The 144,179-nt window shown below is 45.0% G+C and overlaps 2 protein-coding genes across 4 annotated transcripts; both read right to left on the reverse strand.

Annotated features, from left to right (window-relative positions):
• Window positions 1–327: 327 nt before the first annotated feature.
• LOC137425293 (eukaryotic translation initiation factor 3 subunit C) lies at window positions 328–68,135 on the reverse strand. 3 transcript variants are annotated; one of them, XM_068113561.2, is made up of 22 exons: window positions 67,994–68,135; window positions 67,369–67,471; window positions 67,178–67,243; window positions 63,466–63,655; window positions 63,172–63,297; window positions 62,974–63,004; window positions 61,564–61,652; window positions 61,172–61,287; window positions 60,739–60,874; window positions 58,358–58,461; window positions 57,947–58,088; window positions 51,266–51,391; window positions 51,082–51,175; window positions 26,632–26,885; window positions 26,313–26,543; window positions 20,712–20,837; window positions 13,646–13,883; window positions 12,514–12,673; window positions 7,764–7,829; window positions 1,904–1,991; window positions 1,622–1,784; window positions 328–758 (listed from the first exon to the last, which is right to left on the reverse strand). In XM_068113561.2, the coding sequence occupies exons 2-22, from the start codon at window positions 67,461–67,463 to the stop codon at window positions 682–684; spliced, it is 2,718 nt and encodes a 905-aa protein (XP_067969662.2). In that variant the 5' UTR covers window positions 67,464–67,471; window positions 67,994–68,135; the 3' UTR covers window positions 328–681. The 3 variants fall into 3 exon arrangements, with proteins under 3 accessions (XP_067969662.2, XP_078632588.1, XP_067969663.2); XM_078776462.1 differs by having other exon boundaries at window positions 68,014–68,050; XM_068113562.2 differs by having other exon boundaries at window positions 67,998–68,038.
• Window positions 68,136–103,203: 35,068 nt separating this feature from the next.
• On the reverse strand, window positions 103,204–141,676 carry LOC144891649 (general transcription factor II-I repeat domain-containing protein 2-like). Its single transcript, XM_078775309.1, has 3 exons — window positions 140,921–141,676; window positions 140,153–140,799; window positions 103,204–103,213 (listed from the first exon to the last, which is right to left on the reverse strand). Exons 1-3 carry the CDS (start codon window positions 141,674–141,676, stop codon window positions 103,204–103,206), a joined length of 1,413 nt encoding a protein of 470 aa, XP_078631435.1.
• Between the last annotated feature and the right edge of the window lie 2,503 nt (window positions 141,677–144,179).

A 144,179-nucleotide genomic window follows, 5' to 3' on the forward strand; every position in this document is an offset into this window, starting at 1 on the left:
GGAAATATAAAGAGTTAACACAATTACAGAGGAAGTCAACCCCTGAGAGGAAAACATATTTGTTGTGGACGAAAAAAGCAGAACAATGTTAGGTATAGAAAAATCCTTGGATCAAACATGGAATGCATTATTTAACGCAGAAAATGTCCGTTTCTATAATGGATATTTTAATATCCGGTCCAGGTATGTTTGTGTTTGGCTCATTCCAAATTCTAAAATGTGCAGATACAGAGCTCTGAAAGAAAATCTGGAATAACCCCAGATAAGGAACTGCAATGGCACCTGAAAGTATAACATTGTGCTTCGGCAGATAAACATTGAGGCCCGTTTCACAATCAAGGTTTATTAACCACTCCACGTTGAGTGAGGATTAGGCTACAAAACCGACTCACAATGGCATATTGTGAAAAAGGAATCAGGCCAATAGCAAACTAATTGAGAAGCAAACAGAGCAAGCAAGGGAGTATGTGTTCAAGCACGAATGTGCCCTTTTTGGAATGGGAGAGGGAGGTGGGAGCTGTTACTGTATGGGAGGTGGGAGGACATGGGGTCAGGGGGAGGGGTGGGGGTCATCGTGTGGCATGGGGGCGGCGATAGGGAACCTTGCACCTGGGAAGGAGGGGGGGGGGGGGGGGACATTCTTGCAGTATTCTTCAATGATATTTCATTTTCTATTGGTGTTTAATCTCCACCCCGAAAGCCCTGCCGGTAACCCCTTCCAGCAAAGGCTTGCTTCTGCTGGAAAGGCCCTTTCTGGTCTGTAAGCAAACAAGGTGGATGAAGGAGAGGAAATACAAAACACCAAAGGGTAAATTGAACTACAACCAAATGCAAGACAAGGCCACACAAATATATATATATATATTATTTTATCAAATAAAAATGGTGGATATTTTCTGCTCCAATCTCAGACTACCACAGGTTTCCTGGTTTGAAGTAGTCAATGTGGATCTGGATACATCACTTTGTGATAGCATTACCAATCTAATCATTTTCACTATTGGTTGCAAAAAGGTGTGTTTGAGTGGAAATATCAGATTGACTAGCGTTCCATTACCGCTTCAAATGGCAGGAATGTGCGGCGTATGCGACGACACTACCTTACAGCACTACCACACATGTAAACTACGTCGTTCAATAAACGTGCTTATGAAGTATCTGTCGTTTTTCCACCATGAAAAGTCAACGCTACAATATTATAAAACATGACAAGTTCATAAAACTGCCAGAAAGGGTGCAAAATAAATAAATAAACAAACAGAACAATCCAATTAAGATATACGCCAGTGATTTACATTAGAAAACAAAGCGTATTAACGAGACAATACACTGTGTGCTGTAAATAATAGCATTTTAACCACAGGCCCTTTAACTTGAACAAAAGTTGGTATACAAAAGGTGAAATGTTTCATTGACGTGAAATTTAATGAACACTATAACAGTGCAATGTCAGAGGCTCTTTACAGACCCATTTGGACTTCCAGCAAATAAACTCTCCCGAAACTGTGTAAGCATCAGCTCGTCTCCCTCTAATCTTTCAGGGACCTGTGTTTTATCATATTAATTTCTATGGCAACAGAGTGCCTTTTCATACTGTTGAATTGAAAAACAACCAGCTCACCTCGTCCAAAGTAACCAAAAGAGCCTTGCTTGGAGTCAAAGACCCTCTCGTTGTTTTCCACCAAAGAGCCAAGTTTCTCAGCAAGCTGCAAAGCCAACTTCTGCAAACCGGTAGGTTCGGTACGATGCATCACCACCGTGTGAGTTGGCTCGTCAAGGCTAGCCTACGAGACAGGCATATGGAATGGGAAGATTTGGGAGATCAAAGCCAAGTTAAGGGGTCTGAAAAATAAATAAATAAAAAGGACAGTGTAATGGGGACAGATTGCTATTTCAAGCTTACCATCAGCTCCTCATTAATAATCATCTTGCTTACAACACTGTGCACCACAGTCTGATCCACTTCGAACATGTCTGCCAATGTCAGCAAGCTGGAGAACAATGATAAACGCAAGTCACAAAGGTAAAAATAAACTTTTAAAAAAATGTTGAAGGCTCGTGTCATGGACTATACTATAAGGCAAATGAACACTTCTAGGAATTTCAGTAAAGAATTTGGGGATTTAAAGAGGCGGATTTGGGGCGTTTTAACGGGGGTAGAAAAGATCATGGTTTTGGATAGGGGTGTTCGGAGAGATCATAAGATATGGTGGTGAACAGCTGTGTTAAAGACCTGCAGGGAGGAGAGGGATTGAAGAGTGTGGGAGTTTCTTCCAGAGGCGGGAGAAAAGAGGAATGAAGGAGTGAAGGTGAGCAGAGTCTTGATTTCAGCAGTTTCACCAGAAGAGGGTTTCTGGCAGTTCTTGTGCGACCAGAAGGAATATTTGGGGGACAGAGCACAGACAGAGCAGGGGGAGCAAGGCCGGAGAGGAGTCGGTAGAAGACAGAAAGACCACCAACCTGCCTGCGGTGAGAGAGAAAGGTCCTCAGAATCAGCTTCATCGTGGGCGATTCCAACGATTCTGAATGCTTTGGTTTCAACCGCGTGAAGCCGAGCTAGGTGTGAGGCAGGAGCACCAGCCCAGAGGGGAGAGCAGTATTCCATTGAGCTGCGGATGAAAGTTTTGTATGTGGTGAGGAGCTCAGAAGTGCCCAGAAAGGACTTGGCACGACGGAGGATGCCCAGTCGGCGACTGGCTTTGGAGGCCAGCTTGGAAATGTGGTTTTCTCAGGAAAGATCATGGCAGATAGTGAGACCCAAAAGCTTGAGTGACAGAACTTCTTCAAGAGGATTGTTCAGAAAGTGGATGGGAGGGTTGTCCCGACGGTCTTTTCGGAGAGACAAAGTGAGAGTGTGAGATTTGTCAGGATTGAAAGACATGTTCCACTTGTTTGACCAATTTGTGATATTGTCCAGGTCTGCAGAGAGTGAAGAGGCTGCTGCCTGCCGATCTGAGGGTTGAGATATGGAGCGGTAGAGAGTGGAGTCATCAGCAAAAAGATAGAGAGGATTTTCCGGAGAGTCGGAGAGATCATTAATAAATAAATAAAAAGCATAGGGCCGAGAACACTGCCTTGAGAAACTCCAGCCTGAACAGGAAGGGGAGATGAGAGAATTCCATTCAAGACCCCACGTTGACTGCGACCAGAAAGGAAGTCTGCAAGCCATGCGTGGAGGTTTCCATTGATACCATACGAGGAGAGTTTGGTGAGTAGGGCAGGGTGCCAGACCCATTGAAGGCACGTTTGTCCCAATGTCAGCTCTACCGTGCTCTTCCATGAACGTCGGTCCTGTATCGAAGAAAAAATAGGTACAAAAGCCATTTCAAAATGTCCAAACAGGAGCATTTGCAACAACATTCAGAGCTTGTCATGATTTAATAAGTCAAATTGCCTTATATTACCCATAAAGATGTGGGAGAGGAGCAGAGGGTGGAGTCATATTGATCATCAATCTTTGCCAGACATCATGCAGCATCGTCAGACATTCAATTTCATCAAGGTGGCATATGGAGTCGTGTTTTCAAAACATTTCAAAATGACCTAATGATGCATTCAGAGTTCACATTTAAACCAGAGATGGCTGCGCATGTTGGACAAGGTTTTCCTCAACAACAACGCCATTACGAGATGAAAATTAACTGCACGAAAGCATAGATACACATTCACAGTTTCCATTCGGATTTGTTATAATTCATCCAATCAGAAAGCACCACACCAGTACAAAGCCTGGGAAAGTGGTAGTCGTAGTCGTGATAGTAGCAAATGTAGTAGCGATAGTCACAGTAGCAGTAGTAGAGTTAACGTGGAAATGGCTCCCAAGACTGAAATACCATGACAGGTATATATATATATATAAAAAATCAAGCTTATTTTGGCTTGCAAAGGATACTGTGTCATGGCAAGACTCCATGTCTCAGCAGTTGTGAGCAAGTCAAAACAGGAATTGTGCAATAAGCTCAAAAATAGAAGTGGATGAGATAAAAAGCTAAGTCTCCAAAAGTGATAAGCTTTTCTTGGTATTCTTCTTTAAGTGATAGATAAAGTCAAGTACGTGTCTTGCCAATGACTTTGCTGTTAACAAAGTACCAATTATACCTTGAACAGCAAGGTACACATAAACATGAAGTGGTCTCAGTGGATGTGCAGCCGCTCAAAAACACTGCCACAAGACGTACCTAAAGAACCGAAAGGCTGAAGGGGGGCAATGAACAACAGTGATTTTTTATTAACAAAGCTGGAAATGTGTATGCTATTTATAGATGAACAAAAGGTCAAATTTTCGAGATCAATAAACGACATTCTGGTTGATGCCAAAGATTGTGTTATAGCAATCAAAGAGGTGAAGCATGGTGACCAATCAGTACAAGCTTGTGACTGCATCTCAGGCAATGATGCCGGCAACCAAAACAAAATCCATGGCCCTTCCGAGTGCTGGCAAGCATGGCAGATCATTGTGGAAAGGCTCGGGAATGCAATGCAGAGTGGGGATTTAGCTTCTGGAAAGATGATGGCTGCAAAATACAGCAAATGTGGTGAGGTGACCTCGATGTTAAAAGCCTGAAAGAACACACCGTAGGCCGGCTGCACAAGGCCAGAAATAAACATGATGTATGGATTTGGACAGAAACCGAGAAGGTCAAAGGGTAACCAAGCAAGTCGGCTGAATTATGGGGAGGAATACAGGACATTGGGAAGACTATTCCACAATGGTACAAACATTGAAACACGTTTTAATGCTCTGTGCAAAGCAGTTTTTTCTTTGTTTTTTTTTGTATACAAGATCGAGGCTCATGTAAGAGCTAACATTAATCACAAAAAAACAAACTGACAGGACGAAATAAAGGGAGAAGGAGACAAGATGGGGAGAGAGGGGGAAGCACACAAGTACAACATTTGAGAGTAGGGACATGGGGAGATCTGTGGGAGGTAGAGGGCTTGGGGGGAGGAGGCATGGGACGAGGGGATGGGGGGGGGGGGGGTGGGAGAGGTAGAAAAACACATGGACACTGCTAGGACTTCCAGGAAAGAGATCATGGAAGTGGATGAGAAGGTGAGCACCAACCTGCCTGCGGTGAGAGAGAAAGACCACCTTCCGCCTCTTTAAATCCCCAAAATCAAATAAGTTTCGGTGTTTCAGAAAAGTGGATCTGGGGTGAACTAATGGGGGTAGAAAAGATCAAGGTTTTGGAAGGGGGAAGATAAGAGATGGTGGTGAACAGCTGTTTTAAAGACCTGGAGGGAGGATTGGGATTGAAGAGAGCGAGGAAGTTTGTTCCAGAGGTGGGAGAAAAGAGCAATGAAAGGGTGAAGGTGAGCAGAGAGTTTTGATTTTGGCAGTTTCACCAGAAGAGGGTTGCTGGCAGATCTTGTGCGACCTGTAGAAATATTTGGGGGACAGCACAGACAGAGCTGGGGGAGCTAGGCTGGAGAGGAGTAGGTGGAAGACAGAAAGACCACCAACCTGCCTGTGGTGAGTGAGTGAAAGGCCCTCGGAGTTAGCTTCATCGCGGGAGATTCCAATGATTCTGAAAGCTTTGATTTCAACAGCGTGAAGCCGAGCTAGGTGTGAGGCAGGAGAAGCAGTGTTCACAATCATATAAAATAATCAAGGAATGTAAAACTTATTTGATTTCCTTTTGCATGTCCTGTGAATATTGTTGCGGTTTTGAGAACCCACACTTGTAAATAATAACATCATTAAAGGTTAAAGGTAGCACCCCATAGATAGGCCACAAGCAACACGTAGGTCACCATAGGACGTCAGTTATTTCATAGTCTGTGTTTAGATAAGGCCATTTTCCAATAGTTGCATCTGCGTTGCGTCAATCAAATAAGAGTAGGCCCTTCCGTTCATTTTGGCAGCCTCCCTTCCAAGCGACGCCATTAAGCGCGCTCCAGTCTGTGCCCCATGGCCCTTCCCAATTTGTTACGCGCCTTTGTCAGCAGCGTTCGCCACCTCGCTGAGCTTCCGCCCAAACCAGCCCAGAAACCCACGAGGTAAGACCCGAGAAGAGGGCGGAGCACCAGGATGGAGGTGTGGCCACGTCAACCAGCCATCAGAGTGGGGCCGGTAAGCAGGGCCGGCGCTACCATTAGGCCAACTAGGCAGCCGCCTAGGGCGCAGACATCAGAGGGGCGCATGACAGAACCTTAAAGGATCACAGTTTTATACAAATTATTGTTTTAAGAAAAAACATAATAAAAGGAAAATATAATAGTTCATTGTTCATAATAGTGTAAGTGATTAATTTTGAGCATGTACGCTTCGTGGCATATGACACATCCTGTTTGAAACGGACGTAGCCTGCTCCCATGTGCCTTCTCCCATACGTCACATCCGGCATGTTCAAAACGCTGCCGCCATTTCGTCGTTGGGCGCATGGATTGATCATCGTCAGGAAAACGGAAGAATTAATAATCGAAGTTGGCAAAAAAAAAATTTGGGCGGGGGGGGGGGGGGGGAGGGAGGGGATGCAAGTAGCTGGCCTAGCCTAGGGCGCAAAATAGTCTGGCGCCGGCCCTGCTGGTAAGCCATAACCAGCCAACCAGATGTGGAGTGACATCGCCTGACAGGCGTGGCTTTTGGGCTTCGAGAGCTTTCGCTGGCTTGTTTATAAAAGCGCGCGCACAAAGCCCTCGTAAGGACTGCTGCGATTTGAAGGGCTTGAAAGGACTGATGGGAAGAATTATGAAGCAGTGCTCATTAAAGAGGTCTGAGCGGGGAGAGGCGCTTGACCTGGGACGTGTGCTTTACGAGGGAACTGAAGCCAAGCATTGGTATTTCAAAGAGACGCGTTGTGGCAACCCGCTGTACTAAGGGCGAGCGCACGGCACGCATTGCCACGAACTGCAGCGTGCAGGACATTGGGAAGGGAGCGCTTGGAGCGAGTAGTGCGCATATTACGTACGCCAGTATACCAGCCTTCCCCCGTCATTATAATTGTCCGCTCGCGTTACACTACGTGAAGAGCTGCCTCTACCGGGTTTCGTCTGCTGGACCGGAGCCGGACTGGAGCCTGGACCCCATCGCCGGACCTTCCACCCTACCATCTGCAATCCCCGTGTGAGTGTCTGTATGTGAGACGGGCCCGTTTGTCTGGGGAGTAGAATAAGACTGTCTAAGGCTGCCCTGTGTACTTTTCCTTCCTCTTTCTTTCTTGTACATTCTTTTGTTTCCTCTTCTTCTTTGTACATTTGTTAATAAATTGCCCTGTTCTTTCTGGTTTCTCCTTAATCCGATCGTCCTAGTCTTTTCTCCATTGGGTAAACGTGGCACGATCGCAACCGCTTAGAATCGGGTCTATTCACTTGTTAACAGCTCTGATCGCAGATCGCTATCCGCTCGGCGTTTCCACCAATATCCGTGATTCGGGTGGGAGTTATTCCCTCGTTTCCGGCTGGCGTTAGTACTTAGGTAGTAGCGAATCCTTAGGCCTAAAAACCCTACCTAACGCCGCGCCGGGCGTTATAACCGTTAACGGTTATAACCCCCAGGGTCGCGTCGGCCAGATAAAAGGACAAGGGGATTAACCCCCTCTTGTTAAGGGGAGAGCCGACGTTTCTGAGATCCGTAACAATATATTGCACCATTAACACAATCTTGTTTCAATTACCTATCTGTTTGTGACATCTGCAGTTGTATCATTGGTGTTTCCATAGCTATTTCAAATGCTACCTGCCTCTCTAATGAACCAACACCTGTTCAATTCCATGCAGATAAATTCAGATTAAGGTTTAAAAGAGGTAAATGATTTTTTTACCTGATGGAGTCATAGACACTGCTGTATGTAAACAAGTATGTCCGCAAAGATTCCTCTTTTATTTTTCTGCAAAGCACAGGCAGGTGTTAGAAAGGCTGAGTGAAGGCTCATTGACAGAATGAAGAAAGTTCAACACGTGCATTCTAATCTAGCCTCACTATACACATGATAAAGGCGATTCTAACTATCTTGGCATGAACATAGGTGCGTTTACTGCATCAACAGTTAAGCTTTTACATAAAACCGAAGTGTTGCAAATCAAATGTAGCTATCAATCATGTTGGGTAGAAAAGGCCGTATTGCGATTCGTTTTACATCAGTAGGCAACTAATAATGGCCGTGCACAAGTGAAACACTTGAATCGTGTTGGAAAACTCCTTGCCATCCACCGTTTGCCCTTCACGTGACTCGTGGTGGTCCCTCTCGGCTCTCCCCCCGTTGGTATTTTTGTGCACATAAGATAGTTCACGGTTCTGTTTAAATATTATTTAAATATGTATAACCTTTCCCCTTCAGTGTTTTACTCAGTGGTATTTTACAACACGCTGTTTTTCTTCCTATTTAAAAGGCTTTTCTCAATTTCCTCTCCAACTCATTCCACCTCAAAAAAAAGAAATTCAATATCTTATACGTCTCCCTCACTACATGGTCTAAATTCACATTCATTCCATCCCTCCTCCGTCATTCTGAACCGGATTGCTAACTTGAAAATCACAACAAACCCAATTTGTTTTCAATGTTCGTCTTTCATTAATCATCCACTTTCTAAACTCCCCTCTTGCCCCTCCCATCCAAATCCCTCCCCTTGCACCTACACTCCTAAACTCCCCCCTTGCCCCGCCACTCTTAAACTCCCCCCCTACCTCTCCACTCCTGAACTCCCCCCTTGCCCTTCCACTCCTGAACTCCCCCCTTGCCCTTCCCCTCCTAAACTCCCCCCTCACTCCTCCCCTTCAAAACTCCCCCCCAACCCCTCCCATTCAAATCTCCCCCCATACCATTCCTCTCCAATTCTCCCTCCTCCCCCCTCCTCCTCAAAGCTGCCTCCTCCCCACTTCGTCTCCCTTCTATCTCATACCTCCACCCCCCCCAACCTTCTTCTTTCCTCTGCCCCCCCTCAAACAACCCCTCTCTGTGCCTCATCCCTTCACCTTCAAACCTTTCATCCTCCTCATCCTTCCCTTTCTTGGAACTCTTCTGCAATCGCTGACACACTAACAACTGCTCTCCCTACCTCCCCCTCTCATCCTTCATCTTACCCTACTCCTCCCCTCCCCTGTCCTGTACCCGATGCTCCCCCTCTCTCTTCATTAACGGTATGGACCTCAAACATCCGGGGCCTTCGCTCAAACCTGACTGATCTCTCCATACAGGTTGCTTCTGACAATCCAGACTTGATCTGCTTAACAGAGACTTTCCTCCTTCAAGATGTCTCTGATTCCTTAATATCTCTTCCTGGTTACTCCCTCCTCCGGTATGATAGACCTGAGCCTCGGCCTGGTGGTGGGGTGGCTATCTTTATCAAAAACTCTCTTCCTCACTCTCCTTGCACTGCCCTCTCTCCTCCTCACCCCCAGGAGTACCTCTGGCTACGGCTTCCTCTCCGCTCCCACCTTTTGTTCATATGTGTTCTGTACCGTCCCCCAAACAGTGATGACTCCATCTACATTTCACTGTCTGACAACATGGACCAACTTCTATCCACTCATCCCAACTCTCTCTTCCTCATATGTGGTGACTTCAATTGTCATCATGCCACCTGGTTGGGTGTGGGTTCCTCTCTCACCAGTCATGGCACCTCAGCAAAGGACTTCTGTGACTCACTGGGATTGACACAATCTGTCAATTTCCCGACCCGGATCTCAGCCAATGGAGTATCTTCTCTTCTAGACTTGGTTATGACTAACTTCCCTGCGAATGTCTGCTGCTCTTCTTCTGCTCCAATCGGTTCTTCTGATCATGTGCTTGTCAAAGTGGACATCTCTCTGGCCATTCTCAGAGAGCCTCCTCAGCGTCGACGAGTCTGGCATTTCACTCAGGCCGACTGGGACGGTCTTCAAGCAGCCATCAATCGTCTGGATTGGTCTCCCATCTCCACTGCCTCTGACATCAATTCTTCCTGGGAATTCTTCCAAAGCAAACTGATCTCTCTCATGCACAGATTTATCCCATCTCGCCTTCAGTTGTCTTACCCTTCCTCCCGTCCATGGTACACTGAATCTTGTGGTGAGGCAGTTGCCCTGAAACAACTTGCCTTTGCCTCTTGGAAGGCTAATCCAACTGAAGGAAATCTCAGTTCCTTCCACCAAGCTCGGAACAAGTGTGTGTCTACCCTCAGGAGTGCCAGGAAGCACTATCTCTCCTCACTCAAGAATGAACTCTCAAACCTGTCTCCTTCCTCCAAATCCTGGTGGCGTCTGGTCAAATCCGTTTCTGGTGTTAGTTCCCCCTCCATCCCCTCCCTTACCTCAAATGGCCACACAGTTGACATCGCACGTGACAAAGCCGAATGCCTCAACTCTGTGTTTGCCTCAAAATCCTTAGTCCCAAACCCATCTCTCTCTGTTCCCACCTTTCCCAGTCGAACCAAACTGCTCCTGGACTCTGTGACCTTCTCTCCTGACAAGGTGGAGTTTTTGTCAAACCTCGACTCTGATTCTGCAACTGGACCAGATGGCATCAGCCCACGGGTCCTAAAATCCTGCTCTGCCGCTCTATCTCACCCTCTCTCTGTTCTTTTCACCCTATCTTTTGCTCAAGGTCATCTGCCAGCATCCTGGAAATCAGCAAACATTACCGCTTTACACAAAAAAGGTGCAAAAACAGATCCTTGCAACTACAGACCAATCAGCCTGCTCCCAATTATCAGCAAAGTCATGGAATCCATCATTGCTTCGGATATGAAATCTATCCTCTTCTCCAATGGCTTGATCTCTGATCATCAATTTGGTTTCAGACCAGGTCACTCTACTCTGGACATGCTGCTTCTGCTGTCTCAACAATGGATGGAGGTCCTCAATGCCAAACAGGAAATCAGAGCTGTCTCCCTTGACATATCACGTGCCTTCGATACGGTCTGGCACCCAGCTCTGCTCACCAAACTCTCCTCCTATGGTATCCATGGAAATCTCCACGCATGGCTTGCGGACTTCCTCTCTGGTCGTAGTCAACGTGTGGCCCTGAATGGATTTCTCTCATCTCCCCTTCCCGTTCAGGCTGGAGTTCCCCAAGGCAGTGTGCTGGGCCCTGTGCTTTTTCTGGTCTTTATCAATGATCTCTCCGACTCTCTGGAAAATCCTCTGTATCTCTTTGCTGATGACTCCACTCTCTGCCGCTCCATTCCTCTTCCCTCAGATCGGCAGTCTGCAGCCTCCTCACTCTCTGAAGACCTGGACAAAATCACAGACTGGTCAAACATGTGGAACATGTCTTTCAATCCTGACAAATCTCACACTCTTACTATGTCTCTCCATAAAGATCGACTGGACAACCCTCCCATCTACTTTCTCAACAATCCTCTCCAAGAAGTTCTGTCGCTCAAGCTTTTGGGTCTCACCATCTGCCATGATCTTTCTTGGGAAAACCACATTTCCAAGCTGGCCTCCAAAGCCAGTCGCCGACTGGGCATCCTCCGTCGTGCGAAGTCCTTCCTAGGCACACCTGAGCTCCTCACCACATACAAGGCTTTCATCCGCAGCTCAATGGAATACTGTTCTCCCCTATGGGCTGGTGCTCCTGCCTCACACCTGGCTTGGCTTCACGCTGTTGAATCCAAAGCTTTCAGAATCATTGGAATCTCCCGCGATGAAGCTATCTCTGAGGGCCTTTCACTCACTCACCGCAGGCAGGTAGGTGGTCTTTCTGTCTTCTACCGACTCCTCTCCGGCCTTGCTCCCCCAGCTCTCTCTGTGCTCTGTCCCCCAAATATTCCTACAGGTCGCACAAGATCTGCCAGCCACCCTCTGATGGTTAAACTGCCGAAATCTCGGCTCTCTGCTCACCTTCACTCTTTCATTCCTCTTTTCTCCCGCCTCTGGAACAAACTCCCACACTCACTTCAATCACACTCCTCCCTCCAGGTCTTCAAAACAGCTGTTCACCACCATCTCTTATCTTCCCCCATCCAAAACCTTGATCTTTTCTACCCCCACTAATTCACCCCAGATCCACCTTGTTTGAAATTCCAACTTCTTTCCTGGAAGTCTTGGCAGTGTCCATATGTTTTATACCTCTCCCACCCCCGCCCCCCTTCCCATGCCTCCCCCCCAAAGCCCTCTCCCTCCCACAGTTCTCTCGATGTCTCCATGTCTCTCGGTCCCTGCTCTCAAATGTTGTGTTTGTGTCCTTCCCCCTCTCTCCCCATCTTGTCTGCCGCTCCCGATGTTATTTGTTTTGTGTGTCTGTTTGTCTTTCTGTGTGATTAATGTTCGCTCTTTCACGAGCCTCGATCTTGTATACAAAAACAAACAAACAAACAAACAAAACAAAAAAAAAAACAAAAAAAAAAACACCTGTCGATTTTATGCTTCTTCGAAATGACTTACATGTGGAGAAACTCAAAAACCATGGAAACTGCTCACGCTTGTATTGCACCAGCAATATAAACTTGGCCTTACAGCAGACAACTATCCACTTCCATGATCTCAAGAAAAGGAAAACGAAATTTCTGGAACTACATCTAGATTTCCCACATGCCAAGGAGGCACATTGATTGGTACTAAGGTCCTCGGCGCACAGCTGAAGCACCCACCCGACAAGCATCTCCTGTACATGGTTGCCTTCGGGGAAGAGATCCCACACCTTCCCATTCATCTTTTCATTGATGATGAAATTCCGACACGTCCGCCAGTCGCCCATTTTCATTGCCTTTGAAGCAGCCACCACATGTTCCCGCATGCTCTCGGGAGGGCCTGGTTTTGGTGAAAAATAAAAAAACACATTACACGTCACCAGAGCATCATTGTGAATGCAAGCCTGGTTTTGGCTTAACGGTTAAGATGGCTGGCTTGAGATCTTGGGGTCATGAGTTTGAGCCCCTGGCATCCATTGAATTAGCACAAGGTGGGTTGACTCAGCCTGTCATCCTTCTGAGGTCGGCAAAATAAGTACCAGCTGACTGGTAATGGGAGGCATTGCATCAACGGCACAGCCGCACCCCCAGACAACGATGCATCCAAGCAGCCACAGGCTGCATACGAACCACCACCACCACCACCAACATTGTGAATGACATAGCATACAATACTGTCAATATGAGACCCAATTCATGCTGGAGTGTAATGAACAAACTGTGCTACAAGTTTGTGATTAATTGTTGGGTTTTCAACAGAGGTTCCATTTGACAGAATTATTCATTGTGCTCCAGGGGACTACAGCAATATCAGCAAAAACATTTGTGCAAGGAAATTATCCAGTAGACAAGTTAAACCCGTTTTGTACAGAGTTTGGGGTTGTGTAATATACCTCCAGGTGTGTTTACAAAAGTAAGGGCAATTTTCAACATTTATGGATGTCTAGCTATTTCTGACGACTACCAGCAAATTAACAGCAAGACGACTCTGGCACTGCCAAGACAGCCAATTCTATGACATTCATTAACTCATGATCAAAACGAGGTCCCAAGATAAAGTCTCCAATGGCATCTATTTTATGCATCTTTGACGTGGCGTTACTTTGAACATAATAGTTCCATCAAGTAATGGTCTACCCTAGATTGCAGAATATAAAAGTAATATTTAAACTCAGTTGCAAACTGCTGCTGCAAATAATTGAGATATTTACAGATATTTTCATTCATACAAACACACTTTTGTTCGTCCCTCCATCCTCTTCTGCACACGCATCATGCACCTGCACACTTGCAAGAATCCAACATTCCTCACCCAAGAGAGGCTGCCTCTCGCTGACACGAAGCTGGTGATGGAACTGCTTGCTGATCATCCTCCGACGAGCATCAAACTCGTGGGCAGCCATGTACGGAATCTCCAGCAGCATGGCTGACACCAAGTAGATGCACTCGAGGAGTTCCAAATTTACATGCTGGTGGAAAGGCATCTGTCGGCGTTTCTCAAGCTTCTCCTGCTCTGCATTGCGCTCTGCCATTGTACGCAACAGCAGGCCCTAGGGGACAAAGTTTGACACTATTCCTGTGTAAAAAGACAATATCCCCAGCAAGCCTGCACATCATATCGTCCAAGCCACTCAAAGTCACATCTAGAAATCCTCATCTTCTCACCCTCCCAATATCCAGGCCGATTGCCCACCTGCATTAATTCGTCCCCTTACTCTCCCCATGCCTGTTGTCCTCCTCACTTCAATATTTCAAATGCACTGTCCCTCACTACCTTGTGTGCTCACCCATTATCTCCAATACTGAGGCCGATTCTTTCCCATTCTGTTCCTCTCCAGGGCCCTTGTGTATGGTCATGCTCTCGTACCACTGGGCAGTTTATAAACATGTGGCCCTTCCCTTCCTTTACAGGCCTCAAGGTGTGTGTGTGTGTGTGTGTGTGTGTGTGTGTGTGTGTGTGTGTGTGTGTGTGTGTGTGTGTGTGTGTGTGATAAAACAGTAGTGTCTGTCCGTCCACAAGCTACTCCCTCGGTTTTGGGGTTAGTCCCACCAAAACCTTCTGTGGAACGTTTTGGGATGCCAGCGGATGTTGTAAGGTAGGTAGGAGGTTTCACAAGTTCCTCAATAAAATTATGATTTTGAAATTGACTCAATACGAATCTGCCGCGAATCCAGAAGTGAACACATGACGATAATGAGCTGGTTTGATAATATCTCAATACAATCGTCATTTAACACAGTATTTTGCTAGAGTATCAATTTATGATTGGAACGATGCCGTTTGGAATTGAGTGAATATAATTACTATTTTGAATTTCCAACTGCACGGAACTGCTCCATGTCCGGATGTAACGTCAGCACGGATTTAAATATTTGTTTGTCAGGAGTGTTGGTAAAAGTTTATTTTTTATATTAATGCTATTTAATTTGCGTTTGGAGTTATGCACTTTGGAATGAAAAATAGAGATATTGAGTTCAAATGAATGACGAAACGCCGTGATGGTTTCTACTTTCTAACCATGAAATTCGTGGATTGCTATATGCAGATTTGCAATTGACTGGGTATAGAACCATTCAAACGGGTCCCTTTTTCGTGCATATCCTTCACGAACCTGCTGCGACTACAGGTGGCACAGGAATGTGGAATTTTTTGGGTTTATGGTTTCCCATTCGCCGTTTTTTTTTTAACCTAAGTCTTTCACGAACCTGCTGTCCATGTCTGACATGCGACTGAAGGTGGCACAGTAATGTGCAATTTATTGGTTCCATGGTTTAGCATTCACCGTTTCCACATTGTATGTTTGCTTTTGGCTCCCCACCCGTGCATAGCACGGGTACCTCGCTTGCGTGTGTGTGTGTGTGTGTGTGTGTGTGTGTGTGTGTGTGTGTGTGTGTGTGTGTGTGTGTGTGTGTGTGTGTGTGTGTGTGTGTGTATACATATATATATATATATATATACGTATATATATATATACACAAAGAATTAAGTTAAGCACCCCCCCCGTTTTTTTACAACCTCGCACATTACAAGTTTGTTGTCGTCAAAACAGTGTAATATACCCATGATATTGCTATATTTTCTGGAGAAGTGATATTATGGTCACATAAAAACATAACAATCATGCCGTTTTCAATATTTTATTCTGAATAATTTAAGGTGAAATTTTTTGGGAATTTTAGGCATATTTTCACCTCAATTTAAGTATGGAGCTATAGGTCCATCACGGACAGTGTGGATGACGTTTATGTTTTCTAACGTACAGTCATTGTTCTGAGAAGACCTCTAGCGATCTTTGCGTCAATAACGTGTGTAGGACCCACGTGATCGGATCACTGACTCAACCCTACGTCTCATAGACCCTGTAAGCCGTCGTATGCGTTGCTGTGGCAGGTTGTTCCATTCCCGATGTAATGCACGTTCCAATTCATCCAGATTGGCTATTGGAGGGACCATCTTCGCAATTTGTCGTCCCAACATGTCCCAAACGTGCTCGAGGGGGTTCAACCTGCCACAGCAACGCATACGACGGCTTACAGGGTCTATGAGACGTAGGGTTGAGTCAGTGATCCGATCACGTGGGTCCTACACACGTTATTGACGCAAAGATCGCTAGAGGTCTTCTCAGAACAATGACTGTACGTTAGAAAACATAAACGTCATCCACACTGTCCGTGATGGACCTATAGCTCCATACTTAAATTGAGGTGAAAATATGCCTAAAATTCCCAAAAAATTTCACCTTAAATTATTCAGAATAAAATATTGAAAACGGCATGATTGTTATGTTTTTATGTGACCATAATATCACTTCTCCAGAAAATATAGCAATATCATGGGTATATTACACTGTTTTGACGACAACAAACTTGTAATGTGCAAGGTTGTAAAAAAACGGGGGGGGTGCTTAACTTAATTCTTTGTGTATATATATATATATATATATATATATATATATATATATATATATATATATATATATATATATATATATAGTATATATATATATATATATATATATATATATATATATATATTGTTGCAGTTTTTAGAACCTTCACTTTATCAAATTTAGTATTAAAATCCCTAATAACTCCCCGTGTACATTTCCCCTTAATTGGCTGTTAATTGTTTGCACCTTAGTTAGTCCATCGCATCACGTAGCAAATAATAGGCTTCCCTCAATAGTTATCTCATTATTATATGTCAGTATAAGGCTCCGTTTTTCCACTAGTTCATTGCGTTGCACCAAATCAAATAAGGTAGAATCCCCTTTCAATTGCCCCAAAACGCCATTGCCAACCGCATTACCAACTGCATTCGCCGCCATGTCATGTGCTCTAACTCGGGGAAGAAGGGTGTGGCCCCACCTTGTCATCAGGAGGAGGAGTGAGCCAGCCCCAATCAACCAACCAAGCATGAGGGGTTTGGCCTGAGAGGGCGGAGGAAATAAACTTCGAGGAGGTTCAGGAAGATTCGAGGGTGTGGCCTATAAAACCCGTTGCATGAGCCCCCACCGGAGATGATTGAGGGAGGCAGATGATTGAGGGAGTCAGATGAGCGAGGGAGCACGAAGGCAGTTTCTGTAAGGAAGGTGCTTGAGTTGAAGAGAGACGTACAACCTGCGGGAGTACGAGTGAGGAAGACGCTGTTTCCAACCAGCCTTGCCACGTCAAGCTCCGACGCGCTGCTGCGAACATCCCGGCGGTGTGGACCCGAGGGTGGAGAGTCGGCGGCTGCTCGCTCCCGGCCCGGCCGTTCTCCTGCATCCAGCTGAACCTTCCTCTCCTTCCAACCATTCGTCCCTGCCTTCATTCCCCATTCGTGTGAGTCTGCTCGTCATCTGTCCTCTGTGTTGTCTGAGCTATAAGTAAGCCTGTGTAGATAAGCTAGAAATTGCTCTGTGTCCTTCTGCTCCTTCCATTTTCCTGTATATTACTTTTATTTCTTCTCTTCTTGATTTTGGTTTGGTAAATAATTAATAAATATCTGTTCTTACTACCTTCGTCTTTTTCTTCATGCTCGTCCGATCGTCTTTGTGATTTCCCCCATTGAGTAGTGGCACGATTTGGCCAACGCTTTATGAATCGGGGTTAGTCTTTGTTAATGGCTCGAACTTCGGACTGCTAACCCGCTCAGCAGATAACATCTAGAACCATGGTTCGAGCAGAAGTTATTCCCTCGTTCCCGGCTGGCGGTAGTAATTAGGTACGTCGCGAACCCCTAGGCCTAACAAACCCTACCTACCATTGGTCCGGGAAGGACGTTGTAGCTTCAGGATCGGAGACGGCCAGTGCAAATAGAAGGGGGATTAACCCCCCCCCCCTTGCTAAGGGGGAGCGCCGTCCCCGTAACAATATATATATATATATATATATATATATATATATATGATTATTCCATTTGAAGATGCAAATAATCCATTATTGGGCCAAGTATGGTGATTTAAATGGAAAAGAGGAAGCTATTATTTAATCGGGCCTTTATAGATTTCATTCTGATTTCTCCCCTTTCAACAGCCACCTGAAGGTGGGCCGGGCATTCAAACCTATATTTGCATGGAGTGGTTAATAGCCAGTTCAAACAGGTCGAGGGCTCCAGCGTGGTCATTGGAAAAGTTATTTTGAACATCTGTGGGTGAATCCTAGAGCAGAGTATAAAAAGGCTTGCACCATCTGGAAATAGCATTTGCATTTAAGGCAAAGGTCTTTGAATAGCTGGTAGCCAAGGAAGCAGCTTGGACCACTGACTAACAGTAGAGACCCAGGCAGCTGGGACAGCCAGTGGAGAGGAAATTATTCCAAGCAGCCCAGACAGCCGGCAGCTGCACCGAGCCAAGAGAGGCCCATCGATTGAGTACCTCAGCCTTGGGTTGGCACAGCAACACAGGCAATCCACGCCGCTCCGACACAATACCTGTGCTGTTGTTTATACCACCGCTTCCTTGAGGATAGTTTAAATATTTAAATAAAAAAAATTAACGTCTTGGAGCAGCCACAGTCGGTGCATCCTTATTCTTGACTAAATGACACGGCTTTCATTTCTGCCAATATCTATTTAGCTACTTCAAATCAGACCTGACCTTCCTCATTCCGATTCCTTCTTTCCCCTTCACCCTTCCTTCTTTCCACTTTCCCTGCACCACATATGCAGCTTCTCCTGCTGGTCCTTAATTGTTGTGTGAGTGGCTTTGTTTTGGTATAAATTATTTGTGCATTTGTTTCATGCCGTCTCGTTAAAATCATACACATTGTACGATTGTTCGTTAAAATCACAGTTCTGGGATTTCCCTTCCCCCCCACCTCCACACACCCTCCCAAGGTGAAATTGGGCACAATTTTTTAATTATTTGTGGGGGTTTAAGAATAAGTCTCCACTCGGTCCCATTTGGAAGTTTGAATTTGTGCATTAAAGTTTTACTCTGGGGTACTAAGAGCAGATCCTGGGTCACATATTCCTGGGTAACATATTATATCATGTTAGACTAGTTGAAGTACCCGGCCTTGCCCGGGAAAATCCCAGACAGGGTAATAGAACATACTCATGTGAGGCTTGAACACGGAAGTGTTATAATAAACTTGTGTAAAGCAATCTTTTAATAACAGGTGCAAGTGAAAACACTATAATAATTAAATGTGTTGTTGACAACAAATCACATCATACAACCTCAACATATGATACTCACAAAACATACTACTCAATCTCTCCTGGGGAAAAAATAATAATAAAAAACAAACAAAAACAAAAAAAAACACAGGAAATGTATAAGCACAAGATCCGATAAAGGCCTGAAGGCCTTTTTTCATCCAAACCTAACCCACGACCATCTGGATGAAAAAGCAGGCTATGCAAAGTTTGGTTGCATCGGTTCCTGCAGGGTCCAAATGCATAAACTAGAGCAATTCAACTGCCCCACAAATATTCCTATGCATAGTCCCTGCCCGTGACAACGGGTATATGCTCTCGTTGACTGTCCGTAAAATAAACAAGTTTGATTTGAATCCCTTCAGCTGTTCTCAAGTATCACATTTTTACCAGACAAGACAGGTTTCACATCGATCAGTGAAGCGGTTTCGGAGAAGGGTTTTTTAAAATATCGGCTGTCAAGCTAATTGAGAACCAGTTTACTGGTAATTCCCTGTTTGTCGTTAAAGGCGGCAAAAAGGGTTTGCGTCAGGAAGGGCATCCGGCCGTAAAACATTGCTTCAAAAAGGGGACCAAAAAACAACAACCACGGTTCCCGAAAAAGGCCAACCCCTGCTTTGCGGGGAAAAATGGCCACTAAAGGTGGTTTTTTTTTTTTTTTTAAGCTAATATGGCTGCCAAACCACATGACATATGACATAAAAATGTACACTCTGCATATGTATGGATAGGAGGGGATCATGTTTGTGAAGTTTCATGTTGATTGGATAAGGTTCATTTTTCTATCCAAGATGGCTGCCAAACCACGTGACTTACGACGTCATAATTTTCAAAAGATATGCAACAATGGTTAGATATTTGTAAAATTTCGCATCAATAGGGTAAGCAGTTTCTGATATATAATTATTTAATATTTCCCTTCAATCAAATATGGCTGCCACACCATGTGACTGATGATGTTTTCGTGATCAACTTTTAATCGCCATGCCTAGTTGATGACGTGATGTTTCGAGTCGATCTCTTTGGTGGTTTGGGGGAACATGTTTTAAAAAAAATGTTTGTGGTTAAATCTTTGGCTGCCAAACCATGTGATCTATGATGTCATAAATTCTATATTTCAATACAAATGGGTCAAAGATCATGTGCATGCAATTTCAGATTTTTAGACTAAGGCATTCAATTTAAACATTTATAGCTAGAGACCACTTCACCAATGACATCATTATCATGCTTTTGTTCCCCATTGGGAGTACTTGACAATGTGTCAAGTTTCTAATTGTTCCATTCAGCTGTTTCCAGAAATATATATTTTAACTATTTGCGTTTAATCCAAGATGGATGCAACACCACGTGACCTATGACGTCACAAATATCATAAAAATATTATACATGGGTGTCGCTCCTACCCTGATGTTTTTGGCTCAATCTGACAGGTGGTTGCTGAGAAAAACGAGGTTTAGTGGATGTACGTAGGTACAACTCAAACATAATGCTTCTGGCAATCTTCGGGGGAGGAGGCATAACAAACAAACACCCAAGCTTTCTTCTTTAAATATTAGATTAGATAATCGCGATTGTAAAAATCCAAATGTAGAAAGGCAATGTATCCTAGCATGAAGTTCAATCAGCCTAGGTTTTATAAAATACAACTTGTTAGCAGTGGAGCACCAACAGTAAAAAGAAATGTAAAAAAAAGAACACAATTTTACTCATCGCTTTAGTCACAAGCACTCACCTGACCCAGCAATTCCTTAGCTCTTCCACTCGACTGAATGTCCAGCAAAGCATTGTGGGAATCCTTGATCATACCCTGCCTGAAGGCACACAGGCCCAACTGAACCATGGTCCGGTTATATAGGATCTGGAAGTAGGGGGAGGCACAGCGGAAGAACCACCGACAAATAAATCCACTTTTATGGAGCATATGAGGAGGACTGAAATAAAGACCTTTCCTCAATGTAAAAATGTCACGACAGTCGCGGGAGATACGTTCCTGGAAAATGCCACAAATATCGGAACTGCGAATGTGGGGGCTTTGGGAAAAAGGGGGGTGGGGGGAGGGAAGCGGGGCAGGTTGGGATATTCCACGAAACAATGTTCACAGTGTGAATGGTGGGATATTCTGCAAACCTATGTTTATAGTGAGAATGGTAGGACATTCCACGCAGCTCGCTTAGAGCGATGCTAAAATATTTTTGCATGGCTGCGAAAAGCCGTGAAAACGAGAAGCGTAGAGCTGCGAAAGTAGAATCAGGTCATATCATGCTCTCGGCTTATGGAAGATATGTTTCTTGCATATGTCCAGTTGCTTTGTGCGTGGATGGTGGAAGATATGTTTTAGAACTGTCATGCTCGTGGCTCATGGAATTTTTGTGCCCATGAAAAACCGCAACTACAAGTCGACCAATCAGTTTAACATCCTCTGAAGTCTATTGCGATTCAGGATGCAATACTTCCTGCTGCCTTTTATAACACCCGTGATTGTTATAAATAACTGCAGATTTTCAATTGGATCATCATCATCATGAACAATGCCCTATCGTCTACACAGAGAATTGCTGCTGCAAAAGCAGTTTCTTGGGTAGGGCTACCCTGGATGGGGCATCACTCCGACACAGGACACTCAACTGTGTGTGTGCAGGAATTTGGAATTTGTCCACGGTGCCGGCGATAGCTCACGTACTCTTCACAAAGGACACCATGGGATATTTAACTTACACTAACCAACGCGGGCACACGGGACACCCAGTTTAACAACCATCTGTGTGTCGGCACACACAATGATGAATCACACAATGACGAAACACCAGGATGGCAATATATAAATTGTGTCAGGATTCAAACCCAGGCTCGACAGCTCTCAAGCAAGTGTACATACCTTAAGGCCATCCTGCCAGCCCCATTAATTATATCCAAAATCAAAATGGAGTGAGTAACGTATGAAAAGGGGGAAAAAAGAAACAAAAAAACAACAAGTACAGATACATTCAAAGTACACCGCCCCCATGCCAAATAATTAAATATCCTCAAACGTGGCATTGCCGGGGCGCCTGCGCAATAATTGATTGATTAATTGCATAATTAAAATCAAGAAAAGATTATTATAAAATATTTTCTTAATCAATTGGCTAATAGCATAACTAAACCACTAGTGCTTCATCCGAAGATGTATGTTTTAGAAATTTAAATAAATAAGGCATTAATAAAAAAACATTAAATAATTAATTGATTAATCAATAAATAATGAATCGATTAAGTGATTAATCAATAATTCAAAAATATCCTTTGTAGCCACATCACTGTCACTGTCATGTCCAAATATTAGCTTCCTAGCTCAAAAAGTGCCTGTGATATTGCCCAGATGAGAAAGAAAATAAATAAATAATTAATAATTACAATAAATAAATAACAAGTACAGATACATTCAAAGTACACCGCCCCCATGCCAAATAATTAAATATCCTACAGCGCAGCATTGCCGGGGCGCCCCGGGCGCCCGGCAATACCGCAGTGCAGCTCATAGAGACTGCATTGGGAGGGAGAGGTGCACAATAATTGATTGATTAATTGTATAATTAAAATCAATAAAAGATTATCACAAAATATTTTTTAAATCAATTGGCTAATAGCATAACTAAACCACTAGTGCTTCATCCGAAGAAGTATCTTTTAGAAATTTAATTAAATAAATAATTAATAAAAAATTAAATAAATAATTGATTAATCAAGAAATAATTAATCGATTAAATGATTAATCAATAAATCGAAAATATCCTTGACAGCCACATCACTTTGTCACTGTCATGTCCAAATATTAGCTTCCTTGCTCAAAAGGTGCCTGAGATATTGGCTAAATGAGAAAGAAAATAAATAAATGATTAATAATGAAAATAAAGAAATAGTAATCATTAAAAAATTAAATTATTAATCAATTCGGTCACAGAACACATAAACCACCACCATTTAATCAGAATGTGTAACTTTAAAAAAAAAAAAAATTTTTTTTGTCATTAATCGAACAATTAAATAATTAATCGATTCATTGATGCATTAATAAATCAAAAATAGCCTTTGCAGCCAAATCACCTGGTCATTGGCATGTCCAAATATTAGCTTCCTAACTTAAAAGGTACCTGAGTTAATGGCCAGAAGAGAAAGTAAATTTAATTAATTAAATAAGTACTTCATTAATCGCTAATAATCAAATAACTCCTCAATTAATTGATTAATCAAAAAACAAAAATACCGTTTTTGACAAAGGACTTGGTCACTATTGTGCCGAAATTTCAGCTTCCTAGCTCAAAGGATGGCTGAGATATCGCCCGGACAACCAAACAAACAAACAAGAAAGAAAACAAGTACACATACATTCAAAGTACACCGCCCCATGCCAAATAATTAAATATGCTGCAGCGCGGCATTGCCGGGGCGCCTCCGGCGCCCGGCAATACCGCAGTGCAGCTCATTGAGGCTGCATTGGGAGGGAGAGGTGTACACTAATTGATTGATTAATTGTATAATTAAAATCAATAAAAGATTATCACAAAATATTTTCATAATCAATTGGCTAATCGCATAACTAAACCAGTAGTGCTTCATCCGAAGATGTATCTTTTAGAAATTTAATTAAATAAGTCATTTATAAAAAATTAAATAATTAATTGATTACTCAATAAATAATTAATCGATTAATCAATAAATACTTAATAGATGAAATGATTAATCAATAAATCAAAAATATCCTTGATAGCCACATCACTTGGTCACTCATGTCCAAATATTAGCTTCCCAGCTCAAAAGGTGCCTGAGATATTGGCCAAATGAGAAAGAAAATAAATAAATGATTAATAATGAAAATAAATAAATAATAATCATAAAAAAATTAAATTATTAATCAATTTGGTCAGAGAACACATAAACTACCACTATTTCATCAGAATCTGTAACTTAAAAAAAAAAATTTTTTTTGTCATTAATCGAATAATTAAATAATTAATCGATTAATTGATTAATTAATAAATCAAAAATATCCTTTGCAGCCAAATCACCTGGTCATTGGCATGTCCAAATATCAGCTTCCTAACTCAAAAGGTGCCTGAGTTAATAATGGTCAGAAGATAAATGAAATTTAATTAATTAAATAAGTACTTAATTAAACGCTAATAATTAAATAACTCCTCAATTAATTGATTATTCAAAAAACAAAAAATACCGTATTTGACAAAGGACTTGCTCACTACTGTGCCGAAATTTCAGCTTCCTAGCTCAAAGGATGGCTGAGATATCGTCCGGACAACCAAGAAAGAAAACAAACAAACAAGAAAACAAGAAAACAAACAAGAAACCAGAGTGAAAACTGAGTACTCTCTTTCAGCGTGCGTCACTGCCGAGCCCCCTTTGGTGCCCGGCAATGACGATTTGCAATGCCTGGAGATGGCATAGGAAAGGAGCGGTGTACAACAAGTACACATACATTCAAAGTACACCGCCCCATGCCAAATAATTAAATATGCTGCAGCGCGGCATTGCCGGGGCGCCTCCGGCGCCCGGCAATACCGCAGTGCAGCTCATTGAGGCTGCATTGGGAGGGAGAGGTGTACACTAATTGATTGATTAATTGTATAATTAAAATCAATAAAAGATTATCACAAAATATTTTCATAATCAATTGGCTAATCGCATAACTAAACCAGTAGTGCTTCATCCGAAGATGTATCTTTTAGAAATTTAATTAAATAAGTCATTTATAAAAAATTAAATAATTAATTGATTACTCAATAAATAATTAATCGATTAATCAATAAATACTTAATAGATGAAATGATTAATCAATAAATCAAAAATATCCTTGATAGCCACATCACTTGGTCACTCATGTCCAAATATTAGCTTCCCAGCTCAAAAGGTGCCTGAGATATTGGCCAAATGAGAAAGAAAATAAATAAATGATTAATAATGAAAATAAATAAATAATAATCATAAAAAAATTAAATTATTAATCAATTTGGTCAGAGAACACATAAACTACCACTATTTCATCAGAATCTGTAACTTAAAAAAAAAAATTTTTTTTGTCATTAATCGAATAATTAAATAATTAATCGATTAATTGATTAATTAATAAATCAAAAATATCCTTTGCAGCCAAATCACCTGGTCATTGGCATGTCCAAATATCAGCTTCCTAACTCAAAAGGTGCCTGAGTTAATAATGGTCAGAAGATAAATGAAATTTAATTAATTAAATAAGTACTTAATTAAACGCTAATAATTAAATAACTCCTCAATTAATTGATTATTCAAAAAACAAAAAATACCGTATTTGACAAAGGACTTGCTCACTACTGTGCCGAAATTTCAGCTTCCTAGCTCAAAGGATGGCTGAGATATCGTCCGGACAACCAAGAAAACAAACAAGAAACCAGAGTGAAAACTGAGTACTCTCTTTCAGCGTGCGTCACTGCCGAGCCCCCTTCGGTGCCCGGCAATGACGATTTGCAATGCCTGGAGGTGGCATAGGAAAGGAGCGGTGTACAACAAACAAGAAAGCAAACAAACAAACAACCAGAGTGAAAACTGAGTACTCTCTTTCAGCGTGCGTCACTGCCGAGCCCCCTTCGATGCCCGGCAATGACGATTTGCAATGCCTGGAGATGGCATAGGAAAGGAGCGGTGTACAACAACCAGAGTGAAAACTGAGTACTCTCTTTCAGCGTGCGTCACTGCCGAGCCCCCTTCGGTGCCCAGCAATGACGATTTGCAATGCCTGGAGATGGCATAGGAAAGGAGTGGTGTACAACAACCAGAGTGAAAACTGAGTACTCCCTTTCAGCGTGCGCCATTGCCAAGCCCACTTCGGTGCCCGGCAATGACGATATGCAGCGCCTGGAGATGGCATAGGAAAGGAGCGGTGTACAACAAACAAAGAACCAGAGTGAAAACTGAGTACTCCCTTTCAGCGTGCGTCACTGCTGAGCCCCCTTCTGTGCCCGGCAATGACGTTATGCAGTGCCTGGAGATGGCATAGGAAAGGTGTGGTGTACAAAAAAAAAGAAGAAGAAGAGGTTGAAGCAGCTTATTGAGATTTTTGGTACCATCAGACAAGCGCTTACCAGTGTACATTAATGTACAGCATGCTTCGAAAAATAAATAATGGCCAAAATTCAAACAGCACCAGATAGCACCAGCTTCCAGGCTACTAATAAAATAATGGGAATAATGATATTTGCAGAATAGATCCACAAATTATTGATTGGAAAAAGAAATGCTTCAGATGTAACTTATCATGCTGCAACCAAAAATCCAGGGAACCTTTTTTTCCCCCTCACCCACACACCTGTACGGGAGGGTCGGCATGCTGGATGTTGTCCTGAAGATGCGACATAAGCATCAAATCTCGGGCCTGGTAGCAGCGGTCATGCAGGGCATGATGGTAAATGTGGCACAAGATGGCGCAGGTTCGAATACGGTCAGTACGGTCTCGAGCATAAATGAATTTACAAAGCCTATCAACGAGTGCTTCGCTGCTCTCGCCTTCGCTCTCGCTCTCCCCTTGGTCTCGTTCGGACTAAAGAAAAAACAAATTACATCGAAAGTTCAAGACATGGACATGGATTGCGGTTAAATGTAGCAGGGTGCAGTTCAAAACCACATACCTTGCTCATTTCCTCCTTGTCCTGTACTTCATCAGTTTCTTCTATGACCTCATTTTGTTCCCGCTTCTCCAGTCGCTGCCTCTCCAGCTGCTGCTTGCGGTGCGCCTTGAAGTCAAACTTGTAATATGTGTGCAGAATGCGCCGAAGGTAGCAGCGACATATTTCATCCGGAGTGCCGCGCTGCTCCAGTAAGGTCTGCAGGCGGTTGATGATTGTGCACACCTGTGCCTCATTCCTCAGCTGGGTCACGTATTCTGTACACACGGCACGTGGATTTTAAAGTTTCCAAAGTGGTGCGCGCGCACACACACACACACACACACACACACACACACACACACACACACACACACACACACACACACACACACACACACACACACACACACACACACACACACCTCCTGTGTCTTGCTCATCCAAGCATGCCGCCCAGTCACCTTATGCTTTCTCCCATACCCATCTCTAATCTCTTCTACTCATTCAATCCCCTTCCCTTCATGCCAATAACATGTGCACGTTTTTGTCTGCCTGTTCCTCCTTGTTAATATGTAAACCAGTTGCCCTGTTCTTTCACTCCTCCAATATTTAAGACTTTTGTATCAAAATTTAACAAATACCACCTTTCAACACAAGCTGAGAGGCCTTTGGCCGAGTTACATAAAATCCCCTCATACTTAAAGAAAGATTCTCACTTTAGGTACACCGATTACTTAGCAAATGATTTCTGAAGGCTATTGCATAAACAACCCTTCGGAAATCCTCAAGGATTTCCTCGAGGTTGAGGAAATCCTTAGGAGCCATTGCTATGAATGGTTGCCTATCAGATTCGAGATAGAAAAATAAAATGGAGACGGAGACTCGCCTTTCAGAAAGACCAACGATTAAGAGGCAATGGTTAAAATGCAAATTGTTTTTCTTTCAGGAATGAGTTCCCCAGTCGAATATGTAGTAACGTGCTAAATGTGTTCAGAAACTGCTGGTAAGCGACTTGTATTGCTATTCATTCAAATGAAAACATAATTTTAAATGGCGCTTGTTGCAATATGTTGCAAGGTTGGTGGTCTTTCTGTCTTCTACCGACTCCTCTCCGGCCTTGCTCCCCCAGCTCTCTCTGTGCTCTGTCCCCCAAATATTCCTGCAGGTCGCACAAGATCTGCCTGCAACCCTCTTATGGTTAAACTGCCAACATCTAGGCTCTCTGCTCACCTTCACTCTTTCATTCCTCTTTTCTCCCACCTTTGGAACAAACTCCCACACTCTCTTCAATCCCACTCCTCCCTCCAGGTCTTTAAAACAGCTGTTCACCACCCATCTCTCATCTTCCCCCATCCAAAACCTTGATCTTTTCTACCCCCGTTAATACACCCCAAATCCACATCTTTCAATCCCCGACTTCATTCCTGAAATTCCTTGTAGTGTCAGTTTGTTTTGTACCGTGTACCCCTCCCCCCTCCACCACCAGCCGTCTCCCTTCGAACAGATCTCCCAATGTCCCTGTTCTCTACTGTTGTGCTTGTGTGTTTCCCTCTCTCTCCCCATCTTGTCTCCCCCCACCTTTATTGTTTTACGCGTCCGTTTACGTTTGTGTTTTATGTGCTATGTATTTGATGTGCTAGCTCTTAAACGAGCCTCGATCTTGTATACAAAAAAAAAAACCCCGTTGCTGTGTGCAGTAAATGTTTGGAAATATTCAGAGAATGGTGAAAATGTGCAATTATGAAAGTGAAATATGGGTGCGAAACAACAAGCAAAATATTCTGGATGTTTTGAAAGAGTGAAAATGTTATCCAAGTCACTGTTCACTGCCCACATTGAATGTACCGTTTCGCAATGAACAATCATTTTTCAATTACGAAAGTATTATATTATTTGGGTTCTGGCATCGGCATCGTGTGGCGCCATTTTGGCCCATCGCGTCTCGATACTCCTCTACTGGTACTTGGAGCTCATCTTCTTCCGGGAAGTCTGGTAGTGCATGTCTCCGAGTGATGTTATGCAGGCCAACAGCTGCTATAATGACATGATAAGCCCTCTGCAGCAATATTCGTCTTCTTTGTGATCAATTTCCAACTACTCCAGATAACATAATAAATAACTAGAACAGCCACTTTAAAACTGCTGGCAGTGATGACCGGTTTACTCGCACCCACTTTTGATACAACCCCACTTTTGATACAACCCCACTTTCATATGCTTTGACACAACCCCGACACACACATACACATACACACACACACATCCCCCCCTACCCCCCCACACACACCCCTCCAAACACACACACACACCAACCCCCCCCCCCCACACCAACCCCCCCCCCACACACACCAACCCCCCCCCCCACACACACCAACCCCCCCCCCCCCCACACACACACCAACCCCCCCCCCCCCCACACACACCAACCCCCCCCCCCCCCACACACCAACCCCCCCCCCCCCACACACCAACCCCCCCCCCCCCCCCCACACACACCAACCCCCCCCCCACACACACAAGTCCCCCCCCCACGCACACATCCCCCCTACACCCACACACACATCCCCCCCACCCCCCCCACCCCCACATCCCTACACACACATACATCCCCCCCCTTCACACACACACACACAAACACACATCCCCCCTCCCCCACACATACAACCCCCCCCCTTCTCCACATGCACACCCGAACCCCCCCCCCCCCACATACACACATATCCACCCCCCCCCACACCCACACACAGACATCCACACATTCCCCCTCCCCCCACACGCACACCCCTCCACACATACACACACAACCCCCCCCCCCACCTCCACACATACATCTGCCCCCCCCTCCATACGCTACACCCCAACCCCCCCCGCACACATACACACATATACACCCCCCCCCCCCCCCCCCCCCCCCACATCCCCCCCCCCCCCCCTACACACATCCCCACACACATCCCCACATGCATACACACACACAAACACACACCCCCAGACCCCCCCCCCCCCACACACACACACACACACACACACACACACACACACACACACACACACACACACACACACACACACACACACACACACACACACACACACACACACACACACACACACACACACCTCCCCCCCACCACACCCACATCCACACATGTCAATCCATGCACTAATTGCAGAAAAAGCCATTTTAAAAAGAAAATTAACCTGAAATTTTATCTGAGAGGACAAACAAGGTTTCTTCTTCTTTAGTTTCTCACAACTTTGTGTCGAATGCGATCAAGTTAAAAAAAAGTCAGAATTTGACCAAATCCGTTTCATTCGTTTGTTAATATACCTCATCTATTGACAAATCTGCAATTGGAATTTTATTTGAGGTTCAAATGACCATGGGAGATCGCGTTATCGGAATCACGTCCTGGAAGGACAAAATGGTGCGTTTCTTCTTCTTTAGTTGCTCACAACTTTGTGTCGAATGCGATCAAGTTAAAAAAAGTCAGAATTTGACAAAATCTGTTTCATTCGTTTGTTAATATACCTCATCTATTGACAAATCTGCAATTGGAATTTTATTTGAGGTTCAAATGACCGCGGGAGATGGCGTTATCGTGATCATGTCCTGGAAGGACAAAATAGTGCGTTTCTTCTTCTTTCAACAATAAAGACTGATAGCTTCGAGACCGTACATCCAATCACCTTGAAATTTTGCACACTTCTTCCGCTTGATGAGAGCTACATTGCATTAAAAATTCAAGTCGATCAATGTAGTGGTTCAAGAGTTACAAGCTTTTAAAAATTTACCTTCCATTATTTATTGCGGCCAAACCATGTGACTTATCAAAACTTCTCAAGTAACATTGAAACATCCCCCCATGAGGAACATTTGTGTAAAGTTTCCACTCGATATCTTCACAAATTATGGAGGTGATACCATTTCTAGTTTGAGCTTAAAAACGTCATAACTCTGAAACCATGTGTCGGATGACATCGAGCTCGAAGGCTTTTTTGTTCGTCATGGATGTGCGAATATGCATGCCAAGTTTGGGCTCGATCCGATCAGCCGTTCCGGAGAAAAATGGGTTTTTGTGGTTTTTCACGAAAAATAAGATGGCGGCCGAACCCTGTGACGTATGACTTCGGAATTTTTTGCATTCTGAGTTTTTTTTTGAACTACGCATCTGGGGAAAAAATCCCATTTTTGGGGGAGAAAATTTTTTGTTTGACAAATTCTAACCTCTTAACGTTAGCATTTTTAATATACTCGGTACACATGTCTTTTGTTCCCATTGAAGAGTTCTTTAGAATGAGCCATTCCTCAAATTTTTCCATTGAGCAGTTTCGGAGATACAGAGGGGCAAAGTTGAATGTGGTTTACAAGATGGCGCCCATACCACGTGACCTATGACGTCATAATTAGCATTAAAAAATTATACGAGCCGAGGCGATCATTTGATGAAAATTTCCTGTCAATCTGACCAGCGGTTGCTGAGAACATTAATTATGAAATTTTCGGAGGTGCAAAATAGGGCGGAAGAATAATAAGAAGAAGAAAAACTCTAGCAGTAATAATAGGTTTCCTCTCCATTTCATGGAGAGTAAACCTAATAAACTGTGGAGATGGTGACGAGATATTACCAATACACTGGTAATTGTAGATAGGTCTGTCAGCCTAACATCAGGCATCATCCTCTTCGGAGGATAGCTCCACAATGCAACACCTCTGCTGACTCATTAGCAAATACTTTTGGGAATGAAACAGACTCCCAGAGGTTCTGATTATCATCGTTGCAACCGCTTCTCGAACCTACTTGTTTTCAACAGCTCCGTTTACCTTCCTCTGTAGCCATGGTAACTTCGCCGAGGGAACATAACTATAAAAGCAAGGAAGGGCATTTGACCTTTGGTTAATTTTTTTGCTTAGGTTAACCTTTTGAATCCAAAATTTAATCAGTTCATCTTGGTATTTGAGTCCATAGTTATGGCAAGTTTGGTCAAAATCTCTTCAGCGGTTCACAAGATTTCGTTGTATGAAAATCTGTTGCTTTCAGGTGAAGGTCACATGACTTTTGATATGTGACACCAAAATCTTATCATTTCATCTTTGCGTCATAGTACAGTGCATAACTGCATCAAGTTTGGTCAAAACCCCGTTAGCGGTTCACAAGTTAGCGAGGTAACTCAAATCTGCTCCTTTCAGCTAAAGGTCACATGACATTTGACTCGTTGAACCCAAAATGTAATCAGTTGATCTTTGCATCACAATACACGTTTGCACCAAGTTTGTTAAAAATCTCTTAAGTGGTTGACAAGTTATCGTGGTAAGAAAAATTGATTACACGCACAATCCAAAAACTATGCCAACGAGAACAGCATTTGGTAGAGCGCATAGCTCCGCTAGGCTGAACAGTTTATGTTTTGTAGTCCACTGTGTGGAAGTGTAACTCAGTGTAACTTATTGATTGGCACTGGTAACTCATTGATTAAGAATGGTAACGAAGCAGATAGACGATTTCGTAAATGAATGCCAAGAATGTGCACGAACATGGTAATCTCTTGTCCACCTGGTCACAGCCCCAGGCTGGAGCACCCCCCTATCGTTTGGTAAATGGAACTCGCAGCAGGAGGGGAGCGAGCTGGTGCCAGGACTCGGTGCATGCATGACCTCGGGGCATTAGCGGAGAAGGGATTAGCGCGACAAGGCCCATAAAAACCAGAGCAAACTATGAGTCAGGAGACTTGTCACCAGAAGCTCTGACCTACGGAACGGAACGGAACCCTGTGAACAGCGCCGAGAGAGAGCACTCATCCTCAGAAGCCCTGCACGACGGAATGAACGCGTACCAGGAGTTCGGCGCTGCAGCCGAACAAGAAGGACCATGCGGATAGAGTTAACCTGGTCCATTGAGTTAAACGATATTATTTGGTAATGGAATGAAGTGAATAACCAGTTAATAATAAAGTCATGACCTTTTGTAAAACCTGTTTCCGACCATTGGCGTCTTGAGTCTCACCCCACCACTTCCACTACAATATGGAGGCACCGCTGAGATCAATTGGACACATACAAGACCTTTAAAGGTGAGTGTGTCTTGTTGTTGTCCAGTATGATTTACGAACTTGGGAATAGTTATGTGTATATACATGGAGGATTTGGTGTGTGGGACTTGTGATTGTCCATAGGTAATCCAAGGATGGAACGTTTTAAATGATTCTATTATTCGTGAGCTTGCGAGGATATGTACATTATACGCTGGGTATTAAAAGCCTTACTCTGGTCTGCAGGCAAATCGGCTCATGAAGTGCACCATGAGGCGATTTGTTTGCCGGTTCGGTAAGGTCCGTACACGTGTACAATCGTGTACACCCATTTTAAATAAATAATTTTTTTCAGTTTTCCCACCATATCTAAAACTCGTTCGATCAACAAATAAATTCATGACAGACAACCCCATCTCATACCGGTCCAGAATTATTATGAAAGATGGCGATTGGATGAAAATTGCATCAAATTTTGTCCAGGTCCATCACTAAGCCTTTGAGACATGCTTCACGGTTGAATGAAAGACAATAATTAAGTGCTTTTGTGGAAAAGCAATGGCAGACCACCCAATGTCACCACTTTCATGAGCTCAGAGAAATAAAAATTCCAAATTCCACTCTGATGGCTCAATGGAAATAGGCAGCAGAATGAAAATCAACAGACAATGGAACAGCTAGCGACAAGTGTTTGTGAGTAACAACCACCCTCTGGTCGAGGCTCATAGGAAAAGTGATACTTATTGATTCGGCACGCTTACAATAGATATTAATGGCGAAGGTTGTGGTTGGTTCGATTTTGCGAAATGAACGTTCTTTGAACAAGTTAAATGGAAAAATAAGTGGGTGTAAGGATGTAAGGGTGTAATGTAATGTAAGGATGTAAGGTAAAATTGAGTTATGGAATTAATTGCTTTCAACAATGCAAAGGGTGACAAGATATGGGATTGTAATGGGATTTTAATGGGATAAATATAAAAGATATTTGTTTTGTCAAGGAAAAAAGTGACAATTAGCTGAGGAGTCACCGAGGCCAAACTTTAACCTTTGACGGCAGAGAAATTGTGTTCTGACAGCAGAAGACTTCCAAATAATATTTATGGCTGGATTGTTTCAAGAGAAATGACATACTATTTATTTTAATATAAAATTGCTATGAGATGAAATTATATTTTCGGTGTTGGTGTGATACTAATTACCTAGAAAAAATATATCTGAAGACTTACGGACATAATTTAGGCAAAATATGGCAGAATAGTTGTTGATAGTTTAGGCACATATCAGAATGCTTGTTGATTTAAAATTTCAAAGTCAAATTTTTACACCTTCAAGTACTGATGAAATCTCCATTTTTCACATGTAGTTTTGTTGAAAAACGGATGAAGGTGAATAATTTAGGATTATTAGAAAAATTTTGATGGGTCTAACTGTGGAAAGTGTTATTAAATCATAGGTAGAGGTAACAAGGAAACTAGGTGTTACTAGGAAACAAAAGTATTCAGGTGTTACCAGGAAACAAAAGTAGACAGACAAGCAAAATGAGTATAAAGACGTTGACCAACCAAGATGTTGCATATCTTTGTTGATGTTCTGACGTTGTTTATTTCAATTATGGTCGGAATTATTAGAATTGCTATTAAATGATAATTTTCATATTGGATGTTAAAGCAACGAAGAGTTTTATGGGATTATAAGGTCATATCGCGACATCATGGGAAAGCTAATGTTAATTGTGGGATGTCAGAGGTAATGGTGTAGTTTAATGTTCACACTGTTTTGGAAAATAATGCTCGATGCAACATGATCCTAAAAAGAACCCATCCCTACATCTAAGGATCAGGAAGGGAAGGAATGGAAAATTTGAAGTATTAAAGTTACGGAACTCAAAATATCTAGGTTTGGATGTAGTCATTAAAAAATTGAGTCATTCATTGGTTTGATGATAATCCTAATATTTTGATAAATATTTGATAATAATCCTAATAATTTTAATCCTAGGAATAATATTGCTAATAGTTTGTCTGAAGGCTTTGATAAGTATTTGTCTAAACTCTAAAGCAAACAGCGACTTCTAAGATGACAGACGTGTGAGGTATTTGGCATCGCCAGACTAGCTTATTGGTTTAGGAATGTTTAGAGGTCATTGCAATGTGATAATTACTTGTGATCATTTGTTGTTGGAACGTTTTGGGAACATTCAAATGTTGTGGTTTGCTGACGTTTCCACAACGTCGCTACAACGTTTCACTTTCGTTGTTGCAACGTTTTGCTCCAACGTTTTGGGAACATTTAAATGTTGGGTTTTGCTGACGTTTCCACAACGTCGCCACAACGTTTCACTTTCGTTGTTGCAACGTTTTGCTCCAACGTTTTGGGAACATTCAAATGTTGGGTTTTGCTAACGTTTCCACAACGTCGCCACAACGTTTCACTTTCGTTGTTGCAACGTTTTGCTCCAACGTTTTGGGAACATTTAAATGTTGGGTTTTGCTGACGTTTCCACAACGTCGCCACAACGTTTCACTTTCGTTGTTGCAACGTTTTGCTCCAACGTTTTGGGAACATTTAAATGTTGGGTTTTGCTGACGTTTCCACAACGTCGCCACAACGTTTCACTTTCGTTGTTGCAACGTTTTGCTCCAACGTTTTGGGAACATTTAAATGTTGGGTTTTGCTGACGTTTCCACAACGTCACCACAACGTTTCACTTTCGTTGTTGCAACGTTTTGCTCCAACATTTTGGGAACATTCAAATGTTGGGTTTTGCTAACGTTTCCACAACGTCGCCACAACGTTTCACTTTCGTTGTTGCAACGTTTTGCTCCAACGTTTTGGGAACATTCAAATGTTGGGTTTTGCTGACGTGTCCACAACGTCGCTACAACGTTTCACTTTCGTTGTTGCAACGTTTTGCTCCAACGTTTTGGGAACATTTAAATGTTGGGTTTTGCTGACGTTTCCACAACGTCGCCACAACGTTTCACTTTCGTTGTTGCAACGTTTTGCTCCAACGTTTTGGGAACATTCAAATGTTGGGTTTTGCTGACGTGTCCACAACGTCGCTACAACGTTTCACTTTCGTTGTTGCAACGTTTTGCTCCAACGTTTTGGGGACACTCAAATGTTAAGTAAATCGGATAAGAATTCACGAGTTATTTAATTATTAGCGATTAATGAAGTACTTATTTAATTAATAACATTTCTTATTACATTACAGTAATTACATTACAGTAATTACCTGAGGTAATTACAGTAATTACAGTTCCGGTAATTACAGTAATTACAGTAATCATTACAGTAATTGCAGTAATCTTATTACAGTAATTACATTACATTAACTCAGGCACCTTTTGAGTAAGGAAGCTGATATTTGGACATGACACTGACCAAGTGATGTGGCTGTCAAGGAAAATTTTGATTTATTGATTAATCATTTAATAAATTAACTCGTTGATTTATAAATGACTTATTTAATTAAAATTCCTTAGAGATACATCTTCGGATGAAATACTTGCAGATTGGTTATGCTATGAGCCAATTGATTAAGGAAAATATTTTGTGATGGCCATATTGGCAATTTCGTGGCCATATTCGTGGCAACTCAGTTAGTGCCACTGCACCTTTAAAATGCATCCCTGCGTTCATTTTTCGATCGATTGAGTTGAAATTTTGAACAATCGGATCTGGACTGTCGTTGTTAACGACTCTAGCACGCACCCGTCCAATCAGGATGGAGCGGCATGATCCCCGGATTATCACTGCCCGCAGTTTTAATTAGTTTTACTTTTTCTCTTGGTCATATAATTTTGAAGACATGCATGTCATGATATAGGAAATGTTTGTTCTGTTGAACGGAATAAATGTTGTTTATTTGTGTGGGTGTGTATTTTTTGTGTATTTTGGATATATTTTCACGACTAATTCCAGTTAACATCCTGCAAAATTTGCTCGTTTGTTGGCCGAGTCGAAATTGCGTTGAGTTCCTATGGCATGCGCCATTAAAAGCGCTGTGTAATGGTTGAGCTCCCTTTATTTCGTTTTGGTCATGCGGATGAGCAGACAAAGTGACGAATGCTGCGGCTGGAGCAGTAGAAGCGATGTTTTTTTAAATTGAAATGATGTAATTTAATTCAACGTGGTAGGTGGGCAACACCGCAAAGCATACCTCTTTTAAGGTGTGTTCAAACCCATGAACATTTCAGCAATCAATACGATGCTGAAATGATGTAATTTAATTAAACGTGGTAGGTGGGCAACACCGCAAAGCATACCTCTTTTAAGGTGTGTTCAAACCCATGAACATTTCAGCAATCAATACGATGCTGAAATTATGTAATTTAATTAAACGTGGTAGGTGGGCAACACCACAAAGCATACCTCTTTTAAGGTGTGTTCAAACCCATAAACATTTCAGCAACCAATACGATGCTGAAATGATGTAATTTAATTCAACGTGGTAGGTGGGCAACACCACAAAGCATACCTCTTTTAAGGTGTGTTCAAACCCATGAACATTTCAGCAATCAATACGATGCTGAAATGATGTAATTTAATTCAACGTGGTAGGTGGGCAACACCGCAAAGCATACCTCTTTTAAGGTGTGTTCAAACCCATGAACATTTCAGCAATCAATACGATGCTGAAATGATGTAATTTAATGAGTAATTTAATGAGTAATTTAATGAATAATTTAAGGTGTAATTTAATTGTGTAATATGGTCGACCTTGGGTTTGTTTGGGTTTTGTTGTTTATTTTTGTGGGTGTGTATTTTGTGTATTTTGGATATATTTTCACGACTAATTCCAGTTAACATCCTGCAAAATTTGCTCGTTTTCTGGCCGAGTCGAAATTGCATTGAGTTCCTATGGCATGCGCCATTAAAAGCGCTGTGTAATGGTTGAGCTCCCTTTATTTCGTTTTGGTCACGCGGATGAGCAGACAAAATGACGAATGCTGCGGCTGGAGCAGTGGAAGCGATTTTTTAATTGTTCAATGATTATTCGATATTGTTATGACTTATTGTCAATAGGTATACTAAGTGGCCATGAGGTAGCCTGTTGCTATGTACAGTTTTATTCTATTGTTGATTATACCACATAGCTGTGGTGATAAAGGAAATGTTCGTTTTAAATAGATGATTATGATAGGACCATGACTATAAAATCATGATGATTATTATGAATGATATCAAAGGGTTCAAATGCAGAATGATTGCATGAACTTGGGAAAGAACTTTCAAGCCCTATGGGATAAATTGGGTGTTACAAGCGATGGAGTTTCAAAATTTAGCATGATTGAAGGAATTTTACAGTCTTATTTCAGGAGTTTTACGAAATTTATATTGCCAAGAGATTAGGGTACTATTAAAAGAAAAATGATGAGATTTTTTCCCAAAGAACTTTAATATCTGCCATCCATTTTGGCGGTCTCACGAATGAAGGATGAGTTGCCTTTAGTGGTTGCAAAGAAAATTTGTGGAGACCAGGCAAAATGGGGAAATATGTCAGATATGACCCTAGGACAGGACGGTGATTCATCAATTGACATGAGGTATGAACCAGAGGTGACGACCGATGAGATTCGATCTCAGTCAATGGATGGACCTGTCCTGACATCATTGGGGAAAGGGCTTATGCAAGGAGTCATCCAAAATGATTAATTTGATTTATTGATGAATATTGATGAATTAATTGAAATTGAATAATTGATTGAATTGTTGATTGATTGAATCTAATTGATTGAATTTAATTGAATAAATTTAACTGGATAAATTGAATTGAATAAATTAAATTGAATATATTGATCGTTTGATTGATGAAAATGCGGTCTCAAGAAAGAAGCTTTAATATCTTTGTGAGATATTATCAATGTGAAGACAACCTTGGAAAATTGAGCAAGGTGGTGAGTTTATATATAGATATATATGTGCGGTTACCATTGTGTGATTTCCCCTTCAACAGAGCGGACACCTGAGGATTCACCCATTTCATACTGACCCTCTGGCTCATCTGCAAATACTGATCTGTGAGATTGGATTGTGCAAAAGCCACAGGTGAGAGAGATTCTCTGGAAATCACCGTTTGAACAGGTGGAGAGATCCTTCCTGGAGGTACGAGTGAAGCTTTAGAGGAACAAACTACAACACATCCAACGCTACTTTGATAAAAGGCAGAATGGGAAATGGAGCCTGCAAGAATACACAAGGACAACCAGAGATTCCACAAAAAGGTACTTGTACACATCATATGTATGACCGTTATGGTGCCGAAGCTATAAGGCAGGTCGAGAATTGGTATTTGTGGACAAAGGGACATGATGAGGAGTTTCCAAGAGATGGTACATTTGAGCGAAGTCGATTGGAAAGATTGGAACAAAGATTGAAAGCCAGGAAGAGACAGAATCTAACGGTAGACTGGCTTGCATTCCATCTTTGGGATGGTGAATCCAGACAACGGGAACAGCAAGAACGGATAACGGATCTAGAACTTAAAATAAAAAGGATACAGGATACAGTGGAGGAGACAAATGCACAACTGCCCTCGAAATTAGGAATGAAAGTGACAGTTGTCCCATCTGATTTCCAGTTGTCTCCCCAAAAAGGACGGTACAGAGAATTTTTTCGTGTTTCAGGAGATAACGAGAGATTGCAGTGGCAACTCAGGGATGTAGAGATGCAGCCCAGCAATACAAGTGCACAGGTGCACAGACCAGGCAACGACAGAAACCGGTGTTTCAAGTGTGGACGGATGGGACATTGGAAAAGAGGATGTCCGTATACCAAAAGGAAGACAAGTTCATAGGGTAAACCAAGATCAAGGGTACCAGTGCTGAGCGATACCTCAGACAATGATTAGGCCTTCATTGCGACAAATCCCAAATGACGATTGGCCTCAACAAATTAGATTACTGGACAAACATGAATAACTGTCGATGATTCTTGGGTCTGAAAAGTTTTCGGAGCAAGAATTATTCATTTTTTCTTTTGCTTGTAAGCAAATTGATAATTAATTGATCAAATGCCAAAATTGGATCTTTTATGTTGGGCACAAAATTTTAAATTTACAAAGTTTGGAACAATTGCTTGCAATTTTTTTTGGCAAACCAAGTGACAAGAGTCACATCATGATCAGGTGGGAATTTCGGACTATTGTTCCACACGATTGATAGGTCAGTGGTCGACTGACATACAAATGGGTGGGTAGTCAAATTTGGATAAATTATTGTGGGAACTGAAAGGGTAATGTCAATGTGACGTCATAGGGGTTTTCTAAGAATAAACTTTTGGTCCATTTGTGTATTAGCGCTTATAAAATTGGACAAATTTTGAGAAATTGAAATAAAGTTGACACCCATCCGGATCTGTAAATAAGGGTTCCAACGCAAACAAATACGCATAATGCACGTGTGTGTGGGTATTTTGTGTGTCAATGTTAGTGTTTTTGTGTATCAATCTTACAAGATTGTTGACACCGACAGTGTGCCTTGTCTGAAAAATAGATAGTTCCATGGGGATGGGATCGCATATCGAGAGAATTCGTAAAAAAAAAAAAAAAAAAAAAAAAATAGAAATATAATTTGATTATGAAAATTATCACTTTTGTCAAGGGAGATGGAGAATAAAGATTTGATTTGCTGAGTTATGAGCAGCTATTCATTAATAGGAAAAAAATTGGAAGTAATCTTGGGATTCCATTGTGATCGAATTTATATGAGAATCAAAGCTATTTATGGATATGAGCTTCATAAAAATGTGGGAGTACAAAATTAGCCAAATTTTGGAGAGGTCTTACACTGACTTCCCAGAGTACTCTGCTCATGGATTTTTATATATATAAACTTGAATTTTATCAGCATATAAATTGTGCTGTATGTATGGATGTGGTTTAGGCATAGATGATATGGGAAAATAGTAAAGAAAATTTTGCTGGTTTGAACTATTGTGGGTTTTCAGTTCTGGAGTTCAAACAAAGTCACTGGTTAACAGATGAGAAATGATAGTAAATAAATTATTCGATGCTGGGCAAATTAAGTATGATATTACTAAGACTTATGAGAGCTATTGTTCTTCCTTACAGGAGGGGAAAATTATTGGAAAAAATTAGATCCAACATCATGAATCTATAAAAGAATGTGATAGGGATAATATCCTCAATTTGTACTAATTATTTGATTGTGGGTAAAGGAATTAATTTATCGTAGTGGATTGTTAACAGCAGCCTGAAAATGTCCTGAGAGTGTGCATCCATGTAATCAGAAATCCCAGATTTGTTTTTACAAACAACATTTTGGTAGATAGAGGTCTTGTGTGGACGAGCACTTCCTTGGTAGATAAAGAACGGTACTGCATGCTGGCAGCCACTTTTGCGGCCAGCTAGGCCAAACAAATTGAGAGGAAATTGTAGTTAAATACGTAAGTTACACATGGCTATTTGTAAAAAGGAAATTTGTTGAGATGGGAAACATTTTTCGAAGGTTTATTAAAGTGTTATAATATGACATGTGGCAAGGCAAACTATTGGATGGGAAAATTAGATCTGGCTATAGAATAAATTTATTGACCCCTTGAAGTTAATTCTTCGAATCATTGTTTCACTGGCATTTTTTGTTCAAATTGGAAATAGTTTGGTAGAGCTTTGGTTAAAACCTTTGGTTGCGGTATCTTGGAACGAAATGATAAACCATAGGAGATTGATAAGAATAGAAACAAATATGGACCCAAAATAGAAAGTTGGATTCATGCCTCTCATTGCAAGCAAGCACATGGGGCTAAGGTGGACGATCCCACAGAAAATGAGGCTGCACCTAGCAGCCCAGCAGAACATTCAGTGGCAGATAAATGATAGTCGTGATTTACAGTCATTTGAATTACATTTTAACACCCCTTGCATTGATAAACATTACATTTTCAACATGTGATATTCCTACTTGGGATAGTGACATTTATTTGCCTACATGACATACAATTACCTGCTGATATTAATACAACATGAGTGAAAAATGTATCACAACTACACTCATGATCAGGGGATTGAGTTCAACCCCGGGAGATAGGGGGATCAGGGTAAGACAAATAATCTGATTTATGTTACATATTAAGGGATTTTCTTTATTTACCTTTTAGGAAGCTTGTTAGTTTGGTATATAATGTTGAATGTCATCAACATATAATTATGTCATAGGTATGAATATATACAAGGAGTAGCAGACTTGTTTGTTGGTTTAGTAGTTATATTGGCAATTGTTTTAGTGGTGGCTTGCTTGAAAGCCTTAGTGACGGTGTGTTTGAATAAGGTAACCAACAACACGATGATAACGCATGAAGTGACAAATGAGGAAAGAAATGTGGAACCAGAAAAGGAAGACTTTTATGGCGACATAAATACTGAGATTAAAAGATTAAATCAAGTGATGTTGCAAATGAATACAGTAGAATTAAGATAATGGCATAACGACAATGTTATGAGTTGTGTCAATTACAATATCAGTGAACTCATATCACCACGAGTGACACACTGTTAGGAAAAAAAAAAGAGGGAAAAGAAAAAAGTGGAGAGGAATTATGGTAATAATACATTATGCTTAATTTGTTGGTTTGGGAAAATTGTTGTTGGGAATTAGGTATTCCCGTTTGTGATTGTAATCATATACAATTTATTTTCTTAGAGTAGTGCTAAAATACCTGCATGAGTTAATTTTTGAACTATATTAACCTGAAAGCAATTGTGGATGCTATTCTTAGTTTAGTAGTAAAATACATACCTGATTGAATATTATTTGTGTGACGCATATAAATGAATATAACCTTTTGAATGTTGTAAGGGAAAACAACAAATTGTTGAATGTGAAACTGTCGGAAGATATACATGATTATGCTGATTTCATGATAAGATGTACCCTATCTGATTCAGTGTGTGTGGAAAGCAGATTCAGATGTGACTGAGCATAAGGATAAGACGAGATCACATTTTGAAGGGAGTGCTAACGGAATTGGGAAGAAGTTCGAGAAAGAAAATTTGTGGCTAAAAAAAAAAATGAAGTTAATCGTGGCATACACCCTCTTTCTCAAAGAATGATGAAGACATTCTCCCGTGTAACTTGGAGATGAATGCTTACCTTCACCAAGGAAATTTATGTGACCATTTGCCTGGATCACACTGCAACATATGAAAGAAAGGCGATCACTTACTCTTGTTCGAAGGCTTCGAACATTCATCACATCAGAAGTTGCAGGACAACGACATTTTACCTGCAACCTCTGTGAAATGCGGGGACATATGTTATTACTTCACCAACGTCGGGGGAACCAGCATGGAGCTGCAAAAAACGGCTGTGCCCTTGTCACAACAGCTGTACACGATTCTGCTGGTTGCTCCTGGTAAGGACCATGAATGACCTGAACACCATGGTCCCAACATCATTGTGGATGCATCCGGCATCCCTGTTCCACATCTTGCTGGCCAATCAACATTACACCAACACTTGCTGCCCACTCATAATGAGGGAGGAGGCAAGTCGACTACAACTGGGCGAAGGCCTTGTTCAAGGAATCATTATGGTTCACAGCAAGAGTGGCAAGAATGCTACATGGAGAGCAGGGTCAGTCTATGACTCCGCACCGTTACCACAACAGCGAAATCCTACACGAAGTAGTGCAGGTGTTCATAAAGACAGAAGAAAATGTTTCATACCTGAATTCAAACACAAGTGATCAGCCCTTCCTTTCAAACAAAGTCAACATTTGTGTGGAGGCAAACGTTTTTGCCAGATGGTGCAGATGCTTTACAAAACTTGAAAATGAAGTGAAATTGTTGTATCTTGGTGATGGTGAAGTGTTGTTTTGAAAATATATTTGTGATGCAAATGCAATAGATTGAACAATATGGAAGGAGTCAATGACCAACGAAATGTTTTGTGATTCTTACAGGATGACGGTGTATGCCTAAGGGAATTTGATTACCAAAGTTATGATTATTTACTTATACTTGTAATGATGTTTACTTGTAGTGATTGATTTATTTACTTATACTTGTAATGATGTTTACTTGTAGTGATTGATTGTTTACTTATATTGATGTTTAGATTAATGGTTAATATAAACAAAAACAAAAAGATGAGGGAATTGTGGAAGTGTAACTCAGTGTAACTTATTGATTGGCACTGGTAACTCTGATTAAGAATGGTAACGAAGCAGATAGACGATTTCGTAAATGAATGCCAAGAATGTGCACGAACATGGTAATCTCTTGTCCACCTGGTCACAGCCCCAGGCTGGAGCACCCCCCTATCGTTTGGTAAATGGAACTCGCAGCAGGAGGGGAGCGAGCTGGTGCCAGGACTCGTGCATGCATGACCTCGGGGCATTAGCGGAGAAGGGATTAGCGCGACAAGGCCCATAAAAACCAGAGCAAACTATGAGTCAGGAGACTTGTCACCAGAAGCTCTGACCTACGGAACGGAACGGAACCCTGTGAACAGCGCTGAGAGAGAGCACTCATCCTCAGAAGCCCTGCACGACGGAATGAACGCGTACCAGGAGTTCGGCGCTGCAGCCGAACAAGAAGGACCATGCGGATAGAGTTAACCTGGTCCATTGAGTTAAACGATATTATTTGGTAATGGAATGAAGTGAATAACCAGTTAATAATAAAGTCATGACCTTTTGTAAAACCTGTTTCCGACCATTGGCGTCTTGAGTCTCACCCCACCACTTCCACTACAACTGATAGGCTGAAACTGCATCCATACCTTAACCAAATTCTAATCAGTTTGTTCTTATCACCTACCAAACTCATCCACAACTTTTTGAAATATCATGCTATATATCTCCTCACGACTTCCGGTCCCTCGAGCGACGGGGCTTGCTTCGATCTCTCCACGGCATCAAAGTTTGAGTGTTTTCCCGTTCGTTTCTTTGTCAAATTTCCGCTGCGTATTTTGTTGTGTATGTGTTATTGTGTGTTTCTATTTGGTTTTGGTTTTGTAGTTTTGCAAATTTGTGTGTAATTAGTCGTTTCTTTGTTCGCGCCTCGTGCGGTCTGGTGTCTCGTGCGGCCTCCTCGTCTCGACTTGTGCCCCGCCCCCTATATCTCGTTTTTCTTTCACCTCTGCTCCTGCTTTCTCAAATCCATGTTCTCACTTAGAGACTTTTCCCAGATTGTTTTTCATGGTTTTGTTTAAATATTTATTTAAATATGTTTAAACCGCAGCCGTGATGCTGACGCCCCCCCCCTCCCCCCCAGAATTTCCATGTTTTAAACGTTTCCCAGTGTGTACCCTGGATAAGAATAGGTACGCCGTATCCCTGCGTGTCCTAGGAGGCGACTAAGAGGGTTGGCGTCAGGAAGGGCATCCGGCCATAGAAACATTGCCTCAAAAAGAGAACCATGACAATTACAACTACATGTGGGCAGGGTACAGCCCGAAGTGGAGATCGGTTTCTGAGGTTTGGGACATGGAATGTAGGGACAATGACAGGGAGATCAGGAGAAGTGGTGGAAGTATTGGTCAGAAGAAGAGTGGACATATGTTGTGTGCAAGAGACGAGATGGAAGGGAAGTGGTGTGAGAATGGTGAAGGGTAGGCAGGGACAGAAATACAAGTTTGTGTGGCAAGGGTGCCCGGAGGGCGTGAATGGTGTTGGTGTCCTGTTTTCTGAGGAGTTTGTAGACAGTGTGGTGAGTGTGACTAGAGTGAGTGATCGGTTGATGATGGTGAAAATGATGATTGGAAAGCTCTTGGTGAACGTCATCTCGGGATATGCTCAGCAGGTTGGTCGAAGCGATGAAGAGGACGACAAGTTCTGGTGTGCAATAGAGAAGCTGATGGAAAACGTGAAAGATGAGGAAGTTGTTGTGGTAGGAGGAGACCTAAATGGACATGTGGGAAGGAGTATGGATGGTTTTGACGGAGTTCATGGGGGTTACGGATATGGTGTGAGAAATGGAGAAGGTGAAAGGATTTTGGAGTTTGCTGATGGAGCTGATTTGTTGATTTGTAATACTCAGTTCCAGAAAGAGGATAATAAGCTTGTTACATACACGTCAGGTGGGTCGACGACAACCGTTGACTACCTGATGGTGCGTAGGCGAGATAGGGGGCACCTCCGGGACACAAAGGTGATCCCGGGGGAGGAGGCTGTTTCACAGCACCACTTGGTTGTCTGCGACGTAAGGGTGAAAGGTGCGAGGAGAGCTCGGCGGGTGAAGTACCAACCGAGAATGAAGGTGTGGAGGTTGAAAGAGGTGACAGTAAGGGAGGCATTAAAAGAGAGGCTGAGTAGGGTCGAGGATGATGTGGTTGAGCTTGAAAGTGGTTGGATGTCAATGAAAGCTCGTCTGTTGGGAGCCGTTGGTGAGGTATGTGGATGGACAAAAGGACCACCGAGGCACTCGGAAACATGGTGGTGGGATGATGAAGTTGGAAAGAGGATTGACAAGAAGAGGAAGAAGTTCAAGGAGTGGCAGAAGGCGAAGGGTACGGGAGCAGAAACAGCAGAGCATGAAAGTTATAAGGCAGCCAGGAAGGCTGCAAAGAAAGAGGTAGCAAAGGCGCAGGAGGCATCTATCTATAATTCCAGTAATCTCTGTGTGTATGTTTGTATGTTTGTATGTTTGTATGTTTGTCTGTGACCGCTGTTTCTCGACAACCACGGGTCCGATATACTTTAAACTTGCCAGGTATATTGCTGGGGACCCGAGGATGTGCCTTTTCAATGTTTCATATTAATCGGAGAAGTAGTTACCGAGCTATGTCCAAAAAACGATTCAACCAATCAGAGAGCAGCGAGCTATCACGTGTGCCGAACGTGGCGAACAGTTGGACCAAACCATTTCATGTAAATAGAGGGGGGGGGATTGTCACCGTACTCGCAAGCCGTTCGCTTTGGACCAAACCATTTCATGTAAATAGAGGGGGGGGATTGTCACCGTACTCGCAAGCCGTTCGCTTTGGACCAAACCATTGCATGTAAATAGAGGGGGGGGGATATACAGTGAACTGGTACTCAATTAGCCGACCTCGGAAGGATGACAGGCTGAGTCAACCCCCCTGGCGTTAATTCAGCGATCGACCGGGATTCGAACCCAGGATCCTAGGATCCTAAGCCGGCACCCTAGCCGCTAGCGAAACACCAGGGTTGAAGAGATAAAAGCAATGAAGGGTAGAAAAGCGGGAGGGCCGACAGGAGTTGTGGGAGATATGTTGAAGGCAGCAGGAAGTTGGGGGTGTGAAGAGAATGACAGAGATCTGTAATCTGGTGGTGAAAGAAGGCCGCATTCCAGTGGATTGGGAACTGAGTACCCTCGTCCCTCTATACAAGGGGAAAGGTGACCCTCTGGAGTGTGGCTCGTATCGAGCGATAAAGTTATTGGAGCATGGAATGAAGGTATTGGAAAGGGTGTTGGAGAGGAGGATAAGGAAGAAAGTGAAGATCGACGAAATGCAGTTTGGATTCATGCCAGGAAGAGGAACGACAGACGCGCTTTTCATTGTGAGGCAGTTGCAGGAGAAGTACATGGAGAAGAGGAAGAAGTTGTTTCTTGGGTTTGTTGATCTGGAGAAAGCATTCGATCGGGTTCCACGCAAAGTATTGACATGCGCATTGAGGAAGTTAGGAGTGGAGGAATGGTTGATCAGAGTAGTGATGGCAATCTACAAAAGAGCGTGCACAGCTGTAAGGACGAAGGACGGGAACAGTGGTGAGTTTGAGGTGAAGGTGGGAGTGCATCAAGGGTCGGTACTAAGTCCACTACTATTTGTAGCTGTGATGGAGGTGCTGGCTCAGAACGTAAAGGAGGGTTTACCGTGGGAGTTGTTGTATGTAGATGATCTGGTGTTGATTGCGGAAAGTATGGATGGACTGAAGGAAAAGATGAACACGTGGAAGGAATGTATGGAGACAAAAGGTCTGAAGGTGAATATCAGAAAGACGAAGGTGATGGCAAGTGGTAAAGCATGTGGTGAGGTGGAAAGAACTGGGAAGTGGCCCTGTGCTGTGTGTAGGAAGGGTGTCGGAGTGAACTCCATTCAGTGCACAATGTGCGCTGAGTGGGTTCATCAAAAATGTAGTGGTCTGAGAGGGTCATTAACCAGTGTGGCAGCTACATTCAAATGTAAGGTGTGCACAGAGGGAGCTGCAGATGGAGGAAATGTTGAGTTGGATCTTGGAGACGGCGTGAAGCTGGAAGGTGTGAAAACATTTTGCTACCTCGGAGACATGCTGAATGGAGAAGGTGGATCAGACTCGGCAACAGTTTCTCGAGTGAGATGTGCATGGAAGAAGTTTCGGGAATTGAGTGGCGTGCTGATGATGAGGGGAGTGTCGTTGAAGCTGAAGGGAAAGGTGTATGCTGCATGTTTGAGAAGTGTTATGATTTATGGGAGCGAGACATGGGTAATGAACGTAGAGCAGCAACGAAGGTTGGAAAGGGTGGAAATGCGAATGGTTCGACGGATGTGCGGAGTATTGTTGAGAGAGAGGAAGACAAATGATGAATTGCGAAAGATGATGGGAATAGAGCCTGTGATTGATGCTGTGAAGAGGAACAGGTTGAGATGGTTTGGTCATGTGTTGAGGAAGGATGAAAGTGACTGGTTGAGAAGAGTGATGGAAATGAATGTAGAAGGAAGTAGAAGACGGGGAAGACCGAGAAAGACTTGGCTGAAGATGGTGGAAGAAGAAATGCGGGCAAGGGGGTTAACAAGGAGAGATGCAGAAAATAGGGCAAAATGGAGAAGATTGTCATGGGGACTGCAAGGCTAACCCCCCGCTCTAGCAGGGAAAATGGCCTTTTAAAATGCATGTTGTTGTTGTTGTATGCTATATATCGTTTTGGGCCCCATCTCTCAATGATGAATATTCACTTAAACAATCTCGTATCTAGATTTGAATCTGGATCTTCACCAAAATCGAATCAATTCGTCCTCGTCAAACACCCAACCTATCCACCAAGTTTCGTCCGAATCCGTTCATAACTTTTTGAGATATCCTGCTCCCAGACAACGAGACAGGAGTGAAAACATACAGTCACGTGAAAAAGTAAGTACACCCCATGTAAAGTTTTGACTTATTTCAACATATTTCAACATACAGCTATTTGATCTTCATTTCAACAATATTGATCGATAAAGGTGATATAATATAACAAATATCATGAAACATTTACATTTTGCAGTCCATTGTATAATTTAAATAAACATAAATGCAAATTTCACATGTGGAAAAAGTAAGTACACCCTTGGCCCTAATAGGTGGTATTTCCCCCTTTGGCAGAAACAACCTCAAGTAGGCGTTTCTTATAACTGTCTACCAGTCTCTGACATCGACTGGGAGAAATTTTTGCCCACTCCTCCACGCAGAATTATTTCAGCTGTGCGATGTTTGAGGGTTTCTTGCATGCACAGCTCGTTTCAAATCCCCCCACAACATCTCGATGGGATTTAGATCCGGGCTTTGACTTGGCCATTCCAGAACCCTCAATTTCTTTCTTTTCAGCCATTCCTTGGTGGATTTACTGGTATGTTTAGGGTCATTGTCATGTTGCAAGGTCCACCTTCGGTTGAGCTTCAACTTTCTGACAGATGGCCTCACATTATCCTCAAGCACCCTCTGGTACAATGAAGATTTTCATAGTGGATTCTATGATGGTGAGCTGCCAAGGCCCTGATGCAGCAAAGCTGCCCCAAACCATAATATTTCCACCACCATGCTTTACAGTTGGTATCAGGTTCTTGTGGTCAAATGCTGTCTTTGGTTTTCGCCAAACATGTCTTCTGGTACTGTGGCCAAATAGCTCTACCGTTGACTCATCTGTCCAGAGCACATTGTTCCAGAAGTGCTGGTCTTTGCCTATGTGTTCATTGGCAAAATTTAGTCTTGCTCTGATGTTCTTTCTGGACAGCAAAGGTTTCCTCCTGGCACACCTCCCATGGTAGATCAAATTTGTGCAGCCCCTTTCTCATGGTAGACTCATGCACTTTGACATCAACAGTGGCAAGCACTATCTGTAGGTCCCGTGATGACATTCTGGGGTTCTTAAGAGACTTCTTTCAGCATCTTGCGGTCTGCTCTCAGGCTGAACTTGCTGGGGCGGCCTGGCCTGAACAAGTTCGCAGTTGTTTGGAATCTTCTCCACTTGTAGATGATCTTCCGGACAGTCGAATGATTGATTTCAAATTGTTTGGAGATCTTTATAAATCCCTTCCCAGACTCATAGGCATCTATAACCTTCTTTCTGAAGGCCTCAGATAGCTCTTTTGATTTAGGCATGGTGATGCCGCACACTTCAACAACAAAGAGCAAACCAAACGAAATATCTGAGGTTTAAATAAGACAGGTTTCTCCAAGATCCTCTCCAACGATGTTCTAATCATTTGCACCTGAGCTGGTGCACCTGATTCTAATTTTAGGTATTTGAAGTAGTGATAAATGTAGGGGTGTACCTACTTTTTCCACATGCGAAATTTGCATTTATGTTTATTTAAATTATACAATGGATTACAAAATGTAAATGTTTCATGATATTTGTTATGTTATATCACCTTTATCTATCAATATTGTTGAAATGAAGATCAAATAGCTGTATGTTGAAATATGTTGGAAAAGTCAAAACTTTACATGGCAGGTGTACTTACTTTTTCACGTGACTGTAAACCTCGTCCACATTCACTGGCAGAGGTAATTAGGCACAAAGCAATCTCAAAACAATTCCAACTAGAACGGGCACTCGGTAGAGCGCATACCTTCGCCGCAGCTACTGTTCTGTACTTGGCATGGGAGTGTAGGGAACAGAACAGTGAACAGTTTGGTGCTGATTTCATGCAAATCGGATAAGAATTGACCGAGTTATGACAAAAAACGCACATTTTGCAAGGTCGTGACCCCCCTGACCTTTGACCCCCAACCGCTAACAAGGGTAATGTCTTCACTGGGTCATGTCGTATATCACAAGATCGGGCATTGAATTCTGAACATTTTGGCATTAGTTGCATGCCAATTGGATAAAAATTGACCGCGCTATGGTAAAAATACGATTTTGACCTTTTCGTGACCTTGACCTTGACCTTTGACCCGATTGCTCCCAAAATCTAATCAAATGTGTCCCGTATAATAACCAATCATCCCACCAAATTTCATGCAATTCGGTTGAATACTTTTTGAGTTATGCGAATAACATACACACACACACACACACACACAGACATACAAATAAATACACAGCGATCAAAACATAACCTTCCGCTTTTGCGAAGGTAATGAGGCAAAAAATCAAATTCCATATAAACGGCCTTCAGCCACAGAGGCATAAAATTACAGCAGGACTGATGCCATCCTTTGGTTGTGACAAAATGATGGAGAGTTGATATTGAATTGGGATTGCATCCAAATTGTGTCAAAGGCAAGCACAAGTGAGCAAAAGAAGCACGAGTGAGCAAAATGTACCTTGAGAGTGAGCATCCGTATTCTGCATTATCTTGGTAAACTCCTCATCCATCCGCTCAACAAAACTCAGAATACATCCTCGTACTCTGTACTGCTGTGAGGTTGAAAGGACAAGAAGGTATCGATGTAGCTCGACACGTCATCACAGAACAGAGATCAAAGGCCAGGGTTCGCACTTAGATACCTTCTCGGGATCACCGACATTCTCAGATTCTTCTGCAATGTGGTCACCCACGGCGATCTCCTCATGATCAAACAGGGTCTCCATCAAATCCTCAATACTGGTGAGGCTTTTCTTCCACATCTCAGGCTGTTTGAGCAGAAACAACAGTGCATGCAAAATATGGTACAGGGAGGAGGATTTTAAGAGAAGAGTTTCCCCCTCAATCTCAGTCACACATCTCTTAATATCATATTATTGTGGTGCAAAGGCAATCTACATATTGCATACATGAAAATGTCAAAATTTCTGAACTATCAACATGCATCCTTCCACATTCTCCTACTTAATACCCCACTTATCCATATTTTCCTTTTATTCCAATTTCCTCAACTCCACCATACCCCTTCGCTGGAGATGACACCTAATGAATATTGAAGTTGAGAAGCTCGAGTATGCACCCAAGCAAATGACAAATGCAGATTTTTCGGTTTTTTTATTTATGTGGTGTGTATTTGGAATATCCATGAAAACAAATGCTACATTAAGCTGAAATTCCAAGTTAAAACACCAAATACAGTACGTACTGTGTTCATTTGCAATTCATACAAAGGAAAACAAAACTAGCAATGGAATGGTAGGTTATGGGGATTACAAACTCTGACGAGCTCAGAATAACAGACCAAAGAGCTAATGCCAGCACACACGGCTGGGAGATGTTTCAAGTTTTGTAGGGGATGAGGAAGGGCATCTAATAGGATCAAAGAGGAAGTATTTATGTGAGATATCCCATTACAGACCCAAATCCTTTGCCTAATCCTAAAGCTCTCAGGTTGCTCTCTAGATTGAAGATATTTGGCCTTGTCCACAGTCATCATTTAAATAGCTGTTTATACTATTACTGCAGTCAGAAAACCAAGAAAGCAGCATTGACAAAGCGGTCACACCTATGGTATGCAAATAAAGGATGTACAGAGAAAACTGACACTACAAACCTTTTAGGAGATAAATGTGTGGTGGTTACGGAAACAGCCGTGAAATCCAAAGGCAAACAGACAAATCCGAGTGTGTATTCGACATGAAAGGATATCAAGATAAGGATGGGGGTAAAAAAACACCACACAAAGGAGGTGCCATGCACCCTCTGTGGCCTGCAATAGCACTGCTGGCCAGTCTAAACACAAGCCCCATGTGTGGATTTGTGATGACAGAATATCATGATTAAGCACCAGAAGTAAAATAAAATAAAAAGCAAAACGGACGAGCTTCAGTAGGATGTAACGGTGCAGTCTAGAGAGAGTTCACATGCCAGGGTTATGCATCGTGATCCTTCGAACCTTCTCCAATGGGATGAACCAAGTCGTGTTTGTGTACGTTTGTCCACCATGACAACTTGAATTCAAATATCTTGGTACAAATCCGATATAGTGCACCACTTCAAAGTTCCTGTCGTTTGTGTTCATTATGACATCCTTAAAATACGGTAGGGTTTGCTGTTCGGAATATGAATGAATGATCGTTTTAAGGCCATTTTCCCCGCTAGAGCGGGGGTTAGCCTTGCGGGCCCCATGACAATCATGGTTCCCTGTTTGAGGCAATGTTTTTATGGCCGGATGCCCTTCCTGACGCCAACCCTTGGTCACGCTCTTACGATGCGCAGGGATACGGTGTACCTATTATAAATCGGGGTACACACCGTGATCATTCATCCCAGCAAGCTGGTACTCAATTTGCCGACCTCGGAAGGATGACAGGCCGAGTCAACCCCCCTGGCGTTAATTCAGCGATCGACCGGGATTCGAACCCAGGATCCTAAGCAGGCACCCTAACCGCTAAGCCAACACCAGGCTAATTTGCATGATTTGCAATTTTTTTTCACTGCCAGACAGGCAGACAGAGTAAAACAATTATCTCACTCCTCTCTGGTCATGCGCGATCAGAACAAATTCAAAGCCAAAGTACTGCAATACAGCAAACTTGTCTTTATATTAATGTTCTGATTCGTGTTCAAAATATAACATTCAATTTAAACAAGGAGAGGTTGAGGGCCAGGTATGAGCAACTTAGCGAAGAAGCGGAAGGTTTAGAGGAGGGGAAGTACAGAGAGGCATTTAGGGGAATTGCAGAAGTGTTGTGTGGAAGGACGTCAGGAAAGGGAATACAACGTCAAAGGATAGAAACCAGGTTTGGTGAACTGAGGAAGTATTTGTTGCTGTGGTATAGCCCCAGACAGTTCTCTTGAACGAGCTCGCGGCACGTAGACAGCCGATTGATCTTCCAAGAGCGACTTAGAGATCCCCCACATCCAGGATGGCATACCCCCACTTTCACAAAGTCAGGACCACAACAGAGTTGGAGAGTGAGAGAGAACGAAAGAGAAAAAGTGAGAGACAAGAGGGAAAGGGCCGGTCTATGGGGACCAACCGGCACTCGGAGGTAGTAGTGTAGGTAGTTGGTGAAAAGGATAGAGAAGATCAAGGATAGATGGAAGCAACCAGATGCAGGGTTGCCACACCTGTATGGGCAAAATAAGAAAGCAGCAAGGAGAGCTGTAGGTAAGACAAGGAATGATATGGAAGAGGAGGTACACAACAATTTGGAAGAGGGTGATGGGAAGGAGATTTATAAAATGGAAAATTGGACATGAAGGGTGGGGTGGGGAGGTCGATTTATGAAGGCTAGTGATGGTGGTGAGAGGCTAGTGACAGAGAGGGGGCAGTATTTAAAGTGTGGGGAGTATATTTTGGGGGAGCCGTTGAACTGGGATGGGGGCGGCGATAAGCTAGAGCTGTCGTGTTATGTAGAGGGAAAAGTGGAGTTCGTGGAGATCAGAGGAGGAGGAGATGTGGACAGCATTGAAGAGAATTAAGAAAAGGAGAGTGTCAGGCATTGATGAGGTGTATATAGAGATGATAATTGCAGTGGGATAAGTCAGAGTCAGTTTGAGGAAGAAGCTGTGGAATGTATTTTTAGAGAGGGTTCAATTCCATTGGAGGGCAGGGTCAATTGTGCTGATATGGAAGAAAAATGGCGATGTTCAAGATCCAGGGAAGTACAGCGGCATTATGCTCCTAAGTCATGTCATGTCATGAAGGTACTGAAGAGAATTCTGGACGGGAGGATAAGGAAGAGTGTGGAGATGGAGATCGGAGAAGAGCATCAGGAGTTTAGAAAGGGTAGGAAATGACAAATGGAATGTTCACTCTGAAACAGCTGGTGGAGAAGAGGTTGGAGGTGCAAGGGCAAAATGGCATTACGATTTGTGGACCCTGAGAAGGCCTACAACGCTGTCCTGAGAGAGATGGTAATGGCGACACTGAGATGGAAGGGAGTGCGGAAGCAAAAGTTAGGTTAGTGGAAGGGAACGAAGGGAAGACTTTTGGTTGGCCTTAGAATGTCGGAGGAGTTCAGTGTGAACATCGGTTTGAGGCAGGGAAGCTCTCAGCCCACTCATGTTTATCATGGTGATGGAGCTGGTAAGCAGGATGGTAAACACGAGGGGTATTCTTGGGAGGATGTTGCATGCAGACGATCTGACTGTGGCGGAGAGTAGGTGGGAGATGCAGGAAGTACGAGGGGAGTGGAAGGAGGCATTTGGGAAGCATGGGCTGAAGAAGAGTATGGAGAAGACCGAGGTGATGTGCGACGGGCAGCAGAGAAAATATGAAGATCAGGTTGAGGGGAAGGAGATGAGACAGGGCAATAGATTTGAATATCTGAGGGGAATAGTGACTGGGGATGGTAAGTCGGAAGCAGAAGTGCAGAGTTCAGATTTCAGGATTCGGGTGGGTGCAAATGCATGGTGTGTGGAAGAATCAAGGAAATTGAAAGGGAAGTTTGTCATGTGTGTAATGCCAGCCTACCTTTGCAGTCTGGAAACGGCGGAACTAACAGACAAGTAGAACGGCACTCGGTAGAGCGCATACCTCCGCCAGGCTGAACAGTTTATGTTTTGTATCCCACTGATAGGCCGGATCTAGATTCGGACCTGAACCAAAATCGAATCGGCTTGTTCTTGACGCCAACCCAATTCATCCACCAAGTTTTGTCACAAGTCGTCCACAGGATTTTTGAAATATCATGCTATATATCGTTTTTGGTGCTACCAAATTCGAGTCATTTCGTCCTTGTCACATACCCAACCACTCCACCAGATTTCATACGAATCCATCCACAACGTTTTTGAGATATCCTGTTTGCAAACAGAAAAACAAGACATACAGGGGTGAAAACATAACCTCCATGTACCTTTGGTGGCAGAACTAACAACAGAGGCTGAAGGTTTGGGAGAACAACTGCATCAGAGTATGATTGCGGGAGTGAAGAGGGTGGATGAACTGAGGGAGGAGATTGGTGTGCAGATGAGCTCGACGGGGAAATTGTTGAAATGCCGGCTGAGATGGGTTGGGCATTTAGTGCAGATGGGGGAAGAGAGAATGGCAAAGAGAGCGGATAGGTTGAGGGAGAAAGGTAGGAGAAAAAGAGGTAGATCGTGGTTGAGATAGGATTGTGAGAGGAGGGTCATCAGTAAGGAGGGGTGGTTGGAGAGTTGGCCAAGGACAAAAGGAAGTGGAGGAGTATCGTCGTCAAAGCAGGGTATAACTCATGTGGTATAACTCATTATAAGCTTGGTGCCCTTATAAAAGGAAGAGGAGAAGAAGAGTTCCTCGATCATAAACTGATAAGACAGAAGGACGGACGGACATGAACCGGTGGCCTAACCCCGCGTTGCCCTTCGCGTGCATGCGTGGGGTAGTTACATTCCAGACAGAAGCACAGCAAAAATGAGCCAACATTTTGAGCCAATAAAACAACCTACAGGTTGAAGTAGACAGCAATAACTGAAAATCAATGAAGAGGGAGGTAAAAGATTAGCACACTGCTGCAGGTGCATTTTCATGATAATGTAATGAAGGTTCTGGGTTTGCTTACAGAGAAAGGAAAAGGAAAGCCTCATGAGATGGTTTACAACCAAGCTTTTGGTACATACTTTGCTGTCCAAAGTACAACTCATGATTCACACAGCCATGTAAGACCAAATATCCAGGAATTTTCCAGGCCACAAAAGTTGTTTTCCTCGACTTTTAACACAAATGGTTTATGAGACATTGGAATAAACCACAAGGAGGAAACCTTGTTTATTTTCCATTATTCCAGAAAATATTTTGGTAACTTGAAACAACCGTCCGCTTCGGGAGCAGCCTGGGGACGGGAGGGATTGCTGGGGTAATTTTACTTTGTGCAGCAGCTAATAACCCCCTCTACCTGAAGCAGAGGTCAGTAAACCACTTGCACTGTGGCACGCGTACAGGCAAAATCCGCGAGTAGTCTCACCACTCCTCACAAGACCAGAGCATTCACGACCCCTTGCGTTTTATGCGCATTTCTTTACTTGGCGGATACTGCACTCGTTAATGCCATAATGTCCGCTCAGTGATGCCGCGTATTCTTGTCTTGACCAAGCTTATCCAAAACCTTCACTTTGTGTGTCAAAGACAACACTTTCCTTGACGTTTTTGCACTTGGTTCACCACCAGAATGTTTTCCTCATGGGAGCCATTGCTAAAAATCACCAAGGGCAATAATAACTGAAAACAAAGGAACCGATTACGCTTGCACAGAACGCACATTTGACGTGGAGTACTGCAGTACAGCATGTACTGTACACACTGTGGTTCACATTTACCACCTGCATAGCAAAAGCCCTGTTGATTTACAATTATACATGTGAAGTCAGTCAAAACTGCGGTAAAGTCCCAGGGGTCAAATAATATTGGTAAATGGATAAATGCCAGAGGCCATCAACACAATTATGACAGAGAATAGAAGAATATTGGAGGGGATTAACTCAGGAATAATTTAGCAACTAAATTAGCACCACGTGATCAATCCATTAATGGGGTTAGGATTAGCTCCATGTACGTCCAGACTGAGGAACTATTTTGATGAGTCTTTCATGGTAAATCCCTGGTGGAGGTTAAAATTGGTAACTGTCTTTTGTGTTCTCTTAAAGAGAACAGCAACATTCGCAATCCCAACTGGGGCTTGGCAGATATTTATATTTGCACAATTTTCCAGGAGCTTCAAGGACTGTGCAAACACTGTGTGGTAAACAACAACACCACCAACAACAAAACAGTTAAAACCTGTGCCCAAGTTTGAGACCAAGTCGAAGCTTATCTTCAGCCAAGTTAGAAAGGGGCTGCATAACATTTAATTTGAGAGAGGAAGAAGGGTACATGTTTGGAGAGAGTGGTGTATATGGGAGTGTAGCAGAAAAAGGAGATAGTAACAAGGGGGGAGGCAGAAAGGAAGGGGAGTTTGTGGAACATACAATGAATGGGTGGGTAAGAGGGGTAGGAGGGTAAGGGGAGAGGGTAGAGGGAGTCAAAGATTCACCAGATCATGTGACATGCGATAAAGAAGAGCTCCCAAATACTGGAAAGTTTTAACAATTCTGGCAAAACTCTGACCTTCCTCCCACCTTTGCGAACTCAGCAGAAACAACCATTCAAAGCACTCAACTACCCGTGACTCCCACAGAGATAGGGTCAAATATGTAAAATCAATCCCACAAGCTTGCACATTACTGTGGGTTAGAAAGGTTATTCTTCATTTTTGACGGACTGATGGAAGGAAGGACATAGCCAAATATTGAAGCGGCTCCGCCGCTTAAAAATAGGTAACTAGTTTCATTAATGTCACCTTCATGCAGGCAGCTAGGTTGCTGTTGTAGTCAAACAATGATGATGTGATGTTGAACTTGATTTTTATGGTAGTTGCAGGGCCCAGATTATGTTGCTCTGATATGTGGTTGAGCTCGTTCAGCATCTCGACTTGTCCAATCCTGAAAGCAAACCACACCCACAACTCAATAAAAATTTGTTTCCTCAATCAAAATGTAGAGAGAGGCACACGCTTGCATCGAGTGGGGGAGAGGGGGGCGCACATGCCGGGTGGGAAAGAGAGGCGCATGCACACGTCAGGTAGGGGATACAGGTGCGCACGCGTGAGGTGGGGGAGAGGGGGACACGCATGTGCCGAGCTCGGATGATGGGCGAGGCAAGAAGGAACGATGGAAAATGTGTCCAGTCTGTAAAATAGTTGCATTCTCACCGGTCTGTTCCCTTTTTCCCACGGGCCTGCATTATTTCCACAAGCTTCTTCAGCACAACCGCATGGTTTATCTCGGTGCCCTTTACAAACATCTTTGGCTTTTCCTGATGAAAACATACAAAACATAGCACAACCCATTGTATAACCTGTTACTTGAAATGGTTCAAAAACAATGCATTGCCAAGCAGTGCTGCCCCCCCCCCCCCCCCCCCCCCAAAATATGCAAGGGAAGTGGCATGCTGAGTCTCATGATTCAAACAGGCCATTTACATGTCTTTGCATCACACCTTTAGTGTGCTGACAATTGGCCATCAGTGACTCAGGCTTCCAAGAAGGGGGATGCAGACAAGGCACATTGACATATCCGTTCTCCCTCAATTTGCTTTGAGGCCAAGCCATTAAATTCTTCAAATAAGGTCTGTGGAGCAATGCCAGAAAGTTTTTTAAATGTTTTTTTTTTTTTTAACAGCGTAGCCTGTAGGGCAATGCCGTCTGGAACCACGTTTGTCTGTCCATCCGGCGTATGTATGTATGTATGTATGTATGTATGTATGTATGTATGTTCCTTCCACCAGTATTTTGCGGGTATATTCCCTTTAAAATACATTTTCTCTGCAACTGTTGGTCTGATCGACAATTTTCACCATAGGAGCGCCTCTTCCTGTAGAATTTGTAAATTATAGTTATGATGCCATTCATGAGCGTGATCTAGGGATAAATTGGTCGACAATTTTTTTTTTTGATGATGTCATCGGTCACATGGCTCGGCAGCATATCGCATAGGGAAATGTTTTTTAATCATTCAATATTTTTATGGCATTCTTTCCCGTAGAGAAAGATTGTCTGGAACAGACAGTCCCTCATTTACAAATTTGTTTGACCGGTGTATGTATGCATGTCCCTCACAAACGTCCATCAATCAGAGCTGAAGATCGGGTAACATGACAGCGGAACATAAGATCTTCCACTCAGCAGATCAAAGCCCAGTTACGCCGCTGTTAGATTATTGGTCTCGTTTTACTGCCACTCATCTTATGCAGCAATTGGAAACAGCTCCACTTCATAGTGTGTATGTTCGTGAATGAACGGACAGCGGTTCGAGTTACAATTTCCATGTATATATTTTCACACACCAAGTAAATAACACACTCTGAGCCTCCAAGCAAGCCCAAGGTTTGATCTGTCCTTCGGCGCCATGACGGTACGTGGTGTAGCAGTGTAATGAGCAGGATTCTTTTTTTTTTTTTAACCGGCAAGAGTGCACTGATGGCTTTTCAAGTCATTTTATCAGGCGCATAATGTGTACTTGAAGATGGGTGATAGAGGCAGTTAAACTAGGCAATTTCGACCAACAGTGCAAAGGCCTTACTTCCACTAATTAACCTGTACCCACTGAGCTGTATATATAACTGGAACGCACCTGCAGCATGCCTTCACGGGGCAAGCAGCCTCCTTGTTGGAATATCCTTCCCTCGCTAGAACGCGTGAGGTACAGATATAGCCGAGTGTGTGATAAGGTATTTACTTTATCGGGTTCCGTTGACAGATTGATTCACATTTATTTTCCTCTTTTGTTTGTTTTATATTGGAGCCTTGTAATAGAGCTACGAAGGTGACTGACAAAACTGAGTCTGATTTTAGCAAGTCAGAAGTGTCTAGTCAAGTTGGTCTGCGAGAATAATTGAGTTTCATTTCAGTGCCTCAAGAAAATGGAATGAAAGTGGGGAGGAAGGGGGTTAAACTACAAATTGATAATCGTCCAGAAACAATTGCCGCATTGATTATCTTTTTTCAAGCAAGAAGAAAAGACGCACGCACGCACCACGCACCACGTAAACGCACACAGATGGTATTGGTGCTGTTGTTGTGACGGTAATGTTGAGGTAATATTAATTTTTCCGGGGCAATATTCACTTCAGAAACAAACAGCATTTCTCTGCACATCCTATTGTCATAACAGGAGGATTCACAGTTCACACACACCTTAACCAGAGGTACGATTATATTTATCCCATGGATCTGCGTGTTCTCTTGACAAAGTGCTTCCCCACATCAAATCCTCCCAGTCCGTTGTGCAGAAGTTCCGTGGGCTCGACTAGTTGCAATAGATTCCTTGACTGTTCATGATAGATTCACTACTTATGAAGAGCCAAAATATTACTGTAAAAAGTTATTAGAGAGGTATGGTGTGCTGAAGTATAGACAGTAAAGACCGTTAACTACATGGCTCCCAATTGGCGGTCCGCAGTCATTTACCATGACCTTTGCCGGTCTGTGGTGAGAAAAAGGTTAAGAACCACTGCTCGACAGTACACAACTTTAAAGTAAATAAAGATCTGCAAGAAAGAAAATTAACTAGTGTGAGAGCAAGTTAACCTCACCATTGATGCTCCAGAACGAACTTGTTTCCAACCACCCTCATCTGCTTCTTCCTCTCCCTCCACTTCAGGATCTTCTCTGCCTTTCACCCTCACGCGCCTCCCCTTGGACTTCTTTGTTGGTTTCTGTTCTGTATTTCTGTGATGGTAAAGGTGAGAGAAGTCAGGGCCTATTTATCAATCAAGTACAGATATGAAGATTGGGAGAAAATGGGGGTGGGGGTGGAATCAAAGAGATTGTGCGGAGAGGGAAGAAAAGTGAATGGAAAAAAAGAGGACAGAAGAGATGGAAATTAAGTGGAAGGGAGAAGATAATTCATTTCAGATGACTTCAAGTGGGCAAGTCAGTGTAGAAAATAAGGAGGAAAGGGATGGGTGAGGATGAGCAAGAAATAGTAATTGCTCGGGCAATCGTATGCAGGATAGCCAAACAAACTTTTTCAGAAATCTGAAGGCGAGAGGTGCACAGTGATCTGAGTCGGAGTCATCGGTGTCCGAACCGCTGCTGTCTGAAGACCACATGCCATCAGAATCACTTTCTTCATCCCCTTCCTGCAGATGGAAATGGAAAGCAAGACAAAATGAGGAAGGGTTTGGCTAATAAGGTGCAAAGTTTTCAACCGCACCTTTTCCTCCTTCCACTCAGATTAATGCCCAGAAAATTGAAAAAAAAACAAATAAATAAATAAATTGAGAGTAACTCTTCCCCAACATTGTAATGAATGGCTCCATTAATAAACTTGTTTATTAACGACAGCAAAACAGTTTCAATAGCAAAGTTGTCATGGTGAGAAATCGATCACAAGAAGGCCCAAGTGACACACTAACCTTTCCTTGGGGCTCCCTCAGCTTCTTCTTCAGATCACCACGAACGACCACTTCAGCGTCATCATCACTCTCGGAATCCTCGCCAGATCCTGCTCACCCTCAAAAACCTTACTCTCTATTCCAGATAATCATCTTGTACTACATTTGAGACTAAAGCCTATATGACATTTTTGTTTATGTTTATAAATATAATCGCATTAAAACAGATATTACCAAGATCGACAAGAGCACCCCTACAAACCAAATTTTATTTTTTACCATCAATTTGGTTAGCCCTGGTGTTGGGCTAGCGGCTAGGGTGCCGGCTTAGGATCCAAGGATCCTGGGTTCGAATCCCGGTCGATCGCTGAATTAACGCCAGGGGGGTTGACTCAGCCTGTCATCCTTCCGAGGTTGGCTAATTGAGTACCAGTTCACTGGTAATTCCCTGTTTGTCATTAAAGGCGGCAAAACGGGTTGGCGTCAGGAAGGGCATCCGGCCGTAAAACATTGCTTCAAAAAGGGGACCGAAAAACGACAACAACCACGGTTCCCGAAAAAGGCCAACCCCCGCTTTGCGGGGAAAAATGGCCTCTAAAGGTGGTTATTTTTTTTTATTTTTTTTTTGGGAATCTTAATCCAAAATGCAGAAATGTTCCACATTTGGAATGATGAGCAAGTAGGTATCAATCACACATCCCTTGATGTGAAATTAATTTTGCCCAGATTGGTGTTGGCTTAGCGGTTAGGGTGACGGCTTGGGATCCTAGGATCCTGAGTTCGAATCCCGATTGATCGCTGAATTAACGCCAGGGGGGTTGACTCAGCCTGTCATCCTTCCGAGGTCGGCAAATTGAGTACCAGTTCACTGGTAATTCCCTGTGTGTGGCAAGAGGCGACTAACAGGGTTGGTGGCAGGAAGGGCATCCAGCCATAAAACATTGCTTCAAAAAGGGGACCATGGTGCCTGAAAAAGGCCAACCCCTGCTCTGCGGGGAAAAATGGCCTCTAAAGGTGGTTCTCCCAAATGAAAAGGTTAATCAATTCCATGCACTCACATTTCCTAATCTACCTCATGAAGGCACCGTAGGTCATAAACCATCTCAGCCTTCAGAATAACTCAGAAGTAATATACATGCATTTATCTAGTTTGTGGTCAATACCGGATCCAGACCTTCAACTAAATCTAATCAATTTGTCCTCGTCTCACACCCAACCTATCCACATCCATCTATAACTTTGAGTTAACCTGCTCAGAGAGAGAGGGAGAGAGCGAGAGCGAGAGAGATGGACGTAAAAACATACATAACCTACGTCCACCTTTGGTGATGAACGTTCTACTTGAATCAGTCATACATATCGATTCCATATCAAGAATGCCTATCAAATAACCAGGAAAACCCAATTTCCTGCCATTCTAAAAGGTCTTACCTTCCCTTTCATCTTCAGACACAACAGGGTTCTGTAAAAACAGAAGGTAACTGGTTACCTCCGTCTCCGAAATAAAGTACAATAATATCCTGCTTTATTGAACATAATAATTTGCCACAGTAAAGGCCTTCCAGCCAAAGGTTACTGGATTTGCAAAGACATAAGCAGGACACACGACATTGCTGATGGCAGCCGGACCTCTCGATAAGCTTTGATCTCAGCCTCAAAGTCACGGTTGTAACGGCGTAGTTTTTGTCTCAAGCCACTGAGAGATCGCGAGTTGTTTTTGCTCATCTTCTTGCGGCCCTCCCGATCCTCCCATATCTACAGATTTAAAGGGGTTCAAAGGTCACAGCATTACTAGTATTCAAACACAATGCCGATCACAAAATAACGCAAACTGCGAAACTTAGCGCTCCAGCTAAATCTTCTTCAATGTTAAAATTTCCCAGCATCCATCAAACAAGCACGAGTTGAGCAAGGTCACCACACCTCTTGCACAAAGGTCTCGGTGTCGGCGAGGATGCGTGTGTAGAAGCGTGGAATTCCTTCTTTATCGATGATGCCCTTTGCTTTGATGAAGGCTTTCCCAAGGTTTTCAAACTCTTCCAGCACCTTAGTCATGTCTTTGATCTTCATGGCGTTCCTCATCATCTTTATGATATTTGTAAGTTCATCGAAGCTGCAAGCAACACACCATGGTTCCTAAAGCCACATACTCCACCACAGTTTCAAAATTTATTGTCCAATTGTGTTGGGAGGAAAATTCGAGGCTTTTTGTACCAAAACCAAGGCATGCAGCAAAATGAACCACGGAAATTGGTCTGGGTTTCTCCGGCATCTAACAAACCAAAATATTCAAATTATTGAAGCAAGACATAGACTCGAAGGAAATAAAATGGAACGCTCCAGAATGACAATTACCAGCAATAACTTATCTCTGCTCAATGAAGGATCAGCGGTGAACATCAGGGGAAGGAGGTCCAACAGGAAATGTCAGGAATCTCCAGAATGTGCAGGGAGCACAAAAAAAAAAAAAAAAAATCAAAAAAAATCAACAGCTAACATTTGATTCCTTGAGATGCCTTTAATGCACGGGTAGCACTCAACTACAGTGAAATAGCTCAGAGTATATCCAATACGTGTTATTTGAGGAACAAAGCAAACGGATTAAACCATGCAGGAAATAGAATGGCACTTGGTAGATTGCATACCTCTGCCAGGCTGATAGTGGGGGGCCGTGCATGGGTAATTTTTTCTTTTCATTTCAAATTGATGCAATAGTTTCGTTTTCAGTACCAATTTGAAGGTAAGGGCCGAAAGAACAATTTTGGGTTGAGTGTCAAGCACTCAGATAAAAAATGGGGCTTCTGGGGACGTGGGGGGTTCCTGACCCCCCCCCCCCCCCCACCGGCCTATGGGAAATATGGAAACTGTTATAACTTTTGATTGGATGATCCGATCTGAACATATGAGGTATGCATGGATTCAGGATCAGGAGTAGCAACTTGTATTTCAAGCATATTGCCCATAGAAGAAATAATTTTGCCAGTATCGGTGCATATCCACAAAAAAGACCAAGGGTCATAAACCGGTAAGCCGAAACATGTTTAAAAATAATAATAAACTGGACAATTATACTCGGGCCCAATGATATCGTGACATTTTTATTTATCTTTTAACTGTGCTACGATATGGTGGTGAGTAACTGCTTAGACAATTGCTTGAATAACTCCTTGAACAATAATTTTAATAAGAAAGTGGCTAACATATCGACCATATATACATGTCAGTATTGGAAATTGTTCTGGTCCAGCTACTTCTCGCATTTGCACTTGCACAGAGCGCAGGTACTTGTGCAAGTGCACTTCACATCCAGGTGGAATACATCCTTGGCGAGGGGCAGCCAGGTCCAAATGGGAAGCAGCTTGCCGTCCTCTTCCTTCCACCCATGATTAGTGGGGTTGTTGACAGGCATCATGAACCTTTGGGCTGTTGTCCAGATGCTCGCTTGGAAGACGCTCCTTTTGAGATGTTGATCCAAAGCATCACTCGTTGGGGGAATTCTCTGCACGTCCCGAGTCTTCTGTGAGAACACCCTCATTCGGACGAGGTCAACGTCATCGTCCTCGTTTGACTCATTGGAGTACAGCCTACAGACACAGTTCGTTGCCACTTCTTTCAGCCTTGACGATGTTTGGAATGGAGTGTCGACGATAGTTGCAAATTCCTCCATGAGGGAGGGCACTTCGTGCATCAACCTGCAGCAGTATCGCTTACCCTTAAACTTGAAGGAAGACGTGCTGTCTGATCCAGTGAATGCGTGGAAGAGGGCCATGGCCTTGCCCGTTGTCGTGCCCAGGTTTGGGGTGATAGTGTTCAGGGAGATCATTCTGGTTGTCTTTCCCGCTTTGAAGGAGATCCAGATTTCTGCGGCCGGAATCGGAGCCTTGATGTGATGGAAATTACTCAGAAGGATTACGACAGCATCTGTATCTCCAGTATGAACCATCCCAAGTGACGATGTTTGGAGGGCGTGGGGGAGATGTACTAGGACACGAGTGTCAGCTTCCTCATGGTTGCATTGATCCATTGGTGAACTGTTACCAACATGGTGGACTTGATCACCTGCAGTGATGTCGACATCCTTGTCATCTGGGAACTGTCCTTCTGTTATCTTTCTTGACAGGAATGAGAACAGTTCCTTCTTGTTATCAACGTTACCCAGAAACTTCTGCCAATTTACTGGGATTTTGGCAGTACCAGATACGCGTTGTCGGGTGCCTGTTCCTCGTTTTTCCCTTGTGCCTCCTTTGATTGTCAGTGCACGATACTGGTCCCAGACAATGTCTACTCTTGTCGATCTTTTCAAGTCGTGGCGAACTCTTGGGCAGACTACCTTGTCGAAATATGAATCAAAGGTGTTTCCTTGGACAGTTGTACCAGGAAGTGAGTGTATCAGTACTCCACCGTCAATAACAATGAAGTCGTAAACATCTGGTGCAACTAGCTCGTCGACAGAAATGGCGCTACTCGTACTGGCTTCCACGATGTATACCAACAAATCTGACTTGGTACAAGAGTTGAGGGACCCTTTGGATGACAACGCAGGTGGGTATGGGGAAGATTCGTGACAAAAAAAAATCCTCCAAATCCCCCCACCCCCCCAATTTTTATTTTTATACGAGTGCTTGACACTCGCACCAAAATTGTTTTATAGGCCCTTACCTTCAAATTGGGACTGAAAACGAAACTTTTGCATAAATTTGAAATGACTGAGTGTCCGGACACCCCACTATGAAGAGTTTATGTTTTGTATCCCACCGATAGCCTGGTTCTGCATCTGGACAAGAGCCTGAACCAAAATCTAATTGGTTTGTTCTCGTCACCTAACCAACCAACTCGTCCAGCAAGTGTTGTCATAATCTATCCACATCATTTTGAAATATATATCGTTTAATGGCTCTCTCTCAATGGTGAAGAATTTAAAAATATATCAGATCCAGATCTTCACCAAAATCGAATGTGTCTATGTCACACAACCGACCTGTCCACCAAGTTTCGTCCGAATCCATCCATAACTTTTTGAGATATCGTGCTCACAGACAGACAAGCAGGCAGGGGCGAAACATAACCTCTGTCCATATTCGTTGGCGGATGTAATAACGTAGAGAAAGTGCAGGGAATAAAGTAAATTTAAAAAAAAATCAAGAGAAAATATATTACACATGAGCTCCTACTGCAAAACTTTAAGTCTTAAATAAAGTTGTACAAATGCCACAAAAACCCAACCAGCACGGTGCTGCGCCCCGGCCCGGGCCTGCTGGACCATATAGCAGACACCCTAATGGCACGGTGCTAGAAGCCTGCAATCCTGACAAGTGGGTCGTGCACCGAGCACCCAAGCAACATGGTGCTGTAACCCAGACCAGGTGGGTCGTGCAGAGGGCACCCAAGCAACATGGTGCTGCACCCGGACCAGGTGGGTCGTGCACCGGGCCCCCCAAACGACACCGTACTGCATCCCGGACCAGGTGGGTCGTGCAGAGGGCACCCAAACGACACGGTGCTGCAACCCGGACCAGGTGGACCATGTTCCCAAAACTTTGGTCACAACCCCCAATGTTAGAAAAATGCCAGCAACGCATTCCAAATTGAAAACGAGCGAGATAACATCCCCGTAACGATCGACTGCGGTCCTCACCGTTTGTCTCTGGCGCTGCGGACCACCCGTTTGGCATCATCTTCATCATCGCTCAACAAGAACGGCCTGTGGGGGACGAGCCGGAGGGAGCACGGGTTAAGGGTGTCACTGATAAACTAGACCCGGAAGACGATTCGCCATCACAACAAGTCCCGATAGGTCCCGACAGGACAACATGACGGTGCTCTCACTGCTTGGGAGCCCCCTTGGTCGCCGCAGGCTCCTGTTCTCCGGAAGAGGAAGATTCGGTCTCGCTGTCCGAACCAGTGGCGAAAAATCGAGACATCGTGGAAACTGGAAACAGAATATTATAATAATAATAATAATAATAATAACGTGATACCAAAAAATGTTTTAATGTTAATGTTTTTTTATGCATTTTAATTTTAATGGATTAAAGGATAGGGAAATGTTGATGAATGATGATCGTAGTACAAACGGCATGTAGCTGACAACTTGCTAAGGGGCAGACACAGACGAGACATTGTTGAACAAGAGCACAGAGCACATGCTTTATACTATATGTCATATTAACCGCCATCCGGTCGTATTTTAATTCCCATGATTTGCGGGGAAAATGGCAACAAAAGAATAACAATAATAAACCCGTTTTGTGACCATTCCCGCCTCAAGTTACAATCAGATTCACACACACCCGGAGAAGCGTTTCACTATCTGTTCGGTTAATCGGAATAAGTGAAGGATTAAATTGAGACTGGGCAGACGAATGAAGTTAAAAAGATAACGAGACGCGGTGAGGAAAGGTCATCTGTGAGTATGAAGTTCCGAACAAACCACAAACACGGGCATACTCACACACCCGTCAGAAAACGCACCAGGCCACAGGCACTAGCCGAGAGAGAGAGAGAGAGAACACGTGGTCTAAACAGGATCAATAATGAGAAAGCAAAGCGAAGCAAAACAATTAAGTAGGAAGAAAACTATTACATGTTCTCGCGAGGACTTTAACATTAAATAACAGTTATTTGCGTTTGTTGTAAAATTTGCATTTTCAAGCGGCTGCGCTGTGTTTATACACCGCTCGACGCAGGCAGCGCGATTACTCGAAATTCCAGTGATGTGAATCGATGCAGGATTCGCTTAACTTCGGAGCACGTCCTCTTATGCTTTTTAACGTTTTATTAGTCCCCTACCGGTGCACACCGGAGGGGACTATAGGTTTGCACGCCGTCCCTCAGTCCGTCAGTCCGTCAGTGTCAGTCCGTCAGTCTGTCAGTCCGTCACGCAAAGAACAGTTATCCGGACTTTTTTTCTAAACGCTTAATGCGAATGATTTCAAACTTGGTACATGGTTTCCTCATGATAAGTTACAGAGCAAGTTCGAACTTCACGACGTTTCGATCATTTTTGACAAAGTTATGGCACTTTGAACTTTGGGAATTCTGATAATTCTGATGATCCTTAACTCCGTGCCATTTAAAGTTTTAATTTCCTTTAAAAAAGATTTTCTCTGCAATAATTGGACCGATTGAGATCAAATTTTCACCGTAGGACGGACTCGGTCTGTAGAATATTTTAATGGTAATTATGACGTCACAGGTCACGTGGTTCTGGCACCATATTGTTTTTCGTGAAAACACGAAAACCCCTTTTTCTCTGCAACGGCTGAACAGATCGAGGCCAAACTTTGCAGGCAGAATCGCATACCCACGACGAACAAAAAAGTCAGCGAGCATGACCTCATGCGTCACATGGTTTCAGAGTTATGACGTTTTTAAGCATGAACCTTTAAAACCGAGCTCCTCCCTCATTTTTGATCCAATCGAGGGGAAACTTCACAGATCTGTTCAGCATGTCAGTCTACTAAAATGTCCTTTTGGAATTTGCGATAGGGCACGTGGTTTGGTAGATATCGTTAATTAAACGAAAATATTTTAAAAATGGATATCTTGGGCTGCCGCTTCCGGTCCGGTCTGGAGAGGACGCTGGCGTTACTTGTTCGCCGCTTCTCCGACTGGGCCATTGTACATAGTTTGCTTTTCTGGTGGTCGTGGCGGATTTTTGACCGTTGGGTCTGCCCTCTGCTCGGTCCCGGCTCTGCTCCTGGCTTCGCCTGCCCGGCTCCTCCACTGTTTCCTCAGGCCCGCTCCCGTTGTTTGCGGCGGTGGCTGTTTGCCGCTGTGGTCTTGATTAGCGGCTGCAGTCGTTTGCCGCTGCGTTTGCCGCTTTGCCTCCTCGACCTTGGCCTCGTACTCGTCCCTTCGCTCCTGCCTGGCATGGCTCTGAGGTACTCCGCCGCAAGGCTTCTTCTGCTCAATACCCGCTCCACCCCATCATGCATCTCTGCCATCAAATCAAATGGACTCCTCCGACGACCCAGGTACATTCACCGTGGCTCCAGTCGTAAGTTTGTTTATTTGCAATCAGGTCACTCCATCCCCGTCCTCTGGTCGGCTCAGCGCACTCTCACTCTTCGTCCCAGCGCACCTGGTCACAGCAACGCACACGATCGCACCTCCTGCCTATGAACCCTGGCTAAATCACCTGAATTCATCCCTGCTGTTCAAAACAACATCAAGCTCACCCTGTTCAACACCCGGTCCCTCAACAACAAATGCCTCATCCTGAACGAATACATCCTGGATAACAAACTGGACTTTCTCTGTCTCACCGAAACCTGGCAACAACCTCTGGACTACTACACACTTAACCTCACCACACCCAATGGATATTCCTACGCCAATAAACCACGCTCGGAGGGCCGAGGTGGTGGAATTGCCGTTATCCACCGTCAAGACATCAAGACCAACCTCATCTCCATCTCATCTGCTCCATCATTTGAACACCTGGCTTTAAAACTCTCGGGTCGCACGCAGTCAGTCATGGCTGTCGTCTACCGCCCTCCCAAACCACACCCATCATTCCTGTCTGACTTCTCCTACTTTCTGACCCAGCTATGTTCCCTCTCCCCCTCAATCCTCCTCCATGGTGATTTCAATATCCACATGGACTCCACTGACTCCACAATAACCACTGACTTCACTGATTTACTCACCTGCTTTAACCTCACTCAACATGTCGACTTTCCTACCCATATCCGTGGTCACATTTTGGACCTTGTCTGCTCCACTGGATTAAATTTGCACCATCTCTATGGCTCCGACCTCACCCTCTCTGACCACTTAGCCATCACTCTGACCATCAACATCCCCGCCCCAACACCAAGGCATTATCGCACAATCAACTTCCGTAAGCTAAACGCTCTTTCACCTACCTCATTCTCATCCACCCTCTCTGGAAAAATGTCCACTTCTCCCTTCGTTGACCTCTACACCCCTTCTGACCTCACTGACTACTACAACCACACTCTCTCCTCCTGCCTTGACCAGCTTGCGCCTGTAAAAACCAAAACAGTTTCTTTCACCCATTCTGCTCCCTGGTTTACCCCTGAACTCCACCTGATGAAAACTCGTGCTCGCCAACTTGAAAGACTCCGCAATAAAACGGGTCTCACAGTTCACTCCCAAGCCTACAAGGACCACCTACAACACTACAAAGATGCCCTCTCCCGCGCCCGCTCTGCCTACTACTCTCAAATTATCCACTCTGGCTCCGGAAACCCAAAAGCACTCTTCTCGACAATAAACAAACTCCTCCGCCCCCTGAACACCACCACCCAGTCATTCACAGTAGACAACTGCATCTCCTTCCTCTCTTTCTTCCAACGCAAAATTGACAACATCTACAACAGCTTGACCACCGCCGCACCCACTCCCCCTCCAACCACCTGCCCCCCCTTGTCCTGCCATCCCCTGTCTCGGTTCTCCCCAATCTCCCCTACTGACCTCTCTGAACTCCTCATAGGAATGAAAACTGCCACCTGCACTCTTGACCCCATCCCCTCCAGCTTTGTCAAAGCCTCCCTCCCTGCTCTCTCTCCACTTATCATTGCAACAATAAACTCCTCCCTGTCTACAGGCATCGTCCCACCTTCCCTCAAAATTGCTGCTGTTACCCCCATTCTAAAAAAACCTGGTCTAAACCCTGACACCCTAAACAACTTCAGACCCATCTCCAACCTACCCTTTCTGTCAAAAGTTTTGGAACGCGCTGTAGCCACTCAACTCAAACATCATCTCTCTGCCAATAACCTGTATGAAACATTCCAATCCGGATTCCGCTCCAACCACAGTACTGAAACTGCTCTCCTCAAAATCACCAACGACCTTCTCCTCTCCTCTGACGCTGGCAACCTCAACATTCTCGTCCTCCTCGACCTCAGCGCTGCCTTTGACACCATCGATCACACTATCCTCCTCACCCGACTTGAATCCACCTTTAACGTTACCGGCACTGCCCTCTCTTGGATTAAATCATACCTCTCTGACAGATGCCAGTTCATCTCCATCAATAACTGCAAATCCCCCACTGCTCCCCTCCCCCAAGGTGTCCCCCAAGGTTCAGTTCTTGGCCCCCTCCTCTTCATCCTTTACCTGTCCCCGCTCGGTCACTTAATCCACCGTCATGGTCTCCAATTCCACTGCTTCGCCGATGACATCCAGCTTTTCATCTCCACCAAGTCCGTCTCCACCGACACCCACTCTATCCTGACAAACTGCATCACTGAAATAAAATCCTGGCTTCAAATCAACTTCCTCAAGCTTAACTGTGATAAATCTGAAATAATCATCATTGGCCCAAAAACGCTCACAAAATCCACCCATAACTTTGCCCTCAACATCGACGGTATCCCAGTATCCACCTCCCCTCACATCCGGAATCTTGGCGTCATCTTTGACCAAACCCTTTCCTTCGACAAATACACTAAACAGATCACAAAGTCAGCCTTCTTTCACCTGAAAAACATTGCCCGTCTCCGCTCATCCCTCTCCTCCACGGCTGCAGAAACCCTCATCCACGCCTTCATCACCTCCCGTCTGGACTACTGCAATAGCCTCCTCTATGGTTCACCCTAAAAAATCACCAATAAACTCCAATACATTCAGAACTCCGCTGCCCGTCTACTCACCCATTCCCGGACCCGTGACCACATCACCCCCGTCCTTTACAAGCTTCACTGGCTCCCCATCCCCCAGAGAATCCAGTACAAAATCCTCCTCTTGACATACAAAGCCCTCCATAACCTGGCCCCATCCTACCTGGCTGACCTCCTCTCCAGACACACTCCCACCCGCAACCTCCGCTCTGCTGGTACCAACCTCCTGACCCCCTCCATCCGGACCAAATTCAGATCCTGGGGGGACAGGGCCTTCTCCATCGCTGCTCCCACCCTCTGGAACTCACTACCTCACACCATCAGAGACTCCTGCTCACTCACCACATTCAAAACATCACTAAAGACCCACCTGTTCAACACTGCATTCAACATTCAACCCACAGCATTTAACCCCTGACTATCTCTTCTCCTTCTCCCTCCTTTTGCTTTAAATATTTCCCTATTGATTCTTGTCTTTTTGCAATTGTTGTTTTCATGTGTTGTTATGCATTATGTTTGCCACTCTGTCAAAGCGCCTTTGGGCTTCTGGAAAAGCGCTATACAAAATAAATGAATTATTATTATTATTATTATTATCTCTTGAATCGCTAGTACCTCAGACCGTGAGTTGGTAATTATATAATTCACACAGTGCAATACGTGCAGGCTGCTCCACGGAGCGACCTTGCGGGCTTATCAACGAGGCGAGGCGTGACACACGTGTCTCAGCATACCTCAGATCAAGTTTGAAAACCAGCATCAACCGTGCATAAATTTGCATATTCGATCATTTTTGACAAAGTTATGGCACTTTGAACTTTGGTAGGGGACATGTATTGCAGCGCAATACTCAGAATGCTTGTTATAATTATTACCCTGCGCCCGCGAAGCGAAATTCAGGGTTAAGCATTCGGGTACATATGTACGTCGTACGTGCGTGTCTGCATTTAAAAAATTCATTTTCTCGGCAACCGTTGGTCCGATTGACATGAAATTTTCACTATAGGAGGGCCTCCTCCTGTAGAATATTTTACTGAATACTATCATGTCAAAGGTCACGTGGTACGGGTGCCATCTTGGAAAAACCAAAAAACTTTGCACCTCTATATCTCAAAAACCGCTGCACAGAAATAATTGAGACAGGTCTCATTGCAAAGAACTCGCTATGCCAAATAACATATGTGAATGATGACGTCATAGGTGCCGCTGTTATGACGTCATAATTCGACAAGTAAAAAACTTTATCCGATCAGGATGAAATTTATTGAGCATCTTTTTGGTATAAATTGATGCAGAAATAAAATTATAATGACGTCGTAGGTCACGTGGTTCGGCCGCTATATTGTTTTGAGTGTAAATCCTGAAAAACGACTGAAATCCAATTTTCTCCAAAACGACTGAACAGATCGAGGCCAAACTTTGCAGGCAGAATCGCATGCCCATGACGAACAAAAAAAGTCAACGAGCATGACGTCATGCATCACATGGTTTTGGAGTTATGACGTTTTTAGGCATAAACTTTTAAAACCTAGCTCCTTCCTCAGTTTTGATCCTATGGAGGGGAAACTTCACAGATGTGTTCAGTATATCAGTCTATTAAAATTACCTTTTGGAATTTGCGATAGGTGACGTAGTTTGGCAGCTATAAATAATTAAACGAAAATATTTATAAATTTATATCCCTTGAACCGCTTGATTTATCGACGTGAAACTTTATATTATATTAGAGGTAATGAAGTGTAACAACTGTGCAAAATTTCAAGATGATTGGATGTACGGTCTGGAAGCTAGAAGTTGTTATTGCGTGAAGAAGAAGAGTCCTCTGGAGTGGGCATGAAATTAATTATCACACTGCACATGACAAGCAGGCAAAGTACGGAGCGACCTCACGGGGTCATTTTGACCTCAAATAAAATTCTGATTTCAGATTTGTCAATCGCTGAGGTATATCAACACAAGACCAAAACAGATTTGGCGAAATTCCGACGATTTTTGACGAAAATATAACATTTGTGTCTGCATTTCAGTAAAGTAAAGTGTGTGCCGTGTCAGCATTTAAAAAATTGAAACGTGGCTCATTGTGAAGAACTCCATATGGGGAATAGGTGTTGTTAATGATGACGTCATTGGTGCCATAATTATGACGTCATAATTCGACAGGGACAATGCTTAGTCTGATCAGTTTGAAATTTATTGAGCATGATCTATGCAACAATTATTCAGAGAATATAAATTGATGATGTCATCGCTCACGTGGTCTGGCAGCCATATTGGATCAAAAAAAAGAAATGTTCAAAAATAGAAGAGTTGGCTCACACCAAGTTGACTGCGCAGGGTAAGTATTCTATGAATACCATCTAGTTATTATTATTTTGCCACAGGGTAAGTATTCTATGAATACCATCTAGTTATTATTATTTTGCGGCACACCAAACCAAATTTTACCGTGTAAATGGGTATTATATTTTCATCACCCACTGTGTCAATGGAATTAGGAGTAAATCACCTTTTTCCACCTAGGTCCTAGATGAACAAATTGTAACTAATGTAGTGCCTTTAAAATTATTTAAATATTTCAAATGGTTTCCAAAATATTTTAAACAATTACCGGTATAAATATATTAATTTGAGGGTTTTTATGAAAGAAAATCCTCATTACCATTCAGCCAATAAAGGAAATTATAAACTTAATGTTTTTCAAAACACTTCTCTCAAATACGTCATCAAAGGGGAACCCAAACACAAATTTTTTTTTTGAAAACCATTGAAAATCATTAATCACAGTCTAATTTGAAGGGAAATTTCTTGAATTTTTTTTGAATTTTTGTCACTGATAAACACATAATACCCCATAATGTGAAAGTGGATTTTTTTTTAGAATTTCTTTTACAAAATAATTAAAAATGTTAAACAAAAAGTATCCCAAATAGTTGATCATTGCCCCAAATAAAGATAACTGAAGTACAAAAATTGGTCTGCCTGAAAAATATTTAATGTACTTGTTACAACACTGAACGAAATATTTACATGTGCCTTGTGTTCATGGTTATAATTCAATGTGGCAGCTGGATCGAGTTGAAAACAGCTGCCACAGTTTTAAGTCACAATAAAACAAAAGTGTCCCAAATACACCCAGAAAGGCCAACAGTCAGACTGTGGCAATTAAGGCACAATATCTTGCTCATCAATGCCAGCTTCATCATTTGGATCTGGAACTAAAACTAAAACATGTCAGAAATCAAGTCAATTAAGCTGCCAAACTGACAAGTCACAATTGAACACAAGCTGTCCAGAACAACGGGCAGAACTGCCAACGCACTTAGGCTGTGGCAGCTTACGCACGATGTCTTCCAGTTCAAATCCTGCTTCATCCTTTGGGTTTGGAACAAACACTGGGTTGTCAGATCCAACGTTTCCAGCAACCTTCTGCAGGAAGACACCTTCAAACTGAAATTCCTCTCCATTCAGTACATCAACCCGAGCAATGTAATGCACAAATCTTGATTTGCCAGCACATTTGCCCGAGCTTTGCTCGGAGCGCTTGAAATGGCAGCACGGCAAGGAATGCTCCCCGGGGAGTGGAGATGGTACACCCAGTGTGGTGGAGGCTCGCAATGTATCCAATGACCGGGGTAATAATATGGTATTCTGTAAGCGCTTTGAGCCTTTGGGGAAAAGCGCATTATAAATGCTAATTATTATTATTATTATTAAAGCTGAAATGTCTTGAGTCAATAAGTATTCAACCCCTTTTCTATGATACTCCAAATTGAGCACAGGTGCATACAATTTCCTTTGATCATCCTTGAGATGTTACTACAACTTGATTGGAGTCCACCTGTGGCCAATTCAATTGATTGAACGTGATTTAGAAAGAAACACACCTTTCTATATAAGGTCCCACAAATGGCAGTGCATGTAAGAGCAGAAACTCTACCATGATATCCAAGGAACTGTCTGTAGAACTCCGAAATAGAATTGTGAGGAGGCATAGATCCGGGGAAGGGTATAAAACAATTTCTAGAGTGTTGAAAGTTCCCAAGAGTACAGTGAGCTCCATCATTAGGAAATGGAAAGAATATGGAACTACCCAGACTGTTCATAGAGCTGGCCATCCGACCAAACTGAGCAACCGGGCAAGAAGGACCTTGGTCAGGGAGGTGACCAAGAACCCAATGACCACCCTGGCAGAACTACAGAGTTCATTTGCTGAGATGGGAGAACTTGCCGGAAGGACAACAGTCTCTACAGCATTTCACAAATCTTGGCCTTATGGAAGACTGGCCAGATGTAAGCCACTCCTGAGAAAAAGGCCCATGACAGCACACCTGGAGTTTTCAAAAAGGCACATGAAAGACGGAGAGCATGAAGCAAAAGATTCTGTGGTCTAATGAGACGAAATTAGAACTCTTTGGCCTGAATGCAAAGCACTACATCTTTTTTTTTTTTTTTTGTATACAAGATCGAGGCTCGTGTAAGAGCTAACATGAGACAAAAAAACCCAAAAAACAAACGGACACATAAGACGAAATAAAGGGAGCAGAAGACAAGATGGGGAGAGAGGGGGAAGCACACAAGTACAACATGTGAGAGCAGGGACATCGGGAGATCTGTGGGAGGTAGAGGGCTTGGGGGGAGGAGGCACGGGAAGGGGGGAGGGGGGGGGGGTTGGGAGAGGTATAAAAAAAAAACATGGACACTGCTAAGAATTCCAGGAAAGAAGTCGGTATTTCAGAAAAGTGGATCTGGGGTGAATTAACGGGGGTAGAAAAGATCAAGGTTTTGGATGGGGGAAGATAAGAGATGGTGGTGAACAGCTGTTTTAAAGACCTGGAGGGATGAGTGGGATTGAAGAGAGTGAGGGAGTTTGTTCCAGAGGCGGGAGAAAAGAGGAATGAAAGAGTGAAGGTGAGCAGAGAGTCTTGATTTTGGCAGTTTCACCAAAAGAGGGTTGCAGGCAGATCTTGTGTGACCTGTAAGAGTACTTGGGTGGCAGAGCATAGACAGGGCTGGGGGGCGGGGGGGGGGGGCTAGGCCAGAGAGGAGTTGGTAGAAGACAGAAAGACCACCAACCCTGCCTGCGGTGAGTGAGTGAAAGGCCCTCACAATCAGCTTCATCGCGGGAGATTCCAATGATTCTGAAAGCTTTGGTTTCAACAGCGTGAAGCCGAGCGAGGTGTGAGGCAGGAGCACCAGCCCAGAGGGGAGAGCAGTATTCCATTGAGCTGCGGATGAAAGCCTTGTATGTGGTCAGGAGCTCAGGTGTGCCAAGGAAGGACTTCACACGACGTAGAATGCCCAGTTGGCGACTGGTTTTTTGGATCTGGCGGAAACCGAGTACAGCTGATTACCCATCTAACACCATCCCTAACGTGAAGCATGGTGGTGGCAGAATTATGTTATTGGGATGCTTTTCAGCGGCAGGGACTTGGAGAGTTGTAAGTATAGACGGAACAATGAATGGAGCCAAATGCAGGTAAATCCTTGAAAATAACCTGCTTCAGAGTGCAAAAGACCTTAGACTACACCGAGGATTTACATTTAAACAGGACAATGACACCAAGCATACAGCCAAAGCAACATTGGAATGGCTTCAGAAGACGAACGGTAAAGTCCTTGAGTGGCCCAGCCAAAGCCCAGACTTGAATCTCATTGAGAATCTATGGAAATGCCGGTGTGTATCCCGGTTTAGAATAGGTACACCGTATCCCTGCACGTCTTAAGAGGCGACTAAATGGATGGCGTCAGGAAGGGCATCCGGCCATAAAAAAAACATTGCTTCAAAAAGGGAGCCATGATGATTGTCATGGAGCCTGCAAGGCTAATCCCCGCTCTCGCAGGGAAAATGGCCTTAAAATGGAAAATCTGTGGAAAGATTTGAAGATTGCTGTTCACCGACGCTCTCCATCCAACTTGACAGAGCTTGAGAAAATCTGCAAAGAAGAATGGGAGAAACTCCCCAAATCGAGATGTGCAAAGTTGATATAGACATAAACAAGAAAACTCGAAGCTGTTATCGCTGACAAAAGTGCTTCTTTGAAGTATTGAATACTGTACTTCTATAAATTTGATATTTCTGTATTTCATTTTTAATTATTTTGTAAAAAAAAATTGAAAACAAAATTCCACTTTGACAATGTATTATGTGTAGATCAATGACCAAAAAAATCTGAATTTAATCCATTTAAAATTCAGGCTGTAACAAAACAAAATGTGAAAAAGTCAATGGGTGTGAATACTTTCTGAAGGCACTGTAATTAGTATTTGAAATACCAAGTTCAGCATTAAAATGAATATTTGAATACTGTACAGGTAGGAAATTAATATAGTCGGACCGAAATTAATATCATTAATATAGTTCGCGGGGGATACATTCCTGGGAAATCCGCGGATAGTGAAACCCATGAATATTGGAGCATTGTTTCAATTTAAAAGGGGGGAAAGGTTCCCGAGTCGTAAAAATCCATGAATAGAGAGGACCACACCACGAACGGCGAGGCAAAATCCGTGAATGGTGATGTTTAACAAAAAGGTTTCACAAAAAATTGTGAAAAAAGTGAAGGGGTTGAATACTTTCTGAAAGAACTGTACGTACAATAAAATGCCTCCAAACTCATTGGGTGGCACTTCACCATGCTGCAAGACAATGACCCAAAACACACTGCCAATGCAATCAAGGGGTTCATCAGGGGAAAACTGGAAGGTTTTAGACTGGCCAAGTCAATCTCCTGATTTAAATCCAATGGAGCAAGCATTTCACTTTCCGAAGAGGAGACAAAAGTTAGAAACCCTCCCAAAAATATACAACGGAAAATGGCTGCAGTAAATGTTTGGCAAAGCATCTCAAAGAAAGATACTGAGTTTGGTGATGTCAATGAGTCACTGGCTCGATGCAGTTATTTCATGCAAAGGATATGTAATCAAATGGTAATTATTATACTACTTTAATTTATTTTTAGTTAATCTGTTCCAATACTTATGCTTAGCTAAAATAGGGGGACTGAACACAAAAAGTGATATTGTTTCTACAATTGTAAACAAGATTCTACAATCTCTGGGCTCTGTCCCCCAAATATTCCTACAGGTCGCACAAGATCTGCCTGCAACCCTCTTATGGTTAAACTGCCAAAATCAAGACTCTCTGCTCACCTTCACTCCTTCATTCCTCTTTTCTCCCGCCTCTGGAACAAACTCCCTCACTCTCTTCAATCCCACTCCACCCTCCAGGTCTTTAAAACAGCTGTTCACCACCATCTCTTATCTTCCCCCATCCAAAACCTTGATCTTTTCTACCCCCGCTAATTTCGGTCCCCTTGTGTTTTATACTTCCCCCCCCCCCCCCCATTCCCACGCCTCCTGCCCCCAAGCCCTCTCCCTCCCACACTTCTCCCTGCTCTCAAATGTTGTGGTTGTGTGCTTCCCCTTCTCTCCCCATCTTGTCTTCCGCTCCCTCTTTTTGTATATTTTGTTTGTCTGGTTGATTTGTTTGTGAAATAAATGTTAGCTCTTTCACGAGCCTCGATTCAGTATACAAAAAAAAAAATATATATATATATATATATATACAAAGACATACCAATAATTAAAAGCTGACCTTCTGTACTCATGGCCTCGTATTCATCTTTTGATCTCAAATCCAAATTTCTTGAGTACATAGCAATAATAACAAATTTGACTTCACTGTTCCAATACTTATGGAGGGCGCTGCATATTGTATTAATGCGCCATACTGTTGTTGTCTTTTGTATTCAGTACATGGTTGAGGCTCGTTGCAGAGCGTCGGTACTGCTGAAGCAGTTTTACACGTTTGTCACAGGATATTTAACCGTCGATAATTTGGCGAGGAATTTTTGTAATCTGTTCAGGATATCGATAACTCACCTACTCTTCGGGAAGGACACTGTGGGATATTTTACGTCCATCAACTACTGTTACCAGGTGGGTCGCCCAGTTTAACACCCAGCCAAAGGACGGCACCCACATTGATGAATCACAGAATGACTTGATGTGCGCTTTTGCTGTTCGATCGAAACTTGTACAATGTGTTTTATTGGCATTCTTTATAATACTCAACAGACATTTTTTCCCACGTTTACCTGGTCCCTGGCTCTCTGTGCTGAGCCGCCCACATGGTACCGCGAGGGGGCAGCAGAGACGGACGTTACGATGAGAATATCCCCCGAGAGCACTGCAAAGATGCCTGGTAAGGTATAATGTACCATCATTCGGTACCCACGAGATGACACCTCGACACAAGGGCTTCTTTGCTAGCACTCAGGCTCATGGTACATGCATTATTTTATTGATTTTTTAGGTCATCTCATCACAATTCTCAAAGAGATGAACTTATAAAACGGGTCGTGATGTCCGGATGTCTGTCCATCTGTCCGTTTTTTTTACTATTTTTACTCCTCCCTTATCACCTGCCAGATTGTTCTGAAACTTGACACATGAATACAAGGCAGTAGCCTGCACAATGGCCCATGCTACAATTTTTCAATTTCAAATCATGGGGGCTCCCAGGGGAATTGGGGATAACCCCCCAAACTTTGGATCTCTACTTGTCCCTTATTTACAAACAGATTGCTCTAAAATCCGATACAGCCCTTCTACTCGATGGTCCGCAGGATCGCTCAGTCTTGCATTTTTTGATTTCACATCAGGGGGTCAGAGAGGCTCCAGAGAGTTTCCCCCAAATCAGCAGAGGTCTGAACTACAACCTCAAAAAGCTGGCCGTCAGCTCACAACCAGGTCATGCCAGGGTTGGGTGAATTAATTTATACATATCTATTTCCCCGCCTGTAAATCCTCCAGTGATCGTCATGGTCCGACCCTGCGTGGACCCTGCTATACCGCTTGTTAACCCATGAATGGGGCATCAGGGCAGTGATCCATAGTCTTGCCCTATTGGGACCTTCCTATATCGCATGTTAATCCATTAACTCGGCAAAGTGAACCGGCGAGCAGGATGTGTCGTGTCGAGTTTGCCATCTCTATAATTGAGTCATGAGAATGGACCCCGGACAGTCCCCATTCCATTACAGAGCACTGCCAAAGCAGCCCTCAATTGGATTTTGGGATTTAGTCAGGGCACCGCCACAAACACAATGGCATCCTCTTTTCTATTGAGGCTCCATTAACCTGTTTCACCAACTTAGCACGCCCTACCTGGACCCTGCTATATCACATGTTAACCTTCCCAAGATGAAATCCCTTCCCGAGAAGCACCAATATGACAATAGGATGCTAATTTCGTTCTTTTAACCATTTATCCTGGTCTCTTGGATGTCAGTTTCAGACTTAGGCTGCTATTCTCACACATTGAACATTCCATGTGTGAGGTTATATTAGAAGTCATTTGAGTGGCAAAGAAAGGAAGGCCGCATAAGATGGTATAAAGTCTCATCGCGCGTGGCCCTACGACTCCAGGTCTCGCCCTTGCGTGCATCGGCCTTCCGTGAGGAAATCGGAATGCCAGCGGGTGGTGGGCTGTCAGTGGACGGGGGTTGTGGGGTGGGGGTCGTGTGTTGGGAGGGGAAGAGGATTTGGGAAAAGCTGGACGGAACTGGGTTGCTGCGCGGACATTTGATATCCCTCAAGGTTACAAGAGATGGAGAGAGGAGGTCTATGGCTTAGGAAAAGTGGCTTTGGCTTTAATTAGTGATGTGATTAATTAGTTTGATGACTGGTGAGGAAAGTATGGTGGTTTGGTTTGGTTTACAAGGACATAGTCACAGAAGGAACAAGGAAACTTGGGTATAGTGAGGCTGTGTGGACCTCGGTATAGCCACTTAACCGAGTGTTCGGTCCAAATACAAGGCCCATCAACTAAGGCCAAGACTACAACTCGTAACGTGTTATATCAAAATTTGTACTGACAGATTACTAACCAATTCCAGTCAATCAAAGTAAAAACCTGGTCACAAAGGCATGGATTCCCAGTCTGATGAGCAACTTCTGTATTCAGACTCAAGGTCCACTACATTGTGATCCATAGTTTTACCATGATTGTACCATTAGATAGATATGTATGTGTGTATCAGGGAGCGGAAACAAACACACCAGTCGGTTAAGAGAAAATGGAAAATGTTATGAGAGGTTTATGCTAAATCCAGCTTAGCCCCGTGGGAATTGCAAGAAGGAAGTGACAAGAGAGAGGTAAGAAGTTGGGTACGGTTTGGAGGGTGGGGAGGCTTCCATCGGACAGGATTATGACAACAGTCTGATGTCCAAAGATTGGAGTCTGCATTATGACATTTGATGCCCATGCTTGTGAAATGGTGCAGATGGAGTTCAGTCTAAAGTGTCTGTATCACTGATTGTTATTCTAAGTTCACTCATCTGAAAGGTTTCTCACCCAACACCTTATCTTTGTCAATTAACCCCTTACCAATCCAAACTATAGTTAACTCCTGCTCACCAATCCAAACTACCAGTAAACCTAAGCCTCGACAGAGAGTGCGACAGGTAAACACCAATGACTGGAATCCGCTTCAGCGATGATAGAACCACGAGATCTTTTCTGTCCGCTGCTGTTTCCTTGATCTCACTGACTCACTCTGTCTCTCACTCACCTTCCCCAGGGTCCGAATATCCACATTTGCTCTTCCTCATCTGTCAACACTCAACAGATGTTGCTATTCAACCCCACATCCCCGTGTTTTTCACTCTGCGCTTTCTTCTTTTTTCTGACCTGTTTCTCCTTGTTTATGGCGATACACTTTCAGATGCGTATTTCTTTATGTTGCCTTCTCCGCCAATGTCTTTTCTTGGTGATGTAACTTCTGCAGTGATAGTTGATGTAAATTTTAGAATGTTACATGACAAAATTGTTAACTTTTTGCGTAAATGTAAAAAGGCGATTTGTCTTGGTGATCAGAATAAATAAATTTGTGTACAGAGTCAAGGCTCGTGGAAGAGTTTGCTGATGAAGTCCAAAAAAAGTTTCCAAGACTTGCTTGAAATATATAGTCTTACACATTTCCTATTCAACAGGAAGAGTTGTCTTTGGTAGAATCTGGACATATCTCATTCACCTAATTTTGATTGTGGTTTATCCTTCCGGCACCATCTCGATACACAAGTGGTCTTGCCCCTCCTTCATTCCTCTCTATTCTTGGCCATGGAACTGTCTCAAATCCCGTTGTCTCCAGTTCTTCCCTACAGTGGGACTTCGAGTCTGGTGTCAATTGCTGCCTCATGGTCTTTTCTATTTCCACGATTGCGCTTACCCGCTGAGACCCGACATTCTCAGCCTCCTGTAATCCCTCCTTGTGCTGTGGTCTATCCGTTTGTTGACTCACTATTTTCTCTTTACTCTATTTTGTCTGTTGATCCATTGCTCCCTGTCGTTCTGCTCTTCCCTGGGCCTCGACTTAACAACAACAAACATTTTATGACCATTTTCCCCCCTTTTCGGGGGGGGGGGGGGGGTTGGTTGAATGATGGAATTCTTTCATACGAATCTATCCATTGTGTCAGTTTTGTGCAAACCCAAACATTCCATATCTTGGTTGACATCTTCAATCCATGACGTCTTCTCAGCTTTCTTCCTTCTACTTGAGCTTTATTGTTTTCTTTACAGCTTCATATTCTGACCTCTGTTGCACATGACCACACCAATCAAGTCTTCTCTTCCTAAGTTCGTCTTCACAAGAATTGATTTTTAATCTCTTCATAATTTCTGAGCTCAGCATTCTTTCTTTCAGAGACAATCCATCTGTCCATCCATCGTATCATTCTCCTCTCTGTTCTTTCCATTATTTTTACATATTTGATCCGCAGTGCCCACATTTTGCTTCCATATATCAATACCAGTATGATACAGGCTTTATAAACTCTAACTTTTACAGGTAATGTTGTGTCTCAGTGCTTCATGATACCACCTTGTTGTCTGTAATTATTCCAGGCTGACTTTATTATTGATATAACGGCAAATTCTGCTCCTCCTGATGCTTCTATCTTGTCTCCAAGGTAACAGAAATTTTTGAGCATTTCCAAATTGAATTTTGAGCTCAGGAGCATTTATTTTTGGTATTCATATTTTTCTTGAAATGATTAATCCTCACATCCTTTTCATGCGAAAATCCCAGCTTTTAAAATTTCCAATGATACCACTTCATCTCTTGTGATGCCATCTATAACGCCGCACACATTGAATTCAATACCTTACAACTCCTTTCGACATGTTAAACAAGGTCATTGTCCACTTCATCTCCACTCACCATAATTTTTATTTTTATTAATGTTGACATGTAAACCTTTCACCTCCATTGCACTTTTCCATTTTAAAAACATCTATTTTGCTTCCTTTTCACTTTTTTTCAATACCGAGTAAGCGACATCCAAGAACTCGCATGGGAATTATTAATTTTCATTCTTCATCAATTCTTCCATCACTATTACAAACAGTAGGGGAATTAAAACTGACCCCCTGGCGTAATATCCTACCTTGACTTAAAATATTTTAGTGCATCCCAAGTTGGTCTTGACCATAGCTCTTCATTTTTTTATCTGCTAAATGTCGCAGGTCTACAAGAGCTTCTCGTTGTTGATGTTAGGGTTCTTGTCGTGGGCCAATTTTTGAAATTAGCACACAATGGTTTTGTCAGCTGCTGGACCACACCCACATCTGTCGCTTGAATCCAGAGAAAAAATCTCGAGAGAAAACGATATGGCCGCCATCTTGGATTTCTGGTGAGCGTATCACATTTGGCTTGTCAGATCAAGCTTTGCTGATTATACATGGCTTTGTTGCATCAGATTGCCATTGGCTTTATTTGGGTCGAGTGTTAAATTATTAGTAAGGTTTAATCAAGCCCGTACGCACCTCCCTAAAAAAATAGCGTTACGTAATTTTTGAACAGCTCCATATGCGCGTTAAATGCGCGTTTCTCAATCAGCCCGTTACCGGATTTTTAAAACCAATTGACTCGCACTTAATGGCAAAGCCCTGTACCTTGAATGACCACATACAAGTTTTTATGAACAAAATATTTATTACCAGAGAAAGCAGGAGGGTGGAAGAGAGGGAGAGAGAGAGAGCGACACACACGACAAAACAGAGGTAACATATAAAATATAAATTTCACCGTTCAGAATCACAATGAATCTCATCTATGTAAATCTTATTCATTCACATGGGAACACGGACAGACATGGCTCTAATCTTATTCATTCACATGGGACAGACATGGTTCTATCTAATCTTAATCATTCACATGGGGACACGGGACAAGCATGGCTCTATCTTATTTTATTCATTCAGATGGGAACACCGGACAGACACTGAACAAGGCTAATGAGACAGATTAGATAATGTAAGTTGAGACAGATTTTCATTGTCTGAAATAAGACTAACCTGAAAGGAAAGAAATCTGGAGTGTGTTCAGTTACCAATTGGCTAGCTAGCGCTTACCAAGCCAGGCGTTCCTTATCAACAGTTTCAAATGGAGTGCTTGATTGAAAGTTTAAACCACTTGGCGAGCGCTCTACAAGAAACCTGGTACCTGAACACACCACTGATGTTCTTGAGGCCCGAGTCTAGATGTACTGTAATCTATATACCCCAGAGAGGATAATAACATGACCCTTCCTGCTGCTCCTGTACGGAGTGGGTGCACTAGCTGCCCGAAACCAGACCCAGCTGTCCATCAGACTCGTAATTTATATTGAACCAAACTATGAAGACCTTCGGAGATTAATTATACAATACCTTCAACAGCAAGGGTGAGGAAGTTGAGTGGACAGAGGAGGCAAAACAAAAAAATTGTGTCACAGGTTGTGACCACAGTGCGATAATTCTTGTTTATACATTCCCTTGACTACTTGTACCATTCCTTCAGGCATGAGCTGCCATCTGAGAGCCCATTCAACAACTGCTCTTGGAACTCGATCATAAGCTTTCTCTAGGTCAACAAAAACATGATACAGTTTCCTTTTCTTTGCCAAATACATCTCGTAGCATTGGTTCAACATAAAATTGCTTTTGTTGTTGAGCTTCCTGGCATACAACCAAACTGGTTGTCATCTATATTTACCACCTTTCATATCGTCTTCTTTCAACCACTTTTTCTAAAACTTTCATTGTCTGCTTAATTAGTTTAACTCCTCTGTCAGGTGAGCATAATAAATGGCCTCCATCTTGAACAAGGGCACAACAGACATGATAGCAGGCATGATAATTCACCCACTTCTTATGATAATTCCTCACTTTAACATAAAAAGTAAAAACCTAAGTTGGAGGTGGTTATATACCAACTTAGTAGAACATTCCCATGCACACTCAGAGTACAAGTGGACAACCACCACTTTTCAACTTGTTTCGTCCAGCTGTTTAGGAATACATAAAATACAGAGCACGTATGTAAATTGGCCAAGGTGTTTTAGATTCTATAATGTTTTCATACAGAAATACAGTGCTATCATCTATATAATAAAGTAGCAGGATTCCTCCGTCCTTCTGTCTGTCACACTATTTTTGCTGGGACATCATTACGGTGTTACGTCTGGGACGTCATTATGACGCTATGTCTAGCGCAAGGCTAGGCTTCTACAGACGTGCAAGTGTAATCTGCAGACATGTATTAAACTGCGAGAGATACAGATATATATATATATATACAGTCACGTGAAAAAGTAAGTACAGTACACCACATGTAAAGTTTTGACTTTTTCAACATATTTCAACATACAGCTATTTGATCTTCATTTCAACAACATTGATAGATAAAGGTGATATAATATAACAAATATCATGAAACATTTACATTTTGTAGTCCATTGTATAATTTAAATAAACATAAATGCAAATTTCGCATGTGGAAAAAGTAAGTACACCCCTACATTTATCACTACTTCAAATACCTAAAATTAGAATCAGGTGCACCAGCTCAGGTGCAAATGATTAGAACATCATTAGACAGGATCTTGGAGGAACCTGCCTCATTTAAACCTCAGACATTTCGTTTGGTTTGCTCTTTGTTGTTGAAGTGTGCGGCGTCACCATGCGTAGATCAAAAGAGCTCTCTGAGGCCTTCAGAAAGAAGGTTATAGATGCCTACGAGTCTGGGAAGGGATTTAAAAAGATCTCCAAACAATTTGAAATCAATCATTCGACTGTCCGGAAGATCATCTACAAGTGGAGAAGATTCCAAACAACTGCCAACTTGTTCAGGCCAGGCCGCCCCAGCAAGTACAGCCCGAGAGCAGACCGCAAGATGCTGAAAGAAGTCTGTAAGAACCGCAGAATGTCATCACGGGACCTACAGGTAGCTCTTGCCACTGTTGATGTCAAAGTGCACGAGTCTACCATTAGAAAGAGGCTGCACAAATTTGATCTACATGGGAGGTGTGCCAGGAGGAAACCTTTGCTGTCCAGAAAGAACATCAGGGCAAGACTAAAGTTTGCCAATGAACACATAGGCAAAGACCAGCACTTCTGGAACAATGTGCTCTGGACAGATGAGTCAAAGGTAGAGCTATTTGGCCACAGTACCAGAAGACATGTTTGGCGAAAACTAAAGACAGCATTTGACCACAAGAACCTCATACCAACTGTAAAGCATGGTGGTGGAAATATTATGGTTTGGGCAGCTTTGCTGCATCAGGGCCTCGGCAGCTCACTATCATAGAATCCACTATGAATTCTTCATTGTACCAGAGGGTGCTTGAGGATAATGTGAGGCCATCTGTCAGAAAGTTGAAGCTCAACCGAAGGTGCACCTTGCAACATGACAATGACCCTAAACATACCAGTAAATCCACCAAGGAATGGCTAAAAAGAAAGAAATGGAGGGTTCTGGAATGGCCAAGTCAAAGCCCAGATCTAAATCCCATCGAGATGTTGTGGGGGGATTTGAAACGAGCTGTGCATGCAAGAAACCCCTCAAACATCGCACAGCTGAAAGAATTCTGCATGGAGGAGTGGGCAAAAATTTCTCCCAGTCGATGTCAGAGACTGGTAGACAGTTATAAGAAACGCCTACTTGAGGTTGTTTCTGCCAAAGGGGGCAATACCACCTATTAGAGCCAAGGGTGTACTTACTTTTCCCACATGTGAAATTTGCATTCATGTTTATTTAAATTATACAATGGACTACAAAATGTAAATGTTTCATGATATTTGTTATATTATATCACCTTTATCTATCAATATTGTTGAAATGAAGATCAAATAGCTGTATGTTGAAATATGTTGAAAAAGTCAAAACTTTACATGAGGTGTACTTACTTTTTCACGTGACTGTATACATATATATATATATATATATATATATATATATATATATATATATATATATATATAGCAATTTTATGTCGGATCTGGGTTCAATTCCCAACCCCACGGTATATGCAGTACAGTTTAACAGTCATTGCACATGCTTTTAATACATGATGAAGAAGGTATGCCTCACCAGGAAGACAAAATTCGGCGGCAAAGCATAATTTCCGTTTACAAAAACCCTAAATTCGGTCTCTTTGAGTCTCCTCCCCTCACCTAATGGTGAGGCCCAAACATTTGAGTGACTGAACTTCTCGAAGAGGTTTTTAAAAAATAACTACATGGGAGGGTTCACCAGACAGTCCTTTTGGAGAGACAGAGTGGGAGTGTGACATTTGTCAAGGATGAAAGACATACAAGTTGTCCATAAATTAGTAATACCCCAATTATTATACAGTAATACCCCCAATTTACGTCTCCCATTTTAACCTTGTTTCGTAAATACGTCGTCACGTTATTAATACCACGACCCGACTTGCGTTGCCTCAACTCAAACTAACGTCGCTTTAAAAGCCATAACTTTTATTCACGAGCGTTTTCAGAACTTACTGATAGATAGACTCAGGACTGATAAAGATGCCAGAATACATCGCTAAAGTACCAAATCGGGACATCACAAAAACGCAGAAATAAATAATATCCTTTGCATCGCACATAAAGAAATGTACTGTATTGTAGACTGGCTAAGAGGTATTGTAAAAGTGTTACCTTAGAAGTTAAATTAGATGTTATTAATCAAATGGATGCTGGTGAATGTGCTATTGATGTTGCCAGTTTATTAGGTTTGCGTCCGACTACGGTGAGTACCATCTAAAATAAATAACAAGAATGACTGCACTGTGGTCACAACCTGCGACAAAATCTGGTAACAGGCCAAATGAGGAACACACATTGAAAACACTCTTAAAAGATGAACAGCTCAATTGGAAACACACATTTAATGCGCTATTAAAAAATTAACTCGACACTTCTCATCCATGTCACCCTCCGCCATGGCGATATCAGAACAAGCTGATTCGTCACACAGTCACAGGTTGTTTAACCCCAATATGGGGCTGTTCAAAAATTACATCACGCTATTCTTTAAGAAGTCATGTACCGTTTATGCTGACGGGTGTAATTAAATTGAATATTACTAATAATTTTTATTCGTCATTGATTAGACTTTTCGAGGTCCCTCATTGTGAGTAACACTCAAACGAAGTAAAGCCAATGGAAATCTGAAGCAACAAACCTGGGCAGTGTATAATCAGCAGGCTTACAGGCCTGTTGTCTTACACCCACTATAAAACCAAGATGGCAGCCATATAATTTTGTTGGATGCCATGGTGGGTGGAGTTAAGAGACAAATGTGTGTGGGGTCCGGCAGTTGTCCGACCAATGTGTGCACATTTCAAAAATAGACCCAAACAAGAACCACAACAACAACAGAAACAACAACCATGCTTAGCTATTGTAAAGCTCTGATACGTCGCAGGTAAAATGCCGTTCATTGAAGAAGAAGAAGAAGGAAGAAGAAGAGATACCACCAAGTTCACCCACTTCGACCGCTTTACCGGAAAAGGTTTATTTTTATTTAAATACGTATGGTCATTGTTTTTTTATTTCTTTATACATATGTGTACTTGCATATAACTGTCGTTAATAAAAAAAGGGTAGTATCATAGGTAAAAAGCGAAATATAATAGGTGAAGCGACGACATTAGGAACACACCGCCTCCCCCTTCTCCAACCCCTCCCTTATTCCATTAATTTTTGTGAGAGAAATTTCTTTGATTTGCATCATTGTAATACTCGTTGCATTCTTCAGGAAGCATCCCTGACGTAAACCGGGGTATTATTGTAATACTTCAAAAACTAAAAAAACAATACTGAATGAAATCCAACCAAATTTTGCATGTTGCCTAAGGGTACCCCAAGTATGGTTTCTGTCTGGGTAGAATATCTGGGGGAGGGGGTTCAGAGTGGGGGGAAGACCCCAATTCTCTCTACATAAACCTGTATCGTATACGGTACAGCGCCACCCGGTGGTATCCTGTATTACAAATCATTGTCTTGTATAAAGAAAGTTTAAACAACTTGATATTCATGCATTACAGTGATGTTGAAATCTAAGTGAGAATAATTTGAAGCTTTCAAAATGTTTATTTCACTAAATTAAAGCAAAGGCTCAAACCAAAGCATCGAACACTGAGCCTTGCTGTTAAGCAGAAGTGATTTTTGCTCATCCTAAACATAAGCAGCAAGGATGGTTGAATAAGATGATGACAGCTGATTTCCAAGCAGATGCAAGATGACATCAGGTAAATTAATGATAGGGTGAATTGAGTAGAATGTTTGTGAAGTACAACACGTTGTCTTTCGATTAAAGCTGTCGGCAAAGCGACAGGTACTTTTGCAAGTAAATAAAAAAAAAAGAAATTTGATACAACAATGTGGTTTGCTCCATTTGAAAGAACATTTCGCAAAGTATTATTGACTATTTTTTCCGTTCCCTTTGTCTCCTGTGACACGTGATGTCACGCTTACTGCAACTCCCCACAAGAAAAGCAGTTAGTCCATGGGTCAGATACCGAACTCCCCCCCACCCCTCCTCTGCGGAATTTTCTGGCCCACAATTTTTGAAGAACATGGGTCCTATGGCTTTGAAATCTGCTTGTTTGCCAGTAGCCGAGGTGTGATCAGCAGTGGTAGAGTTCATTTGCATTACTACTACAAGTGCAAACAGTGAAAATAAGCAATTTTTCAAACATTTCGATGTGTCCTGTTTTTTTTTTCCATTCAGAGGCAAGAAAAAGTATTTTTCAATATTTTTATCTGGCATGAATATCATATTTCACATTTATGCAAGTTAACATTCGATATCAACACAATTATTACTTAGAAACGAGAAGCAATGAGTTCCTTCGTGCAATTACATAATCGCACTAAACATCTAGTAACACAATATACACTACCGGCCAAAAGTTTTAGAACACCTCAATTTTTCCAGTTTTTATTGAAATTTAAGCAATTCTAGTCCAGTGAATAACCTGAAATGGTACAAAGATACAGTGCATTCAGAAAAGTATTCAGACCCCTTCACTTTTTTCACATTTTGTTATGTTGCAGCCTTATGCTGAAATCGTTTAAATTCATTTTTCCCTCATCAATCTACACTCAATACCCCATAATGACAAAGAGAAAACAGGATTTTAGAAAGTTTTGCAAATTTATTAAAAAGAAAAAACTGAAATATCACATTGACATAAGTATTCAGACCCTTTGTTATGACACTGGAAATATAGCCCAGGTGCCTCCCATTTCTCTTGATCAGCTTTGAGATGTTTCTACACCTTGATTGGAGTCCACCTGTGGTAAATTAAATTGATTGGACATGATTTGGAAAGACACACACCTGTCTATATAAGGTCTCACAGCTGACAATGCATATCAGAGCAAAAACCAAGCCATGAGGTCGAAGGAACTGCCTGCAAAGCTCAGAGACAGGATTGTGTCGAGGCACAGATCTGGGGAAGCCCACAAAAAAAATCTCTGCTGCATTGAAGGTTCCCAAGAGCACAGTGGCCTCCATAATTCTTAAATGGAAGAAGTTTGGAACAACCAGGACTCTTCCTCGAGCTGGGCGCCCGGTCAAACCGAGCAATCGGGGGAGAAGGGCCTTGGTAAGAGAGGTGACCAAGAACCCGATGGTCACTCTGGCTGAGCTCCAGAGATCCTGTGTGGAGATGGGAGAAGCTTCCAGAAGGACAACCATCACTGCAACACCCCACCGATCTGGGCTTTATGGCAGAGTGGCCAGAAAGAGATTTTTACCAAATAATTAAGAATGAAATACAGAAATATCAATGACCTCTGCCACCAAAGGTGGATGGAGGTTATGTTTTCACCCCTGTCTCTCTGTCTGTCTGTTTGTCTGTTAACATATCTCAAAGAGTTGTGGACGGATAAGGCCGAAATTTAACAGAGATGTAGCGTATGTGACAAGCACGAAATGATTAGATTTTGGTGAAGATCCGGATCCGGATCCGGCTAGTATAATTTTAAAGTGATTCTTCACCATTGGGAGAGATCGGGCCAAAACTATACATAGCAGGATATCTCAAAAAGTTGTGGACGAATTTGGACGAAACTTGTTGGACCGGTTGGGTGTCTAACAAGGACGATTCCATTAGATTCTTGTGAGGATCTGAATATGGATTCGGATATGAGAATTATTTAATTTTTTAAGTGATTCTTCACCATTGGGAGATGGGGCCAAAAACGATACATAGCAGGATATGTCAAAAAGTTGTGGATGGATTTGGACGAAACTTGTTGGACAGGTTGGGTGTCTGACAAGGACGATTCGATTCAATTTTGGTGAAGATCTGGATATTGATCCAGCTTGTAGAATATTTTTTTTATCATTTAACAGGCAATTGATTAACCTTTCAAATGATATGACATAATCAACGAACAGTTTATTCAAATTGAGGTTGCTAAGCAACCATATTCCCGAAATTTCAGAGTACGAAATTCAATTCACGTGACAATAGGTACCTATCAACAAGGTACCCTAAGTACAATTCCAACCCAAGATATTTCATGTTAACATCGTTTTACTCACGCAGGACATCCCAAGGAATAAAAAGATATCAACCAAGTGGAGTACTGGGGGTGCACGAGCACCTACCTATCCAGCCTACGGACCATGTAGGCCTCAATACCCGGGGTGTTCCGTTAGCAAGCAGCTCGCTTACCGCTCGCCAAGCGGCTCGCTTGATTCAAAGCGCTCGAGCAAGCACTCCAAGGTAACGGAACGGAGTGTTCGATACCAATTTTCACCGATAACAAGCTGTTTGCTGACGGAACACAACCCCTGCTGCTCACCTCCTTTCTTAATTCTTCGCTCCTCTTCCTCATTCCTTCACTCCTCTTCCTCATTCCTTCGCTCCTCTCCCTCATTCCTTCGCTCCTCTCCCTCATTCCTTCTTACATCAATCCTTCGTGCGATCTCCCTTACCTCACAACACCTGTTGTTCGGCAACGGAAGAGGCGGAAGTGTAAGACACACGTTCAGGTGCAACTTGGTCAAAGAAGAAATGTGAATATTTCCGCAGATGGAGTATATATAACCACCTTTAGAGGCCATTTTTCCCCGCAAAGCGGGGGTTGGCCTTTTTCGGGAACCGTGGTTGTTGTTGTTTTTTGGTCCCCTTTTGAAGCAATGTTTTACGACCGGATGCCCTTCCTGACGCCAACCCTTTTTGCCGCCTTTAACGACAAACAGGGAATTACCAGTGAACTGGTACTCAATTTTATAAATGGAGTGGAGTATGTTAAGTATGTTATAAATAAAAAGATGGAGTATGTTATAAATAAAATGAATGAATGAATAATGGCTGAATTATAAATAAAACATTGTTAAAACCAGGACGACTTTACCTCTTTAAAACACAATAATTCCCCTTTTGGGCGTGGTCAGCACTCCAAGCACCTGCAGATCGTGCGAAATGCTCGTCATGACTCTCCCTCAGCTGAGGTAATTATGTATTTTTGAAATTCGTGGAAGATAAAAACAAGAGATCGTTTGAGGATTACTCACCGGCGGTTTCTGGGAAAATCACTTCCATTAATTTGACTCCTGCCTGGTCAAACGACAGTTACGACACGACCACATGGGAGAAGTTCAAGAGAAGACGCACAACGGGCGGGAAATCAACGATTTCCTACGACGTCCGCGTTATGTTTAATTTTTTTACATTTCTGTTTTCGCATCATTCATAAGAATCTAGAACGAGTGCTGTGAACGTTCGTGTTTCTTCCAACCTTTTACCCCTTTTCCCCTACTCCTCATTGAAGATCACGTGAACTGTTCACCTGGCGGAGGTATGCTCTCTACTGAGTTTGTTTGTTTGTTTGTCCGCACAGAACATGAGTACAGTATGTGTATTAATTACATTAGTCCCTTTATAACCCTAAGACAACCCTTAAGATCAATGAAGTTGGTGAAAAGTAGTTTTATACTAGACAGATTGAACTCCTAAAATAAACAGAACAAGGTAAATGGCACAAACACTTCCGGCATTTAACTGGACTTTAAAAGCAATCATTTTCTCTTCCTGAAAGTAATAAATCATTCTTTCAATCTGTGAATGAAAATCATTCACATTTTGCCAAAATTTGTTCAGATCTACCTCCTCTGAATGAATCTGTATTAACTCCTCATTTTCCAGCATCTTCACCTCCTCCAATTATTGAGTGATTTTCTGGTGTTTAGTCGTTCAAGTCAACTCAACGCGTCCAACGCCATATTCACCCAGATGACTGTCCGCCAAGACTCATAATGGAATTTGCATATGAAATGTCGGAACCACTTACTGAAATTGTTAATTTCTGCCTTAGACCTGGATGTTTTCCTCAAATTTGAAAAACTGCATTAGTATGCCCAGTTCCAAGGAATTCATCTGTTACGAGATCTGTCAGCGACGCCCGATCTCTATCACACCTGTGAAAACGATACATAGCAGGATATCTCAAAAAGGTATGGAAGGATTTGGACGAAAGAATCTATTCAATTTTGGTGAAGATCCGGATCCGGCTAGAATAATTTTTTAAGTGATTCTTCACCATTGGGAAATAAGGCCAAAAACGATACGTAGCAGGATATCTCAAATATTTGTGGACGATTGTGATTTTCTGGTCTACTCTGGGATACAAAACGTAAACTGTTCACCTGGCGGAGGTATGCTCTCTACTGAGTGCCGTTCTAGTTTATTTAGTTTTTCTTCACTCTGAGGCTTTTGTGTTGAATTATTATTGAATAAAACACACGACACACAATAAAAGACACTTTAGCAAAGCTGAAGAGTTCAAAGGGTCATCCCCTCGCCCCTCGGCCTTGGGGTGTTATGGTCGACACAGTTCCCTCACCCCTTGTGTTGCTTTGCTCTCTGTGGACTGTGGAGACTTCATCTTCACCTGGGAGTGCTGCAAGTTCTCTGAAGGTGAGCACTCATGGGAACATACAGATGGCATTAGCTGGGACTATGTGATCATTTGTGATCCTTCGGTACGATGATGCCATAGCCCCGTTAGCCGGCAGGTGATGACACACCACCGTTCACCTGGTTACCACACTGAGGAGGGGTTGGACTTATAACCAGGATATATATTGTTACGGATCTCCGAGACGGCACTCCCCTTAGCAAGGGGGGGGTTAATCCCCTTGGCCTGTTAAGCTGGCCGTCTCCAGTCCTGGTACTTATAACGCTCCTTTCCGGGGTGAAATTGGTCAGGGTTATTGGTCAAGGTGTTCTCCCGAATACCTTTACCAATCCCTCCGCAAAGCAGGGAGACAAGTACCGCTCGAACCACGGACAAGATGGTATTTGCCGAGCGGTTTAGCAATCCGCGATTCGAGCCATTAGCAATTGACTAACCCGATTCTGCGCGTTGGCCAAATCGTGCCACAGGTACTCAATCGGAAGAAAGGACTAAAGCGATTGGGGGAGAATGAAACCAAAAGGGTAAGAAATAACAGACATTTATTAATTATATACAAAACCAAAACCAAAGAAGAAACGAAAGTAATATACGGAACGAAGAAGAAGAAGATACACAGGGCAGCCTTAAACAGTCTTATATTATTCCCCAGGACAAACAAACAGACTCACACGACAGGGAATGGCAGGCAGGAATGACTGGAAGAAGGAGAAGGGTCCATGAAGGTGACAGGGTAGGAAGGTCCGGGCCGGTGCGCAGCGTCGGGGTTGGCTCCAGTCCACGCTCCGGGCTCGAGGCGAAAACCCGGCGGCAGCTGCACGTATTCGTTCACGTGGTAGGGGCTTTCCAAAGCAGCTCGTCAGAGAGCTCCGCGCAGGTTCGTCTCTCTCAGCCAGACCCCACCAAGCACCGTCTCCAACCCAAGTCGACCCTCTCAAAAGGCTCGCGCTGGCGCTTATATTACGCGCTTCCAGATCAATGCGCGCTTCATAGAGCCACGCCCGTGATGGTATTTCATCAGCCCTGGTTGGCTGGTAAGGGCTCGCTGGCTCCACCTCTGATGGTGCGTCGACGTGCCACACCTTGCTCTTGTGGTCCCGCCCCCTTCTTCCTCGGCTTTGAGACCGCGTGCGCAATGGTGGTTTGGGGCCAACAACCAAATCAAGGCAAGGAGCAGCGAACGCCGCCCGACTGCTACTTTGAAGCGCAGGTGAGACGATTGGGGAAATTGAAAGGGCCCTATCTTATTTGATTGATGCAACGCAGATTCAACTATTGGGAACAGATCCTTAACTGAAACACACAATAATGAAATAACTACGGAGAGGTCCTATGGTTCGCTACGTGTTGTACATGGACTAACTAGGGTGTGATCTTTAACAAGCCAATTGATGGGGATATTTACAGGGGAACATTTATAAGGGAAACATTTACTAAAATTTACTTGTGAAGGTTCTAAAAACCGTAACAATATATATATATACACAAAGAATTAAGTTAAGCACCCCCCCGTTTTTTTACAACCTCGCACATTACAAGGTTGTTGTCGTCAAAACAGTGTAATATACCCATGATATTGCTATATTTTCTGGAGAAGTGATATTATGGTCACATAAAAACATAACAATCATGCCGTTTTCAATATTTTATTCTGAATAATTTAAGGTGAAAATTTTTGGGAATTTTAGGCATATTTTCACCTCAATTTAAGTATGGAGCTATAGGTCCATCACGGACAGTGTGGATGACGTTTATGTTTTCTAACGTACAGTCATTGTTCTGAGAAGACCTCTAGCGATCTTTGCGTCAATAACGTGTGTAGGACCCACGTGATCGGATGGAGCAAGGTGCTGTGACAACCATCCCCTGGCCTGCGTACAGTCCTGACCTGAACCCCCTCGAGCACGTTTGGGACATGTTGGGACGACAAATTGCGAAGATGGTCCCTCCAATAGCCAATCTGGATGAATTGGAACGTGCATTACATCGGGAATGGAACAACCTGCCACAGCAACGCATACGACGGCTTACAGGGTCTATGAGACGTAGGGTTGAGTCAGTGATCCGATCACGTGGGTCCTACACACGTTATTGACGCAAAGATCGCTAGAGGTCTTCTCAGAACAATGACTGTACGTTAGAAAACATAAACGTCATCCACACTGTCCGTGATGGACCTATAGCTCCATACTTAAATTGAGGTGAAAATATGCCTAAAATTCCCAAAAAATTTCACCTTAAATTATTCAGAATAAAATATTGAAAACGGCATGATTGTTATGTTTTTATGTGACCATAATATCACTTCTCCAGAAAATATAGCAATATCATGGGTATATTACACTGTTTTGACGACAACAAACTTGTAATGTGCGAGGTTGTAAAAAAACGGGGGGGTGCTTAACTTAATTCTTTGTGTATATATACATATATATATATATATTGTTACGGTTTTTAGAACCTTCACAAGTAAATTTTGTGACATATACACACACAAGTTCCATATACACAAGTTCCATATACAAGTTCCATATACACACACACACTCAAACACACACACACACACACACACACACACACACACACACACACACACACACACACACACACACACACACACACACTATTCCTCATCGGTGTGTCTTATAAGAATCAACTGCCGAAATACGGAGGGGAGCGGTCGACAAGATGGGGAGAGAAGGGGAGGAAGCACACAAACACAACATTTGAGAGCAGGGACATCGGGGGTGTGTGGGAGGGAAAGGGCCTGGGGGGGGGGAGGGGGGGCAGGATAGGTATAAAACGCAAAGACACCAAGGACTTCCAGGAAAGAGGTCGGCACCTCAAAAAGTGGATTTGGGGTGAAATTAGCGGGGGTAGAAAAGATCAAGGTTTTGGATTGGGGAAGATAAGAGATGGTGGTGAACATCCGTTTTAAAGACCTGGAGGGAGGAGTGAGATTGAAGAGAGTGAGGGAGTTTGTTCCAGAGGCGGGAGAAAAGAGGAATGAAGGAGTGAAGGTGAGCAGAGAGTCTTGATTTTGGCAGTTTAACCATAAGAGGGTTGCAGGCAGATCTTGTTCGACCTGTAGGAATATTTGGGGGCAGAGCCCAGAGAGAGCTGGGGGAGCAAGGCCGGAGAGGAGTCGGGAGAAGACGGAAAGACCACCAACCTGCCTGCGGTGAGTAAGTGAAAGGCCCTCGGAGATAGCGTCATCGCGGGAGATTCCAATGATTCTGAATGCGTTGGTTTCAACAGCGTGAAGACGAGCTAGGTGCGAGGCAGGAGCACTAGCCCAGAGGGGAGAGCAGTACTCCATTGAGCTGCGGATTAAAGCCTTGTATGTGGTGAGGAGCTCAGGTGTGCCAAGGAAGGACTTCGCACGACGGAGGATGTCCAGTCGGCGACTGGCTTTGGAGGCCAGCTTGGAAATGTGGTTTTCCCAGGAAAGATCATGGCAGATAGTGAGACCCAAAAGCTTGAGTGACAGAACTTCTTGGAGAGGATTATTCAGAAAGTAGATGGGAGGGTTGTCCAGTCGGTCTTTTCGGAGAGACATCGTAAGAGTGTGAGATTTGTCAGGATTGAAAGACATGTTCCACTTGTTTGCCCAGTCTGTGATTTTGTCCAGATCTGCAGAGAGTGAGGAGGCTGCAGACTGCCGATCTGAGGGATGAGGAATGGAGCGGCAGAGAGTGGAGTCATCAGCAAAGAGATAGAGAGGATTTTCAAGAGAGTCAGAGAGATCATTGATGAAAACCAGAAAAAGCACAGGGCCCAGAACACTGCCTTGGGGAACTCCAGCCTGCACAGGAAGAGGAGATGAGAGAAACCCATTCAGGGCCACACGTTGACTACGACTAGAGAGGAAGTCCTCCAGCCATGCGTGGAGATTTCCATGGATACCAAAGGAGGAGAGTTTGGTGAGCAGAGCGGGGTGCCAGACCCTATCGAAGGCACGTGATATGTCGAGGAAGACGGCTCTAATTTCCTGTTTGGCATTGAGGACCTCCATCCATTGTTGAGACAGCAGAAGCAGCATGTCCAGAGTAGAGTGACCTGGTCTGAAACCAAATTGATGATCAGAGATCAAGCCATTGGAGAAGAGGAAAGATTTCATATCCAAAGCAATGATGGATTCCATGACTTTGCTGATAATTGGGAGAAGGCTGATTGGTCTGTAGTTGCTAGGATCTGTTTTTGCACCTTTTTTGTTCAAAGCGGTGATGTTGGCTGATTTCCAAGCAGATGGCAGTTGACCTTGAGCAAAAGAGAGGGTGACGAGAACAGAGAGAGGGAGTGAAAGAGCAGAAGAACAGGATTTTAGGACCCGTGGGCTGATGCCGTCAGGTCCAGTTGCAGAATCAGAGTCGAGGGTTGACAGAAACTTTTCCACCTTGTCAGGAGGAAAGGACACCGAGTCCAGGAGCAGCTGGGTATGACAGGGTACGGTTGGTACAGAGAGGGATGGGTTTGGGACACAAGATTTAGAGGCAAACACAGAGTTGAGGCATTCAGCTTTTTCACGTGCGGGGTCAGCTGTGTCGCCGTTTGAGGTAAGGGAGGGGATGGAGGGGTAACAAACACCAGAAACAGATTTGACCAGACGCCACCAGGATTTGGAAGAGGGAGACTGATAAGAGAGTTCGGTCTTGAGAACGATTGTTTCCTGGCTCTCCTGAGGGTGGACACACACTTGTTTCGGGCTTTGTGAAAGGAAATGAGATTTCCTTCCGTTGGATTTGCGTTCCAGGAGATGAAGGCAAGCTGTTTCTGGGCAACAGCCTCACCACAAGATTCCATGTACCATGGACGGGAGGAAGGGTATGACAACTGAAGACGAGATGGGATAAATCTGTGCATGAGAGAGAGCAATTTACTTTGGAAGAATTCCCAGGATGAGTTGATGTCAGAGGTGGTAGAGATGGGAGACCAGTCCAGATGATTGATGGCTGCTTGAAGACCGTGCCAGTTGGCCTGAGTGAAATGCCAGACTCGTCGACGCTGAGCAGGCTCCCTGAGAATGGTCAGAGAGATGTCCACTTTAACAAGCACATGATCAGATGAGCCGATTGGAGCAGAAGAAGAGCAGCAGACATTATCAGGGAAGTTAGTCATAACCAACTCCAGAAGAGAAGATGCTCCGTTGACTGAGATCCGGGTTGGGAAATTGACAGATTGTGTCAGTCCCAGTGAGGCGCAGAAGTCCTTTGCTGAGTAGCCATGGCTGGTGAGAGAGGTACCCACACCCAGCCAACTGGCATGGTGACAATTGAAATCACCACATATGAGGAAGAGAGAGTTGGGATGAGTAGATAGAAGTTGGTCCATATTATCAGACAGCGAGATGTAGAATGTAGATGGAGTCATCACTGTTTGGTGGACGGTACAACACACATATGAACAAGAGGTGGGGGCGAAGGGGAAGCCGTAGCCAGAGGTATTCCTGGGGGTGAGGTGGAGAGAGTGCAGTGCAGGGCGAGTGAGGAAGAGAGTTTATGATAAAGATAGCAACCCCACCTCCAGGACGAGGCTCAGGTTTATCATACCGGAGGAGGGAGTAACCCGGGAGAGATACTTAGGAATCAGAGACATCATGAAGGAGGAAAGTTTCTGTTAAGCAGATCACGTCTGGTTTGTCAGAAGCAACCTGTATGGAGAGATCAGTTAAGTTTGAACGAAGGCTCCGGATGTTTGAGGTCCATACCGTTAATGAAGAGGAACGGGGAGCATCGGATACAGAACAGGGGGGAGGAGGGGTAGGGTAAGATGTGGAAGAGGTGGAAGAGGTAGGGAGAGCTGTTGAAGGTGTGTCAGAGATTTCAGAATAGCTCGGAGAAAGGGAAGGATGGGGCGGACAAAAGGTTTGATGGTGATTGGGTGAGGCACAATGAGGTGTTATTTGAGGAGGGGGAAGAGCGAGGCAGAAGGTTGGGGGAGATGGAGGTGAGAGTTGGAAGGGGGAAGAAGCGGGAGGACGCTTTGAGGAGGGGGAGTGAGAGGGGGGAAATTGAGAAGAAATGAGGGTGGGGAGATTTGAAAGGGAGGGGCGAGGGGGGAGTTTAGGAGGGAAGGGACAAGGGGAGGGATTTGAAATTGATGGGACATGGGGGAGATTTGGAGGGGAGGGGTGAGGGGAGAGTCTAGGAGGGGAGGGGCGAGGTGGAGTCTTGGAGGGGAGGGGTGTAGGGGGAGTTTAGGAGGGAAGGGGCAAGGGGGGAGATTTGAAAGGGATGGGTGATGGGGAGGATTTGGAGGGGAGGGGCAAGGGTGAAGATTTGAAAGGGATGGGTGATGGGGAAGATTTGGAGGGGAGGGGTGATGGGGAAGATTTGGAGGGGAGGGTTTATGGGGAAGATTTGGAGGGGAGGGGTGACATTGGATTTTAGAAAGTGTACAATTAATGGGAAACGAACATTTATTGCAAAATGAGTTTCTTGTGACCTTCGAGTCAAAAATACGTTTAAGGACGCTGGAGGGAGGATGGAGTGCAGGAGAGTTTAGGGAATGTAGAAAAGAGGCACTGTAAGAGATGGAATTTTTTTTTGGGATGAATAGATTTGGTGAGCAAGTCGAAAGCAGCCTTTTAAAGAAGAAGAAGAAAAAGGTGTTGTAATATACGACGGAATACAGAACTTGAGGGGAAAGTGTAAACATTTTAAAGTTTACCAGTGAAAACTATCTGGGGAAATGGGGGAGAAACACGTGGTCGAAGAACGAACGAATGAATAAGAACGAATAAACGAATGAGAACAACAAATAAGAACAGAGAAGGAAATGTTTTTTTTGTTTTTTTTTTAGTTGAGATTTTAAACAACGAAGTAGGCTATGGGGTGAAAAGACTGGGAAAACAGAGAACGAAAGTTATTGGAGCACAAACGACGGACCGCTGAGAGAAAAACAAAGACTCAAGGTTGGACACTGTACAAGGCCTCAAAAGACACGACACGAATTAACACGATTTTATATACAGGTATGAAAGATTTACACCGAAAATCTTCCTCGGGACACACTATACGTACAACACCATCAAATAAATACAGTTGTAACGAAAATACAAATGGGAACAATTACTTAACTTCGATTTCGATGGAGAGCGTGGAGAGCTGCGAATAAACGAAACCTCGCCAGCAAGACCGGAAGCGGAAGTTTGAAGTGGAAGTTTGACCTTGAGTTGAACTTTGACCTTTTAACCTCAAAATAGTTGGTTGCCCAATTCAGTGACCCATTTTGCAAATCCTATTCAACCTTCAAGTCAATCAGATGAAAAATGATGATTTTAGAAATTTGACCTCAAAATCAGTAGGCTTCTCACTTGTGACTACCTCTACAACTTGGTAAAGTTTCATGACGATCGGTTTACAATTGTGACCTGTAGGTCATTGACAGACAGACAAACAAACAAAGAAATACGTCGTACAGAGCACGATACTTGCAAAATCCCGAAAAACCAACTTGAGTCCTATATGAGGAATGCAAAAAACCACTCCAGCAATTCTGAAGCCATGTGGCAAAAAGATTTGTGGTCTTTGGCCGAAATGCAAAACGTTAAATTTGGCGCAAACCCAACACAGCACATCACCCAAAGAACACCATCCCTACTGCGAAGCATGCTGGAAGCAGCATCATGTTATGGAGATATTTCTTATCAGCAGAGACTGGGGCACTTGTCAGGATGGAAGGAAAAATGGATGGAGCAAAGTACAGAAAAATCCTAGAGGAAAACCTGCTGCCCTCTGCAAGAAAGCTGAAATTGGGATGAAAGTTCACCTTTCAACATGACGACCCAAAGCACACAGCCTAAGCTACACTGGAGTGGCGAAGGGACAAAAAGTGAATGTCCTTGAGTGGTCCAGTCAGAGCTACCCACAGTGCATTCAGAAAGTATTCAGACCCCTTCACTTTTTTCACATTTTGTTATGTTGCAGCCTTATGCTAAAATCGTTTAAATTCATTTTCCCCTCATCAATCTACACTCAATACCCCATAATGACGAGAGAAAACAGGATTTTAGAAAGTTTTGCAAATTTATTAAAAAGAAAAAACTGAAATATCACATTGACATAAGTATTCATACCCTTTGCTATGACACTTAAAATTGAGCTCAGGTGCCTCCCATTTCTCTTGATCATCTTTGAGATGTTTCTACACCTTGATTGGAGTCCACCTGTGGTAAATTCAATTGATTGGACATGATTTGGAAAGGCACACACCTGTCTATATAAGGTCTCACAGCTGACAATGCATATCAGAGCAAAAACCAAGCCATGAGGTCGAAGGAACTGCCTGCAGAGCACAGAGACAGGATTGTGTCGAGGCACAGATCTGGGGAAGCCAACAAAAAAAATTCTGCTGCATTGAAGGTTCCCAAGAGCACAGTGGCCTCCATAATTCTTAAATGGAAGAAGTTTGGAACAACCAGGACTCTTCCTCGAGCTGGCCGCCCGGCCAAACTGAGCAATCGGGGGAGAAGGGCCTTGGTAAGAGAGGTGACCAAGAACCCGATGGTCACTCTGGCTGAGCTCCAGAGATCCTGTGTGGAGATGGGAGAAAATTCCAGAAGGACAACCATCACTACAACATTCCACCGATCTGGGCTTTATGGCAGAGTGGCCAGACGGGAGCCTCTCCTCAGTGAAAGACACATGAGAGCCCGCTTGGAGTTTTCAAAAAAGAACCTAAAGGACTCTCAAACTGTGAGAAACAAGATTCTGTGGTCTGATGAAACCAAGATTGAACTGTTTGGCTTCCGTCTGATGGAAAAAGTCTGATTTAATGCAATTTAATTCCAGGCTATAAGGCAACAAAAGATGAAAATTTTGAAAGGGGGTGTAGACTTTCAGAGGCACTGAGAGGCACTGAACATTATATATGTATATTTATATACAGCATACAGTCACGTGAAAAAGTAAGTACACCCCATGTAAAGTTTTGACTTTTTCAACATATTTCAACATACAGCTACTTGATCTTCATTTCAACAATATTGATAGATAAAGGTGATATAATACAGACTTGGCATTTAATATGGAATATTTTTTTTGTGGGGGTGAACTTACTTTTCAAGATGTCTTAAGCCGCTGTCACACCTTGACGTTTTAGCCAGCGTATGCCGACGTATGAAAAATTTGGCGAATACGCTGGCACACGTCGAATACGTTATGGGTAAGTTTTGTATACGTTAAGAGCACGCTGAAGCACGCTGGCATACGTCGTAGTACGCCGAGCTCGTCGACAAATTTTGTGCATGCACAAAATTTGTCGACGTTGCCAGCGTATGACTCACACGTTCCGCATACGCTGGCCATAAGTTGTAGGCACGTTAGGCGATCGTTGACACACATCGACACACGTTCAGGTAATTCATGTTTACATAGCATATATTATACAGTATACAATGCAATTTAACTTTTAGCCTATGCTTATAAACATTATATGATTTACCTTAAATGTTATATGTATCATTATATTACTTTTTATTGTACAGCGCATTAGAATATATGTTTTTATTATAGGTGCGCTTTATAAGTAAATAAAATCAAATTCAAATTCCAGGTACCCAGGACTACAGAACCAGCAGCTTGACCGGGCAGAGAATGAGAACCGCGACCTTGTTCCAGGAGCATGGCAAGAGGGACATCACTTGGAGGATACACAGCCAGCTACTGGCCCCAACACTGCCTCCAAGGACGGAAAGAAACAGAGGAATCTCCTCAAGCACTGGGTTAACTCCCCAGCTGGCGCAGTTCCGTGGCAAGATAGGATGATTTCGATATTTGTATTACTGCATTGTTCAGGCAATAAAGTAAGATTCCTCTTGAAATGAACATCGTATAAAAAGCTTTTTTTCAATTATGCACTTTGCAATATACATGTACAATTCAACAAATAAAAAATGTTCTTGTTACTTTGTAATACGTTTGTATTGACTGTACATTATATTATTATACCTTTTTCAAAGTGTATGAATAAACATATATATTTATATGGACCCAAAGGGAGTCAGTGATTCGAATTCGAAGATTCGAAGTTTTCTTCGGCATGACGGTGATGTTGACACTTCGATGTCTAGTGCGGTTATGATTTGAATCGTCGAGCGGCAGCCTTTTAATAGGCTACGCCACGTGATCGTCGGCGATACGCTGCCGCGTGCTATGCATAAGTTAGACTATCGTTGGGCATAAGTTGTGAACGCCGACAACACGCTAAACATTCGTTGGTATAAGTTATCTATAAGTTATCGAAACGTTCTGTGTACGTTACTAATACGTTATGCATACGTCCAACTCGTTATGAATACGCTATTATACCCCCAAAACTGAAAAAAACATCGATAGTTCAGCGAACGCCAGCGTTTTAGATAAATTTTGATACGTCGGCATACGCTGGCTAAATCGTCAAGGTGTGACAGGGGCTTTAGAACCAAAAGTTCATTGGAATTATTTTGAAATTATTCTAGATTTTGTTAATGTGACCTTCAAAAGAGACAAAAACCACATTTGACATTTTGAAAGAAACAAATTGATCCTTGAAAGTGATGTAAACTGATATCGAACTTAATTCATGGCCAGTACTGTGTTAAACTTCTGTATGTTTTCCAGAAGTATCTCTTTATTTTGCACATTAGCCAAAATTTTTTTAAAAGAAAAACAAAAGTTAAATTACGACTGGGATTACGGACAGTAAAATTACAGTTCAGTACTTCGTGTAACCCCCACGAGCATTCAGGAGAGCACGTACACGTTGAGGCATGCTGTTCACGAGATTTGCCAAGGTTTGGACAGGAATCGCTTGCCATGCAGTGACAATAGCCTGCTGCAATTCACGCACAGAGGTCGGCAGCTGGTCCAAGTGGTCGATTTGACGCGTTAATTCTGCCCACAAGTTCTCTATCGGATTCATATCCGGGGACATGGCAGGCCACTCCATATGCTCTACACCACGGTCAGCAAGAAAGTGTTGGATCATGCGAGCATGATGAGGCCGTGCATTGTCATCTTGGAAGACAAAGTTTCCTGGAAAGGCTGCACAAGCAAATGGAAGCAATGTTTCTTCCAGAATGGCCCTGTACTTGAACTGGTTCAGGTTTCCATTCAGAACAACCAGGTCAGTTTTTCCCCCTGCATGAAAAGCAGCCCAAACGGTCACCCCACCACCTCCAGCTTGGACTCTTGGCACTATACAACCTTTGTTGTAGCCTTCATGCACTTGTCTGCGCACTCGGACGCAGCCATCTTCACGATAGACCAGAAATCTAGACTCGTCACTGAAGATCACGTGATTCCAGTGTCCTGGCTGCCATTGACGGTGCTCTCTGGCCCACTGCAATCGGCGCTGGCAGTGTTGTCTGGTCAGGCGTGGCTTTCTCAGGGGATGCCTGGCACGATAGCCTGCTTGAACCAGTCGTTGGTTGACTAGCCTTCTGGATACAGGCACATTTGTCAGTTGCTGCCACTCAGCCCTAAGCCGATTAGCTGACTTGGTATGGCCATTGCGGACTAACCGGTGCAGCTGGCGATCATCCCTCCTTGTGTTTCTGTGGGGACGTCCTGGCCTCGGTATTGGAGTAGGGACACCCCTCTGAGCATTTCGTTTCAGGATCTTCGACACCTGACCTTGAGTGATGCCATACTGCCGAGCAATAGCACGCTGTTTCATGCCGTAATTTCGTAAAGCCACCACTCCATGACAAACAGCATTGTCGAGTTGACGGACCATCTCCAGAGGAAGCGGCAATAACTTTTGGAGACGTGCAGCAGTTGTTTTCCACTAATACAGAATGCAACAACCCTTGTATACCCGACTGTGAAGCCAATCATCAAATGCACCTGTCCGTACATTTTGCCACGCCACTTGTGATATAATCCTGTTGTTGACTTCTTGCTGCGACAGACAATCATTGACATGGTTCTTTTAACAAATAAATCACCAAAGTGTAAAAGAAACTCACCAGATTGATATTGTTATAGATCGCGGTTAGATGTTATAGACCGAGCGGTGGTGTAAGACCGCGACCTAACAAAACTCACCCGATTCCACCCGAACTTTGGCCGTATCGCACCGTAGCTGCCCAATGGGGAAAAGACAAAGGCGACGAATGCAAAGAGGAAAAAGAAGGCAAAGAAAGGTTTGGAAATACGACTGAATTTATTGGCTATTTACACACAAGCAAAAAGAAAGCAATCAAGGTTTATTTACAACACATAAGACGCAGGTGACACAGGGAAAATACTAGCTTATACAGACTTAATTAACCCAGGACAGAACAAACAAAAGACGGACTCACGCGGGGAATTGCAGGAGGTGGATGGCTGGAGGTGAACGCTTGGTGGAGCCAACGCGGAGCTTGGTGGAGCTGAACGCTTGGTGGAGCCAACGCGGAGCTTGGTGGAGCTGAACGCTTGGTGGAGCCAACGCGGAGCTTGGTGGAGCTGAACGCTTGGTGGAGCCAACGCGGAGCTTGGTGGAGCCAACGCGGAGCTTGGGGGATTGGTGTGACGGGTTCTCTCTCCTTCCTTAGTCCCACCCAGTCCAACAACTTCCTCTCGTGCTTCAGGACTCTTTCTCTTTCTTTCTTGGTCCCTCACTCTTTACCACCGACTCCTCACCGCAACCAACGCAACCACTTGACCACCACCTCTACTGACTGACTCTTCACCACTCTGCACTTGACGACCGACTCCCAACCAACTCAGACCAACTCAAAGTCCAACTCCAGGCCTTTCTGTCTTCTGCTCTCCTCTGTAAAAACGCATCTCTCTTGGCCACACCCCTGCCTTGGGTTATATAGGCCCCCGCCCCTCAACCTTTGCGAACCTCCCCGGCCGCTCTTCCTCCGCCCTCTGTAGCCAAACCCCTGGCTCATGGTTGGTCGAGCGGGGCTGGTTCACTCCTCCCCTCTCTGACGAGGTGGGGAAACGCCTTCCTTCCCCCAACCCTGCCTCGTGGTCAATGGCGGCAATTGGATCGGAGGTAATATGGGATGGAGATTTTGGGGATGGGAAGGAAAGGGGATCTATTCTCTTTCACTGGTGCAATGGAGTATTTCAATTAATGGAAGACACAGCCTTACGCTAATACACATAATAAGGATATAACTGTCAAAAGAAAGGATATATCGTGTCCTGCATGTATGTTTTATGGACTAACTACGGAAACGCCCTTTGACCTTTATACAACCACAAACGGAGGGAGGAGGGGTGATATTTTACAACAACCTTTTACAACAACATTTTACCACAACAACAAAATAAAAAAACATTCTCATATCCACAACACTGCACCCTCCTCCCCTTAGGCACGTCCCGGGCCTATTACTTTTACCTTAGTGTGGCATGTAGGTGTAGTTCCCTCTACTTTTAGCCTGACCCTGAGTGCGACAGTTTTAAAACATAAATAAATGTGTCCCGCTGCTCCATTGCACCCTGCCTAACAGACTTACGCCCACAGTTAACCGAATTGCGGAATGGTCTTCAAACTACACACTGACGGTGGGAAGCATTATTTACAATTGACGCTATTTTATTTACAAAACTAACCCAGGACCTGTAATTGTTCTTTCTGGGGGGAGGACAGTCTGCTCTGCATCAATGCACCATGAAAGCACCTATAACGCACCAACACACCCTCAAGCACCAATCAGTGCAGTCACCACTGTTCATCAATAAAATAAATCCAACAAACCCAAACCCTGCAGGTGATCTCTTGCTCTTCGGCTCCCTCTGCTGGTTATTATTTGTTCTTCCAGATGTTGTCATTCTTTTGCTTTGCTTACTGGCGGCCTATTTTCAATAAAGTGTGCCCAATGTGTCCTTTTTTTATTTGATTTTATTTATGGCCCACAGGGCCGACTAGTGTGGTTCACCTGTGGGGCATCGGTGCCCTGTGGCCAAGGTCCGCCAGCAAGATTTCGGGCCCTCATGGCCGGTTCCAGCAGAGGGGCCTTGCCCCAACCCATGGGGTCCATAAGTGGTGCTCGGCCACTGACATGTGGTCCATAACGTGGTGCATCGATGCAGACAGCTGGTTCTGGGAATTTCGGGCGCACAATGGCCGACCCACGCACGCTCCCCTCGGCGCCCAACGGCGCTCAGGTCCTCATGTGGGAGACAAAAAGGGGGGACAAGACAGATGAGCGAGGGGTAAGGTCTCAAGGGTACACGTCAAAAAGGCAATGCAAGGCAAAATGCGTACGGAGGGCGAAGTGAGAAAGCTCGTCCCTACCGTACGTCACCCCCCTGTCACCTAGCCTACCCTTGCCCTTACGCCATATGTACAAAATCTACACATTACCAATTCGTCACTACTGTCACGTCTTCCCCATATTTCCCCTATACCAAATTCGTCACCACAATCCCTCTACTTCAAAAATTTGCCATCATCAATTCATCATCAATCCTCATAAGGAGGAAGAGATGGAATTACGCACAATGTCACACCCACGTCATGATGCGTCTCACATTCCAAACATTTGCACAGTAAAAATAATTAAACATGGCATGGTGTGGAGTACCTGTCACCTCAGGTGAGTGGATGCAGATGGTGCGAGGAGATCCTTCATCCTAACTATCCTCTAAATGATTTTAACACACTTTACACTACCCGGGTTCTTTCTCCGGCCAAACCATTGGCCCTCTTACACTATGGGTTCTAAAAACCAATTCCCATTGGCCAAACTGTGGTGCTTCTCAATTTGGGGTCTCACTCCCCCGATTCATCTCCCGGTGCTCTAGCACAATTTCTGGGCTGCGACGTGTACCTCTCCCAGTGGGTCTACCCACCTGCACACCTCCACCACTGCAGTTGCCACCCGAGCTTACCTAGCTCCTCACCCTAACCTATCTAACTGGGGCAGGCCCCTCCTGGCTCTGTCACCCCACTCGGTGCCCTCTGGCACTGGGCTACCCGGGTCCGTCCTCCGGATCCTCGGGCCCCATCCACAACAACTACTACCGGCTCCCAGAGCCCACCTGCGGCCTCACCTGGCCGACATCCTCACAGTGGTGGAGCGCCCAACCAACTACACACACTAACAGGCTACACGCCCAGCCATTTCCACAACACCAACGCACCCATCCACATACCATTCTGTCACCCGCACCACAGATGCCAATATCCAACTACAATTTACCTGTACCCTCTACCTAACACTTACACTACCCGCCCCGGGTATCCGTGATGGGGGTCCACTCTTCCCCCATTCACACCTTTGCACCATCCACTCCACTCCACAATTTCCACCATTCTCACTCCACTACCATCCATTCCACTACTCCATACCATTTATTCCATACAACCACATACACCTGTTGTTGCACACCTGTGCAATCCTACCTGGTGCCACCTGCACCCTCCTCCTCTTCCTGGACCAGTTGGTCAACACAACACACAATCACCACTACTCCCTCATACACTGCTCCACACACCTGTTCAGTTGCACACCTGTGCAATCACACCTGTCCAATTCTCACCTGTTCAATCCTCACACACACGGCATCATCTCAGCTAACTACTCCCTTCTGAAACTTGCGCTTCCCAGTCGTCCCTTTAAACTATTGCGCTCCCACGTCATTATCATCCACACTAATCTACCTGCGTCCCCACTACAGGTATCAGTCACTAACTAACCTTAACGTTACCTAATGTCAATCTCTTCTAGATCCCTACAATATAACCTAACCCACCCGGGCTAGTTTTCACTGCCATACACCCCATAAACTATAGCTCCTTTGCCCCACGTCTGTGAGGGATGGTGGATTTGCCATCCCACCACATCGGGGGTCTCTCACTATCAATTTTGTACACCTAAATTCCAACCAATCAAAAATTTGCCAATCACTACTCATCATCTGCCAATCATTACTGCCAATCCTTTGCCAATCATCAAATTTTGTTTTTCTCTAATTTTGGGCCCAAAACACTATTACTATCACGATCACCATCATCACAGTCCGCTATATCCTAGCCTCGGTGCGTCATGACATCATTAAACTCGGCTTCGTAAAGCCGAGCAATGAATTCGGGTGGTTTGGTTGCCTGCAGGTTGAATCCGTCCGGCTTTCGGTTCAAGGGAGGTGGTTTGGTTGGACCGAGATTCCACGCACCATCTCGGCGCGGCACCTTGCGGTCCCGGGCCCGATGGCTCCATCTCCCCTGGTCGGAACCCCGTCCCCACGAGGGGGCACCGTTCCGCTTCCTCCCACTCGCCCTCGAACCGGACCGGTCGCCTCGCCCGACAAAGCCCGGACTCGACCGTGTGGGGCGGGGCCAAGCCCGAATCGGCAACGACGCTTCGAAGAGAAACGACGCAGCTTCGATCGACGCCGGGCCTCGCACCCAACCAAGCACCCCTCGCACCGAGTGCTCGCATCGGCTATCCGTCGCTCTAACCACTAAACCGGTTACCATCGATGCTTCACTTGCATGCTTACAAGCATACGCTACCCCTTTCACCCTCACAAAACCTGGCGTTCCAACGCCGTCCGTACATTCCACCAACGCTCTCTCTGTTACACACCACACCTCTTGCGCACACTTCGGTCCACACCTCTCCTCCGTTACGTCCTCCGTAACACTCACCATGGGCGTGCACTCTTGCATCCACCCACTAACGCGCTCACATGGGCTCTCCCACACCCGCGCCATGACCAATTCAGGTGTGCTTTCTCGCACACGTTCCACCACCACCTTACTCTCCGTGTCACACTTCGTACACCCCGACGTGCATTCTCGCTCGCACTCGGTTTCACACTCGCACTCCGATGTGCCCTCTCGCACCTGCGCCATCACCAACTCACTATTCGTGTCACACTCCGTACACCCCGACGTGCATTCTCGCTCGCACTCGGTTTCACACTCGCGCTCCGATGTGCCCTCTCGCACCTGCGCCACCACCAACTCACTATTCGTGTCACACTTCGTACACCCCGACGTGCATTCTCGCTCGCACTCGGTTTCACACTCGCGCTCCGATGTGCCCTCTCGCACCTGCGCCACCACCAACTCACTATTCGTGTCACTCGCCGTACACCCCGACGTGCATTCTCGCTCGCACTCGGTTTCACTCCCACACTTTATAACACACCCACTCGCCGACGCACACTTTTTCCTCCCACGCGTGCCATTTCCACTCACACGGGACCCTTCACCAACGCCCGGATGCTTCCTCGATCCCAAGCGCGCGAAAATTCTTTTGTCGCTAAACATCCTCCTGCAAAATCTACCCGCACAATATACAGCACGACTCACCTGGGGGATCCTTTTCTCCACGCGAACCTGCAAACTTCCATTCGGGTTAGCGAGTACAGCATCATGATTTGAGCAGGGACTTTGTACATAATCCATTTCTCCCTGCAATTCCCGGGTTACCTCCGTCATCTCTTCAATTTTAATTCCCGCTACTGCTTTTTCTTTATTAACCTCGGCGACTGTTGGCTTTAATAAAATTCCCTCTACTTCATCGGTCGCCGGCTTTTCCAAACCCCGTGTCGCGATTTCTACCCCCGTCATTGTACCCGTGCTTTCCTCCGCTTCGCTCAACCAGCGCTTTTCGACACGCGTTACCTCCCCGTGCACCCGTGGGACCTGCTCGCCCAACCTGCGGTCAATGTCTTCCTGTACCCTTTCCTCCCTATCGGCCCTCATTCCGTTCGTTATTGCTTCCATTTTATTACTCAATCTCTCCCCGTTTATTCTCAGCATCTCGGCGAATTGCGCCATGAAGGCTTGCATTTGGACCACCGTTGGTAGTACAAAGGGTGCGGCCGCAGCTGCCCCCTCAACCACGTGCGCGAGGCCGCCATTTTGTGCACCTGATACACCCTCAACCACACCTTCTTTACTCTCCTCCACCATTTTTTTCCCTAAGTCCTGGGTCGATTCTACCCCGTCTATCTCTCCCACCGGCATCCCGTCGCCTTGAACAGCCATGGCGCGATTTCAAAATTCGGGTTTTGCTTTAAAAAAAAACCAATTTCGGCAGCTCGTAATTTTGACCAAAATTTTTTTTCTAGATGTTTTAAAAATTTGGTTCGGGCCCCGAATCTCACTCCCAGACACCAATTGTTATAGATCGCGGTTAGATGTTATAGACCGAGCGGTGGTGTAAGACCGCGACCTAACAAAACTCACCCGATTCCACCCGAACTTTGGCCGTATCGCACCGTAGCTGCCCAATGGGGAAAAGACAAAGGCGACGAATGCAAAGAGGAAAAAGAAGGCAAAGAAAGGTTTGGAAATACGACTGAATTTATTGGCTATTTACACACAAGCAAAAAGAAAGCAATCAAGGTTTATTTACAACACATAAGACGCAGGTGACACAGGGAAAATACTAGCTTATACAGACTTAATTAACCCAGGACAGAACAAACAAAAGACGGACTCACGCGGGGAATTGCAGGAGGTGGATGGCTGGAGGTGAACGCTTGGTGGAGCCAACGCGGAGCTTGGTGGAGCTGAACGCTTGGTGGAGCCAACGCGGAGCTTGGTGGAGCTGAACGCTTGGTGGAGCCAACGCGGAGCTTGGTGGAGCTGAACGCTTGGTGGAGCCAACGCGGAGCTTGGTGGAGCCAACGCGGAGCTTGGGGGATTGGTGTGACGGGTTCTCTCTCCTTCCTTAGTCCCACCCAGTCCAACAACTTCCTCTCGTGCTTCAGGACTCTTTCTCTTTCTTTCTTGGTCCCTCACTCTTTACCACCGACTCCTCACCGCAACCAACGCAACCACTTGACCACCACCTCTACTGACTGACTCTTCACCACTCTGCACTTGACGACCGACTCCCAACCAACTCAGACCAACTCAAAGTCCAACTCCAGGCCTTTCTGTCTTCTGCTCTCCTCTGTAAAAACGCATCTCTCTTGGCCACACCCCTGCCTTGGGTTATATAGGCCCCCGCCCCTCAACCTTTGCGAACCTCCCCGGCCGCTCTTCCTCCGCCCTCTGTAGCCAAACCCCTGGCTCATGGTTGGTCGAGCGGGGCTGGTTCACTCCTCCCCTCTCTGACGAGGTGGGGAAACGCCTTCCTTCCCCCAACCCTGCCTCGTGGTCAATGGCGGCAATTGGATCGGAGGTAATATGGGATGGAGATTTTGGGGATGGGAAGGAAAGGGGATCTATTCTCTTTCACTGGTGCAATGGAGTATTTCAATTAATGGAAGACACAGCCTTACGCTAATACACATAATAAGGATATAACTGTCAAAAGAAAGGATATATCGTGTCCTGCATGTATGTTTTATGGACTAACTACGGAAACGCCCTTTGACCTTTATACAACCACAAACGGAGGGAGGAGGGGTGATATTTTACAACAACCTTTTACAACAACATTTTACCACAACAACAAAATAAAAAAACATTCTCATATCCACAACAATATACTGAGTTAAGAAAGTAAACCCAAGTCAAGAAAAAAAAAAAATTCCATTTTAAATGCCAAGTCTGTATAACAAATATCATGAAACATTTCCATTTTGTAGTCCATTGTATAATTTAAATAAACATAAATGCAAATTTCGCATGTGGAAAAAGTAAGTACACCCCTACATTTATCACTACTTCAAATACGTAAAATTAGAATCAGGTGCACCAGCTCAGGTGCAAATGATTAGAACATCGTTAGACAGGATCTTGGAGGAACCTGTCTTATTTAAACCTCAGACATTTAGTTTGGTTTGCTCTTTGTTGTTGAAGTGTGCGGCGTCACCATGCCTCGATCAAAAGAGCTCTCTGAGGCCTTCAGAAAGAAGGTTATAGATGCCTACGAGTCTGGGAATGGATTTAAAAAGATCTCCAAACAATTTGAAATCAATCATTCGAATGTCCGGAAGATCACCAAAATAGGGTCTGCTCTTGCATATTTGCTCAAATTTGAAGAGATGGTCTCGATTTTTACTTTCTGGTTGGAAGTGCATTCTTTTTTTTAAAATGTATAACTCTAACCGCCCCAATCTTTTACCACATACATACATATTGTTACGGACACGGCTTAAGATGTTGCTTGACCGAGCGGAATGGCCGCCGTGTTCGCACAGTTTACCCGATTACCCCCAACTCACCCGATTCCACTCGAACGTTGGCCAAATCGCGCTACGCTAAATCAATGATGGAAAGGACACAACGACTGGGATAAATGAAACGACGCAAGGGGTACAGTTCTCAAGACCTCCGGAGGAGGATATAATTAGTGGTGGAGAAAAGGGGTAGATTACAAGGTAATGAGGTAAAGACACAGAAGAGATGGGCACTTAGTTACAGTCTTATCTTATCCCCGACAGACCACAGACAAACGGAACAAGACTGACTTACACAGGGATTGATGGCAGGGAAGGACAGGCAGTCGATAGCACAAGGTGCACCTTGGCTCAGGGACAGGATCAAGCACGGTCCAGTCCAGAGATGCGGGGAGGTGTCACAGCGCTCGGAGGTGGCGTCCTTCTCTCTCCAAGCTCAGCGCGCATCTGACGTCACCTCCCTCTTCCTGCGCATGCTCAGCGGGGAGTCACACGCCCTCGGCTCGTTGGCTCCGCCCCAGATGGGATCGGTCCGCCGCTTCTATTGGGTGCGGGGGTTACCGGGCTCCGCCCTTGATGAGGAGCTGACAGCGAGCCCCTACTTGGTAACCCCGTCGAGCACATGTGCGATGGCGGCTCGTTGGAAAGGCCTGGCGCCCTCCCAACACCCCCCCACCAACCAAGCCGGAGTGAGGACGCGCACTCCCCGCGCCGCCGCCGTTGTTGTTGTTGTTGTTGCTGTTGCTGAACCGCGAGGAAGAGCTGCGGGGAGGTATTGGGAGGTCCTAAACTTCCTAACGGTGCCATACAATCACATTCTGGTGCAACGAAGAGTCAGAATTAATGGAAACGAGTCCTTAACTGACATAGACTAAGAATAACTAGCAAGATGTCCTATAGTTGTCTACGTGAGATGCGGTGGACCTGGATGCGACATTTAATGGGGGAAATAGGGGGAGGTCGGGTCTACAGAGTGTTGTTTACAGAAAATGGGACTAGGGAATGGGGGATTGGGGATAGTTGGGAAGTATGGAGGAAATAGGGGAATATTTACAAGCGGATATGGATGGATGCCAATCCCATATCCGCAACATTGCACCCTTCTCTACCTCGGGGCGTCCCGACCCGATAAATTTTTACCTACGTTAGTGTGGCACTCAGATGTAGTTCCCTCTACTATTAACTCAACCCTGAGTGCGACAGTTTTACAGATGTTCACAAATGAGTAAATATGTCCCCCTGCGACGTTGCACCCTTCTCCTAACAGAAACACACCCACAGGATAACCGAATCGCGGAAAGAATCCTCAAACTAAACATACAGCCGGTAGGGAGCATTATTTACACAAGACTGATATTTACACTACGATCCAGGACCTGTTCTTTGAGGAACACATGCAGATGTTATGCATAGAGAGAGAGCACGCATGCCAGCATCGATACACCAACCCACGAGTGCCCTGTGGCCCTACGGCCTTTAATAATGTGCAGAGCACCCCTTCCAAGCACCAAAAGCACCACCCCATACACACAGTCAGCACCATCCGGTGCACCAATAAAGTGTTCAACAATAAATGCACAATTAAGTGTCCATGGTCACCGGTGGTGTCGCAGCCGGCCGATGTTCTGCCGCTGGTCTTGCCTTCATGGAGTGCACTTGGCCTTCTGGCTTCTTTAGGAATAAAGAAAGGCGCCAACCGCGTCCATTTCTAAATTGTGGCCGTCAGGGGGGCCAACTAAAAGTGGTTCACCTGTATGGCATAGGTGCCACGTTGACCCAGAGGTCCATCAACGGGTGGTGCTTGCCCGCAAAAGAACTGCGGTCCATTGTGGGCGGCCACAAAAATTGCGGTCCCTATGGTGTATCGATCCAGGCAGCAAGCAGCGAAAGTACAGGCCCACAACTGCAGAGCCAGCACCTCTCTCTCCTCTCTCTCTGCCCCAAAGCCAGATCCTCGGAGGTGGGAGACAAAAGAAGACAAGTGAGTAAGGTGGTAAGGGCGCAAAAGTGCATGCAATATAAGGTAATGCACACTGGGGGCACATGGGAACCAGGTGAGACAGGTACGTTCCTACCGTATGCCCCCCCCCCCCACCAGGTAACCTACATTGCCCCTCCCTTACCCCTTACTGTATCCACAAAACACAACACTACCCATAAACATCTACTTTACACATCAACAAACGTCCCTACTGTCTTCCCCGTTCCTCTCATAAACCAAATTCGTCTTCTCTCCCTCCTAACCAATCAAATTTGCCATTTCCAACTCAACATCAAAATTTGCCATCTCCAACTCAACATCAAAATTTGCCATCACCAATTCATCATCAGTCCCTCCTAAGGAGGGAGAGATGGAATCACCCCAATGTCTCATCCACGTCGTGATGCGTCTCACAAATCCACACAGCAATTCTCATTTCCTGCAACACCGAACAAAGGAACACAGGTGTGGAGTCATCATCACCACCTCAGGTAAGTGGCTGGGTATGGTGCGACAGGTTCATCAATCCTAACTATTTCCTAAATGACTTTAACAACTTTACATTACCCGGGGTCTTTCCCTGCCAATCCATTGGCCAACTTACACTATGGGTTCTAAAAACCAATTCCCATTGACCAAACTGTGGTGCTTCTCAAGTTGGGGTCTCACTCCCCCGATTCATCACTCGGTGCCCCCGCACAATTTCGGTGGCTGGGTCGTGTGACGCTCCCAGCTGGTCCGCCCACCTGCACACCTCCACCACTGTTGTTGCCTACCGAGCTCACCTGCTCCTCACCCTAACCTAACTAACTGGGGAAGGCCCTCTCGCACTCTCACCCCCTCAGTGCCCTCTCTGGCACGGGCTGCCCGATCCACACCCGGGATCCTCAGGCACCCACTGACACTAACGGCTCCCAGAGCCCACCTGCGGCCTCACCTGGCCGACATCTAACAGTGGCGGAGTGCCCAACCATTCACACTCATACTAACAGGCCACACGACCAGCCAATTTCACCACACCAATGCACCCATCCACAATACCATTCTGCATCCGCACCACAAATGCCAATATCCAACCACAATTTACCTATACCTTCTAACTATTCTTTAAACTACCCTCCCCGGGTACTCGTGAAAAGGGGTCCACTCTTCCCCCATCCACACCTTCGCACCATGCACACCACTCCGTACCACTTACTCCAACTCTCTCCACACCACTCATTCTCTGCTCCATATATTCCACACACCTGCACTTGCACACCTGTGCTCTCATACTTGGTGCCGCCTGCACCCTTCTCTCCCCCAAGCGCATTTGCGCTGATCCACAACACTCACTACTCATACACTGCTCCACACACCTGTCCAGTTCTCACACAGCATCATCTCATCTAACTACTCCCCTCTGAAACTTGCGCTTCCCAGTCGTCCCTTTAAACTATTGCGCTCCCTCGTCATTATCATCCACTCTAATCTACCTGCGTCCCCACTACAGGTATCATTGTCACTATCTAAACCTTAACGTTACCTAATGTCATCTTCGCTAGATCCCTACACACAATATCCTAACCCACCCGGGCTAGTTTTCACTGCCATACACCCCCTAATCTAGTGCTCCTTTGCCCCCAGTTGGTGAGGGATGACAAAGTTGCCATCCCACCACATCGGGCATCTCCCACTACCAATTTTGCACATCAAATTTCAACAAATCAAAAATTTGCCACTCACTACCCATCATCTGCCAATCATTACTGCCAATCCTTTGCCAATCATCAAATTTTGTTTTTCTAATTTTGGGGCCAAAACACTATCCTCGTCATTACAGTCTACTTACTAATGCCTCTCGGTGCGCCAATTTACTTCTAAAGCTCGGCTTCGTACAGCCAAGCCATGAATGCGGGTTGTTTGGTGCCAGCGGCTGGATACGTCCCGCATTCGGTGCAGGGAAGGAGGTTTACCCGGGCCGAGGTCCCACGCACCATCTCGGCACGGAGCCATCCCATGGCCCGATCTCGACCTGCCGGAATGCCTCAACAAAAAGTGGTCGCCATGACGACCCTTCCTATCGGGCTGCCCGCTCCGCCTAGTGGAGCACGGACGCGGCCGTTCAAAGCGAGGCCCAGCGTGGATCGCGTACGGCGGTCCTTTCGAACCCGCCATGGCTCGGATCCCCGCTGGTTCTCGCGGCACGCGAAGCCCGGCATGCACCGAGGGCCCGATTCGGCTATAAGTCGCTCTAACCGCTAACCCGGTTACCGTCGATGCCTCACCTGCATGCTTACACGCATACGCTACCCCTTTCTTGCTCATACATCCAGCCGTTTCCATGCTCCTCGTACCTTTCCTTACACACCTCGGTACACTCATTCCGCTCACCGACTTGGTCACACACCTGACCACCGAACACTTTGGCACACATTCGTTGTTCGCACACCTCACCAACACACCTCTTCGCGCCCTTTCCTCGGTCACCTCCTCTGTGACAATCACAGGTGTGCTCTCACTCGCACACCCAACCACGTGCCTCACTACCAATTCCAGCGTGCATTCCCACACACGCTCTACCATTCCAGGTGTGCTTCCTTTCTCACCTGTCACAACCAACTCACGCTCCGTGTCACTCTTGCTACTCTCACCTCCACTCTTGACAGCGCACTCACCCTTACTCTCGACAGCGCACTCTTTCCTCATGCACCCGTCCGTTACACACCTTTCTCGCGCACACTCTCCCGTTACACCCTCTGTAACACTCACCACAGGTGTACACTCTTCCTTACTTTTGACAGCGCACTCTTTCCCCATGCACCCCAGAGTCGGACTTTCTCGCACACCTCCTTTTTCGCACACCAGACCTGTCACACACTTCACCAACGGCCTCTCACGAACACCCGGGTCCATCTCGACCCCCAAGCTCATTAAATCACCTGGCGCATCATACGCACGACCATATTGGTCACCACTTACACCGGGTCCTCTTTCTCTTCGCTTCTCCTCCATCACCTGCGAATCCCTCATCCGGTTAATGAGCACATCATCACGATCCGAACACAGACTTTGGACCAATTCTTTTACTTCCTCCTTTATCACTTTCTTATCCTCTCTCCGTCGCTTCTTAATTTCGCTCACCCCTTCTTCCACTTCTTCTAATTTCTGCTTCACCTCCTTCATCTCCTCGTGCGCCCCCTTAAGTTCTTCCTCTAACTCCACCTTATTTTTTTCTATGTGCTCCCGCACCTCCCGCTCTTTAACCTCCATCACCTCTACCACCTTGTTCATTTTCCTCGTCAGGTCCTCATGTACCGTCTGACACTCTTTTTTAATTACCCCTACGTCCTTTTTCATCTCCTTCTGTGTCGATTTTAAACCCTCTATTACCGCTGTGTTCTTCTTTACCTGGTCCCCCAACTCCTTTTGTCCCACTGTCAGTTGTTCTACTCCCAGCGTCAACTCCTCTATACCACCTTGCAATTTTACAGTCCCCTTTCTCACCTCCTTCTCCATGCGCTCCTTACAGTGCCTCACCTCCTCGCGCACTCCTCCGACCTCCTCACTCACACCTCTTCTGATCTCCTCTCCCATCACTTGCATCTCCTGCCGAGATGCCACCCTCATCTGCTCCATTTCCTCCCTGTGAGCATCCAATTTAGTTTCTACCCCCATTCTGACCCCCTCTATCTGCTGCCCCATTTTTTTAACTTCCCTTTCCGCTTGGTCCCTCATGTCCCTCAATTTGCCTTCCATACTGTTTTCTAACCCCTCTAACCCCTTTTGCATCCCTTCCATTTGATTCTCTTGAGCGGCCATTCTGTTTTCTACCCCCGTTAACCCATGTTTCACCCCTTCTATTTGATTCTCTTGAGCGGCCATTCTGTTTTCTACCCCCATTAACCCATTCTTTACCTCTTTTATCCCATTGTCTAACGCCTCACCGGTACCCCTCGCTTCGTCCCTCATTACCCCCAATTGCTCACTCTGAGCCCTCATCTCGTCCTTCTGCAGGTTGAGGGACGCCTGCATTTGTACCATAAATTGCTCCATGAGGGCCTGCATTTGGGCCATCCCTCCCACTTGTGCGGCGGGTGCGGCCGCCGTAGCCATGTGCGAGGCACCATTTTGCGCGCCCGCAACCTCGTGCGCGAGGACGCCATTTTGCGAACCTGCCGCCCTCACTGCTTCGCTCTCCCCTTGTCCCTCAATTTGGTCCTGGATCGACCCTGCCTCACTCTCCTCTACCGGAACCCAGCCGTCTTGATCTGCCATAGCGCGACTTTCAAAATTCGGGTTTTTATTTTAAAACAAAACAAATTTCACCGTTAATAATTTCGAGCGCGTGAAGCGCGCTTCGGGTCCAATCTCACCTCCTGACACCAATTGTTACGGACACGGCTTAAGATGTTGCTTGACCGAGCGGAATGGCCGCCGTGTTCGCACAGTTTACCCGATTACCCCCAACTCACCCGATTCCACTCGAACGTTGGCCAAATCGCGCTACGCTAAATCAATGATGGAAAGGACACAACGACTGGGATAAATGAAACGACGCAAGGGGTACAGTTCTCAAGACCTCCAGAGGAGGATATAATTAGTGGTGGAGAAAAGAGGTAGATTACAAGGTAATGAGGTAAAGACACAGAAGAGATGGGCACTTAGTTACAGTCTTATCTTATCCCCGACAGACCACAGACAAACGGAACAAGACTGACTTACACAGGGATTGATGGCAGGGAAGGACAGGCAGTCGATAGCACAAGGTGCACCTTGGCTCAGGGACAGAATCAAGCACGGTCCAGTCCAGAGATGCGGGGAGGTGTCACAGCGCTCGGAGGTGGCGTCCTTCTCTCTCCAAGCTCAGCGCGCATCTGATGTCACCTCCCTCTTCCTGCGCATGCTCAGCGGGGAGTCACACGCCCTCGGCTCGTTGGCTCCGCCCCAGATGGGATCGGTCCGCCGCTTCTATTGGGTGCGGGGGTTACCGGGCTCCGCCCTTGACGAGGAGCTGACAGCGAGCCCCTACTTGGTAACCCCGTCGAGCACATGTGCGATGGTGGCTCGTTGGAAAGGCCTGGCGCCCTCCCAACACCCCCCACCAACCAAGCCGGAGTGAGGACGCGCACTCCCCGCGCCGCCGCCGTTGTTGTTGTTGTTGTTGTTGCTGAACCGTGAGGAAGAGCTGCGGGGAGGTATTGGGAGGTCCTAAACTTCCTAACGGTGCCATACAATCACATTCTGGTGCAACGAAGAGTCAGAATTAATGGAAACGAGTCCTTAACTGACATAGACTAAGAATAACTAGCAAGATGTCCTATAGTTGTCTACGTGAGATGCGGTGGACCTGGATGCGACATTTAATGGGGGAAATAGGGGGAGGTCGGGTCTACAGAGTGTTGTTTACAGAAAATGGGACTAGGGAATGGGGGATTGGGGATAGTTGGGAAGTATGGAGGAAATAGGGGAATATTTACAAGCGGATATGGATGGATGCCAATCCCATATCCGCAACAATATATACATATATATACTGAAACGCAAAATAAACTTACCACCTTTGAAACCTTTAAATATCAACAATAACACTGCGTGTAGTAAATGTGTGAACTTATTTGTGGACAATAGTGTCCTCATTGTCAGACAAAACGGTCACGGATGGTCACTTGAACCTTCAATGGTCACTTCATAGCACAGCTGTTGAACAGCCGTTTTGACTGTCAGTGATTAGCCAAGGGGTACGGGATGATTTTAATGAGCTGCACATGATGTCTTGATATTGGCTTTAAAAAGGCCAGTGCAAAATGGGCATTTCAATCAACATGCCACGATTGTCAAGGGATCAACGGCAGCGTGCCCTGGGCATGCTGCAAGGCGGACTGAGCTATCGTGAGGTGGCACGTCGCCTTAGCTGTTCACACCAGACGATATCGGCCCTGGTGGACAGAGACACCCTCCACAACTCTGCAGATGACAGACCTCGATCAGGGAGGCCAAGAGTCACCACTGCAAGGCAGGACAGGCAGATGGTCCGAAGTCACCTGCGGGATTGATTCCGTCCAGCATCCCGCACTGCGGCAGAAACTCCGGGGCGTGCAAACCCACGGATCTCCAATGATACTGCACGAAGACGACTGCATGACTATGGTCTGAATGCCAGAAGACCATACAGAGGCCCCGTGATGACGGCTGCCCATCGCCGCAACCGACAGAGATGGTGCCAGCAGCATCAGCGGTGGACCTTGGCGCAGTGGAACGATGTCGCTTTCAGCGATGAGTCAAGGTTCTGTGTGGACAGTCCTGATGGGCGTGAGCGTGTCTGGAGAAGAACTGGCGAGCGATATGCCGATTGTTGCGTGCGTCAAGCCAACAGGTGGGGTGGCCCAAGTGTGATGGTGTGCGCCGCCATATCAGGCCGGTACAGGACGCCACTGGTGGTTGTGGATGGGAATCTTAACACCCAGCGGTATGTGGATAACATCCTGCGACCTCATCTGCTGCCATTCCTGCTAGACCACACAGAACTGAGAACCTTTCAGCATGACAACGCTCGTCCCCATGCTGCTCGCTTTACCACTGCATTTCTCCAAGGCGAGAACATCAACACCATGCAGTGGCCTGCGCTCTCCCCTGACCTGAATCCCATAGAGCACCTGTGGGATGAGCTTGGGAGACGCATAGTTGGCAGGGCCAGAACACGGGCAGAGCTGCTTCAGACATTGAGGACTGAGTGGGACAGAATCCAGCAGCAATCCATCCAAAGACTGGTAGGCAGTATACGCCGACGATGCACTGCCTGTATCCAAAACAATGGTGGCCACACACGCTATTGAAAGGGGACTGACATTGCACCCTGTGCTGTTCTGTACTGTAGAACAAACTGATGAGATGGTGTATCTTGGTCAAAAACTTGACATGTCATCAATAAAATGCCAATGTTTCAATTAGCAATTGTTGGTTTGTTTTATTTTGAACTGTTACAATTTTATTACATTTCAAACAAGTGGTAAGTTTCTTTTGCGTTTCAGTGTATATATATATATATATATATATATATATATATATATATATATATATATATATATATATATATATATATATATATATATATATATATATATATTGTTACGGTACGCGGTTAAGGATGGTATGTTTGCCGAGCGGAGGCTCCGCGACCGAACAGTTGTTCCCCGACTAAACCCGATTCACCCAAACATTGGCCGTATCACGCCACAGATATTCAATGGGGAAAAGACTAAGACAACGAATGAAAAGAGGAAGAAGAAGAAGACGTACAGAAGAGTAACGGGGTTTATTATTTACACACACATAAGCAAAAAGAGCAGTCACGATTATTTACAGGTGACATGAAAACGCAGGTGACACAGTGAAAATTACTAGCTTATACGGACTTAATTACCTACCCAGGACAGCACGAACAAAACAAACTCACGTACGCAAATGGATGGAAGGGAAGGAATCGTTTGGAGGGATGAGCAGGTGGGATCACAGGGCACAGCGAGCAGGTCCACTCCGGGCGGGAAGCGAGGAGCCGGCAGCTCCTTGTATTCGGCTTTACAGCGCACGCCGGCAGCTCCTTGTATTCGGCTTTACAGCGAACGCCGGCAGCTCCTTGTATTCGGCTTTACAGCGCACGCCGGCAGGGTCACTCGCTGCCCCGTCAGGGCTTCACCCGGCTGGTTGAAACGGGTCTGGTTGAAGCGGCTCTTTGTCAAAGGCTTTTCGTATCTCTCACGCAACTCCGGTGCAACTCTGAACTCTCTCCCGGTGGACTGCCAACCCTCTTACGCACCTGGACTCATCTGCCGTATCTCTGGTGTAGCTTGTCCCAGCGATCGTCGCACCCTTCTCTTCAAACCTTCAGCGCGGGTCTGACACGCCCCCCTCGGTTTCGGTACCGCCCTCCCCCCCGTGCTCTGTTTCGTGACCTTGTATGGTAATCCCACGGGCTTGTCTCCTTATTTGGGCATGGCGCCGACGGCACGCCCCTCGTGGCGAGCCACGGGCTTGTTTCCTTATTTGGGCATGGGGCTGAACAGCCCCGCCCTTCGTGGCGCGCCCTGGGCTTGCCTCTCCCGGGCGACCCCGCCCCTCCTGTTCAAACAGAGCACGGAGCACATATTCACTATAGCAGCGAACTGAGAGGGCGTGCACCCCACGCTTGTGAACTGCTTTACCCACAGATGGAGAGTTTGGCTGGGAAATGGAAGTATTGAAGGGGAGCTATTCTTAATTGATTCGGTGCAATGGAGTATTATTCTAATGGAAGACAAGGCCTTACTCTAAAACACATAATAAGATATAAGCTACTGAACAAGGTTTTATCGGGTCCTGCAATGTGGTGTTTCATGGAATAACTACCGGGACGCCCTTTTTACCTTTACACAACTCTGGAGGCAGGAGGGGCCATATCCAACAATGTTCATCACCATTTCCAATATAATACAACACAATCAAAAAAATGCAATCCTCATATCCGCAACACTGCACCCTCCTCCTCTTAGGCACGCCCCGGGCCTACAGCTTTTATTTAGTGTGACACGTAGGTTGTAGTTCCCTCTACTTTTATCCTGACCCTGAGTGCAACAGTTTTAAAACATAGATAAATATGTCCCGCTGCTCCATTGCACCCTGCCTAACAGACTCACGCCCACAGCTAACCGAATTGCGGAATGGTCTTCAAACTACACACTGACGGTGGGGAGCATTATTTACAATTGACGCTACTTTATTTACAAAACGCAACCCAGGACCTGTGATCGTTCTTTCTGGGGGGGGGAGACAGTCTGCTCTGCATCAATGCACCATGAAAGCACCCAAAAACGCACCAACACACCCTCAAGCACCAATCGGTGCAGTCACCACAGTTCATCAATAAAAATAAACCAACAACCCCTAACCCTGCAGGTGGTCTCTTGCTCTTCGGCTCCCTCTGCTGGCTATTATTATTTCTTCCAGTTGTTGTCTTTTTTTTCTTTTGCTGGCGGCCTATTTGCAATAAAATGCACCTAACGTGTCCATTTTTATTTATTTATGGCCCACAGGGGCCGACTAGTGTGGTTCACCTGTGGGGCATCGGTGCCCTGTGGCCCAGGTCCGCCAGCAAGATTTCGGGCCTTCATGGCCGGTTCCAGCAGAGGGGCCACGCCCCAACCCATGGGGTCCATCAGTGGTGCTCGGCCACAGACATGTGGTCCATAATGTGGTGCATCGATGCAGACAGCTGGTTCTGGGAGTTCCGGGCGCACAATGGAGGACTCACGCACGCTCCCCTCGGCGCCCAATGGCGCACAGGTCATGTGGGAGACAAAAGGGGGAAGACAGATGAGCGAGGGGTAAGGTCACAAGGGTACACATCAATAAGGCAATGCAAGGTGAAATGCGTACGGAGGGCGAAGTGAGAAAGCTCGTCCCTACCGTACGTCACCCCCCTGTCACCTACACTACCCTTGCCCTTAGCCCATATGTACAAAATCTACACCTTTACAAATTCGTCACTACTGTCACGTCTTCCCATATTTCCCTCATACCAAATTCGTCACCACAATCCCTCTAGCCAAAATTTGCCATCACCAATTCATCATCAATCCTCATAAGGAGGAAGAGATGGAACATCAAGCACAATGTCACACCCACGTCATGATGCGTCTCACAATCCAAAATATTTGCACATAAAAAATAATCAAACATGGCATGGTGTGGAGGTACGTCATCTCAGGTGAGTGGATGTAGATGGTGCGAGGAGACTTCAATCCTAACTATCCTCTAAATGACATTAACACACTTTACACTACCCGGGGTCTCTCCCTGCCAATCCATTGGCCAACTTACACTATGGGTTCTAAAAACCAATTCCCATTGACCAAACTGTGGTGCTTCTCAATTTGGGGTCTCACTCCCCCGATTCATCTCCCGGTGCCCTTGCACAATTTCTGGGCTGAGACGTGTAGCTCTCCCAGCAGGTCTACCCACCTGCACACCTCCACCACTGCAGTTGCCACCCGAGCTTACCTAGCTCCTCACCCTAACCTAACTAACTGGGGAAGGCCCCTCCTGGCTCTGTCACCCCACTCGGTGCCCTCTGGCACTGGGCTACCCGGGTCCGTCCTCCGGATCCTCGGGCCCCATCCACAACAACTCTACCGGCTCCCAGAGCCCACCTGCGGCCTCACCTGGCCGACATCCTCACAGTGGTGGAGTGCCCAAACCAACTACACACACTAACAGGCTACACGCCCAGCCATTTCCACAACACTAATGCACCCATCCAAATACCATTCTTTCACCTCGCACCACAGATGCCAATATCCAACCACAATTTACCTATACCCTCTACCTAACACTTACACTACCCGCCCCGGGTATTCGTGATGGGGGTCCATCCTTCCCCCATTCACACCTCCGCACCATCCACTCCACTCCATAGTTTCCACCATACTCACTCCATGACCATCCATTCCAATACTCCATATATTCCACACTACCATTTATTCCATACACCTGTTCCTCATACCTGTTGTTGCACACCTGTGCGCTCACACCTGGTGCCACCTGCACCCTCCTTCCTTCCTGGACCATTCGGTCAACACAACACTCATCACTATCACTATCACTCTCACTCATACACTGCTCCATCCACCTGTTCAGTTGCACACCTGTTCACAATACACTTCCGAATACACCTCCAACACTCACACGGCATCATCTAAACTACCTGTTGCCCTGCTAACTTAGTGCTCCCCGTCTTCCCTTTAAACTAAGCACATACCACGTCATTATCATCCACTCTAATCTACCTGCGTCCCCACTACAGGTGTCATTGTCCCTAACTAACCTTAACGTTACCTAAGGTCATCTCGCTAGATCCCTACACATGATATATCCTAACCCTCCCGGGCTAGTTTTCACTGCCATCAACCCCATCAACCTAGTGCTCCTTTGCCCCCCGCTGTGAGGGATGGTGGATTGGCCATCCCATCACATGGGGCATCTCTTGCTATAAATTTTGCTCGTCCAATTTCCACAAATCAAAATTTTCCAATTACTGCAACTTCTATTCACTTTTCTAAATTTCGGATCAAAACCACCATCAGTATCACCATCATCATCACAGTCCGCTATATCCTAGCCTCGGTGCGTCATGACATCATTAAACTCGGCTTCGTAAAGCCGAGCAATGAATTTGGGTGGTTTGGTCGCCTGCAGGTTGAATCCGACCGGCTTTCGGTTCAAGGGAGGTGGTTTGGTCGGGCCGAGATTCCACGCACCATCTCGGTGCGGCACCTTGCGGTCCCGGGCCCGATGGCTCAATCTCCCCCGGTCGGAACCCCGTCCCCACGAGGGGGCACCGTACCGCTTCCTCCCACTCGCCCTTGAACCGTACCGGTCGCCTCGCCCGCCAAGGCCCGGACTCGACCGTGCGGGGCGGGGCCAAGCCCGAATCGGCAACGACGCTTCGAAGAGAAATGACGCAGCTTCGATCCGCGCCGGGCCTCGCATCCAACAAAGCACACCGCGCCCCGAGTGCTCGCATCGGCTATCCGTCGCCCTAACCGCTAACCCGGTTACCGTCGATGCTTCACCTGCATGCTCACATGCATACGCTACCCCTTTCACCCTCACCGAGCTCGGTGCTCCAACGCCGTCCGTACATTCCACCAACGCTCTCCCTGTTACACACCACACCTCTCGCGCACACTCGCCGTTCGCACACCTCGGTCCACACCTCTCCTCCGTTACGTCCTCCGTAACGCTCACCATGGGCGTGCACTCTGGCATCCACCCACTAACGCGCTCACATGGGCTCTCCCACACTCGTGCTACCACCAACTCAGGTGTGCTTCCTCGCACACCCTCAACCATTCCAAGCGTGCATTCTCGCAGCCGCTCCACCACCAACTCACTCCTCGTGTCACACTCCCCCTCGCACGTACACTCCGTATTGCTCTCACTCCCTGTGTCACACCCCGTACACCCCGACGTGCATTCTCGCTCGCACTCGGTATCTATCACACTCGCGCTTCGTAACACGCTCACCCTTTGACGCACACTTTTTCCTCACACGCGTGCCATCTTTACTCACACGGGACCCTTCACCAACGCCCGGATGCCTCCTCGATCCCAAGCGCGCGAAAATTCTTTTGTCGCCAAACATCCTCTTACAAAATCTCCCCGCACAATACACAGCACGTCTCACCTTCAGGGTTCTTCTTCCTCCCTGCACCAAAACCTGCAAACCCTTTATTTGGTTAGTGAGCACACAATTATGATTTGAGCAGGGACTTTGTACATATTCCATCTTTTCCTCCCGCCGCGAGTGGTTTTCTAAGTCCCCGGTCTCTTCAATTTCAATGCCCACTTCCACTTTTTCTTTACTCACCTCGACGACCGTTGGCTTTAATAAAATTCCCTCTACCTCATCGGTCGCCGGCTTTTCCAAACCCCGTGTCGCGATTTCTACCCCCGTCATTGTACCCGTGCTTTCCTCCGCTTCGCTCAACCAGCGCTTCTCGACCCGCTTTACCTCCTCGTGCACCCGTGGGACCTGCTCGCCCAACCCACGGTCTCTGTCCCTCTGCTCCCTTTCCTCCCAATCGGCCCTCATTCCGTTTATTATTCTGTTTCCCATTTCTTCTATAAGGGCCCCCATTTGCGCCGCAAAGAGGTCCAATTTCCCCAGCGCTGCGGTCTCGACTGCCGCAACGCCGCCATTTTGTGTCTCTTCAACCACGTGCGCGAGAGCGCCATTTTGTGCACCTGATACCCCCTCAACCACACCTTCTTTACTCTCCTCCACCCTTTCCTCCACATACATTTCCCCGAGGTCCTGGGTCGATTCTACCCCGTCTATCTCTCCCACCGACATCCCGTCGCCTTGACCAGCCATGGCACGATTTCAAAATTCGGGTTTTGCTTTAAAACAACACAAATTTCCAGCAGCTCGTAATTTTGAGCGCGTTAAGTGCACTTCGGGTCCGATCCGACACTCCTGACACCAATTGTTACAGCCAATAGTACAATTGGTGTTCCAAAATTTGGGCTAAATAAATTTAGTCCCAGGTTCGAATCCCAACTCCTGACTACCAATTGTTACGGTACGCGGATTAGGATGTTATATTTGCCGAGCGGAGGCTCCGCGAACCGAACAGTTGTTCCCCGACTAAACCCGATTCACCCAAACGTTGGCCGTATCGCGCCACAGATACTCAATGTGGAAAAGACTAAGACGACGAATGTGAAGAAAAGGAATAAGAAGACGAGAAAAGGGTTGAAAATACGACTAAATTTATTTACTATTTACAGGCTCAAAATAACCAAGGAGAAGGAAAGATAATAAAATAATATACAGAAGCTTTTAGAGACACAGGGAAAATACTAGCTTATACAGACTTAGTTACTACCCAGGACAGCACGAACAAAACAAACTCACGTACGCAAATGGGGAACTTGCAGGCAGGAATGGTTGGAAAGGATGAGCAGGTGGGATCACAGGGCACAGCGAGCAGGTCCACTCCGGGCGGGAAGCGGGGAGCCAGCAGCTCCTGGTATTCGGCTTTACAGTGCACGCCGGCAGGGTCACTCGCTGCCCCGTCAGGGCTTCACACGGCTGGTTGAAACGGGGCTGGACTCATCTGCCGTATCTCTTTGCTACTCGTTCGTAAAAGTTCCTCTGCTTTTCTTGGACCCTTTCTTTGTCGTGTACCTCTCCACGCAGCTCAGCTCGTATTCCCTTCCTCTCACTTCTCTCCAGCGCGGGACTGACACACCCTCTACGCACCTGGACTCATCTGCCGTATCCCTCGTGTCGCTTGTCCCAGCGATCGTCGCACCCTTCTCTCATACCTTCAGCGCGGGTCTGACACACCCCCTTCGGTTTCGGTACCGCCCTCCTCCCCCGTGCTCTGTTTCGTGACCTTGTATGGTAATCCCACGGGCTTGTCTCCTTATTTGGGCATGTCGCCGACGGCACGCCCCTCGTGGCAAGTCACGGGCTTGTTTCCTTATTTGGGCATGGGGCTGAACAGCCCCGCCCTTCGTGGCGCGCCCTGGGCTTGCCTCTCCTGGGCGACCCCGCCCCTCCTGTTCAAACAGAGCACGGAGCACGTATTCACTATAGCAGCGAAATGAGAGGGCGTGCACCCCACGCTTGTGAACTGCTTTACCCACAGATGGAGAGTTTGGCTGGGAAATGGAATTATTGAAGGGGAGCTATTCTTAATTGATTCGGTGCAATGGAGTATTATTCTAATGGAAGACAAGGCCTTACTCTAAAACACATAATAAGATATAAGCTACTGAACAAGGGTTTTATCGGGTCCTGCAATGTGGTGTTTCATGGAATAACTACCGGGACGCCCTTTTTACCTTTACACAACTCTGGAGGCAGGAGGGGCCATATCCAACAATGTTCATCACCATTTCCAATATAATACAACACAATCAAAAAAATGCAATCCTCATATCCGCAACAATATATATATATATATATATATATATATATATATATATATATATATATACAATACATGACCAAAAGTATGCGGACACCCATTCTAATTAGTGGATTCGGTTGTTTCAGCCACACCCATTGCTGACAGGTATATATAATCAAGCACACAGCCATGTAATCTCCATAGACAAACATTGGCATTAGAATGGGCCACACTGAAGAGCTCAGGGACTTTCAACGTGGCACCGTCATAGGATGCCACCTTTCCAACAAGTCAGTTCGTCAAATTTCTGCCCTGCTTGAGTTGCCCTGGTCAACTGTAAGTGTTGTTATTATGAAGTGGATATGTCTAGGAGCAACAACAGCTCAGCCGCGAAGTGGTAGGCCACAAAGCTCACAGAACGGGACCGCCGAGTGCTGAAGCGCATAAAAACGTCTGTCCTCGGTTGCAACACTCACTACCAAGTTCCAAACTGCCTCTGGAAGCAACGTCTGCACAACAACTGTTAGTTGAGAGCTTTATGAAATGGGTTTCCATGGCCGAGCAGGCACACACAAGCCTAAGATCACCATGCGCAATGCCAAGCATCGCCTGGAGTTGTGTAAAGCTCACCGCCATTGGACTCTGGAACAGTGGAAACGCGTTATCTGGAGTGATGAATCGTGCTTCACCATCTGGCAGTCCGACGGAAGAATCTGGGTTTGGCGGATGTCAGGAGAACGCTACCTGCCTGAATGCATCGTGCCAACTGTAAAGTTTGGTGGAGGAGGAATAATGGTCTGGGGCTGTTTTTCATGGTTTGGGCTAGGCCCCTTTGTTCCAGTGAAGGGAAGTCTTAACGCTACAGCATACAATGAAATTCTAGATGATTGTGTGCTTCCAACTTTGTGGCAACAGTTTGAAGAAGGCCCTTTCCTGTTTCAGCATGACAATGCCCCCGTGCACAAAGCAGAAATGGTTTGTCGAGATCGGTGTGGAAGAAATTGACTGGCCTGCACAGAGCCCTGACCTCAACCCCATCAAACACCTTTGGGATGAATTGGAATGCCGACTGCGAGCCAGGCCTAATCGCCCAACATCAGTGCCCGACCTCACTAATGCTCTTGTGGCTGAATGGCAGCAAATCCCGCAGCAATGTTCCAACATCTAGTGGAAAACCTTCCCAGAAGAGTGGAGACTCTTATAGCAGCAAAGGGGGGGACCAGCTCCATGTTAACACCGATGATTTTGGAATGAGATGTTTGATGTTCGGATGTGCACATACTTTTGGTCATGCAGTGTATGTATGATATATATATATATATATATATATATATATATATATATATATATATATATATATATATATATATATATATATATATATATATATATATATTTATATATATATATATTTATATATATATATATATTTTTATATATATATATATTTTTATATATATATATATATATATATATATATATATATATATATATATATATATATATATATATATATATATATATATATATTGTTGCGGATTTGAGAATCCTGTGTTTTTTTTGTTGTTGTAAATATCACCCTCTAAGTAGTGTAATGATTCCTTGTAAATACCTCCGTTAAGTGTAAAGGTCAAAGGTCGTCCTCTTAGTTAATCCATCGCAAGCACGTAGGCCACCATATACCCTTCTAAATAGTTATTTCTTTATTCTATGTTAGTATAAGGCTCTGTTTCCCATTAGTTGACTCTGCATTGCATCGAATTGAAATAAGATAGATCCCCATACACTTTTTTTTTTTTTTTTTTTTTTTTTTTGTTGTATACAAGATCGAGGCTCGTGAAAGAGCGAACATTAATCACACAGAAAGACAAACCGACACATAAAACATATAACATAGGGAGCGGTAGACAAGATGGGGAGAGAGGGGGAAGGACACAAACACAACATTTGAGAGCAGGGACCGAGAGACATGGAGACATCGAGAGATCTGAAAGAGGGCGAGGGCTTTGGGGGGGGGGGGGGGGCGTGGGAAGGGGGCAGTAGGAGAGGTATAAAACATATGGACACTGCCAGGACTTCTAGGAAAGAAGTTGGAATTTCAAACAAGGTGGATCTGGGGTGAATTAGCGGGGGTAGAAAAGATCAAGGTTTTGGATGGGGGAAGATAAGAGATGGTGGTGAACAGCTGTTTTAAAGACCTGGAGGGAGGAGTGGGATTGAAGGGAGTGAGGGAGTTTGTTCCAGAGGCGGGAGAAAAGAGGAATGAAAGAGTGAAGGTGAGCGGAGAGCCGAGATTTCGGCAGTTTAACCATCAGAGGGTTGCTGGCAGATCTTGTGCGACCTGTAGGAATATTTGGGGGACAGAGCACAGAGAGAGCTGGGGGTGCAAGGCCGGAGAGGAGTCGGTAGAAGACAGAAAGACCACCTACCTGCCTGCGGTGAGTGAGTGAAAGGCCCTCAGAGATAGCTTCATCGCGGGAGATTCCAATAATTCTGAAAGCTTTGGTTTCAACAGCGTGAAGCCGAGCTAGGTGTGAGGCAGGAGCACCGGCCCATAGGGGAGAACAGTATTCCATTGAGCTGCGGATGAAAGCCTTGTATGTGGTGAGGAGCTCAGGTGTGCCGAGGAAGGACTTCGCACGACGGAGGATGCCCAGTCGGCGACTGGCTTTGGAGGCCAGCTTGGAAATGTGGTTTTCCCAAGAAAGATCATGGCAGATAGTGAGACCCAAAATCTTGAGCGACAGAACTTCTTGGAGAGGATTGTTGAGAAAGTAGATGGGAGGGTTGTCCAGTCGATCTTTTCGGAGAGACATAGTAAGAGTGTGAGATTTGTCAGGATTGAAAGACATGTTCCACTTGTTTGACCAGTCTGTGATTTTGTCCAGGTCTTCAGAGAGTGAGGAGGCAGCAGACTGCCGATCTGAGGGAAGAGGAATGGAGCGGCAGAGAGTGGAGTCATCAGCAAAGAGATAGAGAGGATTTTCGAGAGATTCAGAGAGATCATTGATGAAGACCAGAAACAGCACGGGGCCCAGAACACTGCCTTGGGGAACTCCAGCCTGAACAGGAAGAGGAGATGAGAGAAACCCATTCAGGGCCACACGTTGACGACGACTAGAGAGGAAGTCCGCCAGCCATGCGTGGAGATTTCCATGGATACCAAAGGAGGAGAGTTTGGTGAGCAGAGCGGGGTGCCAGACCGTGTCGAAGGCACGTGATATGTCGAGGGAGACAGCTCTAATTTCCTGTTTGGCATTGAGGACCTCCATCCATTGTTGAGACAGCAGAAGCAGCATGTCCAGAGTAGAGTGACCTGGTCTGAAACCAAATTGATGATCAGAGATCAAGCCATTGGAGAAGAGGAAAGATTTCATATCAGAAGCAATGATGGATTCCATGACTTTGCTGATAATTGGGAGAAGGCTGATTGGTCTGTAGTTGCTAGGATCTGTTTTTGCACCTTTTTTGTGCAAAGCGGTGATGTTGGCTGATTTCCAAGCAGATGGCAGTTGACCTTGAGCAAAAGAGAGGGTGAAGAGAACAGAGAGAGGGTGAGATAGAGCAGCAGAGCACGATTTTAGGACCCGTGGGCTGATGCCGTCGGGTCCAGTTGCAGAATCAGAGTCGAGGGTTGACAGAAACTTTTCCACCTTGTCAGGAGGAAAGGACACGGAGTCCAGGAGCAGCAGGGTATGACTGGGTATGGTGGGTACAGAGAGGGATGGGTTTGGGACACAAGATTTAGAGGCAAACACAGAGTTGAGGCATTCAGCTTTTTCACGTGCGGAGTCAGCTGTGTAGCCGTTTGAGGTAAGGGAGGGGATGGAGGGGGAACAAACACCAGAAACGGATTTGACCAGACGCCACCAGGATTTGGAAGAGGGAGACAGATAAGAGAGTTCGGTCTTGAGAACGGAGAGATATTGTTTCCTGGCTCTCCTGAGGGTGGACACACACTTGTTTCGGGCTTTGTGAAAGGAAATGAGATTTCCTTCCGTTGGATTTGCTTTCCAGGAGACGAAGGCAAGTTGTTTCTGGGCAACAGCCTCACCACAAGATTCCGTGTACCATGGACGGGAGGAAGGGTATGACAACTGAAGACGAGATGGGATAAATCTGTGCATGAGAGAGAGCAATTTACTTTGGAAGAATTCCCAGGATGAGTTGATGTCAGAGGTGGTAGAGATGGGAGACCAGTCCAGATGATTGATGGCTGCTTGAAGACCGTGCCAGTTGGCCTGAGTGAAATGCCAGACTCGTCGACGCTGAGCAGGCTCCCTGAGGATGGTCAGAGAGATGTCCACTTTAACAAGGACATGATCAGATGATCCGATCGGAGCAGAAGAAGAGCAGCAGACATTTTCAGGGAAGTTAGTCATAACCAAGTCCAGAAGAGAAGATGTTCCGTTGACTGAGATCCGGGTCGGGAAATTGACAGATTGTGTCAGTCCCAGTGAGTCGCAGAAGTCCTTTGCTGAGGAGCCATGGCTGGTGAGAGAGGTACCCACACCCAGCCAACTGGCATGATGACAGTTGAAATCACCACATATGAGGAAGAGAGAGTTGGGATGAGTAGATAGAAGTTGGTCCATATCATCAGACAGCGAGATGTAGATGGAGTCATCACTGTTTGGTGGACGGTACAACACACATATGAACAAGAGGTGGGAGCGAAGGGGAAGCCGTAGCCAGAGGTATTCCTGGGGGTGAGGTGGAGAGAGTGCAGTGCAGGGCGAGTGAGGAAGAGAGTTTTTGATAAAGATAGCAACCCCGCCTCCAGGACGAGGCTCAGGTCTATCATACCGGAGGAGGGAGTAGCCCGGGAGAGATACTATGGAATCAGAGACATCATAAAGGAGGAAAGTTTCTGTTAAGCAGATCACGTCTGGTTTGACAGAAGCAACCTGTATGGAGAGATCAGTTAAGTTTGAACGAAGGCCCCGGATGTTTGAGGTCCATACCGTTAATGAAGAGGAAGGGGGAGCATCAGATACAGAACAGGGGGGAGGAGGGGTAGGGTAAGATGTGGAAGAGGTGGAAGAGGTAGGGAGAGCTGTTGAAGGTGTGTCAGAGATTTCAGAATAGCTCGGAGAAAGGGAAGGATGGGGCGGACAAAAGGTTTGATGGTGATTGGGTGAGCCACAATGAGGTGTTATTTGAGGAGGGGGAAGAGCGAGGCAGAAGGTTGGGGGAGATGGAGGTGAGAGTTTGAAGGGGGAAGAAGCGGGGAGGACGCTTTGAGGAGGGGGAGTGAGAGGGGGGAAATTGAGAAGCAATGAGGGTGGGGAGATTTGAAGGGGAGGGGTGAGGGGGGAGTTTGGGAGGGAAGGGACAAGGGGAGGGATTTGAAAGGGATGGGATATGGGGGAGATTTGGAGGGGAGGGGTGAGGCAGGAGTCTAGGAGGGGAGGGGCGAGGGGGCGTCTTGGCGGGGAGGGGTGAGGCGGTAGTTTAGGAGGGAGGGGGCAAGGGGGGAGATTTGAAAGGGATGGGTGATGGGGAAGATTTGGAGGGGAGGGGTGATGGGGAAGATTTGGAGGGGAGGGGTTATGGGGAAGATTTGGAGGGGAGGGGTGAGATTGGATTTTTGAAAGTGTACGATTTATGGGAAATGAACATTTATTGCAAAATGAGTTTCTTGTGACCTTCGAGTTAAAAATACGTTTAAGGACGCTGGATGGAGGATGGAGTGCAGGAGAGTTTAGGGAATGTAGAAAAAAGGCACTATAGGAGATGGATATTTTTTTTGGGATGAATTGATTTGGTGAGCAAGTCGAAAGCAGCCTTTTAAAGAAGAAGAAGAAAAAGGTGTTATAAAATATGACGGAATACATAACTTGAGGGGAAAGTGTAAACATTGAAGGTTAATGAGTGAAAACTATCTGGGGAAATGGGGGAGAAACACGTGGTCGAAGAACGAACGAACGAATAAGAATGAATAAACGAATGAGAACAGAGAAGGAAATGTTTTTTTTTTGTTTGTTTTTTTTTTTTAGTTGAGATTTACACAAGGAAGTAGGCTATGGGTGAAAAGACTGGGAATACAGAGAACGAAAGTTATTGGATCACAAACGACGGACCACTGAGAGAAAAACAAAGCCTCAAGGTTGTACAGTGCACACTGTACAAGGCCTTGCTCGCGACACGGCAAACAGACGATCAATTTATGAAAGATAAACACCGAGAAACAACCAAAGTTGCACACAATAACTTCACACACCGAAAGATAAATACAGTTTCGACAAAATACAATTGTGAACAGACTTAACTTCGAAAAACGTGGAGACCGTGTGGAGCTTCGAAAATCCCTGCCGCCGTCTCCAAGATCTCGCGAGATCCCAAAAAACCTCCACTTGCCCCAAAACCTCCATTTCCAACTGCGTCATTGCCATTCGCATTGTCAGCGCCTTTGCCTCCATTACGCACGTGGTCAAGCCTCAGAAAAGAAGGGGGAGGAGCTACATTACGGGCGTGGCCCGCACCTCGTCATCAGGAGGTGGAGCCAGGAAGCCCTTGTGCCCAACCAGGACTCGGTGGGCACGGCTTGGTAAGGTGTGGTCATGGCTTGGTAGGGCGTGGCTATATAACCCGTGGCGCGACGCCCCCCAAGAGAGACGATTGAGGAAGGAGATGACCGAGGAAGCCCCCACCAGCTCTAAGTGACCTCGGACTCGTTTCTCGAGTTCACCCCACCGCAGCGGAATCCACCGCAGCTTTTGACCACGGCAGCTTTGAGCGTTGACGGCAGTTGCGGTCGCGAAGTAACGCCGCCGTGCAGAGACGATTGAGGAGGGTCAGCGGCTGCTCACCTCGAGCCGCATGATCATACCAACCACCCGCATCCTTCCCGCCTTGTGATCCCACCTCCTCGTCCGTCCAGCCATCCACCTCCTGCCATTCATTCCTATCATCATTCCCCGTGTAAGTCTGATTGTCGTCCGTCCTTTATGTTGTCTGGGTTATAAGTTACGCCTGTTTAGATAAGTTAATATTTGCACTGTGTCTTACTCCTTCTGTCTTTATTTTCGTATCTTTCCATCCTCCTTGGTTTCTTTGATTGTGTACATAATAGTTAGTAATAAATCCTGTTCTTCCTACCTTGCCTTCTTTCCTTTACATCCGTTTCGTTTTAGTGATTTCCCCATTGAATACCTGTGGCATGATTTGGCTAACGTTCAGAATCGGGTCTAGTGAATGCTAATGGTTCGAGCCGCGGCTGCTAATCCGCTCGGCAATTAACATCTTGTCCGCGGTCTCGGACGAGGTTGCTCACCTGCCTCCCTGGAGGGAGCTGTGCAGCTTCAGGACTCACGTCGGTCAGTCACAAACAAGGGGATTAATCCCCCCTTCTTAAGGGGGAAAAGGGGCCGACATTGAGATCCGCAACAATTGATGTCAGGAGCGGGATTCGGACCTGAAGTGCGCTTAGCGCACTCAAATTATGAGTGGTCGAAATTTCATTTTAACATCCAAATTTAAAATCATGCCATGGATGCTCAAGGCGATCGGATGCTGGTGGGTGAGTTAGAAGGGGGGTTAGATGCGACCCAGGATCCCAAGGAGGAGGTGGGAGTAATAATGGAGGAGGAGAGCAATGAAGATGTGGTTGCGGGGGTATCAGGTGCACAAGACGGCGCCCTCGCGCACGAGGTTTCGGGCGCACAAAATGGCGGCTCGCACGTGGTTGGGGCAGCCGCGCCCGCAGCACCGGTGAATTTGAACCTCTTCATGGTGCAAATGGAGGCCCTCATGCTAAAGATGGGTGAGCGATTAGAAAGTAAAATAGACACCCAAAAGGAAAAACGAGGGCTCAGGGTGAGCGATTGGGAGGCCAAATGGGAGCAATGAGGGACGAAGCGAGGGGTACCAGTGAGCAATTGAGAGACGGGTTAAGTAATATGGGAAATCAAATCGGGGGGTTAGAAGCCAAATTTGAGGGTTTAGACCAGGGGTGGGGAACCTTTTTCCTGTCGAGGGCCATTTCGATTTTTAGAACATCCTTCGAGGGCCATGCTAAATTATTGAATACATATATCGGACTCACCTAATGCGATGGCTGGAGCTGTTTCTCTTTGGCGAGGCGTTTGGTGTCAGGTGGTAGTGATGATGATGCTACTCGCAGCTGGTTTTGCAGGTTTGGGTCAGTCAGTCTTGAGCGAAACCGAGTCTTTGCAAGAGTCAGTTTTGAAAAGAACTGCTCACAGCTGTAGGTCGCCCCAAACAGTGATGCAAACTTCAGTGCATGTCTCCTCAGAATGGGAAAATCAGCACGTACATACAGTTTGTAGAACTCGAGCAAAGGGAGGTTGTTGTACCTAGCTTTGAGCTCGTCATTGCTTTGCAGCTCAATGATTTCGTGTTGTAGGTTGTCAGGCACATCAGCTGGTTCCACATTAAACGGCGTGGCAAATATGTTCAGTTCCCTTTGTCTACTTTTCATGTCCTGGAACCTCTCTCCAAATGCCTGGAGGAGTTTTGCACACTCAGCAGCATATTCAGATGTCACAGCAGGCTTTTGTTCTTGCAGAGTGGGAAAGTGGATAGTGTTTCCCCTTTCCAGTTGCACTTGCCACAGCTTTAGTTTAGCTTCAAATGATTTCACATGTGATTGCAGAGAGCTGAGAAGCTGGTTGGGACCTTGGAGCTTGACGTTCAGCTCTGACAGGTACTTGGTAATGTCCACCATGAAGCCCAAATCACACAGCCACTTGCTATCACTGAGTTCCATGACAGGTTTCCCCTTAATCTCCATGAACTGTTTCACTTCTTCTCTCAGTGAGTAAAACCGTGTGAGCATATTTCCGCGACTCAGCCACCGCACCTCACAGTGGTAAACCACATCTCCGTACTCTGACTCTAGTTCACTCAGTAGCTTCTTGAACTGGCGGCTGTTCAGCCCTCTGCTTTTGATGACGTTTATGGTGGAAACGATAGTTGTCATCACATTGTTGAGCTTCAGGGACTGTGCACACAGATTCTCTTGGTGTATGATACAGTGGCATACAACTAACTCACTTGGATCGAGACTGAGACGACTCATTTCTTTTTTTTAACAATGCAGTCAATCCCTTTTGCGCGCCAACCATGGTTGGGGCTCCATCCGTGGCCAGGCCACTTAACTTGTCAAACTGCAGTTCGAATTTGTTCATAGCCAAAACAACTTGCTCAAACAAATCCTCACCTTTGGTGGTGCCATGCATGGCTTGCAAAGACAGCAACTCCTCCCTCGTATCAAACTCAGCTGTAATCCCCCGCACAAAAATGGCTAGTTGGGCGGTGTTTGTTATGTCCATTGTCTCATCGCAGGCCAGAGAGAAAAACTGGAAATCTCTTGCGGTGTCCTTCAGTGTTTTCTCAATATCTTGTGCCATGTCAGTAATCCGATCTGAGACAGTTCTTCGAGACAAACTGACACTTTGGAACAATTTTACTTTGTCCGGTGCGAGCAGCTCCGCAGCGGCAACAAGGCACTCCTTCACAAATTCTCCTTCTGAATGCGGCATCAGCTTCTTAGCGATTAGCTCACTCACCACAAAACTAGCATGCGTAGTGTTGTCTCGGTCAGATTGTGGTCTTATGAAGACTGCTTGTTGAGTACCAAAACTCCGCCGAAGAACGTTAACTTTATCCAAGCGCATTTGTCCTTTCAACTCGTCCAGTTTAGCATGTTTCGAGCTGTAATGACGCTCGAGGTTGGCCTTTTTCATCACCGAGAGCGCTTCCCGACAAACCAGGCATACTGGCTTGCATTTTACTTCCACAAAGAAATAATCGTTTGCCCATTTCTCTTGGAAAGCGCGACATTCCGCATCTACCTTTCTTTTCTTGTTAGTCGCCATGTTTGCATATACTGAATGAAATGATGACATGAAATCACGCGATCACTTGACTGTCCGGAAGGTCGCATATCGCAGTTACGACGGAACTCACTTGACTGTCCGGAAGGTCGCATATCGCAGTTACGATTAATCGCAAATTAGTTTTAATTTGATGGCAATTATTCTGTTAGCGCCAACATATTTTGCCAACGTCAAATAAATGAATAAGTTCTCAAATGTGCCGCCGAGGCAGCGTCTGCTCGCCACGTTCGGCATTCGTTGACTGTTACAACACGTGAAAGCTCGCTCCTCTCTGATTGGTTGAATCGTTTTTGGCCATAACTTGGTTACCCTTTGTCTGATTAATTTAAAACCTTGAAAAGGAGAGATTACTGGAATTATTTCCTCTCAGATTACTGGAATCTTTCCTCTTCTCCAATGGCTTGATCTTTGATCATCAATTTAGTTTCAGACCAGGTCACTCTACTCTGGACATGCTGCTTCTGCTGTCTCAACAATGGATGGAGGTCCTCAATGCCAAACAGGAAATCAGAGCTGTCTCCCTTGACATATCACGTGCCTTCGATACGGTCTGGCACCCAGCTCTGCTAACCAAACTCTCCTCCTATGGTATCCATGGAAATCTCCATGCATGGCTTGCGGACTTCCTCTCTGGTCGTAGTCAACGTGTGGCCCTGGATGGATTTCTCTCATCTCCCCTGCCTGTTCAGGCTGGAGTTACCCAAGGCAGTGTTCTGGGCCCTGTGCTTTTTCTGGTCTTTATCAATGATCTCTCCGACTCTCTGGAAAATCCTCTCTATCTCTTTGCTGATGACTCCACTCTCTGCCGCTCCATTCCTCATCCCTCAGATCGGCAGTCTGCAGCCTCCTCACTCTCTGAAGACTTGGACAAAATCACAGACTGGTCAAACAAGTGGAACATGCCTTTCAATCCTGACAAATCTCACACTCTTACTATGTCTCTCCGAAAAGATCGACTGGACAACCCTCCCATCTACTTTCTCAACAATCCTCTCGAAGAAGTTCTGTCGCTCAAGCTTTTGGGTCTCACTATCTGCCATGATCTTTCTTGGGAAAACCACATTTCCAAGCTGGCCTCCAAAGCCAGTCGCCGACTGGGCATCCTCCGTCGTGCGAAGTCCTTCCTCGGCACACCTGAGCTCCTCACCACATACAAGGCTTTCATCCGCAGCTCAATGGAATACTGTTCTCCCCTATGGGCCGGTGCTCCTGCCTCACACCTAGCTCGGCTTCACGCTGTTGAAACCAAAGCTTTCAGAATTATTGGAATCTCCCGCGATGAAGCTATCTCTGAGGGCCTTTCACTCACTCACCGCAGGCAGGTAGGTGGTCTTTCTGTCTTCTTCCGACTCCTCTCCGGCCTTGCACTCCCAGCTCTCTCTGTGCTCTGTCCCCCAAATATTCCTACAGGTCGCACAAGATCTGCCAGCAACCCTCTGATGGTTAAACTGCCGAAATCTCGGCTGTCTGCTCACCCTCACTCTTTCATTCCTCTTTTCCCCCACCTCTGGAACAAACTCCCTCACTCCCTTCAATCCCACTCCTCCCTCCAGGTCTTTAAAACAGCTGTTCACCACCATCTCTTATCTTCCCCCATCCAAAACCTTGATCTTTTCTACCCCCGCTAATTCACCCCAGATCCACCTTGTTTGAAAATCCAACTTCTTTCCTGGAAGTCCTGGCAGTGTCCATATGTTTTATACCTCTCCCACCCCCCTTCCCATGCCCCCCCTTCCCATGCCCCCCCCCCCAAAGCCCTTTCCCTCTCACAGATCTCTCGACGTCTCCATGTCTCTCGGTCCCTGCTCTCAAATGTTGTGTTTGTGTCCTGCCCCATCTCTCCCCATCTTGTCTACCGCTCCCGATGTTATATGTTTTATGTGTCGGTTTGTCTTTCTGTGTGATTAATGTTCGCTCTTTCACGAGCCTCGATGTTGTATACAAAAAAAAAAAAAAACATTTTTTTTATTTTTATAGATAGATGAATTGCCTCGCGGGCCAGATCAAACGGTCTCGCGGGCCGGATCAAACGGTCTCGCGGGCCGTATACGGCCCGGAGGCCGGAGGTTCCCCACCCCAGATTTAGACAATAAATTTGGGGGTTTAGACAACAAATTTGAGGGGTTATACAACGGGATGAAAGGGGTGAAGAATGGGTTAACGGGGTTAGAAAACACAATGGAAGGCAAATTGAGGGAAATAGGGGAGCAATCTGCCCGGGAAATTAAACAAATGGGAGATCAGATAGAGGACGTGAAAATTGGGTTGGAAACTAAATTGGATGCCCAGAGGAATGATTTGGAACAGATGAGGGCAGCATCTACCAAAGAGATGGGAGAAATGGGGGAGGAGATCAGACGAGGTGTGGGCGAGGAGGTCGCGGGGGTACGCGAGGAGGTAAAGCGAGGTGAGGAGCGTATGGAGAAAGAGGTGAGAAATAGTACGGCTAGGGTACAGGGGGGCATAGAAGATCTGACGAGGG

This window comes from Myxine glutinosa, chromosome 4, assembly GCF_964187855.1.
Source record: "Myxine glutinosa chromosome 4, kmMyxGlut1.1, whole genome shotgun sequence".
In the NCBI taxonomy this organism is placed as follows: domain Eukaryota; kingdom Metazoa; phylum Chordata; class Myxini; order Myxiniformes; family Myxinidae; genus Myxine; species Myxine glutinosa.

What these genes read in the sequence shown, in the direction of transcription:
- LOC137425293 (XM_068113561.2), bottom strand. Translation starts at nt 67,463, where the DNA reads ATGTCTCGATTTTTCGCCACTGGTTCGGACAGCGAGACCGAATCTTCC. An exon ending in TACGGATGCTCACTCTCAAG is followed by an intron (nt 26,886 to 51,081) that starts GTACATTTTGCT and finishes CCGTGTGTACAG; the next exon opens with AATACGTGACCCAGCTGAGG. An exon ending in TTTTGGTTACTTTGGACGAG is followed by an intron (nt 759 to 1,621) that starts GTGAGCTGGTTG and finishes GTTTGCTTACAG; the next exon opens with ACCAGAAAGGGCCTTTCCAG.
- LOC144891649 (XM_078775309.1), bottom strand. Translation starts at nt 141,676, where the DNA reads ATGGCGACTAACAAGAAAAGAAAGGTAGATGCGGAATGTCGCGCTTTC. An exon ending in CGGATGGAGCCCCAACCATG is followed by an intron (nt 140,800 to 140,920) that starts GTTGGCGCGCAA and finishes CTGTGTGCACAG; the next exon opens with TCCCTGAAGCTCAACAATGT.